Below are 144179 nucleotides of genomic sequence, written 5' to 3'. Positions count from 1 at the left end.
AATTAGTCAAACATGCAGGCCAATTAGGAGTTTGTAAATTATTTGATTTACAAAGAAAGTCTAGAGTTTTCAGCAGAGGCCATATTAATTATTTACAACCTTTGAGGTATTAAAAATACTTGTTCAGCCAGAATTTTTTTATGACTGTAAAACCATTTCTTTATAAGTCAGTAGTAATACTCCAACCTTAAATGTTTTCATTACAAATTAGTCTTAACACTTTGTTTCTGATTAATCATTTATATTTCATGTCCTTTCAGTGCCACAAATTCACACGTGTACTTTTGCAGGTAGAAAAAAAATAAAAAATAAGATAAATGTGGTTTAAACAAATTCTTCCCTGATACTTCTGAAGGCTTCACTTAAGACTCCTCATTTTCCTGTCAGCTGTTATCGCCAAGGCTCAAGAGGGACATTTGCAACAACTTTTAGTGCAATAAACGGTGACATTTTCTCATGAATAAATGTCAGTGTTTGTGCTGTTCTGCTGCAGATTGCTCTAACGCAGCAGGGAGTCAACCTATAGCCAGTTTATCAAAGCTTTTACATCTGCTGTGGTAAACAGTTGGGGTCCACAGGGTCTCTTCTGGAAAAAAAAAAATTCAGAAAAAAAACAAAACAGGTGACAGAGTTTTCTCTTTAGTGTTTAGTTGGAATAAATGTAGAGTTAAATAAAACAAAGTTAGTACAAGAAAACCAAGCATGAGCAGCAAATGCTACATTGTGCTTTGAAATATAAACTCGGGTTATTAAGAATGGCGCAAGTAATACCCGAAAACGGTGGAACGGTCTATTTAGCCCAGAATTTATTCTCTGCCTCAAGCAGAAAGGTTCAAGTGTCTTGTTATTGAGCAGAGGGCAGCAATACAACTGGACTTTACAGCTTTCCTCTGTTGCAGTGTTTTTATCATAAATTTATGCATCAAACAAATTTTATGAACAGATAAAACAAAATAAGATAGTACAAAAACAGTTTACAGGGGATGACTTTGTTTAGCAAAAAAAAATCATCAAAAACAACATGGTTGTTTTTTTTTTCAGTTTCAGAAACCACGCCTTCAGCTAATTACTAGCTGAATAGTCTGCACAAAAATCTTGGGAACATCTCAATCACTGAAAAAATATATTTCTCAGTCAGATGAGTGAAAAAGATACAACACTGTAGTTTTAATTTGACAGTCTGTGCTATATTTTGAGGGCCAAGCTGATGTATATTGTGAACTTGTCAGATTTTAATATTGTATAAAGTTTTAGATTATGGATGTTGGCCAATTCATACAATTATTGAACTTTTAGTTAATTTAGCTGAAGCATTTTTATCCTTATGAAATGTTATAGAATTTGTAGGACCCCCTAAAACAACAAACACACATAAAGAAAGAACCAGTTTGAGCAGCCGTAGATCAGCCAGAAAACTTAACTCATTAACCGTGATAGCAGAGACAATGGATTTAAAAAAAGGATCCTTGACATGTTATGGTGAAATAAAGGTCAGGACAAAAGCATTGGCTCATAAATCATATTCATTCAACTCAGTTTCATTCCACATCTTCCCCTAATTATTTACAACTGCCCTGCAGTGACAACTACATCCTCACAGGGGGCCCTGCAACCAAGTTTCAGCCTTGCCAGTGAAGAAAAACAGTCTGTATTCCTCTGATTTGCTGTAAATGTTTACAATTCAGTCCACTGACAGGTTAAAAACTAACAAGAGGGATAGCTGTTGTATTTGGCTCAGGAAAGCCTGACCACAACACATCCCAATGCAGACTTTCCCAACAGCACTCGAACGCAGCAGAATGCCGTCACACGCATCTGCATCCCATGTAATTTGTCACTGCCACATCTTGTGACGCCATTGGCTGTTGCCATGCAACCTGTGTGTCTCACACGCGATGTCCCATGATAAATTAGCTGGGCTGTTACTATGCCAACAGAATTTGTTACTTAATTAAACTGATTCGGATCGCAGTTGGCTTCAGGGGAGAGTGTGTGTTTGTGCATGCACGCAAACTTACACAAACACACACGTGTGCACACACACACACTGTGGGGCTGAGGAAGTGAGATGAGACAGAGAATCCACAGAGGAATGACTGTTATTAGATGAGCTGAGATATTGAAATGGTCAGGCAACAAAAGAAGAAAGGTGAAAACAAGTTACCGGAAAAAAGAGGAAATCCATCTGGAATTACAGCAGTTTGCTTCACTTTTCTTTCTTCTGACAAAAGATGCATTTTCTACTTCTTTTTTTTTTTTTTTTTTAATAAGCTGCCAGCAGGTCATTTGGCTCAGATTGTTCAGCATAAAAAAAAAATAAATCCAATACATTACATTTAGAAGTCATTTTTCCATATCTATCAAACAAGAACACTGTGTGTTGAGAAGTGGGCCTCCTCCTTTTGTCAGCTGCTTTGTGCTTTGGATTGGATCAACACGCTTTGACCGCTGCAGAGGAAAAAGAAAGAATGGCAGAGCAATTTGAGCGTCGGAGCAGGACCAAACGGAAAGACGCTGCGAGCATGTAATCTCCTAATTTGGAGCATCGCGGCGTCAGATCCCCGCCTGCACGCTGCGTTCTCCCAGTTCTCACCTGGATCGGTAGGCGTGCTCTTATTTCCATAACTTCCTGACAAAACCATTTTGTCCTGCCTGATTGGGCCTATTTGCATCGGACACCTCCTCTGCATATAGATTGATGGGTTTAATCAGTGAATCAGGAGGAGCGCTCAGACATCAATCAATGTCACGCCACTCTGTCATGCTTTCACTTGTGCTTGTGGCCTCGATTTGTTTCCAGCTTTTTTGGTCACTCTGGTTTTCTTTTATTCCCAGAGCCATTCTCATGTTCCAATGGCATCTATCAGGAAGTACACAAAGATCTGTGGGGATTGTATATAGTCCAGCTTTTTACCCTCTGATGTGTTCATTGGTGGTGACTGAATACTTTACACTGTTACCTCACAAAGACTCAGGATTACCTGCATCTTAGATGATAGTGCACACATTTTATTTGAACTCACATTTTCACAGCCGCCGCTACAAAATACCCATTGCTGTAGAATAGAAAATTAAACTTTAGCGCTCTTACAACTGACAACATGCGACAAAGACCAACATTTTGCCATCTGTCTCCTCCTGCAGCCATCATCGGATTTTTTTCTTCATTTTCCAAATTTCGAGTGCTTCCACAGCTGTCTTTATTTCTTTAGTACTCCTCTCCCTCTTAAGAGTCCAACTCTATGTAAGAGAATTAACACTAAAGGAAGTATTTTCTTTTATTACTTGCAATGTCTTTTTGTACTTCTTTTCCAATTAGGAAAGCAGTGGAGAAACGTTCCAATCATGACATCTAGATAATTAGAAATGTGCAATAAGGTGAAAGAAACATTAATTCCAGCAGCTAACATGACCAATTCAGTAAGATGCCCATGAATTCACATGACGCATAAATAAAAGGAGTTCATATAAATAGCACTTTTCTAGTCATACAAACTACTTAAGGCACTTCACTACAGTCACATTAACACAGTCACACTAACGAATATGCACATATTCTTACACAGGTCAGTGGGCAAACACTGAGTTAAGTGCCTTACCAGGGGCATATCGACCTGTGACAGGAAGAAGCTGAAGTCAAATCCACAACTTTCAAATTGTAAGACAACGTCTCTGCCTCAGTCACCCCACTAATGACAAATCATGTGATCAGACACCCATGCACTGCTGATATTTTCTTAAGGGGGAGTAACTGCCGGAAAAGTTACTAAGTCTGTAATCAGTTTTAAATCTAATGAATTTAAATAATAAATGTAATTGGACTGTTTTAGAATGTTTTCTTCTGTAAAGGCTTGAAGTGCATTGATTTGGAATATAAATGATTGACTGAATCTATCCTTATGTGATCATTAAGTTAGCTAAACATTTCATCTTTTCATGTTCATGTTTTTGTAAAGTGCGTTGACACCTGTTGTGAATTGGTCCTATATAGATTATCTGAATCTTTTTTTTGTATTTTGTTTACAGCAGGGACAGGTGACCAGTTGCATCCTTTCAAACATTTTCAAACATAAGGGGTTCTTTATGAAGGAACCCCTTTATGATGAGTATAGAAATGTAAACAGGAGCTTAAAATGTATAGACTAACATAGGACAAAAATCCAACAGGTCAGAAGAAAGTGACACCTTCCAGCTATTAATCTAAACCTGTAGAAATATATATATATATATATATATTTATATAATTTTTGGTGAAAAACATCAAATACAGATCAATGTTTCAAGATCTTCTTTTGTCATTGAGTACTGAAAAAATAAACAGTTCTAGACGCACTGTTTTTTAAAAGAAATTTGCATTAACATTACCTAAAATTCCTAGGACAACTCATGTAGGCTCCAAGCCATAAGCAACCATTTGTTTTCCAGAAAATTGTTACAACAGGCCACTCGACACATGGTAGAGAAACCAAACATCATTTTGGTTTCCTTGTACTTGACATTATGATAGCATTGTCCCAGTATTGGCGCTGAAGAGTGACTCTCATGTTTAGACAGTTTGTTTTGTGCATGAAACCTTCAGTGGATTTGCAAAGCGCAAGTGGTGCTAGGAGATTTTACAAATGTTACTGTGTTACAGCTTTCTGCAATCCACATGTTTAGCTTTGCATCATTTTGAGAGAGCATCTGAGTAAAAATGCTCTCCACACAGTTACACTGAAGTCTAAGAGACAAGACCTGGCATTTAAGCACTCAGAGCCATGAATGATAGATATTTGCAAAGAGATTTTGGTTTCTGCTTCCTTTTAGCCCTGCATACATCCTCTGGCCAGCTACTGAATTATGAAGAAAAACACTTTCCCTTTAAAATTCTGTATCGATCAAACATTCATGGATGCAGAGGTCTCCAGACAATGTTTCAGAGAAACCGACCCCACAACACGCTGTGTTTCTGTGCAAACTCACTGGTTTTGCCAATTAGAGCAGAAGCTGACCATTCTGTAAATATTTAAATGGGCATCACATTTCATATACATGAAGCAGCAAAGCAGTAGAGCGTGCTGCTGAACTGTGAAGAGGTCATGGACTTAGTCCTTTAATATAACAGGTCTGCTCAGAGGAGAGCTCCAACCTAAATTAGATGACCAGACAGGTAGAAGTCAGGGAATGTAAAGCCTGGCCACAAAAACAGAAATTTCTAAGAAGCTCTTAATATTCCAGTTTATCTCTGGATTTTTATGTAGTCTAATAAAGCTCTTTCAAGATGTGGATAGATTTTGAAAAAGAAATAAAACAAAATCTTTCATACATTTCAAGTATGAAAGATTTTGATTAGTGGATGCATGATATAGGTCTAAATGCGACATCCATCCATCATCTGTAGTTTCTGAAGGTTTTCTACTTAAACCCCGACCACTAGATCAGCGTTTCTATGTCTAAAGTATAGACTTTTGAAAAAGTGTACAAAGAACCCCCTTGAACAAAAGGAAATTTTAATAATCAATTTTCCACAACATTTATTCCATCCTCACAAGGTCCACTCCAAACTACTAGTGATGTCACTTTGGCACAAATGTTTCCATTTTTACAATGTTAAACTCAGTCGCATTTTTTTTTTCTGCCGTTATTTAAGTTCGACATTTCTGCACATGTAAAATTAAACAGGAAAAATAAATAATGCTTTACCTCGATCACCTTACATTTGTGGTCAATAAATATATTTTTTTAATCTAGAATGTGGTTGCCTGTGGGCTCTGAGTTGCATCATATTTGAGGAAGTACATGAAACATGGTGAGGATAGAGGTCTGTTTTATACGTGTGAAGGATTTACTGAGGGTGTGTCTGTGTGTGCTTGTGGTTTAAGAGGCTGTAGGCTTGATATGCATCAGTGCTGCTCTTGGCTAACGTCCTCTTTGTGGTATTAGCAGGTGAGAAAATGAGTTGAACTTTCTGTGTGTGTGTGTGTGTGTGTGTGTTCATCTATGTAAAAATGTTGGTCAATGTTGATTAGGTTTGTCTGATTAGGCTTCTGATTGCTGTGTGGGTGGTGACTTGAGCTGGCCCCAAGGTGTTAAAGAAGATCTGATGATTGCGGTGAAAGTTAGCCGGCAATGATGTTTCTGAAACATCAGTTAAGTTAAAAACTAGAGTGAAAGAAGTAGGGACTCTGTTGAACAAGTACAGCAAAAAGAGAAAAACGGGTGTCAAGCTCTGAAGTGGTAAACACCACAGATGTTACTGTGGAGAGGTTTGTAGAGCATCTCATTAGTCATTGGCCTCTTTACAGTCATAGACTGAAAGCACAGGATGTGTGAATGTGCATATCTTCAGAATCATTCTGAATTTAGAAACTATATGTGGGAATCTGTTTTGATCTTTTTATGTCAATCCAAAAGAAGTTTCAGAAGTGATTCAGACTTATAATAAAAGGCCACAAAGTTAGAGTAAAATATGAGTTATAAATTGCACAGGACCATAAAGTTCCTGTTGTCATAAAGTCCAATTTATCTATGAACCAAATTCATTTCTACGTTAAAAAAAATAAAAAATAAAAAAAAACTTTTGGAAAGAAAGAAAACACACCAAATATAACTTTTCCATAAAACCCAACAGGTATCACATGTAAGCAAGCACATCAGCGCTTTTCTATTGTTTTTCATTCACATGTTGATTTCCATTCAGTTTTATTTACAAGGTAAAAGCTCCAAGCAAAAGTAATCCCAGCAAAGGTAACATTGTCAATATAAAGTCCAGCGTAATCCAAATACATTACAGAATACAAAAAATAGTGCAACAGTATCTGTATGCCACACAAACAGAAGAAAACAACGTGGAAGCTCAGTTGGCCTCAGCCAGAAAAGGCCAGGGGCAGAGAGGTACAGAAAAGTGTAAAAGTTGCTTTTGTGACATAGTGACCAACAGTCTTCTGACATTACATCTTTAGCCTGACTTAGCTTGAAACCCCAGTGAAGTAGGTTCTAAAAAAAGGGATTACTACACTGAGGTAGAAATCACATCACAGAGTCAAGTCAAACGGAGCTGTGCCGAGTATGTGCTAGTGGGAAACTGAGTTTAGAGTTGTTCTGTGAATGCTGACAACTCTAAACTCCCGGAAAGTAGTTTGAATTTAAAGACTCACCAGGGAGTTTGGGAAAGTAAACAATTTCTGGAAAATTGATTTGAAGGTGTTGAGAGTCTGCTGCTCTGTGGTGGTGAATTGATAGCTCAATCAGAACATAACGCTTTTCATTTATAAATCCATTTATGTTCCACCATTGTGAAAAGCCGGTGCCCAAAACAAGTTTTGTACTTAAACCATTGCATGTTCTTGTGTACAATTAATTTTCACAAACCTGTCAGTATACATGAGAGTTCATGAACAGCGAACTATGGCTGAATAATATACACTATGTTACCTACAAGGCTCTGAAGTGAGACTTCTGGATGAGAGCTAATCCTCACAGAAGACACAAGTCTGACTACGGTTTCTCAATTTCATATAAACTGACTCCATTTCACATTAGCTGGCACAACCATATTCTGTGCCTTGACAAAGCAGATGTACAGTCGACAAATAAGAGAGCTCTCTTCTCACATTGATTTTGCTTAAATTACACCTTAGTTTAACTTTCATTTGTGTTTTGTGAAAAAAGTTAAATGGAACACAAAGAGTCGAGAACCGAACTGGAAAAATAAAATCACTTTTACTGCAACAATTTTTGTCATCTCACTCTAAAATGTGAATAGTCAGCAGAAATCATTCAGATCATACAGATGCTTTTAATAGGCCTATCTACAGGGAGGAAGAGCATCAGCTTTTTATTCTAGTTTGGGTCAGATTTATAACCCCAGACCTCACACATACAAAGAGAGGCACAAGTCATCAATCATCTGTAGAACATCAATATGTCTTTTGGACAAAGATGAGACAAAGCCTTCCACATTATTTTTCTGGAGCCTTTCCCTGGAGGAAAGGCCATCACTATTGCTCTGTTTGAATGCCTATTTCTGATTACAAGATAGTAGAAAGTCCTGTCTGTTTTCTGTCAACAAAACTATTTTCTTCTTCAGAATCATCACCCTGTACTGAACTGGCTGGGATAAATACAGGAAATAACTCTACTTAATTAAGGTATTAAACTCTCTGCTGAAAATCTACTTACATCTTTTCAGTGCAAAGACAAACATTCTTTTGATTTTTTATGACTTCTTGAATGCTTAGCATTCCTCCAAATACAGAGGAATGGTGTATGTGCCAGCACATCACCATTGTCCCTTTAAATTAGCAGCATTTTGACACCTGGATGACTCAAAGGTCAAAACTATATCGCTCAACATGTAAGCAGAAAAAATAAACAAAAATGAAACTAAGTGGGGAAAAAAGCAATCAAAGTCCAAACAAAATGCTGAAAGACCTCCAAAACCTTGCCATCCAATTAATCAAGACCACTTTCCATTAGAATGGTAACCGAAATGTTTAGAGATATCCACTCAAGCATAAGCTGGGATGTGTACCATATATATGTACTGAGAGCCGATGGTTATTGGGCTATCAGAATATTGGTGATGGAAAAGTAAATGACACACAAACATAATTCAGATTTGATGCTATAAACATTTAACAAATTGAATAGTCAGTATCTAAATGAACTGAATGCTTAACCCAATACAAAGAATAGTGAATGCTAATTAAGTAGATGGCTAGCCACAACAGCAAAAAAAGGTAACAGAAAATAATAAAACAAGTCAATGAAGACACAATAATAGTAAATATAAAATTAATGCTAATAGCATCGGGTTAGCAGACAAGCTCATTAAAATATACCACAATAGTAGATGCTAGGGTAACCACTGTTCACATGAACAGTGCCCAGATTCTCTGACCGACAATCTATCAAATACTTCACAATCATATGTGGTAAATAGAGTGCGTAACTGAGCACAATAGCAAGGCTAAGAGTTCTACAGCTAAGATCTAAATGCAGTGCAACTTTAACCTAATAAGGAAGGAAAAATGGTAAGGTTGAAACGTACCAGTTTAATAAACCATACTGGTCAGTAATAAACCAATACTATTCAGTCTTTTGAATTAGTAAAGCAGCCCGTTAGTTTTACAAATGTGGCAGGCCTGAAGGGACTCAGTTAGCATTCGTCCTCGGAATAGCAGTTCCAAAGATGGCGGCTCCCAGAACAACCACGAGGAATGGCCCTTACCCCAGAGGCCGCATTTCATTGGCTAATACCCATTTCACGTCACAGCGCAGCTATCACGTGCGTGACCGTCTCACAAACACAAGCTACAGTAGTAAACACATGCTAATGTACATTGTGGACTAGCCGACCGGCAGAAAGTTTTTGCGTCAAGACTCGAAAAAGAATGGTTCTCCACTGTCAGTGGGGTATCTGTACAGGCGATGTCAGGCATCCTGATCGTATTTGTGGAACTAAAATTCACAGATTTCCAAAATCTGAAACGGAATGCCTTGCTTGGATCAAAGCTTATGCACGACGCATTTGCAGCTCAACCGTCGTAGGATCAATAAGAACAAAGGAGTGTGTGCTGGTTTAAGTATTATTGCTTTGCTTTCTTTGCGTTTAATGAATGAAAAAAAAAAAGAGTCAATAATAAACACATTCATTATGAAAACCTTTTAGCTAAGTTCAGCATAATGGCAGTACCGATACAACTTCTGCACCTTGAAGCCTGTCTGTTACACAGTCTTACGTTAGCTGAACAGATCAATATACAATGTGTACCGTATCTGACATGCATTAAAGATTTTATTTTACCTGAAAAGGCTTTTTACTAAATTGTAATCGTGTTAGCCACGCTAGCACCGAGCACATTGCGTCAGGCCTAGGCACACTCAAACATTTGCCAACAACATAAATCACTGATTTCAAAAGTAACCCTCAAAACCATGAATGCCCAACTTACCCAGTCTTGCAAGAACAACAGGCATCAGTGATCTTGTCCACAGCTACATTTATGCTGAGGGTGTGAGGATCTGCTGTTTTCCTCATCGACCGGTAGCATTTCGCTGCGACGCGCACAACGTTGGAAGCATCGCGTGGCTCAACCACCTTGATTTCATCCAAAAAAAGATGACATGAACTTGTTGGTTCCCCTGTCCATTGTCGTGGCTGATATTTTTCGAAAATCCGGCAGAAATGCTACACTAATCGACTCAGAAATGCTCTGCAGAGAGTCAGTCGAAATGAAAGACGCCATGTTTACACAGAAACTAAGCTCCGCGAGGCTGTTTGTGAGCCATGCAGCCACGTGGGATTTTAGGGGGCGTTTCTGGGCGGAGCTTGGTAAGGTCCATGGGTTACTCACCCCACCATGGATTACCAGTTTTAAACGAACGGCAATAAAACGGCTCCAACTACAGTCCAACAGTCCTTTCCGGCTCTGCAGCTCCAAAATCCAAGCGAGACGTTGAGCGTGGTCCAGTTCTGTGGCTCCAAAAAAACAGGCAAAATGTCCAGGAAAAAGTTCGTAGCTCCAACTGGTTAGCTAAAAAATAACAGTCCACAGCGGCATAGATACAACCTCGTCTGATGAACGGCAGCTGACCAACTGCCAGTACAAAGCAGCGTCACGTACACCTCCAGTACCGTTCTCACCCCAGTCCATCACAACCAATCAAATTGCTTAAACTTGATTTTGCCCTTGACTGACCAGTAAGGTAGAGACAAGTAAAAACGATGCATTTACTGGCGGTAGTAAATAACAGTTACTAACGAAATGCTACATTTACTGCGTGTTTTAAGCCAACGGAAAATACTTGTGTGTATTATAATGTAAAGGACTTTTACAGTGTGTAAAGCCTCCGATATATGAGTGCAAAACATTAATCAGGTTAAGTAAATGGCGACTAACACTGCTTAAGGTGAAAAGGCCTACAGTGCATTGTATTTAAGAAAATGTTTAAGGTGCGTTGGAGAAAAGAGATATAACCTGAGGGGTTACACTAGCAACAGGCTTTTAGATGCTAGTGGTATAAACAAACTGACTCACCAATTTCCATACAATATCCAGCACTCCACCACACCAAACAGCCTCCAAAACCAGTGGGAAAATCGGGAGAGTGGGAAAGTAGAGTTTTTAACTTGGGTTACAGATGGATGGATTTTTAGAGATCTATTCTCAATCAAAAATATTTGGAAAGCTTTTGAAGTTAGGATTTTGCTCAGGAATGTTTTCTGAGTTGGGAATCTTTTGAAATATTAACTGATCTATCTATCTATCTATCTATCTATCTATCTATCTATCTATCTATCTATCTATCGACAGATCTATAGATCTGTTGTATTTTAATACAAAAATCTATGAAAATAGCTGAATGAATACTATGTCTGTGATCCTTCTAGGACTTTTTTAAGGCAATTGAACAGCAAAACATCTTTGTTGAATCACTGTCACACACTTTCTTCATTGTGCATAATGCTATATATATTTTTCACTAATTAAATAAACTAAAATACTTACATTTAGATCTAATCAGATTCTGTCTATTGTAAATATTACTGACCCTGCACACACACCCCCACACACACACACAGTCTCCATCAAACACACAAGCACACACACACACACAGGAAGCTGCTGTTAGAGGAGATTATTCTATCAATGTCAAACTTCAATGACGCTTGTCATCTGATAAGGCTTGGTTTTAATAAATTAGGGACGAGCAGCCAAGCTGAATGCAGCAGTTTAACCCCCTGTAGGCACAACACACTGAGAGCTGGACCCACAATTCCTTCATCTCACATGCACACACACACACACACACACACACGCCCACACCACGGATGGTCAGAAACATGCTCCTCATCAGTCAGAAATTCTTGTGACTGCAGCTGCTGCTGCTCGTGGCCAAAATGTGAACAGCAATTGTCAGAAGGTAGAAAACACATATATTTTTCAGCAAGACTTCCTGATAGTGAAAAAATAACATATAGTGCATGTTACATATATTCCATTTTCATTATTAACATCTTCTTTCTCTGCTGAATAAAGTCATTACAGATGATTAGGATTAGGTTAGGTTGAAAATGTAAGTGTACTTTGAAGAAGTAGAATTTTAACCATGAAGGTATAATACCAAATTTCTACTTACTTGTACTAAACTGTACTAAAATATGAAGTGGTCAAGGACACAAAGGTCTACTTTTTTTTAAAGAAAATATATTATGAATGTTTTAAAACAAACTCTTTGAATGAGTAATAAATTACTAAATTACATCTTCCTATGTAAGCTTTCACTTACTAAGTCTTTTTACAATATATTGATAATGAATATTTATAAAATTGTAATAAACCAAATAAGAGGCTTGGGGTGTTATATCAACTAAAATCAGTCAGCAACTTTTTCTATGCTAAAGACACTAAGACACGGTGCTAGTTAGGCATGAGGTATGTCCAGTCCTGCGGTGGACCAGTCCAGTGTGACCCCGCCTCTCACCCTTTGACCGCTGGAGATAGGCACCAGCACGCATCACGACCCCACCAGGGATAAGCATGTTGGATAATGGATGGATGGTATGTCCAGTCTGAGGTCTATTCTAACTCCTCCATGGGACCGAAATTACATTTTGTGAGTCTCTTCTGGTTCTCAAATGCACCTTTAATTTGAGGATCATACTTTGACTTATGCACCAGAAATGGTTGATATGAGGTCCTGATTCTGCACAAAGGACAATGCAGGTGGTAGCAGTCAGATACTTCTCAGGTAGTGTGTGGTAAATCAATATGACTTGAGTTTGTATGATGCAGAAGTGATGCTATGTAATAACTACAATTGACTACTTACAAAGATTAACTAAATTGGTTCTGCAGAGTTTACATTAAAGTCCGGAAGGTTAGAGTCCTTGTCAAACGGCGTTTTGACTAAAGTCCAAAGGGTTGGAGTCCCAGTTGACGGCGTCTCAACTAAAGTTCTACAGCTTTTTATTTCTCTTTAAATCTCTCTTTTTCACATGCTGTTTTTATTTTAATTATGTAAAGCACTTTGAAATGCCTTGCTGCTGAAATGTGCTATACAAATAAAATGTGATTGATTGATTGATTGATTGATTGATTGATTGATTGATTGATTGATTGATTGATTGATAATCTTTTGACAAGTGAATTATGCATTTTTAATTTGATGTAAAGACTGAGGACTGTATCTAGATCATCCTGCTGAACCATCATTTACACTGAAATTGTCACCTTTTATGTGCAAAAAGAAGAGTTGTTGTACTCCATCATATCTGATTTTACATTTGTTAAAGCTGATTTGTGGCAGAATGAGGAAAACATTTAAGGTCGGCTTCAGCTCCTAGAACCGCTCCATAACACTCGCTGCTTCAAGTCTTATCCCAAACATCTGTCTAATGTCTTTTGCATTTATTACACCCTCACAGATTACCTTCTCTTTCCCCTGGTGCTTAACCTGCTTCTTTTATATATTGTGACCATGAAAACAGTTTCTCTTTTCTTTTCCCTCTCCGCATCGTATAATGATTCTCAAGGCCTGCGAGCTGCTGGAATTTAATTTCTCCACATAAATCTCCACAATAGGAAAAGGAAATTAAAGTTGCCATTACTGTCGGCGGTATTATCGTATCCTCACTTAACCTGCCATTCAGGAGGAATGAAACATTTATACAGAGGCCCCTCCTGTCTCTTCCTTTCTGCAATCAGTGGGACAAAGACTAGGGTGGAGGGGGGAAGGATCAGTGAAGAGATATTGATATTTCACAAGTTTATATTTCAACCAGGTTGCAGTCAACTATGTCCAGTCCTTTGAAGAAACCACTACTGCAAGTGCATTTATGTGAAATGGAACCAGACTTTACTAAAAAGCTGCAAATACAATTGTTTTGTGTGTCCTGGTTCCCACAATTTAATCATCTTCATAATCTTGCGCTACTTAATAATAACACATTCATTCACACATAAACCAAAAATAAATAAGGGTGGGGGAAAAAAATCAATTATCTTGGCCCTGACCAGGAGTGTCTCATTATTTCATAGGCAATAACCTGAATGATAGAGTAATAAAGAGCAATTTATTTGGAGAGGGGGGGAAGTGAGGAAGGAGGGATGAGCAGAAGATGGATGTGTTAGGATGGACAGGATCTAATTAGCCTCATCCGAGCGGCAGCTAGCCGCTCCTTTCAGGCTGATCTCGGACTCTCGCTAATGACCACCAATCACTCCTCCTCCTCCTCCTCCTCCTCCTCTTCGGTCTTCTTCTTCAGCTTTGAACTGTATTAGTGCCTCCTCCCTGACTGAGAAGAAAAATAAAACAACAAACATTTCAAGAAAAAAAAAAAGCTGCTATAAAAGTGAATCGGTTTGTTGCAACTCTCAATGTACAATGAACATCAACAGCAACAACAACAAAAAAAAGAGCTCATAAAGAAACACTTACAACCAAACCAACCATTATGAAAGAATCAGTGGAATGTTTTTGTTTCTTTTCAAATGGAGCCACACATGAAAATCAACTAAGAAAGAACCCGTCCAACAGCCTCGTTAAGCAAAACACTGTGATTATCCAACATCACACTAATTTCTCCATAAGCTTAGGTTACTCACTCCACTATTTCCTCCATCTGCTTTACACATCTTTTGTCTTTTCTTTCTTTCTTTACCCTCGTTCCAAAACAACTTCATGTGTTTTCTGACAGGACCAAGCATAGAGACTTGAAGTCAACCTGCGAAGGGAGAGGCTCGTCATTGCTCACAGAACTGTGAAACAGTATTACCAGAGTAAATATAAAAAAGTATTTTTTTATTATTATTCATTTAATAATAGTGGAATGAAGCTATCCAAATTAACCAGCCTCGATGTGAAAAAGTAATTGCCCTTTAAGCCTAACACCCGGCTCTACCAGTGGCACAAAGAGCTACACCCAAGTATTTATTTATTCTTTCTGCATGGAGTTTGCATGTTCTCTTTGTGAATGCGTCGGTTCTCTGCGAGTGTTCTACTTTCCTCCTACGATTCACAAACATTTCTGTTAAGTTAATTGATCTCTCTAAATTGTGTGTGAGCAGGTGCATGCATGGTGGTTTGCCCTTTGTGTCTCTGAGTTTCCCTGTGACAGATCGGTCACCTGTCCATGGTCTACCTCTCATTTAATAACTGCTGAAGACAAGCTTGTCAATTCTGCTGCTGAATGGCTCTGCAAATCGTAGATCATCTCTAAATCCCTCTCCAAACGACAAACAATCCTCCAGTCACTAGATGGTAGCAGTGCTGAAACTAATCAACAGGCTGCTTGTTCAACCAAGTAGAAGTTATACAGAGCTGACAGAGGAGGAGAGATGGGGACGTTTTTGACAGTGAAAAGAAAAACAGCAGTGGGAGGCAAGTAAAGCAACTGATGGTAGCAAGCAGAAAAGGATCAGGACAGACAGCTTAGTGGACATTACTCTTGAATTGACTATCAATGCAAATGTTATTAAAGGGAATATTGTTGCAAATTTTGTACAAAAAAGACGTTAAGTTATACACGCTGTTGGAGAAATAAGCTGATGAAACCTCAGTGATTATTTGCACTTTTTCTTTTATGAGAATCACACAGCCTGACCAGTCTCGATTAATGTTGTGTTAATAAACTTAACTTAAAGCAATGAAATATTAATCTGTTTTGAAAATCGGGTGATTGTATGCAGCATGGTGGTGCCAGAATATAATATTTCAATAATATTGATAATATTTCAATTCGTGACGGGGCGGCGTCAACAGAAAATTCTGGAGAAATACTGATTTATGTGGGTTTGTGATTAACTTGCTTAGTTGGGCTGACTTCCATCTCACTAACCATGGAGTGTTTTTAAAAGAGGTTTTAGCTTTCAAGCCTTTTCCAGACAGGTAGATTTTAATGATTTTATTTTTTTTCTTATCTGTTTTTTTTTTTTTTTTTACATTGGGGAATTGTGTATTGCTTTTGGGGAACCCAGCCAACTTCATGTTGTTAGTCATGTTCTCGTTGGGTCTGTAGGCCTTGTTTCTATCACCTAGTCAATTTAATAATTTGGAAACTTCTATAAGTTTCCTTTGTCTGACTTGAAAATATGTTTGATAGTCTTAAATAAAATCACACAATTGCTACACCGACGCATACTTTCCGTTTCTTTCCATCAAAACAAATTTTACTGGTTGCACTGAAGTGTGTCACAGCAGATCGCCATTTCTTTTTACGCCTGAGATGTTTCAAATCTAAATATTTAGAAATCACAGTCATGAAAGTACTTATTTTGTGGGTATAAAAATTTTTCAAAATATATTTCAGTTTCCAAGTAAAACCTATGCAAAATATTATATATCATTAGAAATGCGTAATTAGGTAAATAATCATCTGAGTCTGGGAACAACTAAAAGGTACTTTTGGTCATTAGGAGCATAAAGCAACAGGACAGAATAAAATATTGCTTTCATTCAAGCTTTTTCATTTTATTATGTTGGAAAAAAAATTTTCTTTTGGAAAATTGTTCCAAAGTCTAAAGCATTTGTAATTTTTTTTTTCTCATTCTGAAACATTTTTATTTATCATTTAAAACAGTGCAATGACATGCAAAACATTTTTGAACTATATTCAACAATTCACTGAAATATATTTTCCCGCCACAACAGCTACTTACACTGAAGATAAATAACATAAAACATCCAGAAAAATCCTAAATTTAAAATGAAAGAGACTTTTTAATCCCAGTTCTGAAAACTATTTTGAAAATATGAAAATATGTCATGACTAAGGTGATACAACACTGTGATCCCTCTACATTTTTTGAGTAAATTTGGAACGCTTAAAGTGAGCATTAAGAGGCAGTTCGGTGTCCTCCATCAGAAGTGTGAAATACAACACGTTTACCTCTCGAGGCAAATGATTCCTATCATTGACTTTAATGTTGCTTTGCTATGACCCCTCTGTTCATTTACACTCTGAGCATGTTTGCGTGTTTACACTGTGCACGTGACACGGCACAAACCATCCTGCAAGAGGAGGCGTGTAATTAATATCACTGATTTATTCACAACACAGAGAGGGAGAGATAACAGGCAAATTAATGGCAACCTTAGGGGAGACGGAGGAAAATGAAGATGGGAGAAGAAAAAAAATGGGGCCTTTGGACAAGTGCCATCCTCTAAATTTCCATCTGTTTACCCTCTCCCTTGGTGACCTTTCTGTCATTTGTGGACGGCTCAGGTTCACTGACCCCTCTCTCTTTCTCTTTTGATGCCTCCATCCCTCCGTTCTTCTCTTCTCCCCAGGATTCTCTCCTGTTTTGGGGGAGCAGACAGGCCTTCCTATGAAGGGAAAACACTTTAAATCAAACACAACACCATGGTGAGGTCCTCAGAGAATTCTTGTAGAGGAAGAAAATGATGAAATTTCTGGATTTGAATATTGCACTGGAGCCTTTTTCCCCTCTGCCACCTCCGCTGCGAGTCTCCCCTTCGATAAAGACCAGCATCGGGAGTCATTTACAGCAGATTGTGGAGCGATGGCTAATTCAGCCCCTTTTCACATGCAAATGCTCACACTCCTGCCATCACAACCGGTGACTCCTCTTTTATTGCTAAACACCCTCATCACAAAGAAGGGGCGATTTTGTGCACACTTCTTTGGCTCTATGCGCTCTCAGTCTACCTTTGTGTCTGTTTGTATGTGTGTGTGATGATGACTGAGAGCGGCGCCACAAGGGGGAGTCAAGCAGTGGCGGTTTGATACTTTCAGAAACAGATCTGAGTGGAAGACAAGGACTGAGGGAAAGGAAGGATTGTGGAAAAGATTTACAACGGAGACTGTGGAGAAGACGACTAGGAGGAGAAACAGGAGAAAAAAGAGAAGAAAATTACTAAATATTAAAGATATGAAATGGGCAAGATGCACAAAAATGTGCTTTTTTAATCAATTTATCAGTTTCAGACTAACTCGATCTTTGCAACAAAAATTGCATATTGTTTTTTTACGTGGAATGTGCAACCTTTCAACACACGTGACTAAATGAGGTGTCTGTTTTAAAGACCTGGATTATGTTTAAATTGTTTTATTGCTTTTCATTTTGTGTCAGCTTTCCAAAGTGTATTTCTAGTGGCATTCACTTAATCATAGAGGGGATATCAAGGTGAGATAGAGTCAACATGACAGTGTGTCTTGGATTATGAACTGCTGTTTTATTGCTTGAGTTAGGCATTAGGGCCTCTGCAATTAGCCCGTTTCCTATTTACTCAGATAATTGCTTTTATTTTTAATGTTTAGAACCAGATTCTAATCGTAAAATTGTGAATATGTTATGTCCCAGCTTGCATTCCCAACTCTTTAATACTCACAGCAGTGGATTTCAGCTTTCTAAAATACACTCATTGTATAGTTTTTCTATTCATGTTCATCCGTCTATCCATCCATTTCATTTCAGACTCTTAACTCTTCAGAAATTGTCTGTTAAACAGAAGGTGCTCTCATTCAGCAAACCTAAAGACAGCAAACCAACTTTTTAATGTATATTATTTGTTATTATTTTATATGTATATTCTTTGGTTACGAGAAAAAGCAGAAGGTAGAGGTGACTCAGAGAGTGCACACAAGACATTGTGGGCTGGTGCCAAAAGAACCATGTCCTCATCAACGCTGGAAAAACTAAGGATCTGGTGGCGAAGGAGGCGCAGACCCACCTCACTGATACTGGTGCACATCCACAGAGTGGACATTAGGTGTATTTCCATCATTTTTTATGTGTATTTTGAACTCTGCCTCCTTCATGCCTCATTCTTAGAGGACATCTCTGTGGTTAGGCTGCTTTAGGCTTAGACTGCCAGACTAGCCACTTTTCTTCATCTTCTTCTTCTGCTACTCTTCAATTTTTATTATTAGCTGTTTTCAACTGTTAACTTTATGTTTTCTGTTTTGTTTCTTTCCATGGAAGCTACCTCTGGTCTGGTTCTTGTTTGGCTGTGGTGATTTGGCTGGTACGGGGCTGCTGGCAGGTGGATGTTCTCCCTCTCCCTCTATTCACTTTTTACTTTTCATTAACTTAATTTTAGACCCTAAATTCCAAAACCTTTCCTTACAATTTTATTTTTTGCCATCTAGTCTCATGAAATCAAAATATTTTCATTGCACCCTACTTACTATGCTAGAAAAAAACTGATTTAAAACACTTTTTTTTTTCAAGATAATTTTGCTTACATATTTTGGACCACCAGTAAGACTTAATTTCAAAGGTTTGTGTTTTAAGCTGATTAGTGTTTTTTTAAGCAATTTCTAAGTCCAATATCAGCACTACATTGATACATTTTATTGCTTTCATAAGCAATAAGCACAGGCAAAGTGCACTTAAAAGCTTGATGTTTTAATGAGGAGGTGCATGTGTGTGTGTGTGTGTGTGTGTGTGTGTGTGTGTGTGTGTGTGTTCTCTTTTTATGAGTCACACTCACAATCAGTTCTCACTTCAACAGTAACATCTTGGTCTTATGGTACATTAATCATTTTTCACACCTGAAAATTCCACGTCTGTTAATTTATCCTGTTTCAAGTAGTCTAAAACGCTGAATGGAGCAATGGCACCCTGGATTTAATTGTCTCTCCAGTCCTCATCTCTGGTGTTAACCACAAGCAGCGTCCCACCCCCCAACCCGATCATCACCCCCCTCAGGACACTCTGCCGCTCCCTGCCACTATCAGCCCCCCATCGCAGAGGATTAGGTGCCAACTAACCCTCCTTTAATTAACTCATGATTAGGTATTAATATCTGGCACGGGTTTCAGGCTTGCAGTTGTTGCCTTAATAAGTGGATTAGCGTTAGCCTCTCGTTGCTCTTTCCCTCTCTGGCAGAGAGACATCCATTCTCCTTCCACATCCATCCCTCTTGGCTTCCTTTGGCTGTGGTTCAAAAGCAGCATTTTTCCTGCTGACAAGTTTGTTTGTGTGGTCAGATTGTTTGTGCTCGGTAGGTTACGCTGAACACTATGCACGCCCTCACAGAGCTGATAACTGATGCTAGGCTATGATTTAGATCTTATCAGGGATGCAGCAGAGATAGATGTGTGTCCTCTTGAAATGCTTACATAAAGAGGTCATTAATGTATCCCATTAAAAACTTATCTCTTTTGTTGCCACAAGACAGAAAAAATAAATAAATGAAAACGGCTTTAAGGTGGAAATCAGCTGGAAGTAGAAGCAGGAGTTTTCCTCCAGGTGTACATCCCCCATGGGGATGGTCAAATAGAGGACATGTTTGGGTGGCATACGAAATATAAAAGCCATAAGAAAAACTTTGGTGTTTTCTTTTTGTTTAGAGATGTGCTAACTATACCAAAGAGGAACATCTCAATAATGTATGAATATAAACAAATTACATGTTATCTTTGCACCCCTTGTCTCACTTGGCAAAGATATGTTTAAAAACTAAAAAGAATATCACCCATTATTGCATGATATCTAATCGCCTTCTAGCACGGTCACACGGTAAACAAAGGGTTAGTCCATCACAGCGAAGCCAATAAACACAAATAACAATCAACCATAAATGCACCACACTTGCTTCAAGGGGAAATTTACAGAGACCAGTTAATTTGCCAGGTATGTTTTAAACTGCAGGAGGAAACTGCAGTACCTGGAGATGTCTCTGCATGCACGCTTCGTTCAGAAACATTTCAGTCTGAGGGTTGAACCCAGGACCTTCTAACTGCAAGACAAAAGTGCTAACAACTTCACCACTGTGCGTGCGACACAAGCACAGTCAAGCAAATTTAGAAAAAATCCAGACTTTAGTAGTTTTTAGTAAAATCACTTGTTGCACAATCAGTATCCCTAGAAACTTTTGAGGTGTGGAAGTGTCTCAAGCAGGAGACACTTGGGTATTTTTTATAATCTTTACTATGGATGGTGGATAGCATAGAGAATGCTAGTCATGTTTTACAAAAAAAAAGTCTCTTTAAGGAAGCTAACAATAGTCCTTCGTTTTCGTTTGCTTCTCGACATGTGCAAGTATTCTCCACAGGTGTTTTACTGCAGAGGATTTCGTCTGCAACAACGACCTCAAGGGCGGCCTCTCTGTTGAAAAGGACTGTGAACCGCCCAAAGCAACATTTCACCAAGCTTCTTCAGACACTTCAAAGACAGAAACAGGCACTGAAAAGCACTTTAATATTTAGCAGGTGTTAATAACAATTTACAGGAGACAGACATACATTTTCCTGCATAATAAAGCAAGCCACCTGCATCATTTAGCAGGTCCAAAGAGCAGCTTTCAGGGAGCACACTCCAGTTTAATGAGAGTATGTTAGAAAAAGGCACTGCCAGCCTGCGACCACAACAAAGTCTGACTGTTTATTCAAGTATTTACAGCTGGCCGAGAAAGCTTTTTGTATGTGACCTTGAAGTAAAGGCAGTAAATTAATGCACGGTGAGAGAGAAGTGATCACAGAAGACTGGGTCTACACTGCTTTAATGCTTCTTTCCTCAGATATTCTTTAAGGCAAGACCACAGCTGGTTGTGGTTATTTTAACTTTCAGGAAAACAATCTTCTGAAAAGCATTTTTTAAACATGCCCAACCTCAACTGGGAACTTTGACCCCAACCATATTGGTTAAAATATATCAAATATTTGAGGTCTTTCACAAGAGATATAATAAATATTTACCAATGTGTCATGATCCAAATAATCACGTACTTCAAATGAACAAAAAGTCTTACGGTGTCAAGTTTTAACAATTTCTCAAATTTTTGACTTTTCAGGCTTGCAAATCATGGTAATGGTAATTATTTTTAGGTTCAAAATTAATAGATTAAGGACAAAGGTTTGGACAAAGTACAAGAAAAACGAGTATAAGGTAGCCAAGAATGGAGCTCAAAAGTTGCTAAAGGATTTTGGGGTAACACTGTTTCAAGAGGTGTGTATAAGACTGACATCACATTTGGAAGACAAAACTTGGGAGTCAAGGCATCTTTCAGTGGCAAACCAAGACAAAAGTGATAACAGCAAGGTCCCCTGCTTAGTTATGTCTTGATAAAGGGACAATCTATTTGGTAAACCCAGTCAGAAGAAGGGAGCCACGACAACTCCCTAGCTAGCTAGCTCTTCAAGTGCATTTGCGTGGAGAGCTAGCAAACCAGCACCCTATATAGGGATTTAAAAGTGTTCTGTGATGGGCCAGTTGGTCACCAAAGTGATGAATGACTTTTTTTAAAAGTTTGATAATCCAATCTCTGTTCTTATCCTGGTCTGGAATGTCATTTTGAAGCCTGCTTACTTCTTGGCGGGTGCGGAAAACCTTGTCCTCCATACCCATGTTTACTTGAGTAGAGCTTGTTCATTTTTCCTGCATAGATGATCTTTGTTGTTTTCAGATGAAAACAGCTTAAATCAACTCCAACTGAACCTCCACTTACCTTCTACTGAAAACTTCAGATGACTATTCCCACTTTAAAATCCAAACTACTTGAAAATGGACTTCTCTCAGTCTTTTTAGTGTTTTTGTGAATGTATCTTGTTTTATAGCAGTCGTATTTATGAGTCAATCTGATGTGTTCTCTTCATCATGTCTCAGCATTTTTTCTAGACAGCAGAGAAAGAAAGAAAATTCCCTTTTAGTCCTCTTTATTCATCCACGTGGATCTGCTATCAGTCAGCATGACAACTGTACTGTATATCCAAACACAGTTGTAGATTCCCAAAAATGCACCTGCATAGCTCCGTATTTTAATCCGTCTTCCCCGTCCTTTTCCTTCTCCTGCATAAATGCCAGATCCCCCACCTGAAAGCCCTTTGCACTGATTTACGAGGAGCTTTGCACCATTCACATTATAAATCTCTCACCCCAGTGACACTCCTCTGCTGGTATTCATCCACCATTTTTTATTTTGTCTGTTTGCTACAGAGTGCTTTGGACCTGGGCCAAGGAAATGCACTCTAGGATTATCAAGAGGTTTAACAGGAATAAAGTGTGAATTACAATCTTGCAGCTTTTTCCCCACTGCTAGTTTCGGCAAACCTCTGACTTGATATGTTTCTTTTTCTGATTTCTCATTTTCTCCTAAAATTAGGATTGTAGAACATGAGCTGGGTCCAATATATAGTCAATAGTGGATAAAGAAAAAGATGCTTCAGTCTTGAGTATTTAAGCTTTTGAACCTTTAAGAGTTTATATAGAGGTGTACGTTTTCTTTAACTTTATCATCATCGTGTCTTTAATTTTCAGTACATAGAAAATTCTAATTTCTTTTAAGCTTGAGCCAGTATAAGCAAAGCAAAGCCAAACAACAAAACTTTGAGTTAACCTTGTTGTCTCAAAACTGGCTTATCCTCGGCTATATTACCTGATGAAATGGAATACAAAATAAACAGAATATGCAATAGTAAATCTAACTAAAGCACAAAGCTGTTTCCAAGGCGATGGTTGGTGATCATGGAAATAAATTTTCCATTGTTGGCATCAAGCCGCTGCTGCAGATTTGTCTATTTCCCATCCATGACGGTGATCCAACATTCCATCTCATCCCCAAAGTGCTCTTTAGGTTTCTGGTGAACATGGAGGCCCCTGGGAACCAGAACACTCTTGGCTCAAAAGTGCGCCAACAAATGTAAACATACCATCACACCACTACTAGCAGCAGCCCAAGCTGAACCTGTATGAATGGTGACCTGAGGTTCCTGTTGTCAGCAGACAGGAGTGATTCTTTGCCACTGTAGTCCATTTGCTTTTCAATCAGTTGCTCGCTTAGAGATGACAGTCCCTAAAATAGTTTAAGTTATTATTGCATCATCTCAAACTCATTTGCACCATCTTGTCTGACCTTTGGCATCAACATGGTATGTTTGTTTGTATGTTTGTTTTACACTGACTGGAATATTTTCTGTTTTTTCTCTTACTAAACCTTACAGCTGTGTGGGAAATCCCAGCAGATCAGGAGTTTCTAAACTACTCAGGCCGGCCCATCTGGCATCTATAACCATGTCACTGCAAATCACCTAAATTTTTTTTCCCATTTTATAATATTAGCTTTTAACTTCAGCTAACCATCTTCACCACAGTTAGATGCATGTCTCCCATGCGATTGGGTGATTCGGGATTTGTTCTTACAAACCACTGAACTGGAAAACCTAATGAAGGGGAAAACAGAAGTTACAGTCATAGTCTGAAGTCATAGATGTTTACTAAGGACAACCAAATATACTGCTCTTTGCTGCAAAGAATTATTGGGAATTTATTTGGGCATTTATAAGCAAAGTATCAGTGTGTGACGACTCATGAATGAACAAACTCATAGTTCTAGAATGTGTCCTGGAATGTGTTTGTCTTTATAGATTACGTCTGCAGAGAATTTCTGTAAAACAAAGAAATCAGCATAATGTATTTGCTGTAACAATAATTAATCCGCAATTCTGCAAAGAGATAGCTCTCACTTAGACAATTTACCGAAGAAAGATGCAAGAAAGTTTGTGTTTTGTATGGCTCTGAAGCTACAGAGATTCAAATAAAATCCTCTCAAACATCCTGCTTCACCATCTGATGAGGAACAGTGACCCGGATGAATGCGTTAAACAGGCCTTGCACAGTGAAAACGAATGGATGGAGGTGACAATGAATCCCGAACTGCAGGAGGTCGCCCCCTCTCTCTCCCCATCTGGACAGCTTTATTTCCATGATCCCTACAATCCGTGTTGGGACTTGGCTTTAATCACTCAGCGTGAGGCCTCTGCAAAGGTCAGCTCCATTGATTAAGTGTGGAAAGGCAGAGTTGTCATCTTTCATGCCAGGAGTGGTGATATCTCTGTAAGTCTCTGTAGGAGACTGGACTAAAGATGTACACTCTGTCTCCTGTTAAATCATGCTGGAACACTGCTTGCAGAATAAATCAGACGAGCTTTGAAGACATGATCCATGACTTCTGTATTGTTCCTCGACATGAGGGTCATTGTGAGAGTTTTACAGATACACCTGAGAGTCAGGTTCACTTCAGTTTTCTTTACTGGTTTTCTGGTTATTGTGTCCCATCCTGAAACACAATGTATTTATATCAATATACTTTATATGTCAAATCACTGTTGAAAGGGAATGTTCCTGCAATATCTTTTACATTACATATAAGAATATCTGCAGCTTTATATATTGAGTGAATCCAGGTAGAACATTTCTCAAAGGCTGATATATGATAAAGGAAAATCTCTTGAGGAGCCTGTCTGCATGAAACACTCTTCTTCCTCAGCTGTGCCTTTGGGAAAGGTGCAATATGTAGTTTTCCTTTGCCTCAAAGTAAAATGCACGGACATCCCTTGAAAAGATGTGCTTTTAAAGACACCATATGTTGCTCTAGAAGCTCGACATTTCTATGTTAATGTTGCCATGACATAAGTAGATATGAACTTTGTCAAGGGCACTGATACAACTCCAACTCATCCCACAGCCCAAAAAGTGGTAATGTGTCTCGGCAAGACATTCACGAATGCCACTCCAAACTCTGAATCTTGACAAAGATTTTCTAAAGCATTTAACAACCCCCTTGGTTCTACTAGCTTTTAATGGTATGAGATCATAGCTCATGCTCAGGCTTGCTCCTGAGAAATCCCATTACAATTAGGTTCCATGCAACAGTGGGTTCTTTAGTTTCAGTTCCAGAAATTAACCATGTTGCATTCACTCCATGTGCGAGAAAAGGAGACTTAAACTCAGTGAAGTGAATCCATCGCCACATTCCTCCACCGATCTGAACTGCCAGTGGGACAAGTCAAAGGCCATGCTTGTGATGTGACCCTTTCCAGACACCCAGGGGAGCCATTCCAGCTCGATCCCCCCCATCCTGCATCTCTGACCCCTCCAACCATGACCCAGAGAGAGTCACAGAGGTCACATTCAAGGACTCGGTGTTTGCTCAGCCTCATGAAGGAACCCACACACACAAACAGTGGTTCTGTCATCCATCACCAGTGTGTGTTTCACACTCGGTCAGCTTGTGGATGTCAGCACAGACGATATTGATTTTCCATTCATCTCAAGCAAAGAGCTACAAGAGAAGAAGAGAAAGGAGAGAAAACAACTGTTAGGCATGTGGGAAATAAAAAGAAACAAGGAAAACATGCAAGGGGGACTTAAAAAAATAAAATGACTGAAGTTCACCAATTAATTGTAAGTGCAATAAGATTAATTTTCTTTTTTTATGAAATAGAAAGAATATGTGTTTTTGAGACATGATTAAGATGAATTGAAACGAGAAAAAAATGGAAAAAATTTAACGGAAACAATTGGAGGAAATGAAAGAAAGCTAAATGTTTTACATAAAAAGGGTATCAACAAATGTTTGAGAGTAAATCCAATGGAATAGATCAGGGGTTTTCAACATCAGCCCTCAAAAGTTGGTGTCCTGGAACTGATGTGTCCATAATTATTTAACTATTTGTGTTGAAGCAGAGACATGTCCAAAAATTTCAAGGCACCAGCCGTCAAGGACTGGAGTTGAATACCCTGGTATGACCTGTAGGTTTCACGTTCATGTCCCCAAGTTCTAGGTACACCTCTTAAGTCAAGGGTCTTGACTTGGATCCCCAAGTCAAGACCCTTGACTTGGATCCCCAAGTCAAGACCCTTGACTTGGGGATCCAAGTCAAGGTCCTCTGTTGACTTGGGTCAACAGAGGACCTCTGTTGACCCAAGTCAACAGAGGTCCTGAGGTCAGCTTGCCAAGATGTCAAATTTTCTAGAGCAAGTAAAGTTTCTTAAGTGATTAAGTCATGAAAAGTCAACAGTTCAAGTCTGTGCCACAAGAATAAAAGTCACATCAGATCCCGTTCTTAAACTGTCTAAAAAATGTCAACACACCAAATAAAGCATTAAGACAAATTCCCAAGTTAGGTCTCTCAGTTGAGTCACCAGATCCTCCTCATTCACAAAGTCTTGATAAAGCCAACTCAGGTCTTTAAGTTCCAGGTTGAGTTTCCAAATCATTTTAAGTTCTCAAGTCAAAACAACATCTTGAGCTTCTAAGTTAAGTAACTTACAACCACCACTGAAGTTTGGTGGTTGATTTCTTCAGCCTCAATGAAAATAAAAAGCAACAAGTTATATTTTACATTTCATTTAGACTGAAACACAATACTGCTCACCCTTAAAATAAAGTTAAGTACAAACATGTAACACTAAAAAATCCATGAACTTGAGTTTCTTTTGAATGCAGTGCTAGATTTTTAACTGCTTCTGTAGGTTTCCCAGATCCAGCTCTGAACTGTTTTCTTGTTTTTTCAGCAGTGCAGAATCGGCACATTGTTTTTCACCCTCTCTTGATGTGTTTGTGCAGTGCGTGTGGATGCGAAAGGATGGACCCTGGCTGTGTGAGTGTGTGTTAAGATTTCCTGACCATGCTCTCCTTGCAGCAGCAGGCACGGGGGGGCAGGAGGAACTGGGGCATTTATCAGCCCTCTAAGTGGCTGTAGGAAAAGCAATGCTCGCTGGGAGTCGAGCTGACAGCAGTTTTCCTCGGATCGATCCGCAGCACTGCTCCAGTTTATGACAAAAGAGTTCACGACACGGCAGTCACAAAGTCAATATCGTGATAAATACTCCCCCTCCACTCGCTCCTGTCCACCACTTTACCAGGCATTTGGCCTGACAGTTATTACTCCTGTGGTAAATCCACTGACCAGAGGGGAGCAGAGGGGAAGAAAAGGCACTCTCCTTCAGGTCTCAGCGCTGGATTTATGGACCTGGGAGGACTAAGTTTACTTAATTTAAAGAAAAGATATAACATTTGATAGTTGCCCCTTGTTCAGGGAAGCCTCTGCTGTAGTTTTACTGAGAAGGAAAGTCTGTAAAATGCAGACAAAAATGCATTTTTTCCACCATTGTCCAAACAAGTGGTTGCCTGCAAATGCACGAAAACACATTTCTAATAGATTATCCTTCTTTCTTTCTTGTAAGTGAATTGGAAAGCAAATTAAAACCAGGGATTAAAGTGTTGTTTCACTTTGACCGACTAACACCAAACTAACTTTTCATTGCACCCTCATTGCATTAGTGGGAAAATATCCTTGTGCTTTAATTTACAGCAAATGAAGAAATATTAGTAGATGTTTTTGTAATTTGCCACAGATCCCTGCCTTTGCGCTAATCCAACATGATAAATCCTTTTACGGTTAAAACTAGCCTTATCCTTGCATGTGGCTAGGATCACAGTAATCAACGCAGGCGATTATGCAGATGAAAATTACACTGCTACATATGAATATTTTCAATTATTCTGCTCCTAATAATGCAAGTCTGGGGTAAGATTAATATATTTTTTTTCAATAATGACTTGCAAACAAGACATCCAGTGCATGTTGAGTGGCAACTCATCGTGTTACAGCATGACTGCTAATCCTGTTAGAGTTGGAAAAATTCATCAAAAGATCTCATTAAGATTTTATTTGTTTGGGAATCATCAATAAAAAGTTGGCATGGTCTCGTCAACTCTCCCCACCCCATCAGTCTGTGACCCACATTGCACCAAGTCAGTTTAATAGACTGTCAGTTAAGCCTAGTTTTGACACAAAGAAATGAATGTTTAGAAATGAACAACTCTGAATACTTTAAAGAAAAGATTTTCTTATCAGCAGCCAGCTGGGAAGTGAAATATGCTTCCATTCACTGAGAAGTTGAACTGGAATTTGCATCTTTGTCACATGACAGAATCTGTGTCACACTACTATAATTATTCACTTAAAGATGTCCAAGCCGTGACCATGTATGTTTAACAATTGGAATGCACTTCTCTACAAACATGAATCCATGGAGAGAACTCTGCAATGGAGAGCAGGTTATCTGTGTACACAGACATTTATTATGGTAAACTCTCGATACAATCATGACGTAGACATACTCCATGACTCCTGAAACAACACTTTATAAAAAAAAACTGAACTCTCAGAAACACAGGAACCTCTCTGTTTTAACGTCAACATGCAATAGAGGCGATAGCTTAATCCATTTGAAGAAACAAGGTAACAAGGTGTTGGATTCTGTAAAATGAGAAAAGATATTGAAAAAGTTTAGGGGATTTTACCAGTCTAAAGTTCAGCCGAATATTATTCGCACCAAAAGTGTGTTTAGACTTCAGATTATTTTCTGATCACCAAGAATGCTCGTTTCACAAAGGAAATGAGATGGACCTTACTTAAAAGACAATTAAGCAATATAATAGGAGTCTCAATTATGAAAACCATTATTCATCTATTGTTTATATGTATATTTAAATTAGGCTATTAATATCAGAAAAAAAAATATGTTGATATTCGTTTTGAATTGGTGGTAAATAAACTAAACTGAATTGAAATTCTCACATGTGCGTGGTATAGGTGCAAACCCTTATTACAGAATTTCTGTGTATAATAAGACGTTTAGATGCTGGGCTAGAGATGATCAAATGCAGCCCAAACTTATTAATACGACTGTGAATGACTACTGTAGTTTGCTGCCAACTGGAACCTCCGAAGCAGATGCACTCTTTAGCACCGTAATCGGCTAACCGTTAGCCAGCCGCAGGATTCTCACAGAGCAAATAATTTCTTTGTCTCTTCTTTGTCATTGTTTCCTTTTCCTACCAAATACCAGAAATGACTATGCAGACAACTTAAAATGTGTGTGAGGCTCCTTCAATGCTTTGTAATCAAGTAATTTCAGTCAACCCAGCGAGAAATTTTTAACCTATAGTGCTCTCACCACAGCTGAAATCACAACAGTACAACTTTCTACTTTACACCAGTGTTAGAATTTCAAGTAGAGATACATCTTGGTCATATCCAAGACTCATAATAACTGCTTTAATTTCCTTCACCAGATTAATTATGCTGATAGCAACTAGATGAAGCTTTATATGACAGATTTCACTTTAAAGAGGACTTTTTATGGCCCAGTCATTTAAATCTGGGTTGTTCAAGTAGGAGAATATCTTAAACATGCAGAGGTCAGTCCTGTCAGGAGAAAAGTTATCCACATTGCTCAAAACCCAGCTTGTGTCCCCTGTCATTGTTTTATCATACAAGGAAGCAAATTAAAATTGTTAAAGAATAACCAGAAGCACATCCAGGTAAATTATAGGTTGCTGGGAAACTTTTCTTCAAAGAAGCAAAAGATGTATAAAATTAGTATGTAGTTTCAAGTTAGAAAATTGCAAAATGACATCCACTGTCCATCCGTCCTCCTGAAAGCCAATTTTGTATAAGTCAATAATATTGACTGTTATAGTGATGTAGTTTCATCAGGATATGAAGATGACATTCAACTGGATGGAGGTAAGGCAAACAAACAGTAAGCTGGACTGAGACTGTGTAGTGCATAAAAATGTCTTCACATATTTTTGAGTAAAAACGATGACTCGTATTCAATGGTAATTGACCCTTTACCTTTAACCCATATTGCTTCAAATGACTAATCTTCTCCTTGAGAAATACATCTCTGAATTATCTAGTATGACTCAGGGGCCTCATGACGGGTCAGAACTGAACAAGCATTAAGTTTCTATGCTTCTCAACTCTTAGCAAACTCCCTAAAAATCTGAGGTGTGCAGAAACTGCTGGCTCCTTTAGATTAGGAAGTAAGAAAAAATATTGTTTATCGCCACTTTTAATTAAAGTATCACTTGTAAAATTTTGTCCAATGACTGATGAGTAATACACAAGAAAACCTCTTTTTTTTATGTTTTTATGGCAATATTTGTTACTTTAATATTTCTCCTGTGTTTGTAAAGTACTTCAGATAGCCTGGTGAATGAATGGTGCGATATTATCTATGTTTATATCAACTTGTCTTGCCTTCAAACTGAGAATCAGTGAAGTTTGCGAAGCAACTGAGGGGGATTAATTTCAAAGTTTTCTGCACAGTCGGCTGTAGTTTCATCTTCACTGATTCAATGTCTGCACCTTCAAGTGAACAGCTCTCCCTAACGGTCTGTAAAGTCACACACACACAGTGAGTGAGGCTCCTTTTCTACCACGTCCAACCAGAATTAGAGTGTGATATTACAGCCTAGCCTGCAGTTGTGCTATATTGATAGGCCCATACATCAAAGCAATTCCTGACAATCACAGATGGCTAATCGGGACATTTTACAACCTTGCAGTTTACGCAGGGATTTTGATATAAATTAAGCACACAAGGCAGCGTCCCCTTTCATGAAGCTGTACTTGGACAGGGCTTCATCTGATGAATACCTGCTTTTATTGGCTCAAAGACCTCCCAGCCCTCTGTGAGTAGGAATATTGTTGTTCATACATACCTGTCTATGGTAATTAATTATGGTTTGCTGTTTCGCCTACAGTCAAACTTGGAAGAAAAATATCTGCCTTCACCTCTCTTCTTGACTCTTCTTCTTCCTCGCCTTTTTTTATTCTATTTGTCTGCCTTTTATTCCTCCCATTGTTCAGAGTTTGATGAACCAATAGTACAGCTCTGCAATGCCATGCATCTACCTTATTTTAGCTGTTCAGTTGCAGCAAATTTTTCTCATTGGGATTTATTGTTGGACAATTTAGAAAGTATATATTCAGCTTTTCTTTTCATTTTGTCTTGAACTGTTGCTTTTTATCAAATTGGTGCACACAAACTTACGTTCCCTCACACAAAGTAATAAGTTTTACTTTTAAATGCACTGAAGAATCAGCATCAGTTCAAACAGACACTAACCTGATAGATTTAATCTGCTTTTTAACACATTAGTATTTTCTTTCTTTATTCTCCAGAGACGTAAATAAAGTAACCACAGAAAAGCAGAGTTCAGAAAGGATAAAAAGGGGAAGTGGAGAAGTGTTTGGAGAAAAAATAAGATCTGAATTGGAAGTTGGAGGAGAGGGGATGATGGGAAGTGGAAGAATTGGTTTACACTCTCCGGTTTTGTTCCACTTTCTTCAATTACCAGAACATCATTATAGGATGGTCGGGTAGAAGTGGAGGAAGAGGGATGCTCCAGAGAAACTGTGTTCAGGCAGCCCGGGCTGTGAGTCAGCAGAGGAAACAAAGAACCAGAAAAACACTTGTCACCTGACCTGCACACACTGATCTGCAAACATGTGCACACACACACATTCTGCGGCAGTCTGCCTGGTCCCAGGTTAATATAGCAGCACCCCCTCTTTATCATTACACAGATGGCCATGGGAGAACTTAATTCTTCCTCTATTGACTGAGTTTGCATCGCTGGTCCCTGCTGTAATGACTGATCCATCAACAAACCGACTGGTGGCTCAGGATAAGGAAGCATTACATTAAATGAGATAGAGAGACGGAGAGACTGAAAAGGGGATGTGCCACCTGCATATATATTCTGTATGTGTTCCTTTACTGGATCATTTTTACATGTATTGAATTTCTCCTGCAAAGAAAGACTTTTTTATTGATATATTTCAATGTATTTGAACCCCCTCAGAGGACTTAGTTTTACATCAAGCAGACACAAAGGAAAACTGACACAATGTATAAAAATATAAAAGTTTTGTTATTTTATTTTGAAGATCTGCTACAGGAAAATTTAGTGTGACCAATAAACCTAATGTCCGAGTTTTTTTGTATAGTATAAGGACCCTTATATGCAGGGACAGAGCATCCAAATGTCACACAAAGAGGCCAGGGAGCAATCCATTCCTACTAACTAACTAACATAATCCTCCTGCAAAGCTAAAATGCTAATTAACAGAACTTTTGATTAATTAATTTCTGTTTTTCACATGTTGTCCCATGAAAATCATGTCATAGTTTGAGCACAAAATGTTGTTCAAATCCAGTTTTTTGCTTAAGAATCTTTAAACTTTTATCACCATTAGAGAAAGCGAGTCTGATGAAGCTTCAGTAAATCATCATAGAAGAGAGGAAACCTGCTAGCAATAGCCTAACTTTTCAGCAAATCACCGAGCCTGAAAACTAAAATTAGATATATAATTAGAAACAAATTATGAAGTTTTGGTGACAAGTGAGAAAAAAAAAGTACCTTGTTAGCCTAGTTAACCTGTATTGGAGCAGAGCATTGATACTGAACTGCAGAAACTACAGTTGGGATTTAATATCTGGTGCATTCAAGAAAATTAATAAAAGGGGAAAGAGCAGGAGAGACTGCATAGCACATACAAAATATGATGTGCATTTTAATGCTCTTTACAGCTACAGAGTTTAAAAACATTATAGAAAGAACAAAAAAAATTCTTGGTCAGGATGTGTTTACTGCAAATGTTTCATTTGAAGACATTTCTATGAAAAATAGAAATATATATATATATATATATATATATATATATATATATATATATATATATATATATATATGGAAATAAACAACAGTCCAATGTTGTTTCCTTCTTTATGTTAAATCTTTGCTAAAGTTTAACACGTTTTATAATAAATATATTTTTACCTTCATTGTTGGCTGACAAACTAGGTCCGAAGCGCTTGGCTGCCACTATCTGAACTGGAGTGATGAGCTGAAAAATACACAAAAGAAGAAAATTCTCAAATGTAAAATCGGTTTCTCTTGAAGCCTGGTCAAATTATAACATATTTCACATGGTTTTGACTAGCAGACTTGAGCAAAGAAACAACTTTTTTTTTGTTGCTTTTTTATTGTCATATATTTGTAGACGTGAAATTATACATGGCCTCCAGGTTCTAGTGGAGGTCATGGGGTGGTTGGGGTAGATTGTGCTAATTTGCTGCACCTGTGAAGGTCTAGATATATATACATATGGCCCACAAAGTGTGGCCTGCAGAAGGTCAATGGTTTCCATCTCACTATAAACTGTGGGTGTGTAGTGCCTTAGAGCTTTTGTAAACCTCATCTGGGTTAAAAAAAAATTAAGCCAAAGATTTTTTAGAAATAAAGAAAAAAAAATAAAGCTTTTATGTCTATGCTTAATGTTTGTATTAAGCATAGAAACTTCTTGAAACTGAAGTCAACTTTCTTGCTTGTACATACAATCTTGGCACATAAAGCAAATTTGTATTCACTTCCAGGTAAACCAGTTTTATTTTAAGTAACAGCAACAACCTATTTTGTAGACACCCCTTCTCAATTAGTTCATGAAGTGAGTTGAGCTTGTTGGAAGCCAACCAGCGGATGGCTTGAGCCTGAACAATTGTTCTCCTGTACCAGTACTTCCCTGCAAACATCCTCTAACTCCCTCCTGCCCCCATCCACCAGCTTCGGACAGATTAAGCACACAGGTTTATCCAGGTTTTCCCTCAATCCATGGAAGCACACTCCTGAAGTTTTCCCGCACTCAAACGCAAACAAACGCTGGATGACGTATAATTAGATTTAGTCCCATTTGGGAGACGTCACTATGGCCGATTTGGTATTTAATAAAAATCGTCTGCGGTTAATTCTCCAAGGATTATTCCACTAAAGAAGTGGAATGCAGTTAAATGAACTTCCACACCCAGAGGAGGCAAAGGGTTAACCGACTGCCTCATGGGCCTGTTAAATTCTCTTAACTCCGACAAGTCCAGACTTCTGCAGCCAAATATGATGGATGCTGTCTCGCTGTTGGTCTTTTCCACTTTGCAGACACATGCAGCCCTGTCGCTTCTTTGCTTTCACCTTTTCTTAAAGATGCCTGCGAGATGAAAGGCTGCGGCCCTTCGCCTTATCACTGTCTTTAGAGCTTGGGAAAACTTGGCAGCACCTCAGCTTTTTAAGGGAGAGAGAGAGCGAGGGAGAGACGGGGAAGAGAAATAGCATTGGGGATTATAGTTCTGAGGACAAACCTGACTATTCACACTTGGCATTAGCAAGACAGCCCGGGTACAAGAAGGATATTTTTTATTCCCTTCAATTTAACTTTAATTACTCAAATCTCGGCGAGGGCACACAAGAAAAGCCCAGGCATTTGTGTCTGGGAGATTAGCAGACTGCCCTGCCAAGTCCTCGCCGGCGCTGCATCGTTAGATAGAATTCAAATTCAAATCCAGGCTAAAGACAGTGCAGCTGTCGCCCCCCTGGCCTGAAAACCCCCTGGATCAGGAACGAGCTGTCCTCCCTCCTCCTTGCTTTCCCCAGGAGAAACCTAATCCTGCCTCCCTCGCTTCCTATATTTCCATTGCTATGTCTCTGCCTCTGATGACTGTGACAGCTCAAATAAAGCCATTAAAGCCTCTCTGAAATAATTAGTAATTAAAAATAAAAAAGTGGGTTGTTTTGTATTTCTCTGGCATCTCTCCTCAGGCAGGAAGAAGAGGCTGAGTCTGGAGGTGTTGGGGGGCCGATGCGCCTTTCACACCTCTTCAGATCGTTTTTCCAAGTGTGGCTAAAGGAAGGATTTCTTCATGGACATATCGGGTTAAACAAACACTTCCACTTCACACCTCCTCCCGACTCTCCAGGGGGAAAACTTGCAGGGCTTTCCTCTCCTCAGGAAGTTTGATGACATGCCCAAATTCTGATTTCTGTGACGTGTAATACTGCAAGTCCTCTCTGTGGGCTTTATAATCTTGTCACTGTGCTGCTTTTTCTCCTCCCCGGCTCCTTTTCTTACTCCTGTATCCGGAGCTCGTTTTGGTAGGTGGTTCGATGCGAGGATGTCTCATAGAACGCCAAAATCCCCACTAGTTGTTCGCCTTTCACCCGCAATTGACTTTGTGAACACCTGCAATGTCTTCGATAAGTAGCTAGTCTTATCTTCTTTGGGTAGAGCAGACCCCATTATTATGGGTTCGAGGGCAGATACCCCCGTCGTGCTTCAGGCCGCAAATGATAATCCAGGCTGCCACACCGCTGAAATCCTGCTAAAGTGATCCTAAATTGACAAAACCCTTGGATCTTCCGGAATAGGTTAAGCCTCATCTATTAGTGCTACAGTGGCTTGGGATAAAGGTTCGTCAGCCTCTTGCCACCGCTGAGAACGTCGTTGGCAGTGCCGTCCTTTCACTTATCATCTTTTAATCCCCGCAGACACAGCAATGCAGAAAGGGGCAAAGAGTTTATCTCACTTCCTTTAAAGTCTTTAGGTAATTTCTAACTCGAGTTCTGTAGCCGTCTGTGGAAAAACGTCATTGGGACAAAAATATTGGAGGAGACGGCTCAAGCAAAGAGTGCTGCAACTGTTTTTTTTTTTTAGTTGCTCCAGATGCCATTAAAACAGAAACTGATTGGCATTAGAAAGAGCACTAGTGGTTGTGAATGTGAGAGCAGGCTATGTCTCTCAGTTAAAGAGCCCATAGGTATCCACGATGCTGGTAGGAGGAGCAGCAGCTCTGGATTGAATCATGTCATGCCAGCCTTTTTACAGATTCTGGACAAATCTGGAATAATTTGGAGTGCCCACATATGGCTAAAGCAAAGGGATTATAGGAAAATATCTTCATTAAATTCCTGCATTAAATTCCAATGAGAGGCACACATTTCGACTTGAACAATGTCTAAACTGCAGGAATATATTAGTGTACTTATTTCATAGCCAGTATAATCTACAACTAAATAACAGCAAAGTCAGTGATGACATGAAGGTGATCCGGGAAAAACTCCCAGGCCTCTGCTTTAAGGTCCATGGTAAGTAAAGGATTTTAAAAAGCCAGAAGAGTCAAGTTAATAACCACATATCCAGACTTTTTTTTTTTTCAGTTGCTCCATCCCGTTTTTCCATCATCCCTCCTTACACCCCTCACTCATCCTCTCTCCCAGTCTGCACGGGCCTAAGGGAGAGAATAGCGATTAATATCAGCCTAAGTTGTTACCTAATTCATTATGGAATAGCAGTTAATTTGATTTGATATTATTTTAATAAAATTCTGTAATATATTAGATTGTTTCAGGCTATCAAAATCATTTTCCAATTATTACGGTTACTCAACCAAGTCCAGCTTTCCCCTCCCTTTGTGTCAAACGGCAGTTGGTCTCCGTGTGAATACATTAGGTGCTCCGACTCCGTCCCTCCGACTGATGGGAGACGAAAACGTATGTATATGCATGATTAAACCCCAAATGTTATTAGTGTTATTGATCTGCACTGCTGCAGTAGATTGGTGTGTGTGACTGGCTCAGCAAGGTGTCCTAAATGTGTTTGATTGAGCCCTGCACAGAGGAATGAAGAGACCTGGATTTTTTTAAATTTTATTTCTCTTTCCCGGTGAGTGTGTGTGTGCATGTGTTACTCTAATCTTTTGGCTCTGTGTTAATTAGTAGCATGCTTCAGTGACCCTGCCCTTTTCTGAGCCATCAGGACTTCAGATTGGAGGGAAGCGATCTAAGTCATCCCTAAACCATGGCCAAGCAAGTTCAACGCAACTTAATATCCGCACCTCAGGCAGTCCTGGTTCCAAAATCTTTACTGAAAATAAAATAATAACAAAATAAAAAGTTAACCTAAGTTAAGTTAAAGTACAAATTGTCCATTTCTACTTTACAGTTTTACATGCCAAGTTGAAATTCTGAGGTGGAAGACAGAAACCAGTGGAATCTTGCTGATGCCATTTACAACATCACTAATCAGGCTCATTTCTATCACCCGGCTTTGAGTTATTTCACTGCTGGGAAAAGATGGAATGATGGTTAGGTGGAAATTCCAGTAAGAAGATGAATTCATAAATCAGAACTTGGAGTGATGAGAGCGATCAACCAGTTGGTCTGACATATGAAACTCTGGATTGTTTCTATGTTTCCAGACCCAGAGACAGATTATGACCAACAAAACAAGAGTCTGGATACAAGCTCACCTCTGGTGTTGGTTGGACTGCACTGTCTTAAGATCTCAAACTATTATCATGCAAATTGTTTGGAATTTCATCTTTATATTTTGCTAAAACTGCTAAAATGAGCTCAGTCTGCAAAGTCTCTACTTTGGAGAAGAAACTCAGTTTGTTTGCTACCATTTCTTCTCCACTTTGAAAAGGAATCAGCTTCCATGGTTTGTATGGTCAAGATTCCTCCCGATGTCTATTTGTTTGTATTTTCCAGGCACATCTCACAGGAGGGAGAACTTGGAACATATTCAGAGCTCATCAGAGGAACAACATATATCAAAATGTGTCTCGCCTCACAATAACTTGAGATCTTACAAGAGGAACTAAAGAGTGTTACGTAGCGTGTCTGGGCTTCCCCTAATCCAGTGTAGGAAAAATAGGAGATTTTTGTGTGGATTGCAATCAGCTTGGCTGTAGACCATAATCTACATTGAATAAATATAATTTAAGTTTAACTAGAAGAAAACAATTAGTGTGCTGGATTCTGGCTCTCTAAATTAGCTTTTTGACCATCAGAAACACCAAATCAGTGAACAAACTTTCACTGTATGAGCTGATCTCTTGTGAGATTTCCTCCATCCTTTTTCAGCTTTTTTAATTAAAAGAAAATTATATGACCAAGTTATTCAGCTTGGTCTCCATTTACTTATATTGTATAGGGTTTATTACCAACCCTCAAAGTTTTTTTTTTTTTGTACCCACATGAAGACATTATAAAAACTGGTGCAAACAGTGTTCCTTCATTTGTAATGCATGTCCTCACAATTTAACTTTGAGTCCCTCAGGGCAAAAGGCTCTTAAGGCTCAGCGTGAGTTCATACTTCTGTCATCTTTTTAGTTGGTCAAAAATTATGCAGAATTAATAATACAAAGCACAGTTTCTCTCCTAATATAAGCTTTGTACAGTCGGGGATGGGAAAATTTCCAAAGCCCACCACGTCTTAGAGAAATGTTTGCATAATTATGGGCCACACACTGAATTACACCCAGCTGGAACAGCAGAGGCAGACTGATACCGACGGCCTTCATTTAACCACAGACCGGTTTACCGTTTCACCTCTTTGTCCAGCAGCTCTGATGTCTGTCCCAAGGGTTGCCCCAGGGTAGCCAGTGAGGGGCCCTGTCTCGTTTCAGGAGTTCCACCTCTCTGAAGCTCATAACTGTTTTGATGAGCCGTTGGCACCTTCCCAGAAGCACGTCGGTCTCCGGCCAACGTGCACATTCCACTTTACTCCCCACCCCCCGCGCAACGACAATGGAGTTCACTTTTTTAACGCCCTACTTTTTATCTCTTATTGCATAGCCGCCCCCTTCCCTTTTCTCCCTGCAGTCACAGTATTATCATGATTTATAGAAGAGTCCATTTTGTTTTCGGTTCCAAGACGCTCAAATCAAAGTACCAGAGCTGTGCTTTATCTTGCTTTATTGGAAGCCACTGCATACTCCCCTCTTGGTCAGTTAAATGTATTTAAGTGTATATTTAGATAAAAAATAGTCTCTGAGCCGCAGATTTCATTGTTTTCTGTGTCAGTGATGAATCTCTCTCTTTTGATAGTTACTCAGGGAGAAGAGAAATGCAAGCTTGAGTGTGCTGCAATTTCCTCTAGAGGGGAAAAAAGAGAAGCAAGGCTACTCATGGCACAAGACAAAAAGGGCAAAAAGTACACTTATTAAACCACCCTGCACACTATTGGAGTTCATTCATAATTGTCTTCTGACTGATCTTAACATGATCAAATATTTCTCTTTATCAATGTTGGGCCAAAACTCTACCGTTCAAGGTGCCCGTCTTTAAAGAAACCAATGAAAAAGTTTTGTTCATTTTGTCTTAGAGAGCACGTCAGAATAAAGCAAAAGAAAAAAAAAAAACTGCTTAGTCTCCAATTCTCCGAAACTCATGGAGCTTCGACAGTCAAAGAATTGGAGAAAACCACTCACTACACAGAAAACACGAAAGCCTACCTTTGTCTAAATCAGGTAACAATACCACGCTGTCTGTCAGGCCAACACAAAAGCCTTAAAGATACACCCTGCTGTGTCTACGATTCTCGGAGAAAGCATCTGTATAGGTGGATGTCGTTTTATGATTTATGCCACGAGGACACGGTATAATAGAACAATAGCCTGAGTGTTTGGCTGTAACAAAGAGGACTGCAGGAGAGCTCCAGAATGGCAAGACGCTGTCATTTATTGCTGGTATTATGAATGGAGAGAAGCCAAAATTGATTTCCTGGATACAATACCTGCGTAAGGTGTTTGTTGGTCATCACTTGAAATGGGGAGGGGGGGAGTGATTAAGGGGCACAAAAACCCTTACATGCTAAGAAAAATCAAAAGGTAAGGCTGAAAAAGACGAGTATGTCAGGTCCAAGTTTGCATTTATTATATATGCTGTGCTGAAAAGACGGGGGAATTTTGAGTAATCCTACCCCAGTTCATGATGAAACTGCAAGAAAAATTAAAATGTGGAACAATTCCCGCAAACAAAAATATTTAACTGTTTTAGGAGGCGACGTTTTCCCCAATCACCTCCATATTTGAAGCCATGCTCAAAAAAAAAAAAAAAAAAAAAAAAAAAGATGTAGGAAAACTTCCTGACGCCATTCTTGGACTGGATATCAGGCATAAACCAATGTTTGAAATATTTCATATAATTTTAAACTTTGGCAGATTAGTGATTTTTTTTTTATTTTACAAGCAGAGTTCATTTGCAAAGTATTTCCTTCTTATCATATCTGTTAATTATAAAAGTGAAGTTTTAGAGAGACATTTAATTCTAACTGTGCTAATCACAAATAAAAGCAGTTAAAATTAGCTTAATAAATGTCAAAATTCTATGTTTTTTCATTTGACTGAAAAAGTATCAAGTTGCTTTGTGTGACTTCTTGCAAGCAATCTCTTATGAGGCTAATGAATAATTACTGTATGTTCACTGTAACTGTGGGTATTTGTCACTGGATGTTGTAGCTTTTCGGTTGATTTTAATAGAGTTCTCAATAGCAGCCTTTTTTAAAACTGTGTGCTAAAGTCCACCCCCATTCTCAGTCTCAGCAATCTGCATACGGACTTACTGTAGCTGTGTAGCATGCTGCTAATGCAATCTTGACGGAACTGGTCTAAGGCTTAATTTGTAATTTGTAATTTTCAATTACAAATTCCAGCAGCCATGTGTCTAGTTTTCTTTTATTTGCTTAGACTAATGGAAAAAAGACAAAAAGCTCAAGTAAAACTGTTCTGAAACAAAAAATGTGTATGCGAAAGTTTAGACAAATTAATATAAGATTATTTTTTTAATTTCGGAATCACAGTTGTTGCCACTGTTGAACTCCAGCAAGAAAGTTTTGCATTTGAAACCCAACCATGGCCTTTCCATGTGGAGTTCCCTGTGATTTCCTAGCTTTTCTTCAGGTACTGTGTTCAAAACATTGCATATAAGCTTAACTGAAAGTTAAATTGCCATTTGACGCGTGTTGTTCTTTGTGTCATGTGTCCTTGTTCCAGTCCTGTGTTGACCCGCTGGAGAAATACTCTGGCACCTGTTTTTTTTTTATTTTTTTTTTATGATTTGTGCAACTTATAAGGGAGCCTGTAAATATGAAATAAATATCTTTTATGAATAATGTCTGTTTTGGTAAAAAAAAAAAAAAAAAAAAAGAAAAGAAAACAAACACAACCAGAGTCCACCGGTATGCTTCCATTTATCTGTTTGGTGTCCGTTTCTTTTTCTCGCTACGTGACAAGATTGTGTTTTCGTCTGGGTACGATTGGCTTACTCAACACAGAGAAAGCACAGAGAAGCCAGCAATGTTGGTTTTACATTCAGCCCATCTCTTTGGTCAGCCCAACTTTTGAGTTTAACCTCCATCTGACTTCAGCACACGTTTTTTTTTCAACAGCTCTCCACTGAGGCATCCGGGGGCACTGTGTGCGCTTCCTGCACCCTGTGCATTAAAACCTTCCTCTTATGTTCTGGGAGATTGAAAGTGTCCAGCGTATTATTCAAATGACACGCTGCCTCACCGGGCTCCTCTTTTCTTTCTCCTATCTCTTTCCCTTCGTCCCCCTCCTCCTCCCCCACATTATTTTTGAAGACAACTGGAGGCTAGAGGATAAGAATACTGGTTGCGGTGCTTGCCGGCACTTCCTCCTCAGCCCTGATTTGAATAAAGAGCTTTGAAATTAAGTGGACAGGCCCCGTCAGGAAAGCAGCGGTGCGCCTTTAAGAAAGCAACCGTGCCTGGGTAAATTATTTTGATTGACGGTACCAGGATTTTTTTTTCTTCCTTTTTTACGAGCTGGCTGATTTAATTGTGAGAGCCAGGGGGCATCTTTTGGGGCCAGGTACCGGCGCTCTTCGCTGCAGCCCGTTTGATCTCCTCTAGCCGTCTCCCGGTGGTACCGGCAGCCTGGGCACTGAGGGCCAGAGGGCAGACGAACAAAGGCAACTGTGTCTGTGAGCCACACTCTGTTCACCTCCTATGAAATAGAAAAAAAAAAAAATACAAAGCTTTGGAATGGGCAGCCAAAAGTGTGAAAATGGATTTCCAAGCTCATTTGATGTTAAGTCTTTAGTGTCAGGAGTGGTATATTCATTGATAAAGAGAAAGGAGGGAAGGAGGGGGCCGAAAGGTGGATAGAAGAGACGGAGAGCAGGAGAGCAAAGGCAGAAAGAGCCGGAGCATCTTCTAACAAATAGCTTTTCTTTTTTTTTTTTCTCACTGACGGAGAAGAGGTGTGGACCGGGTTTCAAAAGAGGCAGAGGATTAGGGAGAGGGGGCTTAATGAGAAAAGGATCCCTCGTCAACGGACAGGCCCTGTCAAAAACCAAGAGGCCGATATTCACTCCCAAAAGCCAGCAAATACACACAAATGTACGGACCCGTCCAGGAGCCCAACAGCAGCCAGAATAAGCTTCTATCTGCAGCCGCCTGTCTGCCTTGCACTCACTCTGTCAGCAGAGTAAACCAGCTGCACACTCGGCCGTCCTTATCAGCGCCGCTGCTCAAAGTACCGCGCTCACGTCAAGTCTCCAAGTCCACACGCCTCTGCTCTCAGACTCAATCCTGCTATGACGGCTGCCTGGCTGATTTACCGCCTTGTTTACTGACAACATTAGCAGAGCCATTTTTCCTCCATCTGCTGTACATCAGAACAATGCCTCGGTGCAATAACCAAAGACTCTGGAACAACCTGCAAGCTAAACAGCACCAACGCCAGGTTGAGTGTTGACGACTGCACAAAGTACCACATATACAGAATAATAAAGGAGACTAAAGTTTTGCTTGATGTACTTTTTATTTTATTTTTTATGTTTGCTACAGTGTATCTAATTATATAAAGGGCTTAGATATTTTCTTTTAAAGAATTTCTTCAAATAATAGTTCACATGCCTTCGTTTTCTGTTTACATCCGTAATCGTTTGTTCTACATCTCTATGTTTTCCAGTGATGGGCAGGCGGCTTGTCCAGGTCCACTTCTTGCCAATGACCTTTGCAGACATGTCCCCTGCAACCATGCACGGATAGGAAGGGATGAATGGATGGATGGTGATAAAGAAACTCTGAGTTTGGGTCCATCTGCCCAGAGTGTTGTCTTACTTCACAAATCAAATCTCTACTAAGCAATCTGTTGCCTGGAGCTCGTTCAACTCAGAGTAGTTGCAATGAGAGTAATTCAGAAGCGCTGTAGGTCATCTTCTGTGATTAAGGAGCTAAATTTGCCATCCATGAGTCTGTCATACTTCACACTAACATCTAAGCAAAAGTAAACAAAGGTGATACTTTCGTGACAACATAGTAGAGACAAAAAAAAAAGTTAAACTCTCTTTTTTTACCATACACAAACGGTAGAAGGTCACATTCATTTACAAAAGGAATGTTTCTGAATTTTAATGCAGAGGAAAAGGAGATAGATGAACAGCTAAAATTCAAGATTTCTCCACAGCAGTTAGGGTTGGGAGTGTTTCTGGAACAGTTGTGTAATTCCGATCCTATTTTTGTTTGATACGGGAACTATCACTGCGTTTTAAGTTGACATTTGATTGGTTTTGGCATCAAATCTTGATAGTTTTGGTTAGAAAACAATATTTGTCTGAGAGCACACGTGTCACCAAGTGATTGAACTTCATTTGGGGTCAGTACTTGTAATTTAGTGTAAAAATCTCCAGTTTTTTTGAAAGTAATGAAACTTTGCTGAATAGGAACTGCACCACCGGCGGCATTTCTTATTTTTATTTTTATTTGCATCCATGGAGTCTTAGTTACATGGGATCCTGAAAAAAAAAAAAAAAAAAAGCTGCATCCGTCTGTGGGCCGAGACGTTCAGTATGTTCTAATCTACATGTCGATAAAAAGCAGAGAGATTTCCCATTTCCTCTTGGAAGATGCACGCTTTTATGGAGAGATTCCAAAAGGCAGAGTTATAGCTATACATGTGATTACACTGCTTCTACACAGCAAACAGAAAGATGGAGCTGCTCATGGTTGATAGAGAGAAAACTGTGTGCTTATGAAAATCTCACATACCAGTTGAGGAAAATAATTTAATTTGCAAAGAAAAGACCCTAAGTCGTCCCCAAATGAAAGCCCCGGGGCTTCTACCTCGGCACAATAGCCCTTTAATCCAATGAGTCTCATGCACACATACTTGCACAGTCCTCACCAATAATGTGTTGTTCTTTACATTTTTAAAGAATATTTGTCGATGCTTCTTCTTGCTTTATTTATTTTTTTGTCTTTTGCATATATAGACAGAATTTGCCAGTATAAAGTCTTTAAATCTTCTCTTTTTTTTCTGATATTTTTTTTTTCTGATATTTTAATCAACAACAATGTAGAAAAAAATTATAAATATGTCTTGTTCAGAGGCATAATTCTCATAAAAATTAGAAAAAAATTCGGACTTTTTATTATCTAATACTATTCACTTCAGATATTTGTTCATAACCTTTACCTTTAAATTGTTCTTTAGGTCAAACCAGAGTTGATCTTCACCCGCCTCTGTGCATTTGAATTCAAATCCAGGTTTAAAGATCCTCTAAAATGATCCTGTTTATAATGTAAAATGCCCTTGTGTCTCTAGATGAGAACTGATGGATGGATGTTCAGAGATTTGGCATTTTGAGGGAGTGATTTCAGATTTAGATGTAGATTTATGCATTATCTTTTGAAATTCTCACCTCTTGTAAAAGGCTTTGTTTGCTTCTGAAATCCTCCCCTTCTCCCTTCTCAAACGCAGTTCTCCTTTTATAAATCCGCGCAGCATCCCTTTGCCATTTAATTGACTTTGAATAAAGAGGCCTCCTCAAAACTGGGGTAATAATGTCAAGTTGAACCTGTAAACTTTGCATAGGGAAATTGAGCGTTCGCTGCAGATAAATCAAACAGAATAGAAATTATTGCAGCAAACCATCTGGATTGGGCAAGAGAAATTTGTCATGTACCTTTTATTTGACACAATATCTCTAGAATTTGATCAAGCTCAACATCTTTTAGTGCAAATTTAGCTTTTTTTTTTCTTCTTCTTTAGAGCAGCGTAGTGCGTGTATAAACTCACCAACCGTCTGCTGTCCAACTGATGCTGTTCATCTAATTCCCACAAGCTGATTTTAGCCCAAGATGATTTAACCACAGACCTGCATTGTTTATTTTGGTAAACAAGTCAATAATCTCCCCACACACACCCCTCTCTCTTTTTGTCACTTTACTAGATTTAGAAAATCTGTCTAATTATAAATTAGCATTCTTCAGAGAAACAACCAGGTTTCCGAATGAGGATGAAGCTTACTGAAGACTGCTAAATCTGTTGGCGTTAGCTGAATGCAGTCTTCGTGTCAGACTGTTGACCTGCCCTCTTTCTGGAGGACATTGCAATAACTCTCCCTGGAAACGTAATTTGACTATCTGCATTTCACAGTAAACATTTCACAGTAAAATAGTAATAAAAAACAGTTGTAACTGTAACTAACTAATTCAAATACTCTCTATTGAAAGTATTTTTTTTGTCCTTGATGTAGTACTCTGTGCTTAAAGTAGAAAATATATGTGTGTCTCTACCAAGTCAAGTGTGTGAATTGTAATCTGTCAGAATTAAAGATGGACTTCAGTTTTTTTTCGTCACTGTTTTAAGAACAATCAAAGACCAAAAACAGTCGGTTACCATGACCCCTGCTCCAAAGAGAACGGTAGCAAATAATAGTATCAATGACTCAACCGGGAACAGAGAAACAAGTAAACGTCGAGACACTGAGTAAGGGGTACATTCTGTGCAAAATACACAAAAAAAGTACCACAAAACAAAGTCAATTGCCCGAGGACAAGGAGCACTTCTTTATGAAATAATGGATAAATTGAGAATATAGAGTAGAGTGCTGAGTGAGAACAGTGAGTGGCCACTACGTCACTACACAATCCAAACTTTTTGCCGTTTTGAAATAAGTTCAATATTTTCATAAATGAGAGCTGAAATAATTTTTTTCTAGCCTCAAATATGTTTTTGTAATGTTTCCATGAACCGAAAATCAGGAATATGTACTTTTATCACCTGAAGGAACTCTACCTGTTTTATCCCGTCAAAAAAGCTGTAGTATCTAAGCAACGTGCTCTTTAAAAGGTTAAAACCTTTACATGACCTAAAAAAGCTTAAAAAGAGGGAAATACACTACCCCTAGAACCAAGTGAAACAGTAAAATGCAATTTAAGGAAAACACAAAATGATTTTTGTGGTAATAATTTTAAGTTGTCTATTACTTTTCTTGCTAACTCATTTGTTGGCTTTTAAATCTGCTCTCATTAACACCTTTGTTGTTTCTGTAAATCTCTGGTTTACCTTTCCTCACTGCTGCTGGTGGAAACATGTTGAATTTTCTTCAAACTATTTGCCTGACTTAAATGTGGTCCCAAAAAAACTGAACTGAAACAATTTTAGCAGGGAAGTCAAAAATATTCAGCAAGATTAACTATATTAAACTTCCTCATTGATCTGTGCTCTATAAGGGTGCAGCAGACTATTAGGGTTGCCAACTAAAATATTTTTTGGGTGAACTTCATAGATGACAAAGGTAACTGTGACAGTCAGGAATCAGATGTGATGAACTTGATCAAAGAGGCTGAGTTAGCATGTCTGCCAGCAATAAAAAAAAAAAAGAAGATATGCCCTTTTCTTGCCCTCGACTCCAGAGTCGAGGGCAGCGGGGCAAGAAATACACAGATTTCAGAAAGCAATCAACAGCCCCTCTCTGCCACCCCATCCCGAGCTGATTTGCATCTGATCCCCAGATCATGTTTTATTTATCAGTAATCACAACCAATCAGGGAAGAAATTAATCAATGAAGGCGCAAGGCAGGAGCGATATCCGCCATCTGGGGGCTGCGCTGATCCCTCCACCCCCTGGAAGGCGCACACGCTTCCACGCACACAAACAGGCATGTCCGACAAACGGATACACTTGTGTGCGTGCACGCATACACACACACACACACACACCCACCCCTACACACACACACACACGCACACACAGACAGGAAGCAGAAGACGCAAACATGATGTGAGAAAAACATGCATTCACACATGCATGGACACACAGAAGACCCAACAAAAACAAGGGCCAACATCACACACACATACACACACACACACACACACACACATATCCACTGGCTTGTCATAGGCCCATATTTAGGTGACTGATATTTTTCTCTCCCCCTACCAATGAGCTCCGAGCAAGTCCATATGGCCTGGATCAAAGGTGTTGCTGGGTGCATGCTTCTGCTTTATTGCCAGCCGCTGCTGTTAATTAGGAAACAAGATCACAGGCAGTATTAAAATCCAATTAAATTGATATGAACAGATTGCCAAGTGATGTTCGCTAATGTATAATTGAGCACCATGCAAATTTCTCTGGCTGCCTTTTGTTTTGCCGTGTCTCTGCCTCTATCTCACTGGCCCACAATGAGCAGCGAAGCTTGAAACTTTTCCTCTTTCCGTCGTCACCAGCAGCGAGATAAACAAGTTCATGTCCGCTGCTTTCATCGGAAAACTGATAGGCATCCCATCGTAAATCAACAGCACCGTGGCGTCTCCGAGCAGTAATTATGGGGTCCACTTTACATTTAGCAAGGTGTACATCACCAGGCTCCAATCAAGGGCCTTGCTTCAGCAGAGTTCCCTTCTGCAGGTGAGCTGAACTGTGACTTTCAGTCATCCTTTACCAAGGCCATGGATAAAAGTCAATAAAGATTTTCAGGGAGTGTGGATAAGTCTAAAAGTTAACACATCTTTGTTGTCTTGTTATTAAGTAATGATAGGATGTTAGCAGGTGAAAGACAAACCAATCAGTTCCTCGTAGGCAGTAATGAGGTTGTAGCTCCACTCGGATGTGGTGAAGGAGGAGCTAAAATAAAAAGGAAGACTCTTGTTTTACTGGAGCATTTATGTTCAAAGCCTTTCACATCGTCGTCAGATGATTCAAAATGTGCTTTTTTCAAGCAGCTGCAATGAGTGTCATGTTATGAAGGACTTATGTGTACATATTTATACTCTCCCCTGTGTATATTCTGCCCTGGTTTGGTCTTTTTTTTTTGTTAGTACTTTTGTCAAGTTGTCTTCTGTTTCTGTCTGTGGTTGGATTTTGTTGTCTACTTTGCCGTTTCATAAGTTGGACTTCAAAAACTTTTACTATATACACTTTTATTTAGTAATTGTCTCTTGCTAATCTAAATGACAGAATCTAGTTCTTCTAAATACAAAATTATAGAGTGTGACCTGAGCTCAATTTTTAGTCTCTGGAATTATTTTGTTTGGCAAACGGCCCAAATTTAAGAATAGTGCAATTTTTTTTTTTACAAGATTTTGACAAGTTTAAAAAAAAAATAAATAAATATTAGGCAAGGTTTTTCACTTTCATTCAAAGCTAATTTCCTGTTTACAATGATTTTAAACAAAACGTGATTTTACAGACCCTGGCACACTCACTCTATAAAAGTGGCCATATAAAAAAAGCGGTTTTAATAGAGTACACCAAAATTTAGGAAAGTTGTATGGTTTTCATTTTGTCCTTATGATTTATTTGCTCTTTTCTTGGCAAATGTTGTATTAAATGTGTGAAAATCTTGTTTAAGATGATATAGATAAGCAATAAATGTAAAATCTTACTTGTAGCAAACTAACACTAGGATTTAGTTATAAGTAAACAGATTTCAGTTTTTTCTTTTAGAGTTCATCAATTGCATGCAAATAAACGTTTCTTGTAATCTGGTGTCTTATTTCACATGGTGTGTTTTACCATAGAAACTCAACATAAGATGCACAATGTCTTTTTTTTAATTCCCTCTTTGAAAAAAAATGCAATAACTATACAGTTTTACAGTTAGAAGTCAGCTATCTGGTTTGGGTCAGAAAATGATCATACTTTAGGCTCAAATATTCTGCAATCAGTTGTTGCAGGTTACATTTTTTTCCCCCAAAAGCTCATCATTAAAAAAAAAAAATATATATATATATATATATATATAAAAAAAAAAAAATTCCCCTCTCACCCTCCGTGGGTGGTCTCTTTCATCCTCTGAGCTCGGGTCCTCTACCAGAGGCCTGGGAGCTTGAGGGTTCTGCGCAGTATCTTGGCTGTGCCTAGAACTGCACATTTCTGGACTGAGATGTCTGATGTTGTTCCTGGGATCTGTTTGAGCCACTGCTCCAGTTTGGGGGTGACTGCCCCGAGGGCCCCTATGACCACAGGCACCACTGTGGTCTTCACCTTCCAGGCCTTCTCCAGTTCCTCTCTGAGGCCCTGGTATTTCTCCAGTTTCTCATGCTCCTTTTTCCTGATGTTGTGGTCACTTGGTATTGCTACATCCACCACAACGGCTTTCCTCTGTTCTTTATCCACCACCACAATGTCCGGTTGGTTCGCCATTACCATCTTGTCTGTTTGGATCTGGAAGTCCCACAGGATCTTAGCTCGGTCATTCTCCACCACCTTTGGGGGTGTTCCCCACTTTGACCTCGGGGCTTCCAGTCCATATTCGGCACAGATGTTCCTGTATACTATGCCCGCCACTTGGTTATGTCGTTCCATGTATGCTTTCCCTGCCAGCATCTTGCACCCTGCTGTTATGTTATATATATATATATATATATATATATATATATATATATATATATATATATATATATATATTTGGTTGATGTGACTGAGCTACCGAGTTTAGCAATAAAGAAATATGAATCTAAAATATTTGTTAAATTGGAAGTAATTTCATTTATACAGGTAATGTGGGAGCCAGTAGAGCTGGCAGAGAAGCAGGAGAATTGCACCTGGCAGAAGCTCCCAAAGTGCTCGAAAGAAAGTGAATTCCTCAGTCAATGTCTAACTTTAACACTGATCTCATCAGCCTCCTGTAACATGGCAGGGCAGCCAGGTTATGAAATTGGACACATTAGGGATTAAGGATTAAAAAGTCGATTATAAGGTCCCCCGACCCAGGATTTGCTATGTGACATATCCAACACATGAAGATGTGACTGGTCAGACTGGTTAAGAAGAGATGGATTTTCTCTCTGAGCTTTAATCCGGTCCATCGTTGGGCTGAAAGGTTTCAACAATGGGACTTAGTACAAGGGGAATTATGAGTGGCTCCAATGACGATCAGGTTGTCCGACAGTGCAGCAGAGTAAAGCTGTCTTTTTCCTCATCTCCCGTTTTATTCAGACACTTTTGATAAGTAGTTTCTTTGATTATGTTCCATTTCCTTTCAGAGAACAATAGACAAGGCCAGTGTTTGGATTGTCAGAGACTAGTGTGTTTTTATTAAGACTTCCTGGAGCGCATTATGAAGCCTCATGTGTGGAATTGGTTAGATTTTTTTTTTAAATCTATGGGTCGCAAAAACTTTATTCATTACAGATTTTTAATTTTCAACTCTTGGTTGGACATGGGCAGAGTTGCATGAAATATTCAGTTTAAAATGGTAAGAAGTGATATTTGCTCATATAGAACTTTATCTGTAATACTTAGATTTTGGCATTGTTTTACTATGTTTTTGAATGTGAAATACAGCAACGTATTGTTAGCAATGGTTACCACATGTCACTTTAAGAAATCATTGCAATAGGCCCTCTTGAGGATTCTTTTTTTATCTGTTTGACTATGTTAGACTTTGAGGGCTACTTTGATTGGATTTCAGAGGTTTTGCAGAAAAGTCACGCTGGAACTTGATTTGCCAAGGTCTGATGGGTTTTTAAAGGGGTTTTGAAAGGATGTCATGAACCACTTTTACAGCACTGCAAATAATGGGGGGAGATGGGTAAAGGGCCAATGTTTCATTGGCTTTTAGATGGTTCCAGTAGTCCCAAATGAAGGATGCTACAGTCACATGGGCCTTCTGGGAGCTCCACTATATTCCATTCATTAGGAGTTGGCGCACACATCCCCAAACATGTCTATCTGTTCTGGATGAGTCCGTTTAACGGTCCCAAACCTGTTCTGGAAAAGCAAACTGAATGATCACAGAGTCAGGGAGGTCTGCCTTCCCCATTCCAAGCCATGTCAATTACAACATTATCAGTGGTTAAATACTTCTCAGCTGAATGAGCCTAATCACATATATTGTTGGCATATCATTTCACACCAAAAACAAGAAGCAGAAAGGCTTGGATGTAAACTGAAAAACAACAATTTCTCTGTCAGATGCCACATTGCCAGAGTCTCGGCTGTTGGCCAAGTCCAAACCTACAGAGAATGTCTGGATGTCTTTAAGTCAGGCCAGCCATGGAATGGTGGAAAAAAAGACAGCGATGAACAGAGAAGAGTGGTGGATGAGAAGTGGGTGCAGCTGGTGCCCTTTGTCGCTCTTGAGTAGTGGATGGTCCTTGGAGCTTCAGATCCACTGGGAGGGCAGAGAAAGCCCCAGTAATGACATGCTAATGTGACTGTCAAGAAAGAATACTGGGGAGATCGGAAATTGCGCCAATTCTCCACTGTAAATGGGCAACATTGCAAAAAGGAGGGGAAATACTCCCACTCCCTTTTCCGTGAAACATGATAAAAGCCTTGATAAAAGCTCAATAAAAAGAGATTTGGGGATGTGAAGAAAGCACATAAAAGTGGTGAAGTGGGATGCAGGTGGAAGAGGATGGATAAAGGTGTAATTTTGGTTAGAAAGATTGTTGGAGGCCTGCTGGGAAATCTGCATGCCGAGCTGACAGTTTTTTTGGCTTTGCAAACAAATTGTGATTACTACCTGTTTGAAACTGTGAAAAACATTGAACAATAATCTCCCAAGGATAGGTTCTGAAATTCATGTGGATATTTAACCAGGATGCTGCAACAGAAGGAACAAGATAAAAAAACAAAAAACAAAACATTTGGCACTGACTTTGGGCTTAAACATCAATCCCAAACATGAAGGATTCATGTTTAAAAAGGTCAAAGTCCGACTTAATCGGATGCACTGCAAATATAAACCAATGATTTTATCATATTCACGTGAAACAGCAACATGATCAGGAATCAAAAGAGCTGCATCCAAGCTGTTAGAAAATAAACATAATTCAGATTTTCCTACTTGCTCATTAAAGAATCTACCAGGATTCTAATTCCTACATGCTGTCTAACAAGCAAACACACACGACCCAACTTCTAATTCAGCCGCTGATAATTCATTCACAAATAGATCTGCATTCAATTCACACTGTAAAAGCTGTTTGTCTTTTTAAATATCACAACACTGCTTTGTAAGAAATAAATTACCAGTGTTTGTAGTTGCTTTAAAATGATTTTGTGTTTAATTAAAAGTTCCCTAAATTTCCCCAAGACAGTCACCACCTCCCTCTCCTCTGCTTTGCCGAGTCTTTGTAATGAATAATTATGCTATTACCTCTATTAATACTTCATGGTACTAATTTTTCCAGATACAGAATGGTTCAATTAAAAAAAAAAAAAATACAGTGAAGATTTTAATAAAAAAATAATTAATAAAAAGCATTGGGGTTCACCCAAAACTCCAGTGTGGGAGTAAATGATCAACTTGTGTAGTTTACACCGACCAGTCATTCCCCAAAGGCCATTTGTGAAAAGGTCTTTAGGGAAGTGTTATTTTTATCTACCGTCAAACATCACATGTAGTCTCGTCTTTTCAGAAAACGCTTCTTGTGCTATTCTCTCCCAATTCAATATGCCTTTTCTGCATTTTTGTTTGCTGTAAGTAGTGTTATTTTCTGAAGCTTGTGTTGAAAAGTAAGATATCAGAGGGCTACACCGAAGCGGACAAACAATTATTTCAAACCAACGCACCTCCTCTGGTTAAAGCAACAACGGTAACACATCTGAGGTATATTTGCAAGTAAAAAGGAACTAAGAATAAGAATTAACATCATCCCATGGAAATATGTTGGCTCCATCTCTAATCATGTGTAATTTAAGATCTTTTGGTTCTGATTCTGATTTATTTCATATGTTTTGTTTGTGTTGGCACTTTACAAAGGGACGCTCGTTTAAGTTGCATTTCAGCTGATGTGTACCACTGATGTGCACCAGTTGGGAGTAAAATAGAGGAAAATATGTTTTAAGCTCGCATCATCTTTATCTTCAGAGAACTTATAAAGCAGAATATTAAATGAAAGCTTTCAAACTTGCTCTCATCTTTGTCATAAAAGCAAAAATATTATTTCCGCTTCTGTGTAATTCTTTGCCTAATTTCCCTTCTTCGCTGCTGTTGACCTGCAGCTCAGAAACACTTCCATCCGACACAGTGAATTCGGTTATAATCATGTGTGTCTTTTCTCAGCATAAGACCCTTAAAAGGTTCCAGCTCGGATAAAAGAACAGAGAGAGATGTTGGGGTAGCAAATATAGAAAGGTGTTAGGGTGCCTGTGTGTGTCCTAAATATGGCAGATGAGTGTAAGGTGTGGGCGTCTATGAGCACCTAATTGGCCCAGATATCACAGAATGAAATATTCATGGAGGCTCGGCGTCTTGTGAAAAAGGGAATCTGGTGTGTAATGATGGAGTTGGACTGTTTTATCTGCCGTGCACCCCACTGACACACTTACAGCTCGCCACACGACACCACCCACACGCAGGCACACAGCTATGTTAAGCATCCACATAAACCTGTGATCTGGGTTGTATACAAACCATGAGTACACTTCATATAGCAAGTAAACAAACCCTCTTTGGGATGAATCTAAGCAAAGAGGAATGATGTTTTAATGAGCTTAAACTGGATTTATTTAATGTTTATTGTTGGACGTGTTCAAACATAAGGCCCATCAATATGGAGCTCACTGAAGTGCTAAATGTAGTATTGGGTTACAGCCACTTGATGCGTTTTGTTATGTAGTTAAACCTCCCTTTTTTTTTTTTTTCCCAAAAGTGAAAACCTGAGTCATAACTTAGACTTCCATCCAAATTTGACTGAACTAAAACTGTTTGAATATATCTAAGCACCAATAGGATTTTTTAAAAAAAGGTGCTAATCCACTGGAATGGGATTGGACAGATTAAAAAATACTTCCGAGTTGGGAATGAATGGAGGAAGTTAACTAACCTCAGGCTTTTTTTTTAACAAGAGGGATTTTGTACAGTTAGAAAATTATATTGGATTGGTAGGACTCTGTCAGTCAGTCAGTTTGATTTAGTTTATTGACATAGTGCCAATTCACAGCAAACATTATCTGAAGACACTTTTATATGCGGAAATAATTGCTTCAATCCAAAGATAAAGACAAATTTTATTCAGTGAAATACATTCCAACTATAATACCATGCAGTCAAGTCACGTTACTACACCAATGGTTAAAGAAGGTACCTATAAAAAGGAAGCTCTGCCATTTGTATTGTCAACTAGCAATCCCTTACACTGAGCATGCATGTGGCAACAGCAGTGTGAGCGGCCATCTGCCACAACCAAGAAAGAGTTTGAGAAGACAGAGCTAACACAAAAAACACAGAAGCACTGGTCTGAAAAAAAGTGAAGGTGACCGTAGCTCGCTCTGTGGTTTTAGCTTGGAGAGAAACAGCCAAGTGAACAGGCTAAGAGCCTGTAGATGTTTGCGCGTGTTAGCCGTAGATTTTATTTTGATCAGTGTTCTAATCCTGACCAATGGTCATGAACTGTGGGTAGAAACTAAATTCAAGGGACTGCTAGAAGTGACTTCCAACTCCCAGCAGGTAAATTTATGCTTCAAAAACAATCTGATGGGATGCTGGGAAGGACTGTTCTGCTCTGTGCAACTTGTGCAAAAAGATCACGGAAGCTATTCAAGCCTAAAATGCCATTTCAATGCAAAACAATTTGCAGCAACACACGTCCACAAAGCTAATCTACATTTCTGAAAATCTAGCTTTATTTCTTTTCTATCTTTTCATCTTAAAGTTCAGATTTGGGCCAGGATAGACTATGACTATTCTGCTAAGTTGCAGCTGCACAAAGGTTTGTTTTAAATCTGAACCCAACCCCTGCACTGACAATTTAGAAGTCAAGTTTTTCTAAAAAGGCATGAATTAAAAAACAAGCTCTTTGAAGAATAATTGATGAACATGCTGAAAACCTTCCACATTCTGTCACTGAATAGGTTGGAAAATTGCTGAACACAGCCGGACCCCTCCTTGGAAACCTCTGGAAACCACTGCAATGGGCTCACACTCTGATTTCTCATCATACACAGCCACTAAAGCTTTGGCAGTGAGCAGTTCCGAGCTTGGCACAGTTTATCTTAATGAGTGGCAGCTTTGAGTCCCTTACCACTGCTGTATGGGCGAGAGAGGTGGAGAGACGAAGACAAACCTAATTGAGCCGAGTGGATTGTGGGATTGGCACGCTGTGGGACTCTGCGCGGCCTTGGCTGGCCGGCCGGCTGTGGAGCACTCAGAGCCTCCCTGAAGTGGTGCCCAGCACAGACAGTAAGAGAAATGAAAAAAGAAAAAAAAAAAAAAAAAACTAACCACAGCGGGGGGCTTTGGCCTTTGTGTGGACAATTAATTAAAATCCATTTGTTTCTTTGATTCATACATTCTGTTTTCATCGTAAATGCTGACCGCAGAGAGACGAGATTGCGGCCAAACTGGAAACGTCCCATCCAAACCGCAGCCAGCTGACAGCTTTCAGGGAGCTGCTGCTGAATATAAAAGAGAGAGAACAAGCGGCTGCTCTGAATTAAAAAGGACAAAGACAACTGCTGGGCTCCATTGGTCCTCTGCAAGAGAATCAGATCAAATCTGATCAAATTTTACCTTTGATTTTAAGATTCAATTAAGTAACAAAAAAATTTGGAAAACTGACTCTTGCTGCAAATTGCACTTTAACATCACACTACCTGACTGCACTGTATGGAAATTATATAAGCTGCACTAAGCTATAGGTAATGTCATCACATGTCTTGGCTCATGGTTTGTGGTGCGGTCCTGATCGACCTGCCTGCTCCCTCTTAAACTCATCTGTTGGAACCAAAAGTGATCAGCTGTATGGGTATGGGCAGCACATTACTTCTCTCTGTCTCAACTTGTATACCAATTGCCACTTTGAGCAAAGTTGCACAAAGGATTGCTTTTGAAAACCTAAGTAGTAGATGTATCAATCGTTGAATATGAGTTCTTGGTTGGTCACATCAACATTTTCCAGTAATATGCTTAAAATGCCATGAATAATGAAAAAAAAATGTGCAAATTCCAGCTGTGTATTTGCCATTCTTTATTGATTAGAATCAATAATGAAAATGCCGAAGTGTACTTCATGCTCCTGTATGGAGCATGAAGTAACCCAGCAATGGCCTTCAATAATAGTTATCTGGGCGTTCTGGTGCCCTTTAAAGATTGTCTATTGACTTGGACTTTGGATGCTTTTTCAGTGAATTTCAGTTCTTTTACACATTCAGACTTTTTGTTGTCCGTCTTTGACCTAAATGGTATCGGTTTCCTTCTGGTCTTTCTCAGACATTAACTTTAAGTTTTACTGGTCAGATTGTAAAGCTTTCCTACTAAGTTAACTTGTATAAACTTTATCCTGAATTTCATATTTTGAAACATTTAAAATCAAATTGTCCTTAGTCTTATGAAAAAATCATTTTCTTAGCCAAGGATCAATGTTTGCTCTCTCACGGTTTTTGTAAAGTGACCTGCTTTGGCTCAGGAGGAGCAGCAACATTTCTGCTTCTTATGCAGACGGAGGAAACCTCAGAGGGAGGAAGGATGAAGGCTTTTCCTCCTCCTCCACCTCCCTTCAGCTCTGAGGATGAGACAGTGAGAACAGCTTCAAGGTGGACTTGCAGGATACACACACACACACACACACACACACACACACACACCCCACACACACACACACACTCATAGTATGTCTTTCTATCTTCACAAGGACTTTCCATTGACTTCCATTCATTTTTCATTCATTTCTCTAGCCTAACCCTGACCCCACACCTAACCATTACCAGTACTTGTCTAACACTTAACCTTACCTAAACTCAATTCACACATTGGTTATAAACCTAACTCATAATTCAAAATCAACACTTCTTCTGTTTCTGAATCAAACTATGTTCTTAGGGCCCCATGAGGAGCAGTCGGTCCGCACAATGTAGTATGTGTTAGGAAAATGGTCCTTACAATGCATCAAATACAAGACCACACACACACACACACACACACACCCACACGCACGCGCACACGCACGCACACACAGATCCATGACTGTGATCCCATAGGGACTGAGAGTAACACCATTGGAAGGTGGATAAAGCAGTACCCTGACGCTGGGATTTGAATAATTCTGCATCGTAGACACAAGCTGCATAACAAGAGAAAATGGAAAAGGTAAAAGAAATTAGAAAATAAAGAGGATGAGAAAATGAAGCTTTTGTTTCTGTGGCCTTACCTTTTGTCAGAGATCAAAGCTGACGATTATCAATGAGTGCCCCCAAATTAGATTTATTCTTTTTTTTTATTTAATGTTATTTTATTTGATCCTAAACTTCAATTAATAATCTCCTAAACTGAGCAGCTTGTTCAGCATTTCTATATCCTGTCTCATATTTATAATTCGCATGATCAGCGCCCCCATCTGTTCTTCACTTGCATTAAAACCTCTTCACCGGCGGTCTGAAATATATAATGCGCTATCTGAAGCACAGAAACATAAAACATGTATTGTCGCAGTTCCTTAAATGTGGATATTAAAATGCGAGTTCATTACCACTCAATTTCAGCGTTGGTGGAAATCACAAACGGCCGTCTTGTATTGAAAATGACGAACAAAGGATAATCACGTTTTGCAAACTGAAAATATTACCACCTATTAAACAGTAATCTCATCAAGCGCTGATATGTCGAAGATTACAAAAGCCCAAAGAAAGGTCTCCAATGACTGTAATTAAGGCCAACCCATCCAGTTGCAAATAAAGGCTATAAACCCATTATTATGTGGAGAATTAGAGGGAATTCTCTTTTCAGAAATGACTCAAGAATGGAAGTATGATTACCCTTTTCTCTCTTTTACTTGGTCTTTCTTTAATCGCAGCAGAGGGCTAATCTTTGTGCAGCCTCAGACAGAACAGCAACAGCGCCCCGGAGAAATATGTTGGAATAAATGGACGGGGGGATTGTGTGTGTGTGTGTGTGCATGAGAAAGCAAGGCAACCCCCCCCCCCCCAAAAAAAATGCCATTTCCTGTTCAACACTCCCTTCTAATAAGAAAGTGAGGAATCTGATGGAGTTTCTTTAATCACAAAGGGATGGATTTGGTGTCTTCTGTGTGCTAATTTATTCATTCAAAAAGTCATAATATCTCAGCAGCAGGCAACGGATCACATAACACGCACCGGGTTTTCTCTCCTCCGTCATTTTCTTTAACTGAAAACCAAAGAAAAAAAAATGGAGCTCTTCTCAAAAGTCAGAAGCAAAGTCTTTATTTTGCAATACCATGGAAAAAATGTTGTATCAAGTATTTCATAGACAAAATTTTGTAAGTCTACTTTGACTTTTCACATGGCAGGCAGTGGATCATGATGCAACGCACAGCAAATAAAATCTTTCCAATCCTTTTTACAACATTTAAACGTTATAGTGTGACTTTTTGGTAGTAATATATCATAATTTAGAAACGGTAAATAAAATTAATTACAATGGGATTGTGATGGGAGAAAAAGCCACCTCTGTTCAAAGCTCCATTGCTCATCAATAATTTACAGTGACAACACCCTTTAAAGTTTCTTTATGTAAATATGTCAAGTGTGCTAAAATGAAAAAGCAGCGTTTCCCCTACTTTCAACACTTACTGTGGCAACATTTTCACAAATAGGCTGGACAGGACTACTATAATCATCTCCTTTATTAAGAAGCAAATAAAAAAAATTACAATTAGTGAAGATATTACCTCTTATTTGTCTGTATAAGCATTTTTGAGGCATTTTTCTCTCTTGAAACTCATAATACAGAGTTGAAATACAACACTGACGTATTTTAAGTATGAACAGGCGCTTCTTCCTCAGTTAGGTGCATTTTCTCTGTCAGCCACCCCAGTTAATCACTAAAGTCAAATTTCCGACTATAGATCAGGTTGATGGGCTCAGTTATTTTTTTTTTTTTTTGGAAGGGTCAAAGACTTATTCATTAAAGAAATGTCAGCATTTTGCATGGTGAGCTACCATGCACATTGTATCCCCAAATTTCTCTTAAGTTGAAATCTGCCCGATTTCACCTTAACCAGGTTTCTGGTAGCTCTTTAACTCAATCACTCGCAAGTTCTAACAAAAGAAGAGTTGCATTTGTATTTGACTTGGTGAGTGAAAGAGTGACTCAAAAAACAAAGGACTGACTTTGAAGTATGAAAATCTTCCTTCAGTGTAACTTAAGAAAACTGTTGTGAATTTCAAGTTAAAAATATGTCACAACAAACCATTTTTTTCCACAGCAGCCATTCAACAGTTAAGAGCAATTCATCTGCCACTGGTTTTATCTGACCTGAGCCGAGTGTTTTACTTGGCATGGTCTGGCGTGCCGAGCACTCTCACTCTTGGGGATTTGTGTGTGTGTGATTATGTGTGTGTGCCCTCTGCCTTGTTCACCGGCCCTTCTTACAACCTGTCTCAGAGATAAGAGGCAACGCTTTTTCATTCCAGGAAACTGTCTCTGTTCTTGTAGCTGGGACCGGTGAGGTTTCTGACTTCATCCCGTCAATACGATGGGATAAGAAGTCCGACTGAAAGTTCATTAATTCCTGAGTAACCTCTGCTGGGGTAGGATAATATCCCCTCTACTCTATTGATGTTGCTGTTCCCAGGGTGAGTGTGCTGGCAGCTTCATCCATTCAGCATACTTAGTCATGTCTGTCTTGATTTGACTTATTCTTTCAGCAACATCTGTCCAATTTTCAGGAGTGTGATTTACAGGTTGTGAAAGAAGATATTAAAAACATCTAAAGTTAAAGAAAGAAATAGATCAGAATGAAAAAAAAATACCTGTAAACATGTTTTATAGCCCAGGTCTTAATATCTGATCTTGAATAGAAGGAGTAACTTCAGAAATCTGTCCTCATATGTGAAGTTTGAGACTGTGCCACATTGGTAAATCTTCAAAATAATAAAAAATTACAGCAGCATACCCTACATTCTAAACAGTTATCATTTTTAATAGGGCAGTGTCTCTGCTTTTAAACACCTGCATTAAGAAAATGTAGCCTGTTTTTTTTTTTTTTTTTTTTTTTCGTCTGCGTCAGTCAGTTGCAGCTGCCTCTGCTCCGGCGGCCCTGTGCAGGACCTTGGCCTCTAAGGTCATGCTCCAGGAGCCGTTTCAAAAGCCTGACATGTGTTGCCTCTTGATCAGGGATAACAAAAGAACAGAGTGATGGTCTGTACTGAACATCACCCGTCATCCCAGCTCTTCACCCTGTCAGTAACACAGATCTGTGATTTTTTTTTTTTTTTTAAGTAAAAAGCCTGACACCGCCCGATCCACTATTTTGCTCACAACTGTTGACTCAATGTTTTGCAAGAAAAAACAGAAAGTGGGCAGAGATGGAATAAGAGCTGTTGCTTCAGAAGATAGGACCAACAGAAAAGAGAAAACCTTTTATTAAAGTCATTTTCTGCCAAACTCCATGGCTTATAGGGGTCTTTATGAAATCTCATGGGCACACTGGAAAACAGCTCACCTTCGAGCCCCAGTCTTTACAGATCCATAGATCTCAGGTTGGGTCTTTGAATATTTGTGATGCAGCACAGCAAAACCGCAAACAATCCACCAAAACACAAACGTAAAAACAGCTTAAAAACCATAAAGCTTCTAGAAAATAGGGACTAAGTTTTTGCTAAATATACTCGATTTAATGAAGAAATCAGCCCTTGCTTTAAATATCAGTCTCAAAGGTTTTAACATGGCAAACTTTCTGTTTGAATTGTGCTTGTTTATGGAGTAATCCTGAGCTGTTTCAGTGTGGTGATTAAAATACTGAGCTTTACTGTTTAGTCAAACACTGCTGCTGTAGATTTCAGCCAATAAGATGGAAGTCTGAAAGGAACACATGGCTAATTTTCATCACCAAATCATCACCCAACCCCACACTGGTACTGAGCTGTTGGAGGAAAAAGACCCCAACCCAGGTCTACAGGTTTGTGTTAAATGCTCACCTATATTTAGGTCAGGAACGGCGCAGATAACTTTTGCTGTCAGGGTAAATGCTTCGAGAGAAGCAAAGGGAATTCTCTACACTGTCATCCAGCTGCAAACTTTCTCCAGAGTACAACAATCAGGTAAATTCGTTCGGAGCAAAAGCACAGTAGCAAGACATAGACACCTTGAAGCCGACTGGCGTAGAGTCTTACTTTGGAGATGAGAACCTGAAAGATGCTGCCTAAAAGAAAACACCAAGGTAACGTAGATGAGCAGAGGCATTCATGTCTGCAGGAATACTGTTCAGTTTCTAATGGGCAGAGTTTCGATATAATGGTAGAAGTTTCCAAATAAAATAACTTCTTGCTCTAGTTATTCAGAAATTTAACAATTTTGTTTATTTACCAACTGCACTTTGCCTTGGTGATTATTTTGTAACATATATCTAAATTTATAACATTACTGAGAACCAATTCCGCCATGTCACCAAGTTTCAAATGTGGATTTGGAAAATAGTGCCCCATTATTATGGATAATTCCCAAACTGTGTGTGAGGAGAAGAAAACCCTATTAGAAAATATAATGGAGTTGGCAATATAAAGAATATAAAAAGGTGGTAGCCTTGTCGATTCTCTCAGAACTTCAACAATTAAAAGGGTATTCAGGCCTGATATTTTCCATAAAGCATAAATGCCTGTATTTCTAACAGCAAATATTACATTTGGTCAATTTTCTATACAATATAAAAATTTTAATACATTCTCTTTGTTGTATGTCCCACATGAATGAGTTTAGGTTTCACTGAAGTAATGGTGCATGTTTATGGGAATTCAGAGTCTGCTGCTGAGAGACTTATTCCAGGAGCTGTGCTGCTTATCCTGACCAAAAAGTTATGGAAACAATATGTATGAAAATGAGTCAGAGTGTCAAAAGTAGTTTGTACCATAAGCAGCCTGCTGCTCCCAAACTGATGAGAGGCTTATCCTGGGTTTGTGGGGCCAATAGACTGACGTTTTTCTTCCTTCTTGGGGGTATCTCTACTTTGCCATGCAGAGCCATTTAATAGTTTCTCAGTGCAGTTGGCATGACTACCGGTGCGGAACGGCAACTTAAATCTGCCATCTGAATCTCGGTGAACCTGCAATAATCATCGGACAATCTCTGTATTAACATCCGGCTTGTGTCAGTGTTGCTCGTTCCCCTGCATGCCTTAGACCAGCACGAAGAGGGTCTTTCCCTCTAACAGGAAAACGGATGGAAAATCAGGGTTCTAACGTCATTACCTACCAAAGCCTTTCTTATTCTCCCTGACCCTACTCCTGCCATTTGTCTCTTACGATATGAAAAAAAGGGAGACACAAGGCGGGATCGGGTTAGCAAAGGGCGGAAAGGGTTGTTTCAAACAATAAGAATTGGAATAACAAGGAAAGACAAGAGGCTCTGGTGGTGGCTTACTGGATCCATGTAAATCCCCGGAACATGGAGGGGAATGTTACGGGGAATGTAGCAGGCAATGTGCAAACGTAAGCCCTTTAACAGCCGCTGGTCCTGATTAAAGCAGCACATTAAGATGCCACGGGCAGCTGAAAAACATGGCCAAGCCTGGGTCCAAACTCTGGGTTATTTATTAGCTGGCGTTGCTAACAAGTATCGACTGGCCTGAATTAATGTGCTCTTTCCTCTTTTGCAGCTCTTGACGTGTTTAGTGCCACGGTTATTTGTAAAGGAGCTGGACTCTTGTGACCTCATCCCGCATCACAGCAGCATTCGTGGGTACTGTATTTGATGTCCGATGATAAGGAAACATTGCCCAAAAGAAGAAGACTATGAAGGCTGTTGCAACAAACCCACAGCATCTCTGTCCACATGCTTTTTAAATTGTCCTGCTTTGTCAGTCATCACTTATTTTGCTTTATTAAATGTTTTAAAGATATATACGTTAATCATTTTAGGGTTGCTCATCATTTCATTCATGCAGTTAAAACGTTGTCATTGTTTGATCTTGGTTTTGTCAGGATCCCTGTCCGTGTGTGTGTGTGTGTGTGTGTGTGTGTGTGTGTGTGTGTGTGTTTGCACAGGTGAATTAACAGGACATTTCGCCTGTATACACGCAACACTAACGGGACATTTTGAATTAGTGGGACAGTGCCGATGTCCTCATAATTCTTGCAACATAAAAATGATTGGAGGGGGTTTGAATGGATGTCAAAGGGTTAAATTCCAAAAATCAGGCAAAGTCCCCATAAGTCACAATTACAAGACATGTGTGTATAATGTGTGTATCGATTTGCGCCCCGGGTGGTAACTCTTGGTATTGCACTTGCTCATGAATAATTCACACATGTGTATCTTTTTAGACACGCTGATTGGCCAGCATATGCGGGTCCCTGTAATGAAGGTTTTTGTCAGGAAAATGTGTGTTAAATAACAATTCTCCTAAAAATATGCTACTTTATTGAATGCAAATCTGGCTAAATTAAAACACTGATTATTTTAGATGTACTAAATCTGTAACTGGCTGTTGAGTGATTCATTTCAACAAAGTTAATCTTTAATCTATGGTTTTATAGTATACTGAAGGATGTAAGAGGATTGATAATATTGAGTCTAAAAATTTCAGTGGCTTAATGGTATGGTATTACTGGCCATAGCATATTTTTGGATTGTAAATTAAATTTTGAATGATTAAAAGATAGTTGTTAATAAATATTGGGAGATTGAAAGTTAATTATCACATGCAAATGTAATAGCTTAGGTATAGGGACAAACTTTACCCAACTAAATCCTAACCTAGAGTAATGCAACTCACTAGATGTTGCAGATTTCACTAAAAAGAGACTTAGACTTGTAAGAGGTTATGTGAACATCCCTGGACAACACCTTTTTATCCATATATACAGTGAATCTGGAAAGTATTCACAACGCTTCAATTTTTCCATGTTTGGCTATGTTATAAAATTTTTCCAAATTGTATTAGTCCCTTTCCTCAAGATTCATAACACAAATGCCCTATTATGACACGATGTGTGAAAAATGTGTGATTTTTGCAAACTAACTAAAAACAGAATTACTAAGAAATTAAATTTACATACATAAGTATTCACAGCCTTTTTCATGAAGCTCGAAATAGAGCTATTTTCACTGATAATTGCAGAGATTAAGTTCTACAACTTAAATAGATTCCACCTGTAATAGCCAATTCTGTTGATTTGATTAGATCTGGAAAGGCACACACCTGTCTTTATAAAGTCCCAAAATGGACAATGGATATCAGTATGCAAACACCAAGCATGAAATCAAATACATTGTCTGTAGACCTCAGAGACAGCATTGTTTTGAGGCAAAAATCTGGGGAAAGATATAAAACATTCTCCTGCTTTGAAGGCCCCAATGAGCTCAGTGGCCTCCTTCATTCATAAATGGAATCAGTTTGGAACAACTAGTACTCTGTATAGAGCTAGTTGGTTGTCTAAATTGAGTAATCAGGAGAGAAGGGCCTTAGTCAGGAAGGTAACCAAGTACCCTATGGTTACTCCAATGTTCCTCTTTTGAGAGAGGAAAACCGAGAATCTGACCCCTGGCTACAGAAACTGGCTCTTGGGATGCGAAATGTCACCTCTGGTGGGGAAGAAGCCTAAGCAGGTGTGCAAGGTTGAGAGGTTCCATCTAGAAATAGTCGGTTTCACCTTGACCCATGGCTCGGGTTCTGGAACCAGTCTCCTTGAGAGGGGTTGGACACTCTTTCTCTCTGGAGTTGCCCCCAGTGACAGGCATTTGGCCAGAGTGGACATACTTTTGTTGCCCCCCATCTCGGTGCTTACACATTGAGGTTCGTCCCAGTGAGTGAGAGGGTAGCCTCCCTCTGCTTAGAAGTGGGGGGCTGGGTCCTGACGGTTTGTGCATGTGCATGTTCAGATTACCCACCCTTTTTGGAGTCCTTTGAATGTTAATGTAGAGTGCACCTCTTGAGGACTCCCTTGTTCTGCTTGGAGACTTCAATGCTCACTTGGGCAATAACAATGAGACCTGGAGGGGCACGGTAGGAAGAAATGGATCTCCTGACCTGAACCTGATAGGTGTTCTGTTGTTGGACTTCTGTTGTTGGACTTCTGCCCTGATATCCCATATCATGAAGGTCACGGAAAGACTCCTGTTGGCCCACCTGAATAAGCTGACAAGCACATATCAGGACCCCCTGCAGTTTGCTTATTGCCATGGAGTAGGAATTTATGGTGCCATCACATACCTGCTTCATCAAACCCACTGTCATCTGGACAAAGCAGGCAGCACTTTGAGGATCATGTTCTTTGATTTCTCCAGTGCATTTAACACAATTCAGCCTGATCTGCTCTGTGAGAAACTTCAGAAGACACAGATGGAGGCCTCAACAAGGACTGTGTGTCTAACCAGGTGGTCAACAACACAGGAGCTCCACAGGGCACTGTACTCTCACCATTCATTTTCACTCTGTGCACATCATGCTTTCAGGATAAGTCTGACTTCTGTCACCTATGAAAATACTCGGCTGACTGCAGTTGTGGGATGCATCAGAGATGGACAAGAGGCTGAGTACAGAGAGCTGGTGGACTGCTTTGTGGCATGGTGTGGGGACAATTATCTCATCCTGAATGAAAATAGAACAAAGGAGATTATTGTTGATTTCCGGAGAAACAGTGTTAGATCAAGCCCCATTTCCATCATGGGAGAAGAAGTGGAGGTGGTTAAGGAAAATGGAGTAACACCTTGGTGTTCAGCTAGATAACAGACTAGACTTGAAACTCAACAGTGAAACCGTCTACAAGAAAGGACAGAGTAGACAGTATTTCTTGAGGAAGCTAAAATCCTTTAAGGTTTGCAGCAAGATCCTGCATATCTTTTATAAGTCTGTTGTTGAGAGCACCGTCTCCTCTGCTGTCATCTGTTGGGAGAGCAGCATCAGACCCAGGGACTTAAAAAGCTTAACAATTTGATAAAGAAGGCTGGTTCTGTTCTGGGGACGACTGTTAAAATTCTGAAGATGATGATCCACAGAGGAATTTTGCATAAAATCAAAAAAAGTTTTAGACAATGCTCACCATCCTGTTATTTCAAATCTGAGTCTCTTCAGCCAGACGTTTCTACAGATTGGTTGTAAAGCGGACTGCTACAGGAGATCTTTCTTGGCCACAGCCATCACAATCTATTATAACTCCTTAATTAGTTACGTCAACATTTAATTTCCGTTTTGAATAAGCAAACTACTTTTGAATTTAATTGAATAAAGACCCAATGAGATCAAGATATACACCACAGGTCACTAATAGGTGGACCCTGGTCCGCATCTAGACTAAAATGATGTCTCATGTGGACCCAAAACAAAAATGACAACCTAAAATCTTGTTGAGCACTGTCTGATTTACTGGTGCAGCTTTTACAGTATAAGCCAGTGTTTCTCAACCCTGGTCCTCACCGCCCCCACTGTCCTGCATGTTTTAGGTATTTCCCTTCTGCCACACACCTGGATTGTATCTCTGGGTGATTAACAGGCTTCTGCAGTATTGGATGGTCATGCAATCATTTGAATCAGCTGTTCTGGAATAGAGACACATCTAAAACATGCAGAGCAGGGGGGCGTGAGGACTGGGGTTGAGAAACACTGGTCTAAGCAGATTTATCCATGAAGGAAAAGTCTGTAAGGACTGATCCCCTGGCTCCAAAGGGCTACTGTCCTCAAAGCTTTCCCAGCTCTGAGGTAAGTAGGTAAATCTTAAATCTTAGTAGGTAAATCTTAATTATGTTTGGCTCCACACACGTGACACGTGAGTCAGCTTTCTCTACAATGAATATTATAGAAACAAAATATTGTTCCTGGCTCACCAATGAGCACATCCACATACATGAGACTGGTTCTGACATCACTCAAGCACAGGTTAAAATTATGGCATGACAAGCAAGCACTCACTTCTGTCACTGAAAGCAAAAGAAATAAGTGATCTAAGTCTAAAAATGTTCAGTTATTAAATCTGTTCATTTTTAAATAGTTTAAGTCCAGATGGTAAACAAAAATATAAAGCTTTCTTCAATTTGTTTTTCTGAGGTTAGTCACTTGTAAACAAGTTTTCTTGTTTCACCTATGTTCTTCTTTTGACTTGACATCCTACTTTTACTCAGTGATTGAGACATACATGTTCAACTCCCTGTTTCATGACAATAAATATTGTCAAAAGGTACTCGAATAAGACTGAATTCATTTAATTTGAAAAGCAAATCAAGTCATGCAGATGCTGAAACAACTACCTAGCTAAGTTTTTTTAAGTATATATATATATATAGTTCCCTTCTCACCCTCCGCGGGTGGTCTTCTTCATCCTCTGAGCTCGGGTCCTCTACCAGAGGCCTGGGAGGTCGAGGGTTCTGCGCAGTATCTTGGCTGTGCCTAGAACTGCACATTTCTGGACTAAGATGTCTGATGTCATTCCTGGGATCTGTTTTAGCCACTGCTCCAGTTTGGGGGTGACTGCCCCGAGGGCCCTGATGACCACTGGCACCACTGTGGTCTTCACCTTCCAGGCCTTCTCCAGTTCCTCTCTGAGGCCCTGGTATTTCTCCAATTTCTCGTGCTCCTTTTTCCTGATGTTGTAGTCATTTGGTATTGCTACATCCACCACAACGGCTTTCCTCTGTTCTTTATCCACCACCACAATGTCCGGTTGGTTCGCCATTGCCATCTTGTCTGTCTGGATCTGGAAGTCCCACAGGATCTTAGCTCGGTCATTCTCCACCACTTTTGGGGTTGTTCCCCATTTTGATCTCGGGGCTTCCAGTCCATATTCTGCACAGATGTTTCTGTACACTATGCCCGCCACTTGGTTATGTCGTTCCATGTACACTTTCCCTGCCATATATATATATATATATATATATATATATATATATATATATATATATATATATATATATATATATATATATATTACTTCAGACCTTGGCATCATGAAATATTGCTAAGATATCATAAATTGAATACCCCTGATATACACAATTGCACATACTATATAACTGATCACTATGGAAATGACATCTGTAATAATTTTGGAAATCACTGTCATGAAGGTCCCAGGTAGTGGATAAATAATTATTCTATCACAAAATCTAGTGGATGATTTGTTCATCAAAGAACACCAAATTGGAGAGAGGAAAAGGGGTGGAGCCTTAATCCCTCCCCACCTGTCATTTTCCTCCCAAGACTGATGTTGCACTCTCTGCGAGGATACACAATTATACTGCACTGGAACTCAGATGGATGTGGAGAAGTATGCAGGTAAGTCTTTGTTAAAGTGCTTTGAACATAAGCAAGGTTAGCAAACTTTTACTGATATTTGCAATGTGACCAACATATATTTTCATGCAGCACTTGCTAATTAAGCTAATGAGCAAAAGCTAGCTTGTGTTGAGAACAGGTGACCACTTAGAACAAGGTTTAAACACTCCATGTGTTAAATGGAATGACCATTTAAAAACAGGAATTTGAATGTTACATTTGTGTTCAAACTGACTAGATGTCGACTAGAAACAAAAACAGCAACATGGGCTAATGGCTGCTGACTTCAGTTATGATGTTAGCATGTGCAGCTAACCTTGTCTACTGTTAAACATTTTCGTTTTATAAAGTAGTGCTTTCTAAATATTTTGTAGATGTTATTGTTGGCTAAGTTAAACAGATATGAAAATATGAAACATTAGCTGCAACTGAGGTTAAGAGAAGTGCAGCCCTATGTTAATTTTCATGATTGTGATAAGAACACAATGCAGTAAAAAAAAAACTAAAAAAAAACTGTGAGTAATGAATAAGTGCATGTATTCAGGAAGGAACATCAGACAACAAATAGTGTGAAGTTGTTCCCCATTCAGTCCCTTTTTTATTAAATCAAAGAGGAGTTTTGTTATGCTTAATTGTCAACCATGGTACTAAGGGCCCACTGTCCTGTATATTTTCCTGCAACTTTTAGATATCTGTCTTTTTCAGCATACCTGTCTCCAATATAAGCACAGTATAGCTTGTTTACATACTAGTGAGGACATTTCACCATGTATTTTAAGAATACTCCTAAGGTACCTGCTCGAGGCAGTCAAAGCAATGGTTATTCCTGTCAAGGCACAGCATTTCTAAGACTGTGTATATATAACCAGAAGAGTAATATTGTTTTCTGTCACTAGGACCTTGTTTAAAATACTTTGGCCAATTGGCTTACCTATCATTGCATTAGCTCTATATATAGTGTTACTGTATCTTGAAGTTAATATTAAATGAATCTTAATGACTCGTTTGCTGTCTTCTCCACAGGTTTCTGCCCGCTCTGAAAAAAATGTAAGAGAAGAACCAATGGGATCACTACCCTCGTCTCGTGAACCGCAGGTGAACAGCTGTCCAACTTGGAAATTTTTGTAATTTTTCTCACGTGTATTTTGGTGGACATGGGTTTTTGGGAGAGTAGACACAGTCCCAGCAATGCTTGTTCCTGTCAGGGGACAGCATTATGAGGACTGTGTGTAGATGACCCGAAGAGTAGTATTGTTGGCATTCATTGGAACATGTGTGTTTGAGAGCATAGACACAGTCCCAGCAATGCTTGTTCCTGTCAGGGGACAGCATTATGAGGACTGTGTGTAGATGACCCAAAGAGTAATATTGTTGGCATTCATTGGAACATGTGTGTTTGAGAGCATAGACACAGTACCAGCAATGCTTGTTCCTGTCAGGGGACAGCATTATGAGGACTGTGTGTAGATGACCCGAAGAGTAATAATGTTGGCAATCACTGGGACCTTGCTTAAAATACAATTGCCAAACAATTTGCCTAGCTTTACCGTAGCTCTTTATAGAGTGTTACTCTATGGTGTTCTACGTTGAAGTTCATTTTAAATGAATCTTAATGACTCGTTTGTTGTCTTCTCCACAGGTTTCTGCTCACTCTGACAAAACTGTAGGTGATGAAATGATGGGATCACTATCCTTGTTTCCTGAAACCCAGGTGAACAGCTTTCTGTCTTGGAAATCTTTCTAATTTTTCTGATAGGTATTTTAGTGGACATGGGTTTTTGGGAGAGTAGACACAGTCCCAGCAATGCTTGTTTGTGTCAGGGGACAGCATTATGAGGACTGTGTGTAGAAGACCCAAAGAGTAATATTGTTGGGAATCATTGGGTCATGGGTGTTTGAGAGCATAGACACAGTCCCAGCAATGCCTGTTCCTGTCAGGGGACAGCATTATGAGGACTGTGTGTAGATGACCCAAAGAGTAATATTGTTGGCAATCACTGGGTCATGGGTGTTTGAGAGCATAGACACAGTCCCAGCAATGCTTGTTCCTGTCAGGGGACAGCATTATGAGGACTGTGTGTAGATGACCCGAAGAGTAATATTGTTGGCGATCACTAGGACTTTGCTTAAAATACTATTGCCAAACAATTTGTCTAGCTTTACCATAGCTCTTTATACTGTTATACTCTATGGTGTTCTACCTTGAAGTACATTTTAAATGAATCTTAATGACTCGTTTGTTGTCTTCTCCACAGGTTTCTGCTCACTCTGACAAAACCGTAGGTGATGAACTGCTGGGATCACTATCTCCGTTTCCTGAAACGCAGGTGAACAGTTTTCTGTCTTGGAAATTTTTCAAATTTTTCTGACAGGTATTTTAGTGGACATGGGTTTTTGGGAGAGTAGACACAGTCCCAGCAATGCTTGTTCCTGTCAGGGGACAGCGTTATGAGGACTGTGTGTAGATGACCCGAAGAGTAATATTGTTGGCAATCACTACGACCTTGCTTAAAAGACTATTGCCAAACAATTTGCATAGCTTTACCGTAGCTCTTTATAGAGTGTTACTCTATGGTGTTCTACGTTGAAGTTAATTTTAAACAAATCTTAATGACTCGTTTGTTGTCTTCTCCACAGGTTTCTGCTCACTCTGACAAAACCGTAGGTGATGAACTGCTGGGATCACTATCCCCGTTTCCTGAAATGCAGGTGAACAGTTTTCTGTCTTGGAAATCTTTCAAATTTTTCTGACAGGTATTTTAGTGGACATGGGTTTTTGGGAGAGTAGACACAGTCCCAGCAATGCTTGTTCCTGTCAGGGGACAGCATTAAGAGGACTGTGTGTAGATGACCCGAAGAGCAATATTGTTGGCAATCACTACGACCTTGCTTAAAAGACTATTGCCAAACAATTTGCCTAGCTTTACCGTAGCTCTTTATAGAGTGTTACTCTATGGTGTTCTACGTTGAAGTTAATTTTAAACGAATCTTAATGACTCGTTTGCTGTCTTCTCCACAGGTTTCTGCTCACTCTGACAAAACTGTAGGTGATAAACCGATGGGATCACTATCTTCGTTTCCTGAAACCCAGGTGAACAGCTTTCTGTCTTGGAAATCTTTCTAATTTTCTGATAGGTATTTTAGTGGACATTGGTTTTTGGGGGAGTAGACAGTCCCAGCAATGCTTGTTCCTGTCAGGGTACAGCATTATGAGGACTGTGTGTAGATGACCCGAAGAGTAATATTGTTGAGTAATATTGTTGGCGATCACTAGGACTTTGCTTAAAATACTATTGCCAAACAATTTGTCTAGCTTTACCGTAGCTCTTTATACTGTGATACTCTATGGTGTTCTACCTTGAAGTACATTTTAAATGAATCTTAATGACTCGTTTGTTGTCTTCTCCACAGGTTTCTGCTCACTCTGACAAAACCGTAGGTGATGAACTGCTGGGATCACTATCCCCGTTTCCTGAAATGCAGGTGAACAGTTTTCTGTCTTGGAAATCTTTCAAATTTTTCTGACAGGTATTTTAGTGGACATGGGTTTTTGGGAGAGTAGACACAGTCCCAGCAATGCTTGTTCCTGTCAGGGGACAGCATTAAGAGGACTGTGTGTAGATGACCCGAAGAGTAATATTGTTGGCAATCACTACGACCTTGCTTAAAAGACTATTGCCAAACAATTTGCCTAGCTTTACCGTAGCTCTTTATAGAGTGTTACTCTATGGTGTTCTACGTTGAAGTTAATTTTAAATGAATCTTAATGACTCGTTTGCTGTCTTCTCCACAGGTTTCTGCTCACTCTGACAAAACTGTATGTGATAAACCGATGGGATCACTATCTTCATTTCCTGAAACCCAGGTGAACAGCTTTCTGACTTGGAAATCTTTCTAATTTTTCTGACAGGGATTTTAGTGGACATGGGTTTTTGGGAGAGTAGACACAGTCCCAGCAATGCTTGTTCCTGTCAGGGGACAGCATTATGAGGGCTGTGTGTAGATGACCCATAGAGTAATATTGCTGGCAATCATTGGGACTTTGTTTTAAATACTATTCCCAAACAACTAGCCTAGCTTTACCATAGCTCTATATACAGTTTTACTCGAAAGTGTTCTACCATGGTGTTAATTCTAAATTAATGTTTTTAAAAGCTGTCAGATACAGTATAAGATATGACTACCTTAACAACCCTCCCCCTCCTCCTGATTAATAATTTATTTTCAATAATTTAACATAGTAATCATTGCACAATATAATAATGTTCTTTAATTTTGGCTAAAGGTTAGGTTTCTGTGCAGTTAAGACTAATATAACAGACAACTTGTTTTGTATCTCTAATTTGACAGGATGCAGAAAACCTCAATCTCCTGTTGAATTACATGGGAACTCTTCTGGTATGACTTACTTCAATTAACCTTTCATTGGTCATTTAGTAACTGATTTGAAATTTTGTATCTTTTATTTTGTTGGCCTGAAGTATTACTAATGTATTGCAGGAAAGGGAAAGGAGATTATTCCACCAACTGAAAAACCCTCAGAACCCCAAGATGGTATGGCTGTCTTCCTATTCATGGTGGTTCTTTACTTAGTGGTAAGGTTTAGAGATTCTGACTTAAGGCTCATCATAACATGTTACAAGAATTGAGTATTATCCTTAGCTTTAAAAAGCACAGTAAGAAACATGCAGAGAAGTGGTTGGGTCTGTGCAATTTTTAAAAAATAAGGCTGAAACAATCTTACAAAGTTAGTTGCTGATTATGAACAAGTAATACACTGCTTAAACACAGAATCGACAGGACAGAATATGAATCATGACAAGCATGACCTTGTTCTGTAACAGGTAATAAAGCTTGCAGTGTAATATAAAATGAAGCTTTGAGTGATAGTTTATATTTGACACACCAGGGTTGTAGCTTCTTGATTTCTATGTGTAATAAATGCACTGTTTCACAACTTGGTAATCAATTTAATAATAATAAAAAAATTGGAGAAAAATAATTTTAGGTGGATACATATTTAATTCATTGCACGTTGAGAAATCAAATTGTCAAAGGGTTCTCTTCAATGGACACAATAAACAGAACTGGAATGTAAAACTTTATCACAAGCATACTTTTATAGCACACTCCCACATATGATTTATATTTTAAAAAGTAAAATTGTCTCTCTTGTTTGTAGATTATCCTGAAAAGGACCATCCTCAGAGAAATCAAAAATGGCCCTGGTCTCCTACAGAAATTGCAGCGGTGTTGAAACAGATTTGTTTGCTTCTGAATCTGTTTAAGTAGGATTTTTTGTTTTGTTTGAGTCATGTGTATTGTGTGGTATCTAGAAGAACTTGGGTTTAAAGGTTTTAGTCAAACTGTTTTGAAAAACTAAGCTTGATAAGAGCCTGTGTTTTGGTTTGCTCCAAAAAATAAAAATTGCAATAAAAACAATGTTGTTTTTATTCCATTATACATTTTAATTTGTATAGATCTAAACATTACCCCATTGGTAATGAACAAGGGAAATCAATTGGTGACCATATTTCTATTTGATCATTATTTTTTTCATATTTGGACTGAGATTTTTGTAGTCCATACCTGTGTTCATGACAAATGAACACTACCATTATTGCAGGGTGTGAATTAATCCATTTGATGTTCATTTGGGTACTTTAATATATTTTAGGGACATTCTATGAAGTCTTATTTTAAATGTCCTTGCAATTCTCATTGGTGCTTATAATATACTGTTATGTCAGGGGCGTGGCTTATCTATCTAATTATCAATGTCCTGTTAATGTTGCATAAAGTCAGGTCATTATATTTAGAGTTCTGTAGTGTGTATACACAATTTTAACTGAGATCTTAGTTGAGTGGCTCATAAAAGATTTTTTGACACATTCAGCCAGTCTGTAGAACAAGTGAAAAGGGGTGCTCCCATAATTCACCACTGTGACTGGTTCGGAAAAATTGTCCTTATAGTTCACCGGCACCTGTATAGGTGTGTGTGTGTGTGTGTGTGTGTGTGTGCTTGTTAAACTCCTTTCTGGAAGAGAACATTTCTGCTGGAGGGCGTGGCCACCATATTGCACACCTGGCTGCAATTATCTTATCACTTGCAGGAGATTTAAGGAGCTGCTGGATATGAGGGGCCGTTTAGGACAAAATTTACGTTTTGTCTCTCACACACTACCAAAAAGTCTCGCATACTCCAAAAAAGTTGCCTCGCATACTCAAAAAAATTACGTTTCGTCTCTCACACACTACCAGAAACTCTCGCATACTCCAAAAAAGTTGCCTTGCATACTCAAAAAAATTACGTTTTGTCTCTCACACACTACCAAAAAGTCTCGGATACTCCAAAAAAGTTGCCTCGCATACTCAAAAAAATTACGTTTTGTCTCTCACACACTACCAGAAACTCTCGCACACTCCAAAAAGTAGCCTCGCATACTCCAAAAAATTACGTTTCGTCTCTCACACACTACCAGAAACTCTCGCACACTCCAAAAATTACGTTTCGTCTCTCACACACTACCAGAAACTCTCGCACACTCCAAAAAAGTAGCCTCGCATACTCCAAAAATTACGTTTCGTCTCTCACACACTACCAGAAACTCTCGCACACTCCAAAAAAGTAGCCTCGCATACTCCAAAAAATTACGTTTCGTCTCTCACACACTACCAGAAACTCTCGCACACTCCAAAAAATTACGTTTCGTCTCTCACACACTACCAGAAACTCTCGCACACTCCAAAAAAGTAGCCTCGCATACTCCAAAAAATTACGTTTTGTCTCTCACACACTACCAGAAACTCTCGCACACTCCAAAAAAGTAGCCTCGCATACTCCAAAAAATTACGTTTCGTCTCTCACACACTACCAGAAACTCTCGCACACTCCAAAAAAGTAGCCTCGCATACTCCAAAAAATTACGTTTCGTCTCTCACACACTACCAGAAACTCTCGCACACTCCAAAAAATTACGTTTCGTCTCTCACACACTACCAGAAACTCTCGCACACTCCAAAAAAATAGCCACGCACACTAAAAAAAATACTAAAATGTCACACACACACAAACGTTAACTTTCTCGCACACATACACTGCTACCAGCTCGCACATTCACAAACGTTAACTGTCTCGCACACATACACTAACAGCTCGCACATTCACAAACGTTAACTGTCTCGCACACATACACTAACAGCTCGCACATTCACAAACGTTAACTGTCTCGCACACATACACTAACAGCTCGCACATTCACAAACGTTAACTTTCTCGCACACATACACTGCTACCAGCTCGCACACACACACACACAGACGTTTATATCTCACATACACAAGACTAAAGTTGAACACACAGTACTAAGACTCGTTTTTTGAATGTGTGAGAGCGAGACTTTTTTTGAATGTGTGAGAGCGAAACTCTTTTTGAATGTGTGAGAGCGAGACTTTTTTTGAATGTGTGAGAGTTGTCACGGAAGAGGCGGGGCATAATTTTTGGATCAAACTGCGCATGCGTAGATCCTAAACCTTAAGTTTCGATTGTTGACTCACTGTATGTTCTATTACTTAGTATATTTGTGCTATATATATTTTAAATATATATAGAACGTTTAACTTTCTTGTAGATTAAATGTGCTATAGAAATAAATGAATTTGATTGATTGATTAAAAATAGCAAAATTGCTGTAGTACAATCTGTCCACTGGGTGCCAGCATTACAGGAATTATTAAGAGGTCTTGTGAGAAATTCTGTTCCCCCGTGAAAATCTGTTCCCCCTGTGACGGGAGCGCGCATTGCAGCCAGAGACGTGGATCCGGTGAATCTGACCATTTTCACGGCGCTTCTGATCGATTTCTCGGTAAAAACTACTCATATGATCATGTCAATGTGTAACTTTCAGTTTAATCGGCAGCTATCAAAATAAAAATACATACATAAATAAACGAGGTCCGGTGTGGAGGTCTTTTTTCGCTGTTTTGTGTTATTTTGAAAGCGAAGAAAATCGATCTTTTTTCAGCTTTTGTCTCGTAAGCCTGACAAATAAAAGTCAGTCAACAAACACAGGTTCCCAACACATAGTGTGCATTTATAATTTTTCATTTCTGATGAAGGAGGAAGGAGATTAATATACCTGCAAGATCTTTTACTTTGTTTTCAAAATATTTGCACTATGTTTGACATTTGTCCTTAACATAGTTTAATATAAGGTAGCTATTGAAAGATAGTTTCAATATATTTATATATATTTAAAAACACAAATATACTAAGTAATACAACATACAGTGAGTCAAAAATGGAAAATTATAGTTTAGGATCTACGCATGCGCAGTTTGATCCAAAAATTATGCCCCGCCTCTTCCGTGACAACTCTCACACATTCAAAAAAAGTCTCGCTCTCACACATTCAAAAAGAGTTTCGCTCTCACACATTCAAAAAAAGTCTCGCTCTCACACATTCAAAAAACGAGTCTTAGTACTGTGTGTTCAACTTTAGTCTTGTGTATGTGAGAGATAAACGTCTGTGTGTGTGTGTGTGCGAGCTGGTAGCAGTGTATGTGTGCGAGACAGTTAACGTTTGTGAATGTGCGAGCTGTTAGTGTATGTGTGCGAGACAGTTAACGTTTGTGAATGTGCGAGCTGGTAGCAGTGTATGTGTGCGAGACAGTTAACGTTTGTGAATGTGCGAGCTGTTAGTGTATGTGTGCGAGACAGTTAACGTTTGTGAATGTGCGAGCTGTTAGTGTATGTGTGCGAGACAGTTAACGTTTGTGAATGTGCGAGCTTGGTAGCAGTGTATGTGTGCGAGAAAGTTAACGTTTGTGTGTGTGTGACATTTTAGTATTTTTTTTAGTGTGCGTGGCTATTTTTTTGGAGTGTGCGAGAGTTTCTGGTAGTGTGTGAGAGACGAAACGTAATTTTTTGGAGTATGCGAGGCTACTTTTTTGGAGTGTGCGAGAGTTTCTGGTAGTGTGTGAGAGACGAAACGTAATTTTTTGGAGTATGCGAGGCTACTTTTTTGGAGTGTGCGAGAGTTTCTGGTAGTGTGTGAGAGACAAAACGTAATTTTTTGGAGTATGCGAGGCTACTTTTTTGGAGTGTGCGAGAGTTTCTGGTAGTGTGTGAGAGACAAAACGTAATTTTTTGGAGTATGCGAGGCTACTTTTTTGGAGTGTGCGAGAGTTTCTGGTAGTGTGTGAGAGACAAAACGTAATTTTTTGGAGTATGCGAGGCTACTTTTTTGGAGTGTGCGAGAGTTTCTGGTAGTGTGTGAGAGACAAAACGTAATTTTTTGGAGTATGCGAGGCTACTTTTTTGGAGTGTGCGAGAGTTTCTGGTAGTGTGTGAGAGACAAAACGTAATTTTTTGGAGTATGCGAGGCAACTTTTTTGGAGTGTGCGAGAGTTTCTGGTAGTGTGTGAGAGACAAAACGTAATTTTTTGGAGTATGCGAGGCTACTTTTTTGGAGTGTGCGAGAGTTTCTGGTAGTGTGTGAGAGACAAAACGTAATTTTTTGGAGTATGCGAGGCTACTTTTTTGGAGTGTGCGAGAGTTTCTGGTAGTGTGTGAGAGACAAAACGTAATTTTTGGAGTGTGCGAGAGTTTCTGGTAGTGTGTGAGAGACAAAACGTAAATTTTGTCCTAAACGGCCCCTCATAGCTGGAGGATCCCCTTCTTTGCATAATGGTCAGCCTTTTTCAGCTGAAGACTCCTTGCTGGTTTCCACAAATGCTTAAAAAGTCAACAGTCTTACTGAAATTATCATCACCTAAGATGGTAACATGATTCAATCAATCACATTTTAAAAGACTCCGCTTTACTTTTGAGGTAATTTTTGATTAAACATTTTGTACCATGATAAGTACCTTCTCCAAAGTTCTGGGACACTTAAAGTTTTCAAAGGCATAATTTTCATTTCTGACTTAAAAAAGCCTTCTGGTCCCCTGAAACCTTCAAAGAGCATTGCTGAGGTAAAGCCCAGTTGAAGTCACCTTCCAGATACCTCCATCTGTTGCTGACTGGTCTCTCTACACTCGCTCCAATCGCCACAGCGCCATCTGATGTGCTGAACTCCAGAGACGCCAAACAACAAGTCAAAATGACTAAACTTAAAGTAGCCTTAACTAAGTTTCTGGGAGTGTGGCCAGCTAGCAGAGAGCCACCGAGGTGATGGACAACAAAGAGAGACCCTTCTCTGCTCCATATGGCAGGTTTGAAAAGGCTGCAGTTGGTAGAGACAAGACACTTTACGCCAGTAACGCTCAGTAAAGCTGGTATGTTCACAAAAAGAAGCTTGCAGAGAATTGAAAGACGGGAGCATTAGGACAAAATGAAGCAGATTTTAAGATTGGTTCAGTATGTAGAAAAAGTCTAATCAGACGCATCTTAAATGCAAGTATTGCATTCTTATATAGTGAGTACTGTATTTAGATTAGGCTGTAACTGACCTCAAAATACTTTAAATGTTATCCTCCAACAACTTGAGTCCAACATCTGCAACTTTAAACAACAACTGTACCAAATATTAAGTCCTATATTTCTATTGTATACATGTTCCATGTAATAAAGTGATAACTAATTTTAAAAGTCATACAATGTGATTTTTGAGGGTTTTTTTTAGATTCCATTTCTCAAAGTTAAGGTGTACCTGCGAAGAAAATTATAGATGCATCTGTGCTTTGTAAATGGGAAAACTGAAATGTCAGTGGTGCATCAAATATCAATTTTCCCCAATCTTGATAAAGCATTAGCAGTAACTAAGAATTAATGGGAGTTTGAAATGTGTAGGATTTGCTATTTTAAATGAAGAAGAATTAGCTGATCAGGTTTAGGATTAAGTGAAAATAAACAACAATGTAGTTTTCAGTGTTTTGTCCTGTAGCAACATGTTCTCTAATTGAGGCGATGAAGTACCGGAAAGAAATGCTTAACGAGACTCGCATCATCCAATGAGCAAAGAAAACAAAATACCTGTTGCCGTCACAAAGTCACGTTGAAGTTTGGAATCAAGGTTTGCGAGACGTTTCCTCTTGATATTCCACCTCCCAGGATACTCCTGGGTAAAGTTTAGGCTATGTAAAACAAGGATCAGGTGTTCAGGGGGAAATTACTTTTCAGAGGAAAACCCCGATAAGTATAAAAATTAAATCTCAATTAACTTAATCTAAACTAAGAACCTAGAAGCAAACCCAAGGGCTTACACTCATCTCATGGGTAGGGAAACTAATTTGTCCATTTTGAAGCGACAATTGATCGAGACATACAGTATGCCTCAATCAATACACCGACTTCGTGACCAAGTTGCAGGTAGCATGTAAAGGCCAGTTTCTATCCTTACAAATCCCTTAATGTCACCCATTCCATTGGATTGACAAAATAATATGCACCCTCGCTTTATGCCAACAGATTGGAAAAAAAAACATAAAGGAAAGGACGTGGGGCGCATTTGGACTCCCCCCCTTCTCTCTTTTTAATCAGAGGAGGAAGACTGACATGTCCAATCATAACAAAACATCAGCTGGTAAATGGGCCTTCGCAATCACTGTCAGCCAGCCTCCATTAGAGAGACCCCCTTTCCTGGACATCAATCAACGCTTTATGGACCGCTTCCTTCATTCATTATTTAATTACAACACTTTCTTTATTTATTTAACAACTGAAGACTTTTTGTGCGGCTTAATCACTTCTTTGTTGGCAATCACATTTTTCCGTCTTGTTTATATCTGTTTTTTTTCTTCTTCTTCTTCCTTCTTTTATCGTTTTTTTGGGTAATAACTTTGTTCTTCTGTTCTGTCCCCAGTGAATAAAAGCACAGAGAACAACAGTGCTGGTCCTGTCAGCTCCAAGCACGACTGCTGCAAGCTCAAAGCAGAACCGTCAAAGCAGACTGTGACACATTTGATCAATTTTGAATGTGTTAAAAGTGATCTTCTAAACAGCGCCGTTCTGCTCTCCAGTTCCACAACACTGACTGAAAGAAAAGCAGCATCCCTTCAAAAAGTGGCACGGCTTCGGCAGAAATCATATGCAAAATAGTAGAGTGTGGAAATGTGGAATTATTTCCTGAAATTAAGCCCATTAGCCATGAAATTATTTGCTTTCATTTAAGAAACCATGCAATCCAATTCGAGGTGGCATGAGCACACTACATCTCTTTCCAATTTCCCGCTGATCCTGTGGAACTGAACATGCACAAAAGAAGGTGCGTGGGTCACCTAAGTATAGACATCAGGGATATATCCCACTGAGAATCAGATTGGAACGGAAGATTAGCGAGGCTTTATCGAGATTTTATTCAAATCTCCTCAGCAGCCAGTAAAGTTTTTTTTTTTTTTGTCGTTTTTTTCTCTCAGTAACACTTGAGCAAAGTTTCATCAAAGAACAAAAACTGAGCACACAAAGTTGAATGCTATGAAAAAACACAGTCAATGAAAAATATATCTTGTACATAACAGATTTAGTTGCAGTTCATTTATCCAGACAGCAAAAAATGTTAATCCATTGTCATTGTCGCTTATGGTATAGTTTTTGTTAAACTTAATGTGGTGCTGTAATCAGCATTTCTGTTTGTCTTCACATATATCTCATCTACGGCCCAGTAAGGTGGATATGGTTTCATATAAATGAAAGAGGATGTTCTCACATTTCACTAAGGTCTGTTTTACTGACTCTGACGAACATGTTTATAGCAGTGAAGCAGAAGGGAAGATGATTTTCACTCAGTCTGTAGATGCTTTTTCTCAAAACTGTTGCTACAACAATGAGGATATTGCTGTGGCTTTGGTCAAAGCACAAACACACACAGGTGGCAATTCTGAAACTCGTGCATGCACCAGATCAAGCTTCATCTGCAGTGCATGGTCCTGTTACCAGATTCCCATACCCTATCAGAGACAAAATATGTCAGTCTATAATTGTTTTCTGCCTCATCACACAGATTTGTTTTCATTTCAACATACAATAGGATGTCAAAGGTTAGGAAAATCAGCCTTTAGTGCACATTCATGTTTACCACAGGTAAACATGCAGGTTAATATATATGGGAACAGGTTCGACAATAAAAACAGTAGAAGGTGTGAAAGTCTGAGGCACACTGTGCTATCAAACCGTTAGCACAGGTGCTGCTCAGTCAACCTGTTGCCATAAGCTGTGGTTTGCTGACACGGGAAGTTCGATTCAGACATATGAAAAGACTAAACGAGTGCATGCATCCAGTCTACCAGCAAAACACATGCAGATAGGGGTTGATAAGCCGCATCCTGTGTCTGGGTGAGAACGACCAGTGTGCCTTGATGTGCGCAATCCGAGTTCCAGGGCCGTGAGAGTTCACTGCACACCAACGGTAGAGTTGCTCTGGAAGGAAACCAGAAGATTTCAAATCAGTTTATAAGTTTTTGGAAAAGTTTTATTTTGATTCAAGCATATTGACTACCAAATAGTATTTTACTTCAGAAGTTATTGTTATAATCTCAGACTGTTTTTATTTGTATCCATAGGACAGCTTTTGTTATAGATAAAAGGTCAATTAGAACAGCCCAGAGCAAATCTATCCACTGTTTCCTTACCACGTTACAGATCCTCCTGGAGATTTAAAGGCATCCCCAGGCCAGAAGGGATACCCACTGAGCAATAAGTGTCATAGCACACACTTCATTTAGACATGATATGCAAAATTTTCAATTTCTGTGATATTTTGAACATCAACAAACCTCCAGACACAACAGCTTTGGTTTATTTGAATATCGATGTGGCATAAAAAGATAAAGGTTACTTTTAGAGTTTTACCAATTATGACGTTTAAGAGCCAGAATGTTCAACAACTGTTAGAGTATTTATTATTTAGCACGACACTTCACAGACACCGAGTCCGTTTCATCATGTAACATCAGAGTTATGTTTCCAGGAATAAACTGAACTAAAGAAACAAAGTGCTAACGGACTTGAACAACTAGAAACACTGCAACACGTCTAACACCTGCACGGTCCCTGGCCCCCTCACCCTTATTGTCTGGCATTCCCTTGTTCACAGAACATCCTCCACCATAATCCCACCACCCCTTCCATATGCCTTAATCATGACCTGCTTTGGCCTCCTTTGGCTGAATAAAAAGGGATAATTGGCTATCATTGTCTTTCTGTTGCACTGCGGTGGCAGTGACAGCAAAACGCAGGTGTCCAGATGCAAAGACCTTGGCTCTTAAGGCCTTAATTAGGGCAAACCTGAGGACTAGGAAAAGGCCAATTAGACCCTCATAACACACAAACACAGCAGACAGAATATACTACAGCTTGCAGTTGTTAAAATGTCATTTTTTTATATATATATTCAGATACATAAAGACTAATGTTTTAGTCGCAAACATTAACAGGTGCCTCTGTCTGAACTATACCTCCAGGGTTATTTCATGTGCAGCCGTACTCTGTCTTCCTTGATCACGTGGCTCAAGTCCATTAAATGATATGTGTGTACAGAAAGAAAAAAAGAAAAAAAACCCTGAGGGAATAATTAATTAAATGCAATTTAAAAAGCATAACAGTGTATCACCATCATCTAGTGTCAGTGGTATTCAAATGACCTGGTCTCTTATTCCTTTTCTCACTGTGAATTTGCATTGAGAATTCATTCAAATGCATCTTAGATTAATCAGAGCAAACGCTTCTGCATGCCATAAAAAAGGACCTTTTAGAATGGTAACCAAGCACCCGTACATGTATCTACATTATTCATGAGAGCGATTTGGATAATGCTGCCTCTGACTATTAGTCCCCTTATGGTGTGTTAACATGTATTAAGAGTGATTTGATGAGATGTGGATTCATAGGGAATGGGGCTGTCAATTACCACTGGAGTTAATAGGGTTGAGTGAGCAAATGGTGCGAGCAAATTTCATGCAGTTCGCACTCATGCAACATTAATGCGGATCTTTAGGAGCAAGACTTTGAAATCCTTGCATGTCCGCACAATGCACAACCTAGTAAAAGCTGCTACTAATCAATTATGAGAGTTGGCAGAGACAGTTCAGTTGCTTTCCTAATGTGCATTAAGGTTTGAAAAGTTTCAACTGCTCCACAGGTAATTGGATAAATGTCACAATAGGAGGAAAATACCAAATTGCTTCAGCTGACATCCAGGTAATTAGGTGATAAAGGGGATATTTCTAACATATTTGAAGAAAATTTGTTTTGGTTTTTGCATCTTATAATCTCCTTTCTGTACTTTTGTTGGACAAAGAACTATGGCAAACCAACCTAAACATATTTACAAGTCATTGGGTAGATAACAAGGTGCTGCGTAAGTCTATAGGAAAGTCAAAAAAAAAGAGGGCAACATACTACACGTTGTAAGTTTTGTTCCAAGTCAAAAGATTTACAATAATCAAGATGTTTGTGTCAATTAGTATGTTTTTTTTTTTTTGTTGATTTTGTTTAATTTTTACGGTCTGTCATATGTAATGACACTTAGCGGCTGTGAGGATAGAACTTAATCAATATAAAATATCTGAAACTACCTTAACATTGAACCCTTTAATGATTAGGCAGACATATATAAGAAATAAACTTGTGTTAAAATATGAGCTTGTCCAAGAGAAACTATTTCAGCAGAAAGTTAATTAGCAGATATTTGGATACTAGATTCCTTTTTGTGCTGCACAGTGGTGCAGTTCTCACTTTTGCATTGCATTGAGAGGGATTTGGGTTACAATTTTGGTTTGTTCTCCCTGGGCAAACATGGATTCTCTCAGGGTTCTCTGGTTCCTTCTCACCTTCATGTTAGGTATATTGGTCTCAATTTCATTTGGTTCTGTGAGTGGATGATTGTTTTTTAATGCATAGCTAATATGTATTCATTCACTAAATGAATGACGTACACAATCTTAAAATGTGTTAGGGATTTGATACACATAACTGCAGATCTGCCTTGCACTTTAATGTATTAAAATACAGTGCATTACACTATTTTAGGTAGAAAAACCTTCAGCATTGCCTTTTTACACATTTGTCAAAGAAGAATACAAAGCCTCAACAGCAACTAAGCTAAACTGTCATAAATTTCTTCAAATTCTGTCATGAGAATCACATCTTATATGATAGCAACTGCTAAGGAGGCTAAGTTTCAAAAAGGACGCTGGAGGTGAACGATCCTCCAAACAAAGGCCAGAGGTCAGCAGAGATGCCTTATGGATTAGCTAGATTCCCCAATTGAGTTTGTCGTCGCTTGGCAAACTCAATTGGGGAATCAAAGATCCTCAAAGTCTTTAACCCTGATCATTGGAAATCTTGTGCAGCAACAATTTAGATGATACAATTTTGAATGAAAAATGGTGTATAACCCTGAAAAGAAATCCACAATATGACTGCTGTTTAGAAGAGTATACCATGAAAGATTAGTCTTAATATGGTAAGCATTTTTTTTCCTGAATTAAATTAGTCATTTCCAGTCATTCAAGAAAAAGTGCTATTTGGCTATTTTCCCAGTTTAAAAAGTAGTAAAAGAATCTGCAATCTCCATCAATAACGTGTGGGAAAATAAAGCATGTTTTAATAAAAACTGAAATATAAAATTCATACAAAAGAAAAACACAAATACTTTGACTACTTAATAACTGAGCTTCCTCGGGGCACACACACGACCCCGTTAACAAGCCATGTGATTGGCTAAGGATCGTTTCATCTTTACTGTCCTTTTTGAGACTTCCTTGAAAGGACAGTTGTACTGTAAGCTTTGACGCTATCATGCTAATCTTTTGCCAGCCGAATATGATGCTTATCTTAATAATGACCATCAAAAGTTTATTTTAATGCTGAGATCGGCACTGGCACTCGTCCCCTGGGGAAGGACTTCTTAGAGATTGGAGCAGCTAGATTTTATCCAGTTTCGCGGTTATCAGATCTGCTGCAGAGAAAGCGACTTCCCAAACTGGGTTTACTGGAGTAGAGTGTGGAAGGAAACCATGCAGAGGGGCAGGTATGAGTAACACTCTGCACACATTGCTGAAGGCGCACTCTGAGGCGCTGCTTTCTTTTCATTTAAATCTGTAAAATGCAGCTCACTCTTAGGACAGAAGTGGGTTTTAGCGATCAGATCTCTTTATCTACATGGCTGACACCATGGCTTGAACCAAAGATTTCCCCTCCATTCCCCACCCCTTCATTACACACATTTTGTTCAAACAATATGGCATCAGAGATTTGGAGACCTGATCAAACCAGTTTGTGCTAGATGGAAACCATATTCCATCACATTGTATCAGATAATCTTGTAAAAACAGTGGAAGAGCCCGAATGCCCGAGGCAAAAACAATTTAAGCCGCAGCAGCAAAGGCCCTTCAGTCGGCGAGGAGCCCCAAATTAACAAATTAAAGTGTGAAGTCCTCTGCTAAAGTTTTAGAGGAGGCATTCTAGTGGCTTGTGTTGCTTGCAAAATGACTTTTCAGTTACGACCCATTAGCTAATTAGCTAAAGCCTACCAGGAAAGCAATTTGCATTAAAAATACAAACATAGAACCTGAAAGCATCCTTTTACTCTTTTTGCATGAACAATTACAGATAACATACATGTGCTGTGCATAAGAATTCCCATTCATTTTAATACCCTAATGATGGAAATGATCTTGAGTAGGAAGCAGTCAATTCAATTTAAATAAAAAAATAATAATGCAGCTACACTATAACATGACATATTTTAGGGGAAATATATATATATATATATATATATATATATATATATATATATATATATATATATATATATATATATATATATATATATATACATACATATATGGCCAATGTGTGTTTATGAGCCAGACTTTCAGTGTTGCACTGCAGAGCCAGAGTTATTAAGCCAAACTGAGTGAATTATCCTGATGAATGAGCAGCAACAGACACCTGAAATACTTGGGTTTATCGAGCAGATCCACATGGCTTCAGATGAAACCTTTTGTAAGTGAGTGCAAGAGAAAAGAATAGAAACCAAAGGAGTGGGAACAGGATGGAAAGGAAAAAGATGAGAAGAGTAGAAGGCCTATTTATCAGTCTAATTATGAGAGACAGATCAGAGGCCCCAGCACATAGCAGGATGGTCTGAGTCAGGGAAAAGAGTCCAGCCAGTCACACTGAATATTAATAGAAAGATGAGAGAAGGGGGAAGCATTTTATTAGAGCGACTAATGGTGGGTGTGAGTAAACCTCTTTTCCAATATCTGAGCTGCTCTGACCTCTCTCATCTATTGGCCTCTTTTGAATAGAGCAGCTCTGAGATAAGATGGACCACTGCAGGGCGACCTTCTCAGATTTCAATATGAGACACCAGATCTTAACCCTGCCTACACTAGAGAGAAGAATATGAGGCCAAACTGGGAGCTGGACAGAGTTTGAATAATGATCTGAAGGATCCTTTGAAATTTAAAATAATGACAGCTGTATGCAGAATTGTTTGTTCGTTCCGCATGAAGCTCGCCTTTATTTCTTCCCTGTTGGCGTTTATACTTCTGTGCACCTTTTTAAAGGTTAGAAAGGTTGCTGAAGTCCCACTTAAAAAGGCAATGAAGTACTTTTAGCTATTCAAGAAAGACTCCAGATGGAACAGAATCTATCGCTCACTTTCTTCCTTTCTGTGCCGAATCTGGAGAAATTTCAGAGGCCAAGCTTAACCTGAAAAGATGCACCTCCAGCTCTCACATGGAGCCTCACACAGCGGAAACATGGATTGCGTTCAAATGTGTTATTAAAAATGATCTTAAAACGAAGACAAAAAAGGGGCCATCCAGTCTGCTGTCAGCAAAAAAAAAAAAAAAAAAAAACCTGAAGCGTTTTTTTTTTTTTTGCTGAGGCTGAATTAAAGGCTTTAGCAAATTTTCTTTTTCACTTTTGGGCAACAAGCCCAACTTCAAGACCACATTCTTCTCAGGTACGTCCCTGTGTTTTTACCAAGACAATTAAAAAATCATATTCTGCACACACAGAGGATGAAGAGAATAAATTACTAAGCTGGGCTGCCTTCAAGCCTATTCTTATCCGAATAGAAAACGTCAGAGAATTTAGAAACCAAAATGTTCTTGCTTTTACTGTCGGATGGATGCATGTTAAAATACGCACTAAATTGATTCTTTCTGCAGATGTTCTGAAAGACAACTTCCCTGTAATAGAGTAGAAGATGTTTGCAAGAAAAAGTGAAAGGTGATATAAGTGTAAAGCTGATGGACTGCTTACATACTTTAACAAATAAATGGTAAATTAAACTGTTTGTTTCTAGCGCTTTTGTCACATCTCCTAATCCAAAATAAGCACAAATATGTACTCTAGTTTTAGTTTTTTCATGTTGATATCTGTATTCTGATGAAGATGATGAAATCTGAGTAGCTGTTTTAGTCGGGCCAGATCTATTCAGCGTCGTCAGGCGTAAACCACGGATTCAACCTGTCATGGTGCTGGTTTCTTAATGTTCCCACAGTGTCTTTCCCATTTGACCGAATGATCCTGCTACATAGCTCCAACCCTCAGGCCTCCTCTCCATAATTGCTGCAGTTCCACCACAAATTCATACAAGATTACAAACGGAGCGGGGAAGAGATTGAAATGCAATATCTTAATTGAGGACATTTACTGGGAGCATCTGCATTTTCATCAATAAAACTCCCTCCATCGGTGGCTTGCACCTTGTCGCTTTTCTCCCTGTCTGACTGACCTCAATTTGTGGACTTCATCCAAAGGTGGACAGATATCTGCCCTTGTAGTCTGGGAAGTAATTACCAGTGTTACCGCCTCTTCCTTGGGGAGGGAAGATGTGACGCCTCGGCCAACGTTCCCATTTGGAGTTGGGCCAGTTATTTCCTGTGGAATCAGACAGCATTAACCTCTTGGATGCAGATCCATTCGGCTGTAAATTAGCAACTAATTAGAAGGTGTTTGTCATCTTACAGAAAAGCTGCTGATGGAAAAAAAGATCAATAAATTACAATAGATATAATAATATGCAAAAGAGCTACAGTGGACTGACACAGCTTTAACTTTTAGTTTAAGCGAAATTGGTCACAGTCACTTTCCCAATGAGAAATGGTAAGTAGTGTACTTGCTACACTGGTCATGAATGATACAATAAACAGGTGTCTTGTCTAAGCAAATAAACTGGTACAGGCTGGATGTCTTCTTTCAATCTTTTATGAAGATCCAGGACTGTTTTAAGAACAGAGTCACGTTTGTGGGCATTGCACAATTACACATTTGAGTTAATCATCAATGGTGTATGACAACTGAGAAAATGAGAAAAAGAAATACGAAATGGGATGCATAAAAATATAGAACTGGTGGTTGAGTCACTGGGTTAATCAATCCTGGGGGAACCTTAGCCATTTCTTTTTCTGTCTGTGATCATGATTTCATCTGATTTGAAGATCCTGCTTAGTCTCAAAAAGATTTTAGCATCTTTTTGACTGAGACAACCAGATAAATCAGTTGCATACTGCTTAAGTTGAAGTCGTCACGAAAATGTTTGTTTCCCTCAAGCGGACGCTTGATCATATTACTCAGTGGAAGCACATTCAGAAGTACCAGGCTGCTTTGTTCTGCCAATCGCTGAATTGGAAAACCATCTGCTGCCAAGGAAAAGCTGAGATCCGGTGTATAAATTATCCGCCGACAGGGATTACCCGGTGACAGTGAAAGTCTCTTGCTGTTTGTGTTTGTAGGTGAGCAGGTGAGATGGATTACAAGTAGGAGGTGTAATCCACAAGTTCTATTGTCTTCCTAGAAGAATAAGTATTCATTTTTGTCCTGCAGGCCTGTAACAAAGTGGTTCAGTTTGTGTTTACCACTTGTCCCTTATTCCTATTTCTGATTAATTTAATCTTTGTATGGTTGATTAGTTTAAGTATTGCACTAGTAACTTGCTTCACTCACTATCCCAGATTTATTTGTTCAAGAATTGTTTTGCAGTCCACATCTATGCTTATGTTTTGGTAAAAGTCAACACTTTTGGACCGTTGGATGAATATGAATGTTTCTGTTATGGTAAGCTAGTTGTTTCTCTTTTTTACTCACCATTGCTTGTCCATTTTAGATGCTGTATCCTAATCAGGTTTGTGGGAGGGGCCGGCCCAGCATTTTCTGCTTAAATGGCTGTATGGCACTGATTGCATCACTGGGTTCTACTGAATAGAGGGTTTTCTTTTTTGTTCCCTTAAAGTAACATTTTGAGTTGCCCTGTACTAAATGATTTATTTTGCAGACCATTTAGTTTTGTAGATGAGTTTGTAAATTAGATTAATAGTCTTATTCCTGATTCTCTGTTTAGACTTTAATGAAGTGCAGGTGTGTTGCCAGTTTGGTGTAAGACCAGTAAGACTGCAAATGCTCTAGTCTAGATGGATGTCAGAGATTCCCCACCCCTTCAATAATAAAATAATAAAATTCACTGGAACCTGGAACTGGGGGCTGATGCTGTTTTTTTTTTTTTTGTTTTGTTTTGTTTTTTTTGTTAACCTGTTTTGAGCATTTGACTAGACGACCTCACAAGTTCAAAACATAATTATAATCAAAGACCCCATCTACCTTGTTCTCTTTTTTTCATGGCTTGTACCTTACTCTGAACAGAGAAATTCTGTAGTTTGTAGAAACACAAATGATATTTGTTCTTATAAGTCCATATATCTTCAAACCGTTTATCACATTTCTGAATTGAGCAGCCTCATTAAGCTTGATCATGCGGACACCCTGCAGGCCAATCAGTGACAGGATACATCTCTAAAGTTTTTTTTTTTTTTGTCTCCATGTTGGACTTTTGGCTTAACATTCGTGGCCTCGGGTTTGAAATTGTTGACCTTTAGCTCAGACACCTCCTGCCAGGCCAATCAGTGGAAATCTGCAACACGTCAGAGTGCACCAGCATAATATACCATTAACTCTTGTTTTTTTCATCCATTTTTTTTTTTTTTTCAAAACTGCTGCCTGGGATCATTTCCCGTAAAAACATTGACATTTAATCAGAGCGCCCTCGTTGGGTCAATCAGTTTGAGAGTTGTTTCAAGTCACCAGAATCAAAGCTATTTTAGAAGGTCTATTATCTTTTTTTAGTGTTATTTTTGTAGAAAAAATAGTAAAAAAATATATATATACTGTTGGGATTTTTCTATCTTCTCAGACCAGCGATGCCTAATTTGATTAACTTTATGTTGCTGTGCAAAAAATGGTCATATTGATAAATTTGACCAGGTACCATTTGCAGAAACAAGTTTTAACTCCATATATATGTTAATGTTATATGTTAATCAATGTTATACATGCTGAATGAACATCTGCAGTGTCTATCTTTATGTCTGTTTTTTCATGGTGGCTTGGCTAAAACAGACAGGAATGCTCAGCATACAGTGAGATTTATTCTTTGAGTATGTGTTGTTGTTTTACTGTTGTCATGTTTTCCATCCACAAACTTGGAAGGAGCCTGAAGGTTCTGTTGCAGTGGAGTCGGAGTTGAAGTTAAGTATTCAGCCTGAATGGGCGAATAGGGAACGTAAAATGTGTTGCGAGCGTCTTATTTGGTCACCAATAGATGGGCAGTGAAGAAATGAAGTGTGTTGTAGTGAGTTAGTCTGTCTCAATGCTGAAAACCTAAATCCATTTATTTTGTTATTCTTCAGAGGCATTAAGACATATAAACTCATTCTGGAAGGACATTTTATTGATCACACTTGTGTTTTAAACACAACACTTACTCCAACTTGGTTGCCCCTTGTCACTAATTCTGTTTGCAGTGTTTGTGGACAGGATCTCAAGGCACAACTGTGGAAAGGAGTAACCATGAAAGAAGATATGGCATGAAAGGAAAGGAAAGAGCCTGAAACGAAGGATGCAGGCGAACTGCAACAAGAAAAGACTCGTAAACATCATCTCTTCTCTGTTCCTGAGCTTCCTCTTTTGCTCTCCGTTATCTGATGAGTCTTGCTCAGCCTGTCACGGCTGACTGATTGAGGCAGCCAGTCACCGCTTCGCCACCCCCAACCCTCCCCTCCTCCTGCACTACCTGATGTAAATAACCTCCCTGCTGGTTCAAGGTGGGACGTCACTTCGACTCCATTAGTTTATTTTATTACCGCAGAAAGGCTGGACTTGGGAGCGTTTGTATGAAGGGGAAAGAAGAAGGGTGTGGGGGTGTCTTACACAGAGACTGAGGAGGTGAGGATGGAGATGGGCAAGAGAGATTAGGACAGACAGAGGAAGAGCTAGTGAGAAATAATGCAGGATGATAGAAAGAAGCAATCTGCAGGAGACAGACAGGCCTGAAAAAACAAAAGTCAGTTGATGCCAGATGGTGTGGTTGTTCCACCTGAGTTTCATATAAAGGCACAGAGACTTTGTTTCTTAAAAAAATGAATAACATACGGATATTTTTCATACCATAACCACATGAAATAATTCTTCCTGCTGCTAATGTTACAATTCTTTGACATGATCGAGTGTCCTTTTATGGCATTGAATGTTTTCCCAGTGTCTTCTACATGCAGATGTTTTGCTTTGGTGTTCACCTTTCACCACCGTGGGACAGAAATCCCTCCTGTAGCGACGATCTGCTGGTGACGTGGGCTTAAGTTTCTCCAGTGGTGCATCTGGAAGAAGCTCAGTCTCTTTTTAAGGACTAAGATGAGCCTCTTACTGCCTCTGAAATCGCCTGCAGATCTGAGAACTTGAGAAATCTAAAGAACTGCCACCAGGGTGTGTGGCAAATATTGGTTGCATGGCTAAAATTACTTTTTAAAGTCAAGGTCAACATGATAAAAGTTGAGTCGACTTGTTAAAGTCTAATTAACTTCTGCGTGCCTCATCTGGGTAAACTACCTGCTCCTCTGTTTAGACTATAAAAAATAAATGAGCACAACTTTATATTGTCAATCTTGTTTAGTTTTCTTTTAACTGTATGTGTTGTAGGCCTTTTGAAAACACACCACCAAGCACATGATTTTGGCCTGACCCAGCCCGAATTACAGGTTGGGTTTGGGATATAGCGCTAAACTCTGCCGCTGCATCGCAGTGTTAGGACACCAGCTCACTTATGCCTCCACCGCTCCGTGCACACAATGAGCAACGGTTGCTCGTTTTTTCTGCCATTCCAGTGGACATAAAGTCTTAAATGTACCAAAAGACGGTTATAAACAGTATTTAGTCACAGAAATTGAATAAAATTGCACACCATACCTTTCAGATTTTTGTTTGATCTCGGTGGTAAACTAGTGTCATGTCTGTACTCTGAACTAAACTTCATTTATCATCCTTTGGTCATGGAGACTGCCCTGCTGGCTTTTGTGAAGGATTCCTATGATATTGTTGGCCTACTTTATCCTGGCAGAGTCAAATCAAAGCCGAAATTGAATTTTGCATTTTGTAACATGATTTTTTATTTTTTTTATTTATTTTTGCTTTCTTCAGTGGTCTGTTCATGTTCAGCTCTTCTTCTTGCACACATATTCTGATATATCTTTTCATTGCTTCAGGAAAACATTAAAACTCACCATACCTGCTGGCTGTCGCCCGGATTTTTTCTTTTTTTTTTTCTTAAAGGTTTCCTTTGTAATCATGGCCAGTGTGTGAAGTAAAGGCTGAAGCCAAGTGATAATGTCGCTGATAGTGTCAATCATGCTTCACCTCTCTAGCGCTGTCTCTCCTGGCCTATCATCTCTGGGTTTCTTTCACTTCTCTGTTTCAAAGCCAAAAAAATAAAAATTACCTTCAGTGGTCAGATCTGTCAGATCTTATCTCTTCTCTCTGGCTTTAATGTAAGCAGATTCTCAATCAGCCAAGATGAATCCAATCAAAGAGGGGAAAGGGGGTGGGGGGAGAGGCGCCACAAACTGGGGCACTTTTCCCAATGACTGCTGGAGGCCAGGAGATTAGAGGACAGAGAGAGCGTGATGGAGGTTAGAAAGCCACACGTTATGTGCCGTGTGCAGGAGAAAAGGCCTTTCAATTCAGAGATGCATTCATCACCTCTCCTTCCATTTGTCTAACCTTCCAGCCTGCTCACAACTGCAGAAATGCTAATTTTTGGCTCTTTTTCTCTTTCTTTAAATTATTTCCACCACATGGTCGCTGAAGGGGAAAACGGGAGGAGGCTGCTTTCCTGGAATCAGCATGACTACCGGTTGATTTATCCAAAAACTTTCCTCCTCCCTCCCTCCCTCCCTCCCATCCCTTCATCCCTGCACCACCAACGCCCGGTAACGGCTCTCCCTTGTCTCCTCCTCTCATTTCCAAAGCTTAACTTCATTGTCTCAAGCCCCTCTCTGCTTTCATCTTAAGACAAAGATTTATGTAAATCTTTGGGCCAGCGTTAATGCGGAGCGCCTTGTGAGAAATAGCATCCCTAAATCGTGGCATTGTTGTTGGAAATGACAAGGCAGGCCCGTTAATCCTACAATGCGATCATCCAAATGTGTCATAATGCCGTGTGTAGGCAGGCGAATCTGAATATCAAAAAAGATGCTGCACACCTCTTATGCGGCGCCTTCAGGACTTCCAGCGCTAACACACTTCTGTCTCCTCCTTCCTCTGCCTCTTTTAAAGAACTCGCCCTGCTTTGTCACCTCGCCTGCATTCAGAACGGGGAATAAAAAAAACACGCGAGACACCTCAGACTCGAGAAATCCTCCTCACATTAAGCTTCAGATGCGAGGCTTTGATTTACCTCAATAGTGACGTTTGCATAATTAGGATATGGAATCAATCGATAGCTTCTGTTTTGTCACCGAGATGTATTCATCACAAAATGAGCAATGTGACGTTTTGAGTTGCAGACAATATGGAGAATGAATGCAAAACAAAGGACTCACTGGCGTCGCGTCATGTTTGGAGCATTTCACCAACAACCAGCTACTTTTTATTCATTTATTTACTAGATAATGAGGAAGTGGGTGAGAACATTTTATTTTCTAATTTCTGTTTTAGAAAGAGCAATTAAAACAGCTATTTTAATCAACAAGACAGTGTCCAGACTGGTGAACGATAACGGAAATAATTGGGAATGGTGCCAATGGAGCCCTTCTTGATTGGCTGTGAGTTAAATGGTCGGTACCTCCCAGTCTAACCTCGTCTCCTTCCAAATCCTTCTACTTGATTCTGGTAGTGAAGGAGCCCCAGGGGTGGATTTTGTCAGGGAGAATAGTAGAGTTGATCTGGAAGGCTTAAGACCTTACTGTACCTGTCAACAGTGTGGCTTTGGCACTGACGACCAGCAGCTTAAGTCATTTCAAGTTTTTTTTTTTTTTTTTAAACGAATAGGGGAGGAGGCACAGCGAGCGCTGACAGCCAGTCAGGGTCTTGAAATAATTCCATCCCTCTGAATAACCAGAGGTGTCTGTCTGAGTTAATCCTCCCCAACACAGACACACACACACACACACACACACACACACACACACACACACACACACACGTGTGCACACACTTTGGCTATAAAAGCATGTTTTGGCGCTGATAGTGGCAGAAAGGCAAGCCTGAAGTCCAACTCAGTTCTATTGACTGATTAAAGTCAATAAAAACCATCAAAGTAAATTACAGGTTTTCCCAGAACTTGCTGCGGAAAACACAATGATATCAAAGGTTCAACAATGACTCTATCGCAGCGCAACAGGGTGACGTTTTAAGTTACATTCTTTTAGTGATGTGACTAAACACAAAACGCACAGCTCAGAACAAAGGTTTGAATTATTACTAAGCTTCATCTCTTTTTTTGCAAATATAGTAAGCTAATCGTTTGACAAGGAGTGTCTGTTTCAGTTAAATTGACAATATGCAGAAGAGTTTAGGCTCGAGTGCAAAATGAACCCCCATCATCAACCCTCTACTACCGTGCTTGACGGTTGGTATGAAGCTTTTGAACTGACATTCTGTGTTTGGTTTCTCCAATCACTGTGCTCTGCCTTGTGGCCAAACATCTCTACTTTGATCTCATCAAACTAAAGGATATGGTTCCAGAAGAAGGCTTTTGGTTTATTCAGAGGTAAATTTATAATTTGTGCTACTATATTCTTTTTAGGGAAGATGAGGTTTTCCTCACACTTGCAAATAATTTCCACCCATTTCTTACTGACATGTCTTGAAGCTGAACATGAAGAAGATAACTGAGTTCTCTTTGTTTTGCTTCTGAAGACTGTGACACTGGGGTAAACTGTTTGGGATGTATACTATTATATTGATGGAGAGCAACACCTGCATCATTACTGATGTTCCATGTTGGCATTTTATTAGCACACAGTTAAATGCTCTGCAGCAGTGGCTCCTGGTTCTCAAGGCACACTGCCCTGCATGGCTTAGATGTTTCTCTGCTTTAATGCATCTGATTCAGATGACTGCAGCTCAGCAAAACTCTGCTAATCAGCCATAAATTGAAATCAGGTGTGCTGAAGCAGAGAAATCTCTAAAATGTGTGTTTTAGGAGTGTTTTAAAGGCCAGAGCAGGAAACTGGACAAACTTTATTTATAGAAATGGTTATGATGCTCTGACAATCAATGCATTTAATCCAGTTGTTATGAAGTACATACTGCAATATTGATTTGCGCCCCAAAAAGCTGATTTCACGAAATAATATATCTGTAGAAAACACTGTTATAAAAGCCAAGATCTTCTCAGTTTAAAAATAAAACTTTTTTTTCCCCTGACATAATCTTCACAATTAATTTATATTTACTGCCTGTCTTTGCAACAGAAATCTGCCATTTCAGAAATTTTTTTTGTGATTTTTTTTTTTAATCTGCGTCTTCATCGAGGCTTCACTCCCTGCTTCGCTCATTTCCTCCCCCTCTTCCTGGGTCTCATTACTTCCCTTCTACCGTCTTTCTCTTGGCTGGGATAATCCCCCCTGTAGGGGACTTCAAAGTGCGGGCCGGCCAGGGAAAAGCCTTAATTACCCATTTGCCTTGAAACTCAAGCCAAATCACAACTCGCCCGGGTCTGTCCGACTCCACACTCATGCCTCCCTTGACTAATTGTGCTTCAGAATCCCCCCCTACACTTCTCTCTCTCTCTCTCTCTCTCTCTCTCTCTCTCTCTGCTTCTCTCTCTCCTGTGTGGAAATGGAACGATGAAATTAAATCAGAAAAGGAAAAACGTGAAAAGGAAAGATGTGAAAATGTTTAAGGAGGTGATGAAAGTAATAATAGCCTTATTTCAGGGGGAATCATTATCTCGGATACTACACTGATGCTGTGTAGATTTTCATTTTGTCTATGGCTGTCATTCAAAGTGACGCTGCTGCAGAGCTTTGTGGGATACGAACATTGTAAATGATCCCATCTAATTTGCCTGAACAGCAATGGTGCTGCTTTTTCACATCAGATCCACATCTGTTTTTAGGTCTTTTTAGGAATCGAACATAAGGTTCAAGGTAAGGTTCAACATCTTAACAAGCAGCACTGCCACCTTTTGGGTGGCACGCTGTCTTGATAATGGACACTAGGACACAGTATTCATGCATACAAGCAGATATTTCCTTATCATTTTAATGTGTACTTCCTCAGCCCTTCTCAGTTACCAGCTCTTCATCATGGACTTTGGCTGCTAAAACAAAAAATAAACAAACTAAAGGAGGTTTCTGTTTATTAGCGACTAAATTGAATTGCTGATTTTTTGCTTCTTTAGTAGCAAACCACTCAGTGAATTCCACTCCATGTTACAGATTATTTGCAAGGGTTTTCCCTGAAGCTGCTCTGTAACCAAATGTGACATTTGAATTTGTTTAAATTAATTTAATAATTCCTTTGCACCAAGCAAAATTCTAAATGCAAACATGGAAAGTGTCGTAGCTGCATATCCTTGTGGTTTTGGTAGTGGTAAAACAGTATGTTGTGCTACAGTGCAAAATTCACGATAAATTGTTAAAAATGTGCTCTTTCACATCTAATTGTATTCATTTTATTGACAGAGAGGCAGCTGCATGTAATGGTGTACAATAATATTCTGTATGAACTTTCTTAAAACTTACTAAAGTAACATTTTTTTCTGCACAAATCTTCATGTTCATAAGTTCCAAATTTAAAGGCACCATAACAAAAGCTGTGACATCAACATATTTAATTTGTCCAAGATATGGTCTTGCTGTGCAGTTGTTGCTTTTCATGACTGTTAACTTTTAGTTAAGAAAAAGAAACAACATGCAAATATTTTGGATTGCCCAGTTATTTTACAAGGTTTGAGGCGTATTTTACAAAACCATAAAATCATCATCACATTTATTATCTTCTTCAATTTCTTGAATATTTGTGTTTGCATGTAAAATAAGTATAAAATAGGAAAAGTGAAAAGTAAGAATCAAATTAGCATGTTGTTTTCTGTAAGCAGCCAATCAGGAAGCATCCTGATTAGAGTAAAGAGAGTTTTTTTTTTTTTTCTTTTTTCAGAGTTTTGGCCTTGCATTCACGTGGTGACTGCAAAATGATCCCTCTTATGTTTCTGTGTTGATCGACTTTACACAACTTTCTGAAAAAGACAGTTCCATTTTTCCACATACTTGGGGTTAGGATGCCACACACACGCCAGGAAAAATTACAAAGTTCCCATGTAGTCTGGAAAAGTATGGGATTTAATTTCAATGTCTCACAGTTCAAGATAAGTATAAGGAAGTAAGAGTGTCAAAAATATTCCTTCTACTGTATTTAATTTTTTTCAAATGAATGTAAATATCTAAGAAATCTGGAATTGTAGCACATTGTCAGCTTTCTGAGATATTTTTGATGCTTTCATGTGGATGAATACATTTCTAGAAATGATGGTGTTTACAAAGACATTTCAGAAACAATAAATAGAACTGTTGTTGTGCAATATCTGAGATCTGTATGTAAACTGAAGAGAGAGAACTGCCTGATAACCTTAAATGTAGATCTCATGGGCAATTTGATCAAATGGAAAATATGAGGGGTTGGTTTTGAATTTACAGCATGAAGACATCTCTTTATAGAGATGTTTTGAATCTAGCCCACCCACCTCCACTGGCAGGTGTGGTGTCCGTCTCCCAGTTGTTCAGCGGTAAATGTTTCCTTGCACAAGTAATATTCTTGCTATGTTCTGTCAAATCATCTTGAAGAATTTTAAAAAATGAGGCAGACAAGCAAGATGGACGTTTGTAACATCTTGTATTTGTGCTCTGTTCTCATGCTGAGGCCTGGAAACTGACATGGAGAACCCCCAGCCTTCCACATCCAGGCCACTGCCAGTGCCGGTCAGAAATCACAAACAGAAAGGACAAACCAAAGGAAAACAGAGTAGTCATAGAAAAAACTATGTACAACCAAAACATCAAGGTGTGTTTTTGTCACTAAAAGGCTGTTTAACAACCTTTATTTGATCCCATTCTGTACAACATGATTCAGTACAACAGTACAAATTGATCAGGTTCTGTTTGGACAAACAGATCGTGGCAGCCCATGAGTCGGATTGGTCAGAAAGTCACCCCTATTCATTCACAAAGGATGCACACAGCCTACAGGTTAAAAAAAAAAGACAAGCTCTTTAGGAACGACAGCAAGCGCCTACACACGTAATTCAAACCATCCATGAAGAATAATCCATTCCAGAAGAATAAAAATAGATACAGGTCAGGATTCTCCATGATTCTTCCTGAAAACCAGAACCGACCCTCCCAAAAACTTCCATCACCGAGTTCGTCTTAGCCCAGGCTTGTTTTCCGCTCATTTATTTATTTATTTATTTTTTTATTTCTTTACACCCAAGCCAGAAGAAAAGCTACTAAAACTCAGGACTTTTACAGTTACATTGACAAAAAACAGTTTCAGAGACCCACAATTTAAATTGGACTGTGAAATAAAAGATAAAAAAAAAAACAAAAATAAAAAACGAAACAGCATTTTTTTTTATAGTTCTGTAAAATGCCCCAGCATTCTCCAATATTACAAATACTGTTATACTTTTACAGTAAACCAGAAAAATGTCATATATATATTCATATATATTTATATATATACCAAAACCCGTCAAGAAAAATGAGAAGCAATGAAGAAAAAAAAAAAAAAATCAAACATTTTGAAGCAAAACTAAAAAAGGAAAAGAGATTTACATACACAAAAATGTATTTTAACCCTTGTATCAATACTGTAAACTTCTTCAAGACAGAGTGCACTAAATTCTGTTCTAGTTTCTGTTTTTCCTGATTTTTCTCCAGTTTTTGTGAGGTTTTTATTCACTTCCTGACGATCCGGTTTTGGGACAGACTTGTGTCCTTGTCTGTGTGAAATTTGATATAGATCTATATATATTCATAAAGGTTGTGCATTTATATGTACATATGCATACATATTTATACACGCAGACACATTATTATTGTGCTGGGTAATCTGCTAATGCTAAACCTAAACTCATAATTTTCTGTTGATTTTTAAAAAAATTTTTATCTGTTTGAGTGTCAGATTTCACTTTACAGTAAATTTATCTTTGCTCAAATTTGATGCTTCAGGGAAAGCGTTACATTTGTCTCAGACAATAAATAGGAAGATCACAATTCAAGGCACACTCAAGTCAAATTGAATGGCAGTACAAAAAATGTCCAGAATAAATTAATATTCTAATTACTCCCATCATTCAGTTATTACATTTTTATAGTGCCAGCTTTGGGAAAGCTAAGCCTAACAATTGTGGCACTCCAGCATCAGGAGATCCCAAGCTCCACACCCTTTTTCCCGCGTAGCTGTTTTGTTCGTGTGCATTGGATGGATAAATCATAAAGTGCCGGTTTGTTTCTGAGAACCGTCAGCATTGGAAATAAATGTGATTTATTTATTTTTAATAAAAGTGCAGCTATGACGTTGGAATGGCTTAAAGCAAACAAATGGATTGGACATTCAAAACATCCCAATGTGATGGAGAACATTTAAATCATTTTAATGTTAGTAAAAATGTTGCTCTGGAAACTTCTAGTACAATGTTGTCAGATTTAAATAATTTCATTACAGACATCTACTCAATTTTCCTTACATACCTAATCCCTTCTTAGAATAAATTAAATTTGACTACATTAGCCAAAAAAATTTAAATTTATAAAACGATGTAGAAGAAATGTTTTGAAAGGCAGCATAAGAACAAGCGGGTAAAAAATAATAATGATAATTGAGCAGTTATATTTTACCCTGAGACGTCTATGTGCTCTTTCTGTTTCTCTGTCCTAAGTATCGCTCTGTGCAGACTCGTCATGGCTTCATGCTCAACTACTAATTATTAATAACTCCTACAAATCATGAGGCTTGGTGAAAAATATAATGCAGAGGTGTTTAATGTAGTAAAAACTAGAGCAGAAACTAGTAAGTTGTAGAGTTGTAGGATTCAGCAGCTGTCATGTCGAGAACCTGTTTCCTCAGGCTGGTTAGGTTGTTAAGGGTTTATGAATCTTGGGATCTTCTTTCGTTTGACATTTACTATTTCTTATGACACTCAGTGCTACATATCCAATTATATCGAAATGGTTTACAGTCATTTCATGCTACAATGCCAAAAAGGATTGTTGTCCGCATATCATCGTCACGCAAAATAAATTAACTCTAGCATTCGCAGTTGACTCTGAAATTGAAGATTGAATTCTGCTTCTTTTCAAGATACTAAACAATTATTTTAATGTACAATTTCCTACAAGCCGTGTCCGAAAAACAAACAGCCTACAATGTTTTTTTTTTTTTTTTTTTTTTCTGTTCGGCTTGCTTAAGAGACTCTCAGGATGTCATGTGGGATAAAAAAAATGCTAACTTAAAAAAAAAAAAAAAAAAAAAAAAAAAACTGTAAAAAAAAGAAAAATGTACCTGCACGTGCCAAAATACAAAATCCAATAAATACAGAAATTATTGCACAGTTAAAGGCTCCACATATTTAAAACTCATCAGACTGATTGTTTAAAAATGAATGCCAAATGAGGCAGTTTAGACAGCTTCAGTTGTTAAGATCTCATTTTTTGTTTTCTCAGTTGGCAGTTTTTTAATCAAAAACACAAAGTTAAACTAAAATCAATACAAAAGTATCCAGCTACCCCCTTAATTTGTTGTCTTTTTTTTTTAAGAGTCCAAGGAGAATGGTGCAGAGCATGAAAACATGTTTTAGACTCTCTCTGCTTGTTCGATTTTGACCTCACTGGTCATCAAATGTTCTCCATGCCACTTTTTCATGTGTTTCTCCAGAGTGCTGTACACACTGAAGGGCATTTGGCAAATGTCACAGCGGTAGACCTCCTTACCAAGCTGGCCGTGTGTCTTCATGTGGCGGGTGAGCTTGGAGCTCTGGGCGCATGCATAGTTGCACAGCTCACACTTGTAGGGCCTTTCCCCGGTGTGACTTCGCCGGTGCACCGTCAGGTTGCTGCAGTTCTTGAACACCTTGCCACAGTATTCACAGGTGTCGCATCTCCTCCCGTCCTTGGAGCTCGGTCGACCTGGACCAGGGCCTCCACCTAAATGAGGCGTGCTGCCACCGCTGGCGGTGCCGCTGCGGCCGGATAGACCGCCGTCCAGCAAGTCTCCTGGAGGTGTCGAGAAGCGCAGGCTGCCGTTTTCCGATGAGTGCTCTGAGGAGGTGGCAAAGGGCGATTGTCTGGAGTCAGTGAAGCCTAAGAAAGGGTCTTTGATGAAGTGGCGAGAAGCAGCATAGCCCACCAGCCATTGGGAGTACACATTCTCAGAAGGGATATGTGGTGCCTGGGGAATGTCCAAGTCCTTCTCAATCTTGATCCTCTTGTTTGAGGAGTTGGAGAGAGCAGGGCTGGTGATGGGGGTGGGCTTTCGAGGGAACAAGCCTGAGAAAGAGTCACCGGAGCCACAGTTCCGGCCATTAATGGTTGTCCGCTCTTCCTGCTGGTGGTGATTCATCTCTCCAACCACAGAATCCTCGTCCCCAGTGTCCCGCTGGCCATCAGAGCCCCTTTTGGAGAAGGGCATCCTTTTACGATTGTCAACTATCAAATTATTATACTGCTGAATGGAATTGAGCGCTCCACCGTCTACCATTTTGTCAAGGGAGAGAGATGTCTTTTCTTCCGAAGGAGGCTTAGGACCATTTTCCCTGTTCCTGTAGAACTCAGACTCCATGCTGAAGTTTGATTCTGGTCGACTCTCATTCTCCAGTTCCTCTTCTTCCTCTTCCTCCTCCTCTTCCTCATTACCCTCCCCCTGGAAGTCCCCGTCACGATTTTTAATCCCCTCCCCAGTGATATCACTGGTGCCTGGTTCTGGGGAGCTCGTGGTTGAAAGGCCATCGTCTGAGCGTCCCGTCATGGATCCAGCCTTGTGCATGTGCGTCTTCATGTGGCGTTTCAGCTTGCTCGCCTGAGAGCAGGCATGGTCACACAGCTGGCACTTGTATGGTTTTTCTCCAGTATGGCTGCGCCGGTGCACCACCAAGTTGCTCTGGAACTTGAACGTCTTACCACAAAACTCACAGGACTTGATCTTGTTCTGAGTCTGGGGAGGGGTGGTGCTGTTTGGGGGCATTGGTGGCAAAGGAGGGGTGCTCAGAAAGGGAGATTTAGGGCCTTGTTGAAAGGGGTTGGGGTTTAGCAGTCGATGCATAGGGTTGGGCCTGCTGGGGGATAGTGGTGGCGTAGTGCTGTTAGTGTTCCCTGCCAGTTCACGTAACCGCCGGGAAAAATCCATGGACTGGGACTCCATGGCCATCGGCGTAAGCCGCATCACCCTCTCAAAGGCACTGGGGTGCTGTGAGATGAGGCCCATTTCCTCGGCGCTAAGGCGTTCCAGCCGATGGGGGTCCAGGTGATGGCGGGGAGGTGGGCTGACAAACGGTGGGGTGTTGGGGAGACGGTTCTCCACAAAGCCTGGGGGTGGTTCTCTGAGTAAAGGCCCTGTCATCCTCAGCAGGTGGAAGGGATTGTTTTCCCCCAGGAAGCTGGTGAGTGGGGACTGTGGGATGGAGTCGTTGCCCATGGGCGGCGGCATGGTGAGTCGAGGGGTGAGGGCTGTGCTGGAGGGGTTGGATTCCAGATAGATGCGAATGCCGTGAGTGTTCTGGGCATGCTGCAGCAGGAACCAGGCGCTGGGGAAAGGATGCTTACAGGTGGTACATATGTAGTTGGAGGGCTCATCTCTGCCACCTGCAGACACACAAAAAAAACAGAATAAAGATTTTATAGTTAATATTCTCAGAGATATCAACCCTAAACGTAACTCTATCCCATCATGAAACATTAACAATAGATTTTTTATTAATAAGAGCTCATTTGCAGTGTGTAAACTTTTCAACTGAGGCAATGAGATGTGGTAAATACTTTATATTCTATGTAATACTCTCAGTAGCTGGGAAGACCTTTTTACTCATCATGCCGTCGCAGAAATTCGATGTACTTATCACGCTTTTGACAAGTGAATTTTCAGTCGGCCTACAACGGATATGTGTTTAAAGAAGTGCTTAATCTCTCACTGAGGGAAATATCTTTCCTTTCACTTCAGTTTAGTCAACCTGGGATTCCCCTTATTGCAGATATATGCACTGTAACTCCAACAGTGCAATTATTTTTAGCCTTAGCGTTTAGTACATTTTAGGGGGAAATGCAGCCACAGAGAGATATTTAAAATGAAAAGCAACTAACCAGAATTCAGCAGAATCCTCAATCTTTATTTTCTTTAACAGAAATTAATCTACTGGTTTTTCTGTCTGACTTAAAGATGCCGCAGACACACGCACCAAAACCAGAGAGATGATGCTAATTGTGTTTTTTTATTCTTGTGTATTTATTTAATGAAACCTTGTTTTCTTGACCTACTGCACTAATTTCACATCGCTTGGAAAACATATGCTGCTCTAATTGTTGCCCTTGTTTGTGCACGCATGTGTGTGTGTGTGTGTGTGTGTGTGTGTGTGTGTGTGTGTGTGTGTGTGTGTGTTGGCTAACTGGTAGTAAGGCTGAAATGCATTTACTTTATGAGGAACATTTATTTATTTAAAATAAATAGCAAAAAAATATAATTGTGTGTCCAATTGGCAATCAATGAAATTTAAGACATTTAAATGTAAGCTAAACATACAAAAAAACACAGACAAAGGATATTTTTTACAATAATATTAGTAATAAAAATAAAAAAAAATAAAACCTGAATTATTCATGAATTTGTCTCGCTCTGTGAGTGTGTTTGCATTAAGGAGGAGCAGCGTGGAGGTGGAACAGCTGTTCTCCTCTACAGTCCTGTAAGGCCTTTTGACTTAATTATAGCAGACAGGACGTTCACACACACACTCACACACTCTCACTTGTACAGTGAAAATAACAGCTCCCCATGTCTCAGCTTTTGTCTGCATGCTTCTCACAAGCTGTTTTAGTGTCGAATCTTAACACTCCAAAAAAAAAAAAACATTCACTCCCTCTGCCCCTGCCTCCATCTTTCTGCAAACTTCTCATTTGATCAGTGAAGTCATTTAGGAGCGTGTGTGAGTGTGTTTTGGAGAGTGAAATAATGCGCCGAGACGCTATTTGTCTCCGGTCACAGTGGAAGCAGAGGGCCACGGTTTTTGTCTTGGGGAAGTGTGTGTGCGCGCGTGAGCGTGTGAGAGACAGAGTGCAAGGGAGAGAGAGAGGGAAAGAGAGCGCCCTCCCGGGGGAAGGGAGTCTAACGCAGATGGCAAATAAAGTATGCAGCCTGAGGCGAGAGCACATTATGCTAATTCTAATGTCAGCTGTACTTTAATATACGACTCTATTTAATCACCCCATTATTTTCTATTTCCATATGAAAAAGCAGGGAGAGCGAAGGAGCTGCTCATCACTTTATTTGGTCGAATGCTGAGCGCTATGCTTTATGGAGTGAAGGAGAAAACACTGCACGGATACGTCCCTCCTCTCTGAGTGTTATTGTACACACACACACACACGCACGCACGAACACACACACACGCACGCACGCACTCACGCACCAACTCTTTGAATTATGATCTCCTGTATGAGTATTTACACTGAGTATGTCTGTAAAGGTTACACAAGTTCACTGACATCTTTTTATAGAAGGCTTCAATGCTCACAGGGTGAACATTCACAGAGAGATAAACCATCTTATGCTTGCAGCATCCTGGAAGTCAAAACATTTTATTCCAACTTTTAGCATGCATCTGAATTTAGTGACAAACAGTAGATCAGACTCTGATGCTCTGCAAGCAGTCAGGGAAGTGATTAAGATTTTACCAAGACAGAGAGTAACACAATAAACGGTTATATTAAATATTCTGAAGTCAAAATATTTAAGATAGTCGTTTCTTTTTAAATTAAGGAATAAAAAAGATAAGCAATCCTCTTAGAAATGCATGGTCTTACATGTTCAAAGCTTTGTTTCTTTAGAAAACATGAGCATAAGTGTATATTTCAGTGACTAATTTCCATAAAATAAATATATTGTTGCATGACAGTAAATAAAACATGATGCAGTTTTGAACATTTGTTTTTAACATTTAAAAAATGTAAACTTTGAAAATTTACTAGTAGGGTAGGGTACTGCCTACTTGTAGAATAAAACAACAGAAGAAGAATCAGCAGATATCCAGTTGATTATTGTAATTAACATTCATGCACAGAATGAAACTAAATAATTCAATTTTATTTTTTTATCGGTAAAAAAATAAAAAAATAAACATATTTTTTTCTTTTTTCTTTTTTTAAAGAAAGAACATTCATTTGCATTTTATGAGTTTTCATTGACAGCATGGAAGCAATAAAAAATGAGCCAAGTAAAAAAAGATGGAAAATGTCTTGGTTGTGTTTCCCACCTGGCATTCTCACAAATTTTGCCTCAAGTTGTGCAATAAATCCATCTGAGAATAATCCAATTTCTTACCCCGTAGTACTTCAGTAGACGGGGTTGCTCTAGCCATTTTTTTTTTTTAAGAAAAGAGTGTCACTTCAAACAATGGTTTTGTCAAATCTAAAATCTAAAATGTTTCACTTCCTTCTATCCCTTTACCATACCTGAATAATTCTGTTTACTGGAAGCGTGGAAGCGGCTTGTAGTCGTTAACAATTGAGAGGGTGGCACAACCAAACACACTCAAACTTAAGGCCGATTTAGAGTCTCAAATCCAACGTGTTTGTCATTTGGACGGATGTAGGAAACCCTTAGAAAACGGGGGTTTCCTCTCAGATACAGAGAGAGGACACGTGACCTCTGAATCATCTTCAGCTCTTCAACTCCTTCAGTCTGATTGGAGTCTGTTAGGCACTCATTAAAATCTGTAAAGTTTTGTCTAATATAAAATTATTAAAGGTCATTAAAAAAATGAACATCATTGTGTCCGAAGCACAATTTAACCCAGTAGCTATTTGATGAAACCTAACAAAAAGAAGCAAAGCAGATAAACAGATGCATGTATAGACTTTTTGCAACTACATGAACGCAGCAGCTTTTTTTTGGCTTGTAATCTCATCATTTTCCTGCAGAGATCTTTGCTCCGAGCTCTAACAGTTCATCTCTTCCGTTTTTGTTCAGTTTCACCTTTTGGCCAGTATATATCCTCTTTCCTTTTTTCTGTCATTGTCAATTTGTCTCCAAACTACTCCAAAGCATTTACACATGACTAAAGCTGTGAGAAAAAAAAATATTTGTGACTCTCCACAATATGAATGGAGCTGTATGGTCAGCTGGAAATAGGACAAAACATTAAAGACCTCTCGGTTATCAAGTCAACATACATGTTGCTTTAAATATGCTTTGTAATTATCTCAAGTTAATGGTGTTCAAACAGGACTTTTATGATAGAGAGAGGGCAACAATGGAGAAAAAGCTCTAATGTTTTCTATTTCTTGGATTGATGGATTATTGTTGCAATTACATAAATGAGCAGAGAAATGTATGAGCACTAAAGGTGCTCATAAATGTCTCTTAATTTATATATATCGTGGCCATCTTAGAGTTCTTAAAAAGCACAGAGCATATTCTTCTCTGACAACAACGATAGAGGTCAGAGTGAAAAAGAAAAAGACATAAATACCACACTTGCTGCTTCACTGCTCAGTAGGATAGAGGTACCTTAACATGATGCCAAGGTAGAATAACATAAGCATTGATTGTAAAGGTGCAACTATTTCTCCACATCAACATGGAAATAATTATGAGTTTATTTTCAAGCTCTTTGAATCATCACCATAATTCTGCAGAGAGAAAACCAGAAAATGTTCCAGCTAGTTCCCAGCAAATTCAACTGAAATTTAGACTGAGCAATGCTTAGACAAGTCAAACAAAAACAACGTCTCTACAGGCTTGAGTCAGAATGTTGAATGGTAAACGTCATGACAGCACAATTAAAATAAAAACTGAAGAAATACAGCTTGTTTAGAGAAAATGAAAGAGAAAGTTTTTCTCTCTTCAGCTCGGAAGAACTTCATCTAATTGAATGAAAACATATCTGGATTTAACTGATTTGGATGAATGAAACTTATAAAAACAAAGGACAGACCTAATGCAAAACAAAGATCTGCTAAAGACCAAATATTTTTTTGAATGACTTGCAAACCTCGCAGTGATTTAGCCACCTTGTGAAGTTCTCTGCACACCAAAGTTTAAGTTTGAGGCCATTTGTTCAAAGCTTGGTATAAACTGGTTCATTTGAAGCGACTGTGGTAAGAACAAGTCAAGATTTATAGCTGCTAAAGGTGCCCCCACGAGCTGCTGAACCATAGAGTGTAATTCATTTTTTGCTCATTATGTTTCCATTGTTGGTTCCTCTTTGTTTGGTGAATACTTTCATGTTTTTCTTGTACATTTGAGGATAATTTATAAGAGTTTAGAATCTGGTAAAGAACAGATTTTGTGTGTGTGTGTGTGTGTGTGTGTGCTATGGTTTATTGAACCCTTATAAATTGTTAAAAGTAACCATAATATTTACCCAAATCCAATTCTGCATCTCGGATCTTCCCATCTTTCCTTCAGGTGAAACTCCACCTCCCTTTTTTTTTCCACACAGAATCAAACTCTCATTACACACTGATTCCAGTTTTCACTATGATTCAATTTGCTGTAATTACTGCTGCTGCTGCTAATAAAAAAGGAGGAAGAGAGAGTAGAAAAGCAAAGGTGCAGAGGTCAACTGGCAGTTAGCGGCGTTCATTTTCATCACAGTGTATTCATCTGGGGCGGCTAATGGTCCAATTTTCTCCCCCTCGGCCCTCAATAAATATTGCTGGAATTACAGGTTAAATAGCTAAATTAAATCACAGCTATTACAGATGAAGGAGGGAGGAAGAGTGGGAGAGAGGGAGTTAAATATGTACAATTACAGAGGGGGGGGGTGCATTGCTGCAAAGAGTGCGATTAAGGCAGCGAGTGTCGGCGGAGCGCTGTGGGATTATTGCGTCCAGTTATTACGCAGATCCCTGCAGCAGGCTGATGTATCACTTTTATCTAATGTGATTCATTGTCTTGCACTTTTGGTCATTAAAGCTTGAACATTAAACCCAACCAAACACTGAGAAAAATTAGCTGGTATGAGAAATTCAAATGGGTTCCGGTCAGATTCGTCCTCCTGTCCTACATTGCTTAACTCCTCGCCCTGCATTGCTGTCCATCACAATCAGCACATGGCAGCATTTTCTCCAGTCATGTCAAGTAGCACACATCCTAGCAGCACCAAAGCTAGTTGGTGCTTGTGGGGGAATTAGGAGGTGTTTATTTCATGTGTCTCTGAGATCATTTCAAAAAACGGAGCTCACTCGGCGCCGCTTTGCCAGTATTCTTTAAATAGTCTGTTAGCTCTGAATGAAGTGGTTTGAGTGCAGCCCGACACGCACTTTAAATTGGTTCTAATAGCTCACAACTAGAATCATTACGAGACCACATACAGTACCAGCAGCAGCTTTAATTAAATCTCATCAAGATCTTTTGCTCCAACAGCCGAATTTATCTGCTGCGCGTCGCGCCGGCCGGCCAGAAGTCTTGTTGAAGCTCCGGTGGGAAATGTGAGTCATCTCCGAGCTCAGATCACCGCAGATGCTGTTGGCCAAAAACCAAGAGGCAAACCCCAAAGTCCTTCTGGTTTTTAGGCTCTTGCTGTCAGACTGCAAGCCGCAAAACGAGCTGCCGTCTAACAGATTTTCACGTTTTTCAGCTAAAAATAATAATAATAATAATAATGCAAAGTATTCAAAATGAAAGGAGTTTAAATTGGGAACCAATAAGTGAATTTGATCTTCGAGGTTCTTTGAAAAATCTTTTATTTTCTCTAGCAAACTATGTTTGAAGATTGAGTATTCATATAGTTATGTCATGTCCCACCTAAAAGAAATGCAACATTATAAAATAAATACTGTCTGAATGAGCAGTCTGAACATATTAGAAACATCTTATGTTCTAATAATTTACAAATATTCTGTTTTGCTTGAAATTTTTTTTTCTTTTCTGAAAGGGATGTTAATTGACAAAAATCTGTGTGAATGTATGAAAAAAATATGGATTTGAATCTCTGGTCAAATAATTTGAATGCAATGATGCTAAACTCCTGAATTCAAATGTACAGGTGGTGGAAACAAAGAAGTGTTTGTATCCAGCAGGCCATTCTGGTACAACCATAATTAACCAGATTTAAGATAATCAACATGAGCTCTGCTGGTTTTTATTTCTAATTTTCTGTACTTCTGTGTAATTTTCCTCTGTCCTTCTTCCTCCCGTGGTGTGTGTTGAACTTTAGTTTCATCCCATCTTCTCCTCATGCTATCCAGCCAACAAAGGATTATCACTGAACAAGGTCTGTACGCATTCCTGGCAAGAAAAGACGGGTCTTATTGGTGTGGGTTTGAAAGAAAAGCTGAACAGATCAGAACCAAATTAGATTGAATTTAGCTCATTAGAGGAAGAGGAAGGCAGAGGGAGAGATCCGCGGTCCCTCACGCCGTGCAACGAGTCCTGCAGTCAGAACAAGGCCAATCCAAAACAAACTGCTGTGTGTTTGTGTGTGTTGCTGCCTCTGTGCCCTGTTAACAAATTAGAGGGATTAGGAGAGGAGAGTGCCAGAGCATACCAGCTAATCCCACACACTGGCCTGCACCACTGCACCTGGGGAGCCTGCGAGAAACTGTGAGGAGCGGCAGGAGCCTCTACAGCCGCCTTTATAATCCTGCACAACGCACACACAAACACACGACACCTGATACGTGTCACTCCGACTGCGAATGTCGACAAAAGACAGCGATGTGACAGATTTGTTGCGCTTCGTTGCCTCTCAGGTGACTTCCAAAGTAGCTGACATATTTGTTGCCCTCTCTTGTTAAGCTTCAGGTCTCTCTCCGAATGTCTTTATTCAGCAGTTGCCATTTAAATTCAGTAAAACCAATGAAACTTTTATGATACTTTGCATATATCCAAAACAATTGATATCTAATGTCTGGAAAAAGAATAAAATGTAGCAGAAAAGTTGATATGATGTGATTTTGTTCCTGCCTTGCCACTAACTTATTTCAGGCATCCTGTCATTTTACGTCACTTAATAAAAGAAAGAAGCAGCTGCCGAGTAATGCCCGCACTGGAGACTCACAAAATGCTGAGTCGCTGGTTGCTATGGTAATTCCATTATTTTCCAGGGAGCGTGAGATGGCCCACAGCACGACTATTTTTCATCAAATAGAAACAAAAGTTTAACTTTTAAATATCTCAGCCAAGCATTGTGTGAAACACAATTATTGCATCAAATAAATATTTGAACCGTCAGTCGTAGAACCTTCTGGTGGAACCACATTTAAATCTTTAATCCATGTGCAGTTTTTTTTTATTACGGAGATGTGACAGTTTCAGTTTCTTTTTTTTTTTAGTGCAGCTAGTGACCTTTATTCACATTAATCAGACAGGAAATGAGTAAATGAATAAAGGGGAAAACCTGCAGCAAAGGTTTCAAAGGCTGAAAATAAAACCCTGCACGTGTGTCAAGGACACAATAAGTATTCTCAATAACTACTTTGACCTAAAATAACATGCTGAATTAGTTAAATATGGCAAAAAATGTATTTAACCTGACATCAAGGTATTGTTCTTATTAACTTCCTCACAATATTGAATAAGTACTGAAATAAAATTGAATTGCCATTTTGGAGAAGATTGGAATTTTGTCTGTGAATTTATTTGTTCTGGTGCTGGATTTTCTCCCTCTGAATATAATTGTTAACATTTAAATTTGAAGTGGATTCTCAGTTCTCCCAGACATCTCTATGGAGAAAACTGTGTTTTTGTCTGTGCAGGTTAAGTCACTGACATGCTGTCAGGTGGAGAGTTGGCATAGCCACAATAGAGAAACTCTGCCATGAGCTTGATGTGACAGGGACAGCGGTCCAGCACATTTTTGGATCCCTCGCTCCTCTTCCCATCTCCCGTCCCGTCCAAATTCCATCCCCCTCCTTCCCGAATGCAAGACTCGTCCAAGCCGAGCGCGGCCAAGTGGGAGTCTCCTGGAACACGCACAAGCCGGAGAGCCATCCAAGACTGTGATGTAGCAGTGCCTCTCCTGTCTGAATAAGACATATTACAGCTTTGTCTGACAGCAGCATCAAAAGGAAAATCTCTCCCTGTCTGCGTTGGTCCTTCACTGCTCGCCTGCTCTTCCTTACTGTAGCAGACAGGTTTATGAATTCAACATTACGCCCTCTGATCAGTTTCACCTTTTCAACTCTCAAAGCGAGCAGAGATCTTTCAGGTGACTGCAGCCTAATATTTTTTTTTTATTATTTTTTACATTCATCACGGATGTGAGGCAGGAAAAGTGCTGATGCAGATTTGGCTTTAGGGTGAGAGGAGAGAAAGACAATGAGGGACTGAACTCTGGGGTCTGAGTTGACTTGTTTATCCAGAAATAACACCGAGATGAGGGAGCAGGGAGAGGAAGGGGGACAAGTAGAGGAAATCCAGACCAGAAATCGTGAGGGAGGGTATGGATGGGATGCAAGAGGGATGAGGGGACAGGTCTGTGCTGCAAGACCTTATAAGGGCCGGATGAGTGCAGTGGTATTAACAGAGACGCAGCAATGGTATATATAGTGAAACAAACTGAGAGCAGTCACTCTGACTGACTCATGCAGTTTTAAAGTGGACTACATAAATGTCAAGAGTTAAATTAAAGCTAAAGACTCATTTGTGTTGATTATACCTTAGTTCTCATTTATCCTCAATTTCTCCTACTTTAAAAGCCCTTTATACACAGCACATAATTCAACTGCACTTTAAAAAAGGAATACAATTAAATTTACCACTTTATATATATATATATATATATATATATATATATGTGTGTGTGTGTTACTGAGCTCAGTTCAAACAGGCTTGTAGAAACCTGGCTGCTTGTGCAAAAAAAAAAAAAAAACAATCTACAAAAATCACAGCTGTAAAAACGTCAGCAATTCTTGCTAAATACGTCCTTCACCTAGATGGGTGTCCCTCAATAAGACCTTCCACTTTTCTTACCCAAGGACTCAAAGAGGGCTGAGCAAACTACAACACTGTGAGGCATGTGTACAACAATGGTTGTAGTAAGAGGATGTATGGAAACCACATAAATACAAGATTTGGTCCCTGAGAAAGGGGCTTTGGGGAAATCTGCTTCCCAGTTCAACAGTGGATTTGTCAAACTGCAGTCCTCAAGGACCAAGGTCCTGCAACTTTTAAAAGCATCATTGGTCCACCTGAATCAAATGGCTGAATTACCTCCTGAAGTTGAAGTTTGAGAGGGCTTTTCCCATAAGCCCTGATGATCTTGACTTCCCATCAGTCAGATAATGTTTTTTTGACTGAATGTCAGTTTAAGCAAACTGAACTTTTACCGCCAATGTCTTCATCTGTGATTGTTTCCAAATCAACAACGTACTGGATCCTTGAATCTCTTCCCGCATCGGTGGAGTGATCAGAGGGTGGCTCCATAAAACTTATCTGGCTTACACCTGACCAGATCCTGGTAGGTAAGATTCACCAATGAGTCTCCTCTTACACCTGGCTCCAGGAAAACACCCAACTACTTCCAGTCTGAGAGGTACAACCAGGTCCAACAATCTTGAAATTGTCTACATAGGTACTGAATTGTGCCATGAGTCAATTTACCATTGGTAAAATGACTGATGTGAACAACAACTTTGGTTCTAAGGTAATCAAGACATTCTAACCCCACCACCATGACAACATAGTGAAAGTAATGTGCTGACTTAAGTAGGGGCATCAAAGTATTGAGCAAATTATGGCATCAAGATTTGTTTTCATGCAAGCTAGCTGAATTAGACAGAATATGGGAGAGACTGAACACAGCTTCAGGTGAAAACTGTCAGCACATCAGTTTGGAAAACAGCTCAAATTTAAGCCTCACTGCCTTCATCCGCAACTCCATTTCTATGCCTCTAGCTTAGCAGGCAAGAAAATATAACAAACTCATATTTGCACCTTGCAGAGTTTGGTCTTTTATTGCAACAGGTAAGTCTGTACTGGTTATTCTAAAAAATGTTCTGCAGCCCTTTTTTTTTGCTTTTTAGTTTGTACTAATACAAACATGAGCAAAACAAAACAGTAGTCTTCGCGTTTTAAAGCAGAAACTCTAAGGATGCATCGGCATCACACGTTTATCATCAAGAAAAATAATTTTTCATTATAAAATCTAATTTTTAAGGACCTAAGGTCTATTTTATTCAAAGGAAACTTCAACAATTTTATGATTTTCTGCAGATTATGCCAGGTAGCTGCTTCTGCACACATGATAGAGCTTCATCTCTTGCAAAACCCCACAGAATGTGACAGAGAGCATGGGTCAGTCAGACACTGCTTTTATCCAAGAACTGACCATTTAGGTCATTACATTTACTGCAAGAGCCGCTTCCTCTGCATGTGCCTGCTTCATCCAGCTGTCACGATGGATGCACTGATCTGATTTCCCTTCACCGTGGCCAGGCAGATGGCACGGCGGCGCTCAAACAAACCATGAGAGGCTAAGCCCTGCCAGCAGTTGGTCACACTTTAGCCACTGACCAATCACAGCTGCATGACAATGGCTTGGACCCTGCGGTTGCTGTAAATGGCTGAATGGGTGGTTGTAATCTACTGCAAAGTACCAATGAATTGAGAGAACAATCCGGTGTAGGGCGGAGAGAGGAAACAGAGCAGAACCCTGTGGTGATCTGGCAGCTACAACGATTGAGAAAATTCTACCTGCAATTTTCTCCATGCAGGTCTGCCTTTTGTTTGTAGGTCTAGAAATGGCACCACAGGGCACTCAGGGGGTCCAGCAGGGGCAAAACATGTGCAGACAGCAGCTTTACACATCACATAAAAACCTCATGGTCAAAGCTGTAAACCATGTCTGAAATTATCAATAACTGTGTGCTGGAGTGCGTTTCCAAAGCAACGTTTTTATTCGCAAACTCTGCCCAGATTTCTGGGTGAATAAAGGCAAGAAGCAGAAGAAAGAATGGGGAGTGGTCTGCCTGTCTTTAATCAGGCGGCTGCTGCCAGCTTTTGGCCCTGAGCCAGTATTGTTTACTTGGCCAGCCCCCAGCCTCGCTCTGCATTGTAAATTATCCTGCAACGGGGGCAATTTTAGCCCCTTCAACAGGTAGAAAACAAACCGTTCCCACATGGGAGGGCCCTCGTACACAAACAGCTCTCACAGGCTAAACAACATCAAATAAAAACTATCATATAAATTCATTACTTGTTGTGCTGGGAAACAGGACACGGGCTGCTTTCTCAGGAGAAAAACTACACATGTTATCGATTTATTTAAAGATTTAAAAAAAAAAGAAGAGAAAACCAGACACGGCAGCATCCCAACTCCTTTCCTCCAGCCTTCTTTTTGTTATCTGTGATGTTGCCCAGAGAAATCAATAGAACAACTGTAGCTGGCGAGCTTTGTTTATCTTTTCCTCTAAGTGAATAATTCAGGGATGTCAGCAGGGGTGAGGCGAAGCTTTGATATAAACCAAAGAGTTTTGTGTTCAGGGGGGATCTATCTCCCTCTTTATCCCACTCTTCTTCCCCAGAAAGTCACAAGGAGAAGCTGCAAAAACTCCTACTTTGGTTCACCAGCATCAACAACAATCCCCCTGGTATAAAACTGAAGCTCGTAGGAAGAAAAGATGAGGAAAAAGTGCGGCAAACAGCTTTGGGGGAACTGAGAGTAAATGGCTTTAATTTGAAGGTTTCATAGTTTCTTTAGGAGCTGATTGAGGTGGAAAGAATATACCAAAAATAAGACTGAATAATCAAAAAGTGACTTAGCATTTAATAGAAAGGCGGTGTCCAAAAAATATATGTCTTTCTATTTTACCAATGGCAGCAAAAGTGTGAAATTTGTAAAGACTGATGAAACTATAGTTCTGGAACTATGGTAAAAGTACCACTGTAGGTACATGGGAACCTTGTGGTTCTCAAGGAAAATTTTGGTATTAATTATTCTTAAGATAAATGTGATTTACAAAAAATAATAAAATGTATGGTGTAGAGGCAATAAGTATCAACAATCTAACAGATAAGTTGTTCAAGCGCAATAATCTTTGCATTGTCAGGTAACATTTCCAGAACTCCCAAACAGAAGTAGACAGTAAAAAAACGGAAAAGTGTGGGTGCACACAGGCTGTGGAATTATGTTTTGGAGTTTAGAAATTGGATCTTGGAATGAGTCGAACATATTCCAGCTCCTGCTGGGATTTGCTTATTGGGATATGCTGAAACAGGCTAGCTGCTGTTAGCAATAGAAGCAACAATGGCCTTTGGTGTCATGTTCACTTTAGGAGGTTGCAAAGTACTGTCAGATCAGCCATGTCAAAAATCTGTTCTCACTGCATCTATGGGAAATATTTGTGCAAGGTATTCTAGAGATCTTTTCTGTAATTTTATTTATTTACTTATTTTCAAACTCTGGGCTGGCAAATTTCAACATGCATGGAAGAATGAGAAACATAACCAAACTGCAACGTTCAAAAAATAATGTTTTTCTCTTCTTTTGGGGTGAGTTTTTATGACATAAAGCAACCGATACTAATGGTTTTCTAGGTGGGGGTACTTGGAAAACATTGAATTTTCTGGGGTGGTACATTTAAAAGGTTCAATAACCACCACCAAATACAGTAAACAAACCAAATTAGTTAGTCAGCCTCCAAATAAAAATCCAAACTCCAGAGTTTGGATAAAAACTCATAGATAAAAAAAAGCCAGGTATTTTTATTTGTTTAAAAATACCTGACTCAGAGACTCTTAAATCACAGACCACATTTCAGATCCAGACCCGAATATAGCATGTCTGCGCTTAAGTGGTTTCAAACAGAACACCGTTTTTAATGGCTATGTTTTCTTGCATTTATGGTAATCCAGTGAAGGCAGTGCAGCTTTTCCAGCCTTTATTACATCCCTGATTTTGGTACTAGTTGTGAAATGGCAATGTCAGCGGGGGCCTGTTTGGTTGTTGCTTTAGCAAAGACCAGGAAGAGATTCGTAGACTCCATGACTCCTGTGGTTTTATATTTGTTGAGGTCATTTAGGTACGAAACAGAAAACTGGAAACATTTTTGCACTGAAGGTAACGTTTAAAGCAAACTTTTGCGCTGTAGCAAAGTGTGGCTTTGCTACAAAAGTGAGAGGGTGTAGCAAAGCCACACCTATCCATTAGTTCAATCATGAACGATTGAACTAATGCTGGCATAGGTTTCTGCATCCAGACATAGTTTGACAGAATTGTGCCAGGTCGCTTGTTGAAGAATCTCTATGGGAGTTTTTCTAAATTTGTCCTCATCCCAGTTCAATCTAATAGGTCGTGAATAGTTTTGAAATGCCCGTCCACTAGGGAGGATGCCTTACAAGTTAGGCTGCTTTTCTGGAAAACAGATATTGAATTAGAGATTTAGTAGAAAGTGTTTAAGTCCAGCTGAGAAAATTATGAATACTAACAGCAAACCACTTCCTGACAGAAAAACCTAACAGGATTGGTTTAAATTACTGTTTTGTTATAAGCTGTGGTTCTGTGTTGTATAGCCGAACAGTAACTGGAGAGATTTAAACCCTTCCAAACAAGGGGATCAACATGTATTTGTCAGGCTATGTCACCCTTAGCTGCAGGAACATATATGCACACTCTCCTCCACACACACAAACAGACATGCACACGTACGACGAGGCGGCAAACACATCCAGAGAAGTCACTAAACCTCTGCGTCCCACCTTCACCACGGACACACAAAACCCTCAGTCCCTTGTAATTGAGGTTTAAATCCTTTCCTAACATCCTTCCATCCCTCACTCTTCACCAAACATGGATTGGGCCAACACAGAGCCCCTAATCCCTCCCAGTTTAACCAAGTGAGAAATTAGCTTTTGTTAAGTGGTGATTTGGCCGGTGCTAAACGCCAACAGACTATTGTAGAGGAGAGGGGCAGTCATGAGTTGCAAACACTCAGAGAAAAACTGTCCGTGCAGCCCGGACTGAACTGCTGCAACAAAGCCGTCAAATTGTTTTCAGTGAGATTTCCATCCCCCTCCGTTTGGTTCAAGAAAACCTTGAAGAAAGGCCTGTATCTGCAATGTTTCTCTGAGGTATTGTGTCTGTTCCCTTGCCTCTAAATTCCTCCCAGTTTCTCTGACTTTATAAAACCAAAACATGCACTCAAAGCTGCTGCAGAAAGCCACTAGTGTCAGGTTGATAGACGACACAAGGATTCAGATCCTCAAAGCTGCAGAGAAAGAGCCGGCTGTTGCAGCAGGAGGAGACGAGACAAAGCCCGGCGTCTATCTGAGACTCAGCAGGGCGAAATCTGCCACAGACCGGCTCAGAGACTTCAGGAGTTCATCAGAGCATCTACAAGGGGGAGAGAAAACTGACAAACTTTCTATTTCCAATAGTAGAATCTTTACCACATCATTGGATTTGTGCTTTTACTTTTGCTCTCGGTATTTCGTTTTTTTGTTTTAGGTCCAAGTTCCCCATTTCAAATTTCATTAGTCGTTGATCTATCGTTGCTGTGATTGCTTCCTGCTTTCCTATCACACCTGATCATCATTCCTAATCATTACACCTGCTTTGGATCCATTCGTTTATATACAGACCCTGATTTATGTATTCTGTTTCTGCAGCCATGATTAGTCGAGTTTCATGCATCTCTGCCACGTTCATCTGCTGTCTTTCTTGTACTCTTTGGAATTTAGCTCTTGCATTTTAAATTTTTAGATTCCCTCCTTCATTAGCATTTTTTTTTTGTGTTTTTTAGAACTTGGAGAACACCTCAGAGAAAAAGCATGGACATGGTGCACAAAGACACCATTATGAATAGGCTTTTGTCACTCAATCAGTTCCTGTTCACACTCTTTAATGAAATGCCTTTCATTCTACTTTTCCTGTAACTTTCTGAAGTTTGTCCCTCAAATCTGATGCACCAATTATACCACTTTAAATGCAGCTTTAGACATTTTATTGGGGAACATAAAAGCTTTAATGTTTCAATTATGCTCCCAAATTAATTGCTTAAAAACATTTAGTTAAAACAATAAAAAAGTGAAATTTCCAAATACATAATTTCCCATCAGTTGTACTAAGCCTTAAGGGAATAATGGCTACTCCATTCAGGAACACATCATTCCTTTGTGTAACTTTGTAACATCAAAACCTTGTTTTCATTTTATTAAAGTGTGTTCTTTCTGTTTGAGACACCATCCAGTGAATTACTGAGGGGGATGGGAGTAAAAACGTGACTAAACAAGTTTGTGGAGCACAAATATGTTTTCCTCTTCTGTTATTCATTTGCCAGCTGCCCAAAATTGATCTTGCTGCGCACGGTGGGGGTCCTGACCATCAGGCTGGGAACCATCGCTCTATTTCACTCACATTTAATGAGGACCAGCTCACAGGTTCAGAAACAGCTTTAAAGTTTAAGTTCAGACTCTTCTGGTGCACATTTGGCATGAAATTATTACCACATTCCCCCTTACTGTTGAACCAACTCATAATTATTTGCACAACTAAATAAATGTTCTTTTTTTAGATCAGTTTCGACTTACACATTGCTGCTATAATCATGAAAACACGACTTAATTAAACTGCAAATGCCCCGAATTCAATGTTCTATAAATTAATGTAGTCGCCAAGAATGCCAGGATGAAACACCCACCTTCATTCTGTCACTTAGCCGACGATTGTTGGAAAACTTTCAGAGCCCTTCAAGACTGGATCATATGGAGGTAAGACGAGTCCATCTTTTTTCAAATCTGATGCTGGAAAGATATTTCTATAGTTTTATCCAGCTGCCATATCTATGACCTAAATTTCTACACTCGTTAAACAATTCAACATAAATGGTGTCACTAAGAAAAATTGCAGCATAAATATGCGAACATACTAGTGTTAACATTAAGCACAGACTAAGGATGATTTTTTTTTTGTGAACACACACACACACACGCAGCAGCATAGCACTCAGAGAGAATGCCGTTGCAGTTTTTTTTTTTTTTTTTTTTTGCAGAGCCTGCATCCTTAAATATCAGTAGCAGTAAAAGTGAAGTTAGACGGAAGGGAAGCTCCACATAGCTTCCCAATTCGCTTTCTCTATTCACAGTCATGCTTGACAAAAGCTTCACATAAAACAAAAGGTAAAAACATGACAGAAACACAACAATGATACTCTATGGTTTCATTTCAAATCTAGAAGCTATCTTTCCTTAATGAGAGATCATTGAACATTGAAGGGAAAGCTTGATATCTTTACATGATGAAGTATTTTTAATAAATTACTTTCTGCAAAAATGTAGATGACATTTCACCAGTTTGCAAAATGCTATTTAAAAAGAGTCGACACAGCATGGATCAGCTCAGTTGCATGGATTAAACACACAGTAAGTTTTCTATGTATGTTCAGCTCGTCTCACTCAGCACTAGTGTGATTTATGCAAGTCAGTCTTTAGTTTCTGAGAAGACAAATAATTCAAAGTAGAGTCTGTCTTCAGTCAAGATCATGTGTTTGCCAAACCTGACAAAGTAATTTATGATTCTGAGCTATAGCATGTAGCTTAGGGACTTCAATGGCAAATACTGTAAGCTGAAAATGGTAGCATAAAACATAATTGTGTGTAGAAACTTGACAAAGCAGATGGAAATATGAAATAGGCAAAACAACTGACTTTGGATTTTACATAAATTGACAGTTCTTGTTTGCGTTAAGTTTTCTGCATCTGCAGTGAGAAATGTTTCCTGAGGCTGCAGGAAATATTAGTGCCGTTTCCTCACTGCATGAAAGAAATGGACTCAAAACCAGTACAGCTTTGCATGTTTTTTGTGTTTTAATTGGAGCTGGTAAAAGTCTTGAAGTACAGGAAAGAAAGTAAGTTTATAGCATGTGAAGACAGTTTCTGAAGGAATGATGCATATCGTTTTTCTAACCGTAAACAAGTAATTGTTGGTGTCTAAACCTAACTGCAATACATCCAACGCCAAAAGGGATATAAATCAAAAATTTAATTTTTTTTAAGATAATGAATCTCAGTCTCTTTCCTAAGCTTTACAAGGCCAAATTCATGTAATTTTATTAGATTTGTTGAAAATGTTTTTCGTTTCTCCCAGAAAGCTAGTTGCATTGCTAAACTGTTGCTAGTGCTTCTTTGTGCGTCTGGCCCTGGATCAGATAAGCTGGTTCTTTATTAGCTTTATTAGGTGAGCTCATGGAAACCACCACCAAATCACATTTTTTGATCTGACAAAAACCAAAAAAGAACACTGCTTAAATTTTAACAAAACAAATCTGACTGGTATCAAAAAAAAAAAAAGAAAGAAAAGTTGACTCTCTCATGCTGCCACTCGTAGATCAATGCAATGCACAAAGCTGTGGTTCAGCTGAATCTATAAACACCATTTCCAACTGAGTTCTTAAACACTGTTGGTGAATAAATCTTGCTCTGAATGATGTGTTTATCTCCTTTTCCAGAGCTTCTGGTCCCAATTAGATCAGTGAAGAACTGGGCTGCATTGTGAAGCATTCATGAACACTTCATGTTGTTAAAAGCAACAATGACATATAAAAAAAAAATATCCTGATATTAGGGCATCTGTTGGAATGATTGCATGATTTTAAGCTAAACTATTAATACGTTCATAATACAGCCAATAACATAGCTGCAGGTTGACTATTGTGGCAAACCAGTTTTTTCTTCAAATGCCTGCTGGATCTAGCACAGGGCCTAGTTTAAGTCTGGGAACCACTATTGTGGAGAACCCTGTCTGTGTGAACCCATCAAAGCTATGCTGCGTCACTCCTCTAACACAAAGTAGAAATTATGTTTCATTCTGTTATTTTATGAATGAGACGACAGCTCCCGTTAATGTTAGTTTCATTCACACATTTCTGCTAATTTTTGCCCAAGTTTTCACACGTTAAGTTTCACATGGAAAAAAATAAAGGCAACCATTTGTCAGGATTTTGACAAGATTTATTCCTCTTGTCAAATAGGGAAAAAAATGCCACACAAAAAGGTCCAAGTTTATTGCTCTATATTTCTTGATCACCTGAAAGGAAGCGTATGATCCAGGTCGTCTTCAAATATAGCTCTCGTAGAAAATAAGTTCTTCACACTAACTATTTGCCAAATAAGTTAGCACAGTGCCACCTACAATCACTATAGCAAACCATCTGTTTTGGTGCAAAAACACACAAACATGAACTCCAAGTGTTGAAGAATGAAACCAGGATTCTTCAGTATTATCCAAAGCTGCCCGGTGATTTATTCCCATCCTGTTGATGGTTTTATTGGCCGCAGCCGGAGACTCTCCATGATCCCAACAACCTCTGACTGCGTTTTAATAAATCAAATCACAAAATAACGTAGCCTGCCTTCTTTCTCTTCATTCCATTTTGATAGAAATTGAACTTCACTAACGCAAAATGGCACACAAATGCGCTGTGGATCAAACTACCCCGCCCCCAAGAAATTAAAGTAAGCTTCTTCTCACAGAAGAAGATTTAAAATAAAGGCACATCTTTTAAAATCAGTGCCTATTCACTTTTTTTCATGATCTTTAGAGGTACCACGTGTATGAAATCGCAGACGTCTCCATCACTCGAATTAAATTGTAATCTCCAAAATTCTGTGAATGTTTTCATCTTCATCAAGCCCGGCACTGTCTGAGAAGTCCTCGCTGTTTTGAAATGAAGAACTGTGAGTAAACAATAGATTTACAAATGGCTGCCAGACAGTGCTCGACTCAGTGTGTGTGTGAGATAAATTTAGGACGGGAATTTACTGAAAAGCCTTCAGTTTCTCAACAAATAAAGCAGATTTCAGTAAAGTTACGGGCAAAAAGAGAGTTGATCTGTCATCTTTGATAAAGGTCCAACATTCTTTTCACCTCCTCTTCTTCCTCCTCCAGGCCTCACCTTCATCCTCCCTCACGCGCACACACACACACACACACACACCACTGCCTCCTCCACCAATCTCATCACTGACGCCAGGACATCAATTTTGCAAGTCGCCGAAAATTACCATGCATGAATGCAAAAAAGGCTGATCAGGAGTAATTAACACGGCTTCATATGCAAATTATATTAATGCAGAACTACAAAGTCATTATGCAAATGAGGGCTTCGCCGAGCCTCTTGACAAATACTCGCAGCTCCAGCCATCGAGATGGATGACAAGTCTGCTCACTCACTTCGGACTGGAGGGATGCCTGTGTGTTTTAGTCTAGTTAGTGGATTAGCACCGGCTATTGCTGCTGGCTAGCTGTGTGTGCGTGCGTGTGCGTGTCCGTGCATACGTGGCCAGTCTGTGCGTGTAAACTGTGTGATTAGGAAAGTGGCTAATGGCTGTGTGGCAGAGTAATGAACCTGAGATGCAGGGGATGGAGGCATTTGGGGGGTGAGATGATATGAATATGCATGATGCTCGCTGGCTTTGATGATTAAAGAAAATTTTAATATTTAAATGAGTGCATGCAAAGTGATTACCGCTGCAGAGACAGAGAGGGAGAAGACAGGGCAAAAATGGCAAAAAGGGATTTAGAAAATGCAAAGAAGCACATGAGATGTTGTATTGATGGCGAAGTTCCCCCCCCCCCAGCCCCCCTACCCACCTCCAGCCTCTGTGTTTCCTCTCTGTCTCAATCAGTCACCGTCTTTCTCTGCCGTCATGTGTCTCATTTCGCTCTGGGTGCCTGGTTTGTGTCCAGGATGTTGGATTTTACAGAAGAAAGATGGAAGAGGAGGGTGGAGGGAAGACAAGAGGGGGAAAAGTATGCTCACACGGACACGCAACATCTCATCCTGTGATGCATTTCTAAGGCTCGATGAGGAATACTCGGAAAGAGCCAGCGGTTAAACACGATCATTCTAATGAACAACTAAAAATATCCTTTGTAAGTAGGAACCAACCTGATGAGGCAAAAAATTATTTATTGAGTGCCCGGAACGTGCAAACAATTGAACTCCAGCATATTTCTTCTCTTCGTTGTGAAGAATGAACGACACACAGGGATGTGTTAGTATTTAAAAAGATCACAACGTTTTCTACCAGCCCTGTTCTTTCCTGCCAGGATTTATAGACCACATCAGGAGCGTCAGCCATCAACAGCATCAACAGGCTAATGTATAAAAGCAGTGTTACTGTTCAAGTCGGAGTATTTGTTTAACAAACTGTACGTTTAGTGACACTGGATTTTCAACTAGGTAGAAGTATTTTTATTTATTTTTTACTTTTAGTGGAAATGTTCCTCCTTTTGTTTTCGAGGTTTACATCCAGTCAGTTTTGGGCTATGTTAGGATCAAACAGTTTTAGACTAGGGAGACGTCAGATTTTAGCACCAGACTGACTCAACATCTCCTCCTGCTACTAATTTGTCCCCTTGCTTCACTTGCTCCTCCTTGTGTTTGTCCGTCTAAAACGCGTGGCTTTGGGCTTGAATGCTTATGAGGGTCATATATATTGAAAACTCAGAGAAAACAATTTTATATTTGCTCATTAGTGATGCCGTTGGGTCCTGATTAAAGGGAATGTGACATTTTATAAATATTAGCCATCGGTGACCAGTAACAGCGGCGCTCAAATAGAAGAAAAAAAGTGATTTGGCCTCAGAGTTTTCGACTGGTTTTTGCACATCCAGATACAAGGTGTTCCCATGTGTTGTAGATAGTGCAACACCGTACAAAAATATGGTCGTACATATTTTTGTACAGTGGTTTCTGACTCAATAAACCTTTTGTTGATAAAGGGCTGTTTCACCATTGTAAGACTCTACAAAGAGCTAGAAGCAACATTGAACATCTCAGTCAGATGCTAAATTGGTGGGGAAGTTGTCTGAATTTAAAGACATGCAATTCCAACCAGTTCATGTTTGTTTTGCATTTTATGAACCCCTTAATTTTAAAACGTACATATTTATTATCATGCTGTAATTTAAACTGGCTGCGGTTGAGTGGTGAACAATAAACCTCAAAAATACTTCCAAAACACTCGTTTTATGGGAGGGCATAAAGTAAAGCTAGTGTACATAACATAATTGTTTTGTTAATTAAAACACTTATGTGAAATATAAAATGGATTTATATTGCATGGTGTTTTACATAAGGTGATCTTAACTCTTTTTACAAACTCTTGACATATTTGAAAAAATAGCTAACATCAAACACATTAATTGTGTTACGGCATTTTTATTCACTAATTAAATACAAATATGACTTAGCATTGGAGAGAAAAATGTATAGTGCTGCTTAAACTTAAAATCTGAGCAAATCCTGCACTCAAAACTGGAAAATTCACTTTCCTGCAGAATCATACAACAGTTCTCACAACCCTATCAATATGGCGGCAGGGGTGACGTATGAAACGGCATCTGTGTTTGATCGGTAATCCTCCAGGTAGCAGACTTCGGGGATCGCTGCTCTATATTCCCACTTAAACAATTTCAGAATAAAAAAATAAATAAATAAGAAACCCAGTTTTCCAGAACCAGATGACATTTCTGTAAGTTCTTATCTGAGCAAACAGCAAGTCCTTTTTTAAACAAACTGTGTGGTTAAACCTCGACCTTATATGTGCATGCACCGTTCAGACCCTATAAAATGCATCACGGCTGAACTATCTAAAGATACAAACACCCAGGCTGGGGTGAGAGAGGCAAACCAATACTTGCAGAGAGAGAGAGAAAGCGATACAAACCAGAGTAATTACCACTTCAAACAGGCCATCGCTCCATCCGAGAGGCCTCCCAGCTTTATTGAAACGCACACACACACTAAAAAAAAAAAACAAGAGCAGTGGGGCTCCATAACGCCTCTAAAGTACAGACTGCTATATCAAACACACACACACTCTAGGTTGAAGCTCTTTATGCAGTTTAATTTGGAAGATAAATAAGCATATGGTAAATATTTTCACGACCCGCCACCGAGCTCTGTCATTATTTATGAAAAACGTGTGTGAACGTTTGAAGCGCTTTCGTCATCGCCGCGTTTTAATATTGGAATTACAGCTGGTGGTGTAAGAATAATTGAAGTGCAACAAACAGAAGCAAGAAAGGCTGCGAACGCTGCACACGTACAACCTGTCAGATTGAAGAAAGGTGTCATCGTCTCGGAGTTTGTCAGAACTTCCCCCCTCTGCTGCGTGTGTGTGTGTGTGTGTGTGTGTGTGTGTGTGTGTGTGTGTGTGTGTGTGTGGCGTAAGTGGACTTGGTTAAACGTCTGAATTAAAGCCTGGCTGACGGGGCTTTAAGGGCTGCACAGCATCGTGTCAGGTGCTGTTAAACACTCCTCGGTGAGAAGCACTCACACAGTGCACAGGCCTTAAAGGAAAACCGACATGTTTCTTTAATTTCATCTGCTGTCACTGTGTGGCGCCTGCTAACCAGGCCGACGCTCACCTGACACTATGGAGGTGTTTGACCCGACTGTTGCCAGTAAACCTCCAGCAGGTTGGCCACAATGCGTTTCTTCAAACTGCCTCCGATGATGTTTGGTTGTCTGTGTTGTCAGCGCCGATAAGAAACAGTCATTGTCTGCTTCATCGTTTATTTTGACTAATTCAGAGGCTTCGCGAACAACAAAACCTTGAGTCGGAGAAGGAATTGCTGTATGCCGTTAGTCGGTCAAATATTTCAAACCTGGACTCTGACTACCTCCGGCCTGTTTTAGCAGCTTCATGAACTTTTAAGCTGCTGCTATACATGGATTTCCCCTGTGTCAGACAATGAAGGCCATTTCTATTTTATTCAATGCAATTTTGCATTTTTTGAGGTTTTCTCAACAGTTTTTTTTTCTACATCTCCTTTTATTTATTTTACATATAAAATTGTATGGTAGCAACAGGTAAAATAATCATATTAGTGACATATTACATTATTCTTAGTGCCTACAGTATAGTTATTTGCATTTACTCTCAGGGTTGCAGAATCCTCCTATTGCTGGTATATGTGAGGAATATCTATGGAGTACCTAGTAGAGAACTAAAAGGCCAGAAAATGGTAAAGACTAAGGTTTCTTCTTTGGTTTCCTGTTTGTCGTCGTATTGATTTTTAAAATGTTACAGCTAACTTTAGAAGATTAAACTTGCCTCGCCTCATCCTGTTGATCTCCTCAACATCCGCACACCTTCATGACCAATCACATCAACCAGCAATTTCTTCACAAAGTGCTGAGATAAAAGTTAGTGGATGCAGCACTCATTACGGCCCCACTACAACTGCAATACCGTACATTAAATCACAACAAAACCATTCGATTTCTACCCATTTTTATCTATTCAATAAAAAAAAATACAATTTTATTTATAAAATATAAATTAACATAACTTTTTATACAAACTAATAATGTATCCTGTGAGCACTAGAATGTATTATATATATTGCTTCTCACCATATCTTGCACACGTGTTATTTTTCAAATCTCATCGTTTCATCTTGTTTTGTAAACTTTAGCTTAACATCAGTAGATTTTCTCCCTCTGAATTTGATTCATCTTTGTTGTTAAAGAAATATAAATCTTCCCACAAAAAGACAGAAGCTACATCTTGCTCTGAGCTTTCCATTTCTATTTAATAAAGTTTTTAAAAAGGAATATCATTTTAAACATGCTTGACAAGAAATGAACTAGAAGGACCTTCATATTGTGGAGAACTTATAATCATGCACATATATATTTTTTCTTATCAATGACATAAAATTGTATGTTTTAAATTTAGAATTAAAAATGAAAAAGGAAATACTAAATAAGGGAAATTTGCCTGAGAAGTGAGATTACACCTACAGAAACTTGTCAATTTTTCTTAAACTGTTTAAAAAAATCTAGTTCTATGAAATGTCTAATAAATCTATACTTGCCTTACGGATCATAAATCATTGTGAGATGTAGTCTTTTTTTTTTTTTTAGAAGGTGAACCATAACTTATGCTAAAATTGGTCCCAGAAAGCCTCACACTGATAGAGAAGCATGTTTTTACTGCTCAGGAGGGGGAACGCTTCATGCTCCATATTTCTCTCTCATGTCTGACTTTAGCATAACCGGTGAAAGACAAGGGATCAGTTACAGAGCAGGAGCACCTTTTCTAATTTAAAAGTTTGAAATAAAACAGAGGATTGCTTCTGCTGTATCAACCTGCAGGGTGCCAATTACACCGCCCTGATCAGTTTTCCCTCTGCTCCATCTCTGTCCCCACCTACAACACCAGGTAATAAAAGGTGTGAAGAGAAAAACTCCATCTAAGTCGGAAAGAAAACTTCTTTCCCAGCTTGTCGCTACCCTTCCCCCCCTGTGGCTGCGAGTCGTGCGTTTTCTGCAAATTAAAGCCCGTGTTGATTAACAAAGCGCTCTGTCCTTTGCTTGTGTTAATAAGGTGCAGCTTGGACGTATGCATCATGTGGAAACTGTGAAATACCGAGGGTAATTTTGCAACATAAAATCTTATTGGAGCAATATAGTTTACAGCTGCCGCCGCAGTGCACGTCCAATTGAGCCACTAATGTTTTTGCTTTTAATATGAAAATTATTATTACGCTTTCTGTTATAAAGAAATATTGTGCAATTACGGTTTCCAGCATGTGGGGCTGATTCCACTGGAGAATTGCAGTTGAATATATTGCAAGCATTTGAAGCAAAGGGAAAATATATTTCTGCACATAAATATGAAAAACTAATGACATGAAGTCAATTAGCACCGAGCTAGAGAGCTGTTTTTTTCTTCTTTTTGTTTTTTTTTTTCCTGTCGTGTCCAAAGCAGTGAAACTCTGCACGTATAAGCAAGCTTTACGTCAGCTTCTGACTTCAATTTAAATCTTGTTGCATTAGAGAATCTGAGGAACATAAAATAAAATGAAAACTGTAACATGAATCTGCAAACGCACACTAAGCAAGGGCTAAAATCAGAACAGGAAACAGAAAAGTGTAGCAATGTTTTTCATGTTGACCACTATGGCCTCAAACTACACAGAATATCTACTTTCGTTTGAGATTCACTGATCACTTAACTACAGTTCGGAATCAAACCCTGTTTCCTTTTTAGTTATTTAATAAAAAACCATAAAACAACAACACCAGTCATCATCTACAAACACAACAACTAACAGCATGACTTTGGAGGAGTTTTTTCAAACTTAAAAATCTGATTAAGGTTAGAGATAAATGCTTTCATCCAAAGCAGCTGTCTCTATTAAATAATTAATCAATCAAATTTTATTTTTGTAGCAACTCTCAGCAACACGGCATTTCAAAGTGCTTTATATCATAAAAAAACACAAAAATACAAAGTCAACTTAGAGAAAATGTTTTGTTGCTGGTATGCGTACCAGCTAATCAGACACATTTGGAAACTTTTATCTTTAAGTTATATGCATTCTGAGTCCTGACCCTTGCTTAACCGCTGGTTTGTTGGTGATTTTTAGCTAAATCTGGATTTTGGTGAATTCCTGTGGATTTCTGACTTCCAAAGTTCTCTGGGAATATTCAGCCTTTCTCCTGTGGAGTAATTATATTGACTGGTTTGAGAGATAACTGAAAAAAAAATGGAAGAAACTTGCCTCTTTTTAATCCCCCTCTCTGCCTTCTCCTTCCACTGTGTTCTTTCCTCTTTCTTTCTTTTCCTGGCTTTGCTTATTTGAATTTTAATGAGCTTTTCACCTTTTTAAGCAGATGGCTTAGGCTGGATTTCTCCACGCGAGTCGGGGTGAGCCTCTCTGTCATGTTTTTGCACAGTTTGTTTCAACGAGCCGAGTCCTTGAGGGGGTTTAGAGCTCTGAGTGTGGAAGGCGTCTGTCCTCTCTCTGTTGTCCTCCCTCTCTAATGAAATGAACTTCTCTCTCTTTCTTCCTGCAGCAGCAACACGACGGGACTGATCCACAAAAACTGAAAACATGTGTGCTCAAAGATATGCAAACCCAAACACTCTCTTTGTAGCAGACAGACCTGAGAGTTGGAGGTCAGAATCTGGAAATGCTGTTTTCCAGATCAGTTAAACCCTCAAGGATCTCATGATTAAGGTGAAGGTGTCCCGGCATGTCTTCCACTCATTTTGCATTCTAATTTGCTCCGAGAAATCATTAGCTTGTGGTAATATTAGGTTTGCAATTTGGATCAAAATTCAATCAGTTTCTGGTTATCATCTCATTTTGCACAAACTGACGTTTTCAGCTGCTTCTGAGTACAGATACACCTCTTTTCCAAATGCTATGTATATTAGTATAATGGAGTTTCTGCAAACAAATTCCGTTGCATCCAGTTAGAGTTGAAAATCAGAGCTGACTCGAAACAGTTGCATGCTCTCCACATAATCTTCTGTACAAAAGCAGCTGAGCTTCCCCGCCTGCTCTCTAACTATAATGTGAGATGCAATTTCAAAATTTACCTGCAAATAAAAATCTGAAAATTGTAGCGCATGCCACACACATTATTCTAACTGAATGCCAGAAACTATTTCTCTGCGGATCGCTTTAGCTCCTCCAGAGAAACAATGGGTCTTTTTGGCTGCTTCCCTGATAATTGCGGTCATTGCCAGGCCTCTCTGATTAGGTGGAAAACCACGTTTTTATAGATTTGACGCTATTTTTTCCATTTTCTACTGATGAACTACAAAAAGATCTGTGAGAAGTTCTAATTATTTACCAATAAACTCCCAAGGCATTCCCAGAAAAGCTGGATTTATATGGAGATTGAAGTAAATTAACTAGTAAGGTGGTTTTTGAAAGCATTTTGTTTTCAAAAGAAGTTAAATGGGTTGGATATAAAAGCATGGTTTGCTTGCAAAAAAAGGTATAAAATTAATGTATTCTAATACTTCTGGACGTTAGGTTTGTTCTATCAATTAAAATCATGACTATATACATAGAAATCAGTGGTTTTCAGGTGAAAAACTTTGAAAAAAATATCAGTACTGTTCAATATTATACTGTCCATTTAGAGAGTTTGATTCAATCAAAAATGAAAACTGAGCATAAGCAGACCTATCAGACTCTGTCTCCAACTCTAAACGTTAGGAAAAGTCCCAGTTTAGAATAGTGGGAAAGTTATGCAATGTTGAGAAAATACACTTGCAAACTAAAATGATTTCAAACAAATTCTACAAATTTTTGCTTAAATGAATTTTGTTTTTCAGATTGTATTTGGAGAAAGGTGTTTTTTTTTTTTTTGGATGTGTGTCGGGGAAAATGTGAGCTTCCTGAAAGTGATAGTGTGCCTCTGTCCTGCCTACCTGCTGGAGTGCTCTCCTGCTTCGGGCAAATTCCTTTGGTGGGCGTCTTCTCCCCTCTCTCCACTCCTTCTCCTCGTCCTCTCCCTCCCACCGCCTCCTCCTCCTCTGGTGTCACCTGGATGCCGATCTCCACCGGCTCCACCACCTTCCTCAGCTCCCCCCGCTGGGCGTAGTGATGAAGGCTTTGCAGACCCCCACCTCCTCCTCCTCCTCCCCCTCCTGCTCCTCCTCCTCGGTCATTCAACTTGTCGTAGCAACCGTTGGGCAGCAGCGGTGTTTGGCACTGCTTCTTCTTGTGCTCGATGAAGAGGAGGATGTCGCCCAGCGGGAAGGTGAGTTGGCACTGGCCACAGGTCAGCAGGTCGTGATCGACGTGGAGGCCGGGCGGCAGCGTGTGGGCCAAGCTGGGCTCCAGAGCGTGGCCAGGAAGGCCGAGCGGGTGGGGGGGCGACGGGTCGGAGAGCAGAGCGCCATCTGGATGCTCAACTTCTGCTACAGTTAAGAGAAGAAAACAGGCGACACGAGTGAACGTCAGTCTGGATTAACATCAGCAGGAGCTGTGAAAAATAGTTTAACTTTTTTTTTTTTTTTTCACACAGACACACATCTTTGAGTCTTCTCCTCAAAGAACAGAGACAGAAAGAAGAGAGAAATGTACAACAGCAGGAAGAAGCGGACTAATTGCACAGATCCAAACAGTGGAGGTTATGACCGATCCTGAATCGTGACCTTTGCTCTCTATTCATCCACTCTGCGAACTCTGATGCACTCAGCAGGATTTTATCATAAACTCAGAAAGGCTTCAGATGCAGCAGCTGGCTGTGAAATCTGATGGTAAGGAAGCCAGAGTAACACATTTTCCAATCCAAAAACAAAATCAATTCAAGTAGGCTTCCACTTCCACTTATTTTTACTGAAGTGCCATAGTTAAACTTATTGATGTCCGTTTTGATCACAAAGGGTTGATAAAAGCTGAACACACTTTTATCTCAAATTCGGTTTACTCTGTAAATTCATTGTTGGTATATGATAAACAGGAGGCTCTATAAAAATCTGTGTTTGATTCCTCATCATGCCTGTAAGATTCATCTAGTTTCTATAAGTAAAACTAAGATGAGGACATATACAGGACAACCTTCTAAAGGAGAAAAACTTCATTTTTCTAACGGTATCATGTGTGTGATTCTCCAGTTCACACACTTGGTGTCCAACCAGACTACAAATGTTATTCCTGATATTCCTCATCATCACCTCCGTTTCTAACGGACAAAGGATTTAGCTGCAGATGTCAAACTCGATAGACCTGCTGCTTTTTAACACAGAGCTGATCAACTTTCAATTAGAGATGTATTCTAGATTTGATCCTCAGAATATCAGCAGACAGACTGAAGACAGATGCAGGCATTGCTTATCTGTTTTCTACGGCTGCAGGAAGTGTGTGAGAGTGCGCGCGTGTGTGTGTGAGCAGGTGTACAGCATCAGAGCTCCATCAGCCCACAACCCTGCTTCTTCTGCATCGTAACATGTTTGTCTGCAGCACACACACCCATACTCACACGCACACATGCATGCATTATTGTGTTTGTGGCCTGCAGGCTGCAGCCATCTGTCCTCTGAAATGATCAGCCATGTACAGTACGGAGTGTGTTTCCTAATAAACATCAGAGAGAATAAAGCCAGTTAGCTGACCTGGAACAAACCCAACACACACACAAACACACACACACACACACGCACACACACCCCCACACACACACACCGCAGACTCGATTTCATCTGACATGTCAGTTATTGTAGTAATGTGATAAACACCGACAGATGTGAAATAGGCAGCTGCCTTCCTGTGGGTTGATCAACTGGAACAGAACGATTCTCTTAAAACCACAAAAAAAAAATGATCAAATTTACTCAAATGTTTGTTAGTCGTCCTGATAAATCGCTGTGTAACGTTACATTCAGCCCGTCTGAGGAGACGCTTCGCATGAAAACAAAACCGTAGGTTTGGTTTTGAGTATTTTCTCTTCTTTTTCGCACACCAGCACGGCCGACAGTTTGCATGCAAATGATGGCGTGGAGGAGGAAGCGACACTGTAGCCTGATTTACCTAATAAGGTTTATGTGAGGCAGCTGAGAGCGCTAATAGGATGAAGGAGGGGGGGGAAAGTAAAAAGAAATGGGCAGAATTAAAAAAAAAAAAATCAGTAGAGATGCGGAGCTACGATGAAATGCAGAGTTAAAAATACTCTGTTTGCAAATTTGGCCCAAGCTGCCTACCGTACCTGCGGTTTGGCTTCATTTGGTGGCCATCTACTATTGCAGCTTGAGATACCAGCAAATGCCATCAAATGTTTCCTTTTATTCTGAGCGACTTAAGCTGACAACAAAAAAATAAAATAAAATGCCAGAGCGTGTTTTCTTTTTTTTGTGTGTGTGCAGCGAGCTCTGAAATCAAGATAAAAATGTTAGTAAGGCTACACACTATCACACACAAACACACACTTTCACGCAGGATGGTATTGAGATATCAAAATTTGATTTAAGTTCATTTCCTCTGAGCTCATTTCGCTGCCGCATGCGGCTGCAGCTGGATGCAGGAGCTCTGCAGACACAAAGTTGTTCTTACTGTGCATCAACTATTTTTACTTTGCAACTTGTTTTGACAGAGCAACTGGAGATGAGTCCGACTGTGTTGGTGCAGAATGTACGATGTGTTTGTCGGTTTGCAGGTGTTTCAGGATCAAACCATCACCTTCTCGCTCTTCTGCCGTTTCCTGTCTGCTGTCAACCATCAAAACCAGAGCAAGAAATACATGAAAAAGTACTCATATTGAGCAGCAAACGATTCCAGGCCAAGCAGGGGAATCGGATGATGTTTGTTCTCCTGTTCTGTGGACAAATCCTCCCCGTTTTGAATAAAACTAATTTTAATCCACAAAATGTGACTTTTTATTTTTACTTTGTTCTGTTTTGTCGTTAAGTTTGCTAAATCAATGAATGATGTTGTTTTAGTTATACAAAACTCTGTAACATTTACTGTTGTTTTGATTTTGGTAAACAGACTCGAGTGAAAAGAAAGATCCAGTAGTTTTAAAACAGCTTTACCTCAACCAGTGTTGGATGACGCGTTACGACACCATGAAAGACTTTGTATTTGCGACAGGAAACATTTTCACAAATCAAAGTGTGCCGACTTTGTAAGCATGAAGAAAGCTGTATTTTATTTCAGACAGCTGACTGGCAGTTCACAGCCACAGGTTTGGAGCACTGTGCTTTAGGAACGCTATGGTGGAAAATTTTAAACGTGTTTTTAAAAAAAAATACTTTTTAACACCATTAGCCAGCCCATGCCTACTACAAAACATTTGGTTCAGCATAAAATTACCCAAAATTAATCACTCCCACCCTGAAAAATGTGTGGAGATGAAAGACTAATCCCATAGGGGTGTTAGCAGAATTATTCAGTGTTATAAACTAAAGAAAAAGTCCAGAAGATATGCTTAAATCCTTGCACTAAGCGCACAGTGAGTGAGTCCCAGTGAAGTTTTCACTGTAAATAAGACCCAGAAGTACACAGGGTGCAGTTGCTGACAGTTAAAGAGGTGAATGTGGTCTTCCAGCACTGATGTCATCTGATTAAACACACACTCACACACACACCACACACACTCTGCTCCAGCGCTCCCAGCCTGATAGCTCCCCCTAGCTTAAGCAGAGTGAACACCAACAGGAGGAGGTGCTGAGGTGCTGAAGTGCAAGCAGACAACAGTAAAACCTCAGCTGAGCACGCCAGTACTCTGGTATGCAGGAGTGTGTGTTTAAGCGTGTGTGCAGCCATGAGTTCAGACATGCTCTTGCGCATTCGTGGGCTTCCATGCAGGATTTAAATGCTACAAAAGCAATAGGAAACTGCACCGGTTTACAAAAATCAAGAGGGGTGGGGGGCGGCAACAAATATCCCTTCACGTTCTGGTTTAAGTAAATCAGCACACACATCTCACGCGTTCAGCTGCTGCTTTAGTGACCCTAAGCTGAACCGGCGCGTTTATCAGAATCCGCTGAGCAGGAGAGCAGTTTCATTTGTGGCATTTTAAAGGCTCCTCTCCGCCTCTAACAAAGACTTCAGCCCCAGCGGGGTGCACGGCTATTTGACAAGCCGAAGGGAAACATGCATCTCAAGTGGGCGACTGCAATTTACACGGAGCACGTGCGCGCGCGCGTGCGTAATGAAAGCTCTCGTCCTGTTTGCGCCTCTTCACACTCCATCAGCCTCCTTGGCTTTCTCTTTCGTTCTTTCTTTCTTTTTCTTTTTTTTAATTCACCGTGCATCAAATCAGACAAAACCCGAAACTGTCTTGATTCTTATTGTCTCTGAGGGACAAACTCTGCACATGATCAGGAGATTTCTCACTCTGGTTTGATTTCTTTTTCTTTCTTTTTTTTCCTTCTTCCTCTTTTAAGTGCTTGATGTGAAAAAATGTGCAGAGCTGGATTTACTGGAGACGATAAACATGCAGATTATTCCTCAGATTCATTCACCAGTTGGTTCCAGGACCAATTCATTACTGAATCTGAAAAGAAAAGGCTGTCACACTTTAAGATGGAAGAAGTCTCCATAAACAGAGCATCCACTAAGAAAAAAACTAAAACATCTGAGCGCTTCATGGCCAAACTTCATTTAAAAAGTTTAGCTTCACCATCTCCACACATTCCCTCTTAATGCAGAATTCAGATTTTAAAATGCAGGGCGGTTTTTTGGAGTGTTTTGCAAAAAATTTTTGAATAAAAACCTGCATCTGATGGATTTTAGCGCATGGCAGCTCAAGAGGAATTATGTAGATTTTGGGGGAGGTGTGTACATTTACATGTCTTACTTCTCACATAAATATGTGCATCTGTGTGTGCACATGCGAGTTGCCAAGCAGAGTAAATCCAGGACCTTCGCTTGCACATAAACTACAGAACGTGGTAAAGTACGGGAGCCTGAACGCGGATAATTCAGACGCGTCCGACCGACCTGCACACAGAACAAACAGGAAGTTCGCTTATTAACCTGTAATCTTTCGTTCCGCCTGACTTCCTACATCCCCATTTTCAGCTTTCTGATAAACTTACAGACCGCACCAAGTGACGCTCCGCAGGCCTCCCGGGGAGCTGCTGCGCAAAGTTGCGGCACTTTTCTTAAAAAAAAAAAAAAAAGAGAGAGAGAGAGACAGAGAGAGAGAGAGATAGAGAGAGAGAGAGAGAGAGAGAGAATAGTTTAAGATCAAGCATTCGCTGAAATTCGCTAAAATTCCTTTTTTTCCGTGCATGCAGGTCGGCCTTACAGCACAGCGGAATTTGAGCACAACCAGGCTGTGGAATTAAAAGCACCCCCAGTGCAAAAAGAAAGTTTGTTAAAACATTTAAGGTAATTCAGTGCGTGTTGTCTCCCTGCTGCCAGGACGAACCAGCCCGAAAAAATGATCCGAGGCCATAAACAAAATAAATATCTTCACGCTCAGATGTTTGAGAGCAAAGCTTCACAGATGAAAACTGTTTGAAGTCCAAGGATTAATATGAGGGATTCAAATGTCACACAAGATTAAATGTCAAAGATGTTTGTCTTTTCTTTTGGAGAAAAACTAAATTAATGAAATTTAATAGATCGTTTCTCATTTAGAAGATAACTTTTGACCTGCAGATTGTGTTTGTCACTTATTAGGGCAGCACATTTTAGTTTGGTGTCAAATAATCCAAACGTTGTGAACAGCTTTCATATGGTGGGAAATGAGCTTTATAACGGTCTGAACGGGACAAACAAAGTGGTGGAAAAAATCCCATATTTATGTAGAGGCGTCTGTTTAATATAAGCCATTTTTGTTATGCAGTTTTTTTTTTAAAGTTATGTTGGTCAATTATTTTTTTTAAATAAAAACAAACATTCAGTCTCTGAAATGAAACATGAATAAACTGTACAAAAGTGTGTTATTTTGTGTAGAAAACTAAGTCAGGAATCTGACAGATTAAACTGCCTTTTTTTTAAATCTAAAATATCAATTTCTCTGCTGAATAAATCGCAGCTTCTCAGTCAGCCAGGAGCGGAGCACCGACCTCGTCTCGGGACGGACCTCCGGCTGCTCCGTGCGCGGCTCCTTCAGCTGCGCACGGAGCTCCACTGACTGATCAATTCTGAGCTCCACTGACAGCGTGTTATTTTGTACCGAGCAGATCAGATAAGCGCTTTAAAGAATTTGACTAATTCCTACCAATTAATTATGAAAAAATGGGAGAACAATCCCTCAGGGGACACTTCACAAAACTTTCCGTGCCAAATCTGAATATGTAGATGTTTTTGTTCCTTCTATGCAATCAGAAAAGACAAGAAAAAAAAAAAAAGAAGCAAAAACAACATCGGAATGTGAGCGTGAGAAAAGTGATGCAGGGAAACTTACGCGTGATTTCTCTCTGGGACAGGTGCTGCGGGTTCCCCTGCTTTCGTCGGGACATCGCCCTGGCATTTACACTGGCATCGCCCGGAGAGCTGCGCAGGAAAGGTCGGCTCTCCTCCTCCTTCTCCCTCTTCTCCTCCTGCGGCTGCTGCTCCTGCACGCGGCCAAACTGGCCCCAAAATTCACTGGTCACCCCCAGCTGACCGCTTCGCACCGGCCCCAGGTGCGGCCCGCGGACTGGCCCCTGCGCGGCGGATTTGTCCTCGGTGGGCAGCGGCTGCTGCGCTCTGCGGTCACCGGCCGTGGCGCAGCGCTGGGCGCCGGGGCGCTCGCTCGGAGCTCGGTGCCAAAGTGGTTGCGCGCCTCCCTTCTTCGAGCGCGGAGGGAGGGGGGGACAGCCGGGCTCGTTCCTCCGTCGCTTTCACACCATCCCCTCAAAGGAGCGCGGAGGGAAAAAAAAAAAAAAGAGCGGAGCGGAGAGGCGGCGGGGTCACCTCCTGATGCTCTGTCCGTCTCTGTGTCCACTCTCCGGACACTGGACACTGTCCGGTCCTGTGTGCAGGAGTGACGCGGGTGGCTGGACTTCAGTTGACGCGTGTTAAACAGGAATCCAGATTTCTTCTCGCCAAGTGGTGGGCACCTCCAGCGCTGCACTCAGCGCCGGCCTCTCAGACTTTAACTCTTGCAGTCAGAGCCCGGCACTGGTCCGAGGACGGTCTGTCACCCTCTTTTTCTCTTTGTGCTCGCGGAGGAGTCTCGCATCCCCCCGGCGCGCGCGCGTGGCTCTGCGTGGCTCTGTGCGGCTCTCTGGCTTCTACGGTGGGAGAAAACTCAAGTTCAAGTGCGGACGTGACGTTCAGTCTGCGGTGAGAAGGGAGAGTGGAGACTGAAGAGCACTGGGGGCGACTAGTGGTAGCTTTCACACACACTCTCACACACTCACACTCACACTCGGGCATGTGTCGCGCACGGCAGCAGTGGCCACAGTCGCTCAAGTCATCTCCGCGCCGCGGAAGCGTCGCTGCGTAAACGGGATTGGTGTTTTCTGTTGGAGAAGTGACCCGAAGCGCGTGCACACCTGCTCGGACACTGTGCACGAGCACTTGGTTTGCACTGCGTTTTGCAGGGCTGTCTTTTTTTCTTTTCGTTTTCTTTTTTCGCAATTATCCGCCGTTTAAATTTTCTGTAAAGCTTTAAATGCAACCGATTGTTAGATTTATTCGGACTTTACAAAAATGACCTTTCTGTGTTGCACGTGCACAGAGGTAAAAAAAAATCACCCTAGAAGCGAGTAGAGCATTTTACTAAAATTAGAGCTGACCCTTAATTCTTTAATCAATTGTATAATTGATAAATTTGGGATGAAGATGCCATGTCTTGGTCTTCAGTTGTGGCTCTTGCTACACGCACACAGACACTGATCACACGCAAGTATTGATCTCGCTCGGATTCGAATAATATAAGGGGGGAAAAACAGTTTCCTAATGTATTTATTGTTTATTCGATTGTCAGGATAAGATATGGGTGTCGGAGAGTTAAAAAAATTAATTTAGGTGGAGGTGTGCGTTAACGTGGCAGCTTTGTGACCTCACAGTGTCAAATCAGCTTCGGGGAGAAATGAACATCTAGAGGTGTGAATTTAAGAGTGAGACCCTGTTATTCACACGTTAAACTGGATTAATTTAATTTTACTTTTTTTTTCTTTAAATGGGGTTTGGATAGCATTGAGGGCTTTAAAGGCGGCTGGAAACTGCATTTCCGCGCTCTTCCCTGGCACCACCATCACTCTGGCTCCCATCCTCACACACCTCCCTCCAGAGGAGACGCCAAAGCAAGAGCAACATTTAGGATGTTTTTTTTTTGTTTGTTTTTTTTTTTTTTTGCATCTGATGGGAACGCGCCAGTGTCAGAGGGAGCGGAGTTGTTTTTTTTTAGCCGTGGTCGCTCAAACTGACCAGAGAAATGAAATCGCTCCTCTCACTTTTTTTTTTTAGCTTCCTCTCTGCAGAGCTTGGAGGCTGCAGCAGGCCCGGGGTTTCTTCTCATCCATCACAGCCTCCAACACAGACAAACCTGCGGTTGTCGTCCTGATTCCTACAGATTTCCGTACTTAGTTGGGGAGATGGCAGGTGTATCCTGCAGATCAGCCATTTTAACGTTTGGAGGAATCCCTGCAGCCCTGTCTCCGCATCATCAGGCCACAGAGAGGACTTAAAACATTCAACTTCTTTTAGCAATTAAAATAAATTAATAAATCTGTCTTCTCTGCGATTAAAAAACAAACAAAAAAAATTGCAATCAACTTTTTGGAGCAGAGAATGAGGCTTTCTTCACTGCGGCCAGCATCAGCATCAGCATCATGGGCTTCTTGTCCTTGCAACCTGATTGGCTCATTAGTCAGATGGGCGACAGGTGCATCATTCCGCTTCCTTACTGGACGTTTTTCCAGAGGTGATTTCTCACTTAAAGGCCATCAGTGTGAGTTATGGCGTCCTGCTTCCATCCGTCCCTTAATTTGCATATATATGTATGTGCGTGTTTGTTTTTATGTTAATTCTAAATAATTCCTTCCTCCACTTTTTTTTTTTTTTTTTTTACTCCATCGCATCGTTTGGCGCGGTTAAATTTTAATTAGAGGGACGTGGAGGTGTCCTTTGGAGTTTTAAGATCACTTTGCCGGCAACTGTTCACCGCTAAACTGCTAATATTGATGTTTACGAGTGGAGATGCAGGCTGGCAGATTAAACTTGATGCGGGGAGAAACAAATGTGCACTTTAAGAGGATCTGAGCTGTGAGAGGAATGTTTGATGTGAGCCTTCACTCTTTCTTCTTCTTCCACTTTTTCAGCCAATCAGGAGCTCTTTGTTTATTACAAAGGCATCCATCTGAACAATAGCCTAATAAACATCCTTTATATGTGTTCGCTTTCTTTTCATAAAGAAACTGATATAAAAATAAGTGATTAAAGTGTATTTTTCCGCTAAAATATTAAACACATAAAATCCCACTAAAATATAATTTATAATAATTTAATGTAGATGGAAACTTAAAATAAATTTTAGGAACGACACATTCTGTAAGTAGGCGTCCTTCTTAACAGCAGTCTGAATGTCAGCTTCGTCCATTAAAGGGACGATTCGCTTCTCTGATCCTGTCTCCAGTGATGAAAAGCAGAAAAGAAAAGGCTGGAGGTGAAGTGATGAGCTCCGAATGATGACCCTCGGAGCTCCGACCAGCGGTGCAACACCACCCTCTGTTGGTGATCTGCTGCCATAAGCAAACGCCGAGTCCCTCTGATTCAGCTGGAGTGCTTCTATGTTCGCCACATTAATAACTGAACACTCCGATTACTTTCAGAAAACTTCTTAAATTGAATCAAGCAATGTGTGAAAACCCATGTCCAACATGTTAAAGTCTCAGTTGTCTTCTCCCTGACTTTATGTCGTTGTAGAGGAATTTGGGCCCATGAAGCATTGCTATACTTTAACTGACATTTGGTCCAGTTGTTTCTCCATAACTTTTATCTAAGTTTGGACCATTGAAACTGTTTTTTTTTTCTTATTGAGCCATCCTATTGTATATTTACTGCTGGGTTTGGGATGATGGTCCAGGTGGGGGCAAGCTTCACCTCTAGGGACACATTACCTCATATTTGACTCTAGGTCATGTCATGTATCCAGCAAAGTTCATGGTTGGCTCAATGACTGCAAGGCTTGGCTAAAGCTGAAGCCTGTGCCATCAGCACCCCGACACTTTGTGCTTCATTCACATGAACCTTTGCAAACCATTGCATTTCTCCGCCAGTACTTTGTAACAGTTCAGTCTTCCTGTTCTGTCATCGACGTTAGCATTGTGCTAACTGAGACTCTGAATGTTGATTTTTTTAATGTACTGAACCTATTTTCCAAATCAACTTTTAACCAACCGTTTTCAGCACTTCCTGCTCTGTGATGTTCACATTTTTGCAGCACCTGGCTAACTTTACCTCTCAACTCCTGTGGAAGCAGCAAAGGGGCTGTGAATGAGTGTGAAGTGAATAAAAAGCAGCTGTGATCATCTCTGCACTGAGCAGAGAGCCAGTGGAGGAGCGCAGAAGCCCTTAAGCACAATTACAGATATCAAAGTTGGAATTATTCCGTTTAAAGGGAAAAATGCTAATCACTGATTTATTTAGAGCAAGTTAGCAGAAGTCTCATGACACAAACAAGTGTGCGCTCCCACTTCAGGACCTTTTATCCTCCCCTCCTCTGTTTTCAAAGAGAATTATTTTCACCTTCATTAATTCCAGCAGAATTAAAGCAGCGGGTAATGCATGTGTTGGTCGGTATTAATTTTCATATAATGATGCTGAGAGAGGAAATGAGAAAAAGGGATATGTAGCGTCCTAATTAGGTTTGCCTTCAATTAGAGGCTATAAATGAGCAAGGCAGATCTCCAGGGCTTCAAAACGTTCACAATGCTAAAAAAATATTTGTTTTTCAAACTTGAGTTTTGAGGGTGATGGGTGGTGTAGCGGCTACTTTGGAAAACATCCAGATAAAAGAAAGTGAAAAAGTTTTTGGAAAAGTTGCGGAAAATATAAAGTAAAAAATAAAAAAAAAACATTTAGTGACAATGGATTTTATTAAAAATATTGACCACTACATCCTGCGTCTCATTAAGTTTGCATTGACCAATCAATACTTTTATTTAAGGCTGCAACAGAAAGAGGAATTTAGCACTGGTGATTATCTTAAATCAACCAATGTCAGTAGCTGATCATGACTTTGTAGGGTCACAGTTCTCCGTCACCATTATTTGTGGGTCAGAATCCTAAATGTTTACCAGTTTGTCACAATCTGAGGCATTGATAGAACAACTGGTTTTAAATACCGATGGATCAGTATTCAAAGACCTTGGCTGAACAGTCGACACACTCTCAGCTGATTAAGTGCTAAACTTTAAAACTTTTTCTCACAGGTGAGGGAGTCCTGCATGTGAATAACAAATCAAGGACTTAATGGCGATCTGAAGCTAAGTTACCTCAGCAGAAGGAAAACAACTAAATCAGCCCCTTTTTGGCAGTCCGACTGCCGACCATTTTCCACCAGAGCCTCTGGAGAAAGTAGAGAAATACACAAACAAAAGAGTGGGGGAATGCATGACTACACACACACACACGCAGACATCCACACACAGAATAATGTTGGCATCTGATAGGAGAACGAGGCACTGCCAAAGCTTTGCATTCACCACAATTAGCTCCGTCCTCTGACACTCGTCCCAAACGCTGCAGAGCCAAATCCTTGCTTTTGTGTTAAAGGACCTCTTGTGTCTTTTCCATCCTCCAGCGCTAACACGACTTTTGGCTCCGTAACCTGCCTCTTTGTGTTGTTGTGGGCAGGGGGAAAAAATAATAATAATAAAAATCAAGAAAACACACAAACACGGTAGCCAAGTCACACAAATCTAAAGCGGCTTCAGTTAAACAGGAGCAGCAGGGAGGTTAATTAGGAGATGATTGCTGATGCAGTACAGCACCGATCAGGATGAGAATCTGAAGTCTGGAGATTTGAACCACTTTGGTTTGTGGTAGCCAGTGTGTTTATCTGACATCTGTTTGTCCTAAAAGCTGAAATCTCAGAAGGAAACCAACAATTTTAGACTGAATGGAGCAGACCTATGTCTTGTACATGAAACTCTCAAACAGGCACAAAACCTGGAAAAGAGCAGCACAGCAAGATTCCTGTCCATAGGTGAAATGGGATCATCTTCCTAAATCCTCAATTGCATACGAGAGTCGATCTTTATTGTTTTAGCTTTGTTGTTTTTATGGTATTCAGAGAAAACTGTTGAAAAATGTCAAACATTCTGTAGAAAAGCATTAGGATTTTGGGTCCAACTCACTAATAACTCCTTCGTTAGGATGCCAAATAGTGAACATCAAGTGGCAGATCAAACTCTCCACAATATTTTTTCTTTGAGTTTCTGTTGCCTCTTTTCATTTTGTACCACTCTGACCATTATCCTCCGACATCAACAGGACATGTTTGTCCACACAGCTACTGCTCACTTCATATTTTGTGCTTTTCAGAACTCTGCAAGAATCTGAAAGACTCAAATCTTCGTGTCTACCAACAACAACCACGCCGCCATGTTCTACATCATTCAAATTTCCTTCTATTCCTGTTTCTGATGCTCAGGTTCAACTACGTTGTCTTCACCACTTCTACATGCTTGACAGGCTGTGCTGTGATCCTGAGCTTACAAATATTTGAGCACATGGATCAATGACATATTAAGTTGTTCAATCCATGTGGAACATCTGATGAAAAAGCTCAAAGCTCTCCTTGGTTTCCTTTATAGACGCTGATCCTGTTTGAAGCCTGACGTAAGGAAAAAGCATGTAAAACTAACTTTCCTGAAGCTGCTGGACAATGGAGACATGATCTACATGAATACAGCTTTATCGGCTCTCCATTGTCTGGATACAATATTTCACAGTGCTTTACGGTTTGTCACAAGTACTGCCTGAGAACCCACCGATGTGAACTTAGTGCTTT

The 144179-nt window shown here is 39.6% G+C and overlaps 1 protein-coding gene and 2 long non-coding RNA genes across 4 annotated transcripts; 1 reads left to right on the top strand and 2 right to left on the bottom strand.

The window, feature by feature from the left end:
- Positions 1-24188: 24188 nt before the first annotated feature.
- On the bottom strand, positions 24189-90807 carry LOC106932191 (uncharacterized). 2 transcript variants are annotated; one of them, XR_015761984.1, is made up of 4 exons: positions 89635-90807; positions 88348-88428; positions 33376-33442; positions 24189-26010 (listed from the first exon to the last, which is right to left on the bottom strand). It is a non-coding gene; the product is annotated as an uncharacterized LOC106932191 (long non-coding RNA). The 2 variants fall into 2 exon arrangements; XR_001421208.2 differs by lacking the exons at positions 24189-26010; positions 33376-33442 and adding an exon at positions 81017-81948.
- Positions 72102-74033, top strand: LOC148152837 (uncharacterized). Its single transcript, XR_015761995.1, has 4 exons — positions 72102-72456; positions 72942-72989; positions 73092-73145; positions 73774-74033. It is a non-coding gene; the product is annotated as an uncharacterized LOC148152837 (long non-coding RNA).
- Positions 90808-98692: 7885 nt separating the features above from the next.
- Positions 98693-141379, bottom strand: bcl11ba (BCL11 transcription factor B a). Its single transcript, XM_015010700.2, has 3 exons — positions 137640-141379; positions 131209-131700; positions 98693-103673 (listed from the first exon to the last, which is right to left on the bottom strand). Exons 1-3 carry the CDS (start codon positions 137692-137694, stop codon positions 101671-101673), a joined length of 2550 nt encoding a protein of 849 aa, XP_014866186.1. The 5' UTR covers positions 137695-141379; the 3' UTR covers positions 98693-101670.
- Between the last annotated feature and the right edge of the window lie 2800 nt (positions 141380-144179).

The sequence above is a fragment of the Poecilia mexicana genome, unplaced genomic scaffold, assembly GCF_051168715.1.
Source record: "Poecilia mexicana isolate PSO_F unplaced genomic scaffold, ASM5116871v1 scaffold_22, whole genome shotgun sequence".
NCBI lineage: Eukaryota > Metazoa > Chordata > Actinopteri > Cyprinodontiformes > Poeciliidae > Poecilia > Poecilia mexicana.
The sequence above is the reverse complement of the archived record's forward strand: the minus strand, read 5'-3'. Positions and strand labels throughout refer to the sequence as shown.

What these genes read in the sequence shown, in the direction of transcription:
- bcl11ba (XM_015010700.2), bottom strand. Translation starts at nt 137,694, where the DNA reads ATGTCCCGACGAAAGCAGGGGAACCCGCAGCACCTGTCCCAGAGAGAA. An exon ending in GTCCCAGAGAGAAATCACGC is followed by an intron (nt 131,701 to 137,639) that starts GTAAGTTTCCCT and finishes TCTTAACTGTAG; the next exon opens with CAGAAGTTGAGCATCCAGAT. An exon ending in GCAGGAGAGCACTCCAGCAG is followed by an intron (nt 103,674 to 131,208) that starts GTAGGCAGGACA and finishes GTGTGTCTGCAG; the next exon opens with GTGGCAGAGATGAGCCCTCC.